This window comes from Triturus cristatus, chromosome 4_1 (assembly GCF_964204655.1).
Source record: "Triturus cristatus chromosome 4_1, aTriCri1.1, whole genome shotgun sequence".
NCBI classification, from domain to species: Eukaryota; Metazoa; Chordata; class Amphibia; order Caudata; family Salamandridae; genus Triturus; species Triturus cristatus.
Window position 1 is genome coordinate 1,052,607,052 of NC_140585.1, and position 144,179 is coordinate 1,052,751,230.

General features: G+C 44.3%; 1 protein-coding gene across 1 annotated transcript; it reads right to left on the minus strand.

The window, feature by feature from the left end:
- Positions 1 to 24,592: 24,592 nt before the first annotated feature.
- LOC146856042 (uncharacterized) lies at positions 24,593 to 92,983 on the minus strand. Its single transcript, XM_085651200.1, has 4 exons — positions 91,789 to 92,983; positions 82,198 to 87,891; positions 29,310 to 29,481; positions 24,593 to 25,092 (listed from the first exon to the last, which is right to left on the minus strand). The coding sequence occupies exons 2-4, from the start codon at positions 87,847 to 87,849 to the stop codon at positions 24,593 to 24,595; spliced, it is 6,324 nt and encodes a 2,107-aa protein (XP_085507326.1). The 5' UTR covers positions 87,850 to 87,891; positions 91,789 to 92,983.
- Between the last annotated feature and the right edge of the window lie 51,196 nt (positions 92,984 to 144,179).

The window sequence follows — 144,179 nt, forward strand, 5'->3', positions numbered from 1 at the left end:
ACGAATTCGCTTAATATAACCTAACATATAAGTAGCCTCCATTCTTAGGCCCACAGTAATTAGAGCCTTAAACTGCCATTAGCTATCCATTTTCACAGTTTCACTGTGGCTGCTCATAGCTAGGTCTGCCCCTTTTTAAGTGAGAGTATTTCCATTTTTCCAAGAAAGCAATACTGTAGAGCTGCTCTCATAGAGCGCTTAAGTGCTGCTGCCCATCGTATAGAGGCCAAGGTTGACTCTGTGTGCAGTGTGTTGTTTTTACATCAGTTAGTAATTGGCATAAGTGAAAGCTCGACTCTGCCTCAGAGGTCGAGTACATTCTGAAGCTGCTTCCGTCCATGGAATTTTTCCAACACACTCCTGGTCTGCTGAAGTTATACCTATATTTTTAGGTCTCTCCTGACCCAGTGCATGTGCTGGTCTGGCGAGACTTATTGAGAGGGCTCCAAAAAGTGCTACCAGGCCAGCCTAGAGCTACAGTGCATGTGCGCGGGCGCGCGCGCCGCACTTTAGCGCAATTACTTTCACTTTGCTTTGAAGTTTGATCGGGATCGCGATCACTTTCACTTTCGCGGCTGCACGGCCGCTTGGTATAGCCAATAGGTCTCGCTTTTGGGACCTTATAAGTATTTAGTTATGCAACTGTTGCATGGCTAAACACTTATAAGGTCCCAAAGGCGAGACCTATTGGCTATGCCAGTGCTTGTTTAATTTAAACGTTGTGATAAATACTAGAGTTAAAGATAGACGTCACAAGCACTCTTTGAAAGATAACCAAATGTCCATATAGGAAAGCAAAGGAATGGAGGATTCCCGAATGAACGATACACCAGCCGCGGTTGGTAGTGGGAGTAGCTGCCGGGCGGTGACGTGGGGAGAGGGAGGGGCAGGGTGGAGGGTAGTAAACTATGGATAACTGAGGTTTTCAGGTAAGTACACATATAAATAAATAAAACAAATTTCATTGCGCGCACTGCATCCCCAAATGCGATGCATGGCCACCCCCTGCATCATGACCGCTGCCAGGTTGAAATATGCCTGTGAATACTTAACTGGGATAGTAATCTTGGGGGAATTAGACCCTAAATGCGTTTCCTGAAGGAAAAGTACTTTAGAATTAAAAGAAGCTTATCATTTTAACAAGGCACCCCACTTTTGTGATTCATGTTACATGTGATGAATTTTACGCACTGTACCATTGGAAACCTGATATACTGGGCTTCACTGCAAGCAGACCTAGGCGTATCAAAAACACTTCTGCTGAAATTTCATTAAAACACCAAGGTGGGTTCACCACGGCCTGCAGGAATGTCCTAATCATGTTTCTCCCTAACCAAAGATTTATTTGAACATCCCCCTCCCTCACCCTGCTCTTTTTTGCAACTGCTCGATCCCCACCCCTAGCTAGTACCACCCTAATCTTGGATCCGCCCCCCACACTTAGGGCAGTAAATCCCGGAGAGCCTCACACACCTTGGTTCCTCCACTAGGGGCTGCCCCATTACCCCAACCCAAACAACCCTGTTGTAGTGGTTCTTGCTGTCGCACTCCTAATCCGGCTGTAGAGCAGGCTATAGCACGGAAACCGCCCTCCTAAAAGTGTCGGAGAGTGTTCGCGAGAGTATCGACCAGGGCAGCGCAGCCATGCTCGTGCTACTGGACCTGTCCGCGGCCTTCCACATTGTGGCCCATTCGATTCTCCTGGAGCTGTTAAAGTGCCTGGGCATTCAGGGCACGGCCTTGTCCTAGACCCGGTCCTTTCTTCGGCTCCACATGTTCTCCCAGAAACCTTTGCTATGTGGGGTCCCCCAGGGCTCAGCACTGAGTCCTCTCCTATTCAATGCCTAACTCCTGCCGCTTGCCGCACTGGTTGAATCCTGTGGAGTAAAGGTGATCTCCTGTGTGGATGACACCCAACTGCTGTTCTTATTCAAAGATCAAATAGAGGCTGCATTTGCCAACTTTAGGAGGTGGCTGAGTGACATCTCAGCTTGGATGACTCATAACTCTCTTATGCTGAACTCGGAAAAACCGAGGTGCTCTTCTTTAACCAGCAGGCCTCCCACTCCTGCTTCGCTCTGGTGTCCTCAAGAACTGAATCCCCCTCCCGAACCTGCGGACTTTGTGAGAAATTTGGGGTTCAGATTCGACAATGAGCTCTCTTGTAAATCTCAGATTAGGCAAGTCTCCTCCTCTTGTTTTGGGAAGCATTGAACTCTGAGGAAATTCCTCCACTTCCTCCCTTTTGACTGTAGAAGGACGGTAATCCATGCCCTCATTACTTCTCACATGGACTACGCCAACAGCCTCTATTTGGGACTCCCTGCTTATCTGACCCGCAGACTCCAAATTATCTAGAATGCGGCAGCCAGATTGATATTCAAGGTACCTTATCGCCATTCTATCTCCCCCCACTTGAGAGACCTCCATTGACTGCCCGTTATCAGGCGCATAGAATTTAAGGCACTCACCCTGGCGCACAGAGCCACCAGGGGCCAAGGCCCGGCTTACCTGAGAGCCAGACTTCAACATTACCATCATGACAGGGTCCTGATATCCAACCATCTGCGGTTCCTAACCATTCCTCTCTTTCGTAAGGCAAGGACAGGAGGCAGATCTTTTTCGTTCAGGACCGCAAAACTATGGAATGCCTCGCCACTCTCTCTGCCTGACTGAATCTGAACCTGCTTTCCGACGAGCTCTAAAAACCTGGCTCTTCAACTGCCTTTAAAACCATTTATTGTGCATCTGTATCAGTTGTCCGCCATAGCCCTGGGACACCCACGTTGGGGGTAGCCGTGCGCTCTACAAATGTCCAAATAAATAAAATAAAAAATAGGAGCCTATACCTCCAGAAGTAGTCACAGCCTACTTCTGGCAACCTAATGGTCTGAGAACAAGATAGTAATTCAAAAGGTGCTAATAAATACACAATCATATGGCAAGAAGCAAAAATACCTACTTGAATCATTCCTAGTGTGGAGCTGGTGCAGGATTTCATTAGCCTGTATGACTGACCCCAGAATATGAAACTGTCCTATAATCAGAACCTTCAATTTCGATTGTTGTAACAGCACTGCTTGGACCACTTGATTCTTGAATTGTTCCAGCATGGAGTTAAATTCTCAGTGGTGCTGAGCTGCAGCCACTGACATGTCTGAAAAGATATTGAACCAAAAATTGTCTGAAGTCTAGAACCCCCGTTGTTTGATATCTGCTGATAGGATTGATTCAAATAAAAGTTTCCAAAGTTGACCAAGAAAGTGCAGGGATATCAGGTGTGGGCTGGAATGAAGAGACTCGTGTTCCCACATGATGGAAAAGCCGTCCGACTTGGACGAGCTATCTGGCTGAACATAATGATGGATCAAGCCAGAAATTAATTTTATAGGGTCTTCACCAGACTCCTGTCCTTCCAGACTCCCAGTAACATGGAGAATCGTGCATCTGAACCTATTCTCCATCTCTTCTAATTTCATTTGAATTACCGACATCTCTTGATCATGCTTGGCGCTCTGTAGGTCTGGCTTCTTCTGGGCATCCTCCAGATCAGAAATCCACTGTTGTGCTTGAGACAGCCTTGAGTTCAATTGAGACAGGCTCTCATCAATCTTATCTAATTGTAATTGCATTTCTCTATAGGCTTTATCCTTAGCATTCTTGATCTCCCTGACTTCACCAAGGTTCACCTGAAGTGTTTCCTACAACTGAATGATACTTAAAGGCTTCCCTATGGAGCTCACTAGTACCAATGATGTCGCCTAACACAGCCTGAGTTAGCTGGACATCCTGTGGGGACTGCGTCCTGGACGCTCCTGGCAAGAAGTAGCACTTTTCGGGACAACTTTGGCTCCGGGCCTCCGAACAGTCACCGAAGTGTCTAGGGTAAAGTCCAATAATATCTGTGTCTTTTTTCAGCTCCCATGTTGGCAATTCCTTATTTTCTCACGGTACAAATTTCGGACCTTTTGGATGAAATAGGTGATTTGGCAGTTTCTCACAGCTATTTGCAGGAGCCAAGTTACAGGTCGATAGAGTAAATTGTGTAATAGAAGTGAGCTTGCTGCATCTAAAGGATGCATTCCCTGAACTGGGGCCTCATTAGAGATGGTAGGGGACTGGACGTTTAAGAGCAATGTAGTGGATGGTGTAGGCAGAATTTCCTGCTGGGAAATGGGCGAGTCTCAATCGATGACAGTGCGCAATGGTTTCAAGGGCCGCCCCACTAACGTGCTCGATCCAAGCAATACTTTGCCTCCCCCCTTTCCCTGCCTGGTGTATGCTGTAAATGGTCTGGATGCACAACTGTCGGATCTATACTCTTGAGACCAAACCGGCCCACGTAAATGATGGCGACTCCTTTCAATTTTAGCCACTTTGGACAGTTTAGTGGGAGTACGTACTTTTCTCACTGTCTCTTGTACTGAATGCTGCTTCATCTGGATAAATGAGAATAATAATCACCAATACCAGTTCATCCAAAGCTTACAATCGCAGCGAAGCAGTTACTAGAGACTTCCTGCTTGAAAAACTGCTGCGGTAGGGAATGGACAGCAGCAAGCCACAAAGCGCCTGATGCTGGGACAGGTATTTCTAATAGTGCAGAGTTGCAGACTTAAACTCTTTCAGACCTCATCTCAATGAAGTTCCGCTCTTTGTGCTTTCTTTCACTTCACAGGATTTGCTAGGTTTCTGGCATGAAGAGGCACTTGGCTGCAGCAGGGGCTGGGCAGCAGCAAGCCACACCTGCACCTGCACCTGGGGGGGCTGCCTCTGCCATATCCAAATCCCCGCTGCCCTTAGGGAACATCTAGTGTCATCATCCAAGGCCTGTGGTCTACCATCGTTTTACCCCAGGAAAACTAGGAGTGTGGCGCCGGCATCATCTCACCTCCCTGCCCAAAAGGTTTGCCGACAATCTCTCGTATGTCCCAGGAGATGCATCAGGCTGCGGGTCACGTTGTGACTTGCGTGCTAATCCCAGACCCCTGTTCCAGAATCCCCATCATGGACTAGCCCAAGCCAAATAGAGAAGACTTTAGCACTGCCTCCAAGTTGTTGATGTCATTCCTTTCAGCAACACAGGGTTATCTCCAGAAGCGGGTCTCTAGATGCGGGGCATGATGGGAGCTCTTGAATTACTATGGCCCGATAGTTGATGAAACACAGGCTTTGGAGCAAATTTACAATCTGGCAATTCTGGCTGAACTACCATTAGTAATAAGGGGGGATTTTATTTTATTACAAGATCTTACTTTAGGCACTTTGAATAAAACCAAGAGGCAGCTGAAACCAAAGATAACAACAATTTTAAATATAATTTAGCAAAACCTTGACCTGATGGCTCCTTGGTGCCTCAATTATTCTTATATTCCACAATATACTTGCTATTCTCCTAGATCTGGGTCATATTCATAAATCAATTTTTTTCTTCTGACAAAATTATTGAAAAGAGGAAGAGAAGAGACACTGGTCAATCTCTTTTCAGAACACTCAATAATCTCTCTTGAGATAATGTTCGACCCTCCCACTAGACAAAACTCAGATCTCTCTCTAGGAAGAACATTAATCACCGAAGTTATCATGACATTTTTATTGTTTCTGAAAATTGCTGGAGGCCAGGAAGGCGGCAGCGAGTTTTTTTTTAACCATAATCTACTTGCAAACACTACGCACCCACCCGAAATAGGTACCCAGTGCGGTCACACCGTTTGCACCTCCCTAACCTGTTCAAGGTTCATGTGACCTCAGTGAAAGAGTCAGAGTGACTGGATCACTGTTGCTCTAGGGTGTGCTGCTTCGTAGGCCTGCCCGCAAGGCTGGAGATTAACTTCAGTATGGATTGTGGTGGACAGGCCTTCAAGGTTAAATGTAAATGTAGTAGTGCTTATATAGCGCACGGATCACCCCCAAGGGGGTATCAAGGCACTGTACACATACTGCTGTGGAACCCTCCCTGGCCTTTCCCAGTGAAGTGCCCACTCCTGGGCACCCCCAAGGTGAGGCCAGGCATCCTAGCACTGTTGGGGCCGTTGTGGAGGTTAAGCAAGCTATTGCCCAGAGTTGCAGGTGGGACCCATGATTAGAATAGGCACCGAGGCGAGAATTAACGGGTCCGAGGAAATTATGCCCAAGACCCGCCGAGGCGGGAATTGAACCCTGGTCTCGGGCCAGAACTCTGCATCAGGGTCTGCCGCTCTAAACATTTAGCCACACTCACAATTGACACCACTAGGGTACACCTGCTTGTGCTAAGCCATCAAGCCTTCTAAGGTCTAGTGGGGCCTTGTAAGGTCTAGCATGGGAATATGCTCCCTCAGTAGAGTGGTCTAGTGGACTGATCATGAAGGCTGAACCCAGTTCCCCAGTTCCAAATTCGACAGCTCTGGCCATAGTGCCACATCCTCTCCTCCACTGAACACCATACTGCCCCACTGAGAGAAACTCGCACTGCCTTCAGCTATAACCTAATTGTGCCCGCTATAAACACTTGGATGTGGCTCAATTCAATTTATGCACTTGATAAGAGTAATATGCTGCCTAAAAAAAAACCAAAAGCAAACACTCATAGGGAATGCAAGATTAAGTAAAGCATGTGAAATGCAAGCAGAAACAACATGGTTACCTTAACGATCTCTCACTCACTATTCAGAAATCAGCAAGTGGTTTTACCTGAAAAGTTAAGGACATGACTACAGGGCCCTGAAGGGAACCGTTTCAATGTCCATTGCTTATATCCTTAATAAATGTAAGCAGTATGGTTTAAAAAGACCACATCCATAAACAGAGCCAATGTACACATTTTGTTTTCCAATCCATCCATCAACCAGGTATTGCAGTACCTCCAGGAATGGTGCACTTCCCCACCTGGGAACAACAATGCTGTTCAAAGAAAGAGGAGAAAACAAAAGTAGCGCTTCACTGCAAAGTCTGTAAAGTGAGGCTGATGTGTTTGGATGTGAATAAAACCAATCTGGCCACTTTGCAAACCCTCTGTCTTGCTTTATTTAGTTATGTATTTATTTTTCATATTTAAAACCTTCTATTTCTCTCCATCCCGGGGGTGCACTTTGGAATAGAAAAATGTCAGAAAAAGGGCATTTCCCGCAAGAGTGTTTTTCTTTTTTGGATCCATTTCACAGGGAAGCAACTAAATGAAAGAAGGAAAGACAGGTTGTGAACCGTTTCTTCAAGTTACAGTTTTCTGTAAGTGATGAGCAAGACAGAAAGAGAGGGAATAATAGGAGGAGAGGGGGGACAGCTGCCAGCACAGAAAAGAAGAGGACATTGCCCGAGTCCTATTCCTTCTCTGCCCGTCCCCGAACGTCCAGGAAAGCAAGCCGAGCCTTATCTGAATGCCTTTGACCGCCCCCAAAATAGTGCCGTCTGGGGCGGACCGCCCCCACCGACCCCCCCTAGCTACACCACTGCACACGAGTTATCTTCAGGGCCGGACTGGGAACCACAACCGGCCCTGGCAACGTGCTCGGCCGGCCGCCTCCCACCGGGGAGGGGGAAGGGGTGCCACCGAGCTCTTTGCCAGGGCCGATTTTGGTACAGGGCCGATTTTGCAGCTATGCTGCAAAAATGGCCCTGTAACAAAAAACGCCTCCCAGGGGCCCAATACCGGCCCCCATCCGTGCGGCGCACCGGGGGATTGCCCGGTGCCCGCTACGGCCAGTCCGGCCCTGGTTATCTTGACATTTTTGTGAGGCCTGGTAATTGCTGGAGGAAAGAAAGGCTGCAGCAGGTGCTTTAAAAACATAATAAACTTGCAAACACGGCGCCCCCAGGATGCCAGCACCTGGTGCGGTGGCACCGGTCGCACCGCCCTAAAGCCGGACCTGTTTCAAGTTAAGGTTTGAGGTATTGGCAGCTGGTATACATAGGTGCAGGTAGTCAGCATGTTCGCTTGTTCACTAACTACTTAGAGAAAGTAGAGAAGGAACCAGGGTTTAGAATTATGAATAAGGGGCGGGAAGAACTAAGCCATCATAGCTATAAGGTATGTAGGGCTGCAAATTTTAGGAGAACATAGTTATTACCTCCTAAATTAGTGAGCAGGTTTTATCTGTCTGCCATAAATCGATGTTTTAGATGTCATCTACAGGGGAAGGGGAGGTTGGTAGCATGCTATCGCCACCGGCCCAGCCCTGTACTATTTCTGGGATCAGTTAGCTGCATATCTAGGTTCACGAATGAATCATTTCTGCTTGAGACTTTCACTATTTTGTTCGGGATAATCAGAAATGATGGTCCCAGGGTTAGATGTTTTCAACAGCTGAGCGACAGTTTGTGTTTATGTCTGTAAACTGGTCTTTGATTCTACAGCACTGGAAAATAACTGAGATGACCCATTTTGTCCCTTAAAAAAGCAAAATAGATGGAGTTAAATTCTCTAAATTCACGTATGCAAAAATAATGAATCAGTTAGGCAGATATAACAGAATCTGCCGTAATCGGGTTCGGTAGGACTCTTGATGTGCAATGTGCTATTTTTTTTTTCTTACTAGTAATTTTCCTAAATGATGATCTGGCTTCGGTATCAAATATGATGTGGAATGTGTTCTCTTAGCTCACTGTAGCAGCACTGTATTTGGCTTCTGCAATTAACTAGCCTTCCATAGGCAGATATTGAATTTTTACCCTCTTATGAATTTTCTGAAAGGTTATGACGGTGGTCCTGTTGTACCTAGCATGAACAGTCAATTAGGTCAATTAGGTCTGGTATGAAACATGATACATACTGCTGCTTATTATCGAGATTATTATAGAAGTACGGTATTGGAATATGCAATTGTCATTACTTATGTACATGTATCAATTGAAGTCTTGCCTCTTTGTTGCAAATGGAAACAATGCCTTTTATAAAGGCTTTGCAAGAAGTATTGATTAGGTACGGTTGTAATAATATGCTTTTGCAAACTATCAATTAAAAAAAAGAACAGCAGGTTATTCTCTGGGCTGGAAACTCTTGGGCCTTGATGCAACAGCTGGTATGAGCAATCAAACAGGTGGCTGCATGATCCTGTCATAGGCGGCCCATCTATATGTGAAGGTGTTGTGTGAATGTCTCAGACATTTGGATTGCATGCTTGTCTGCAGGAGTGTGGCTTGACATTTGATGTGCATCCGTGTGTACTGTAGTAATGTTTCACCATGCAGAAAAAAAGAATACGAAAGTGCAATGGCACTAATACAAAAGGCATCTTCCAATACACAACTGCACACTATAACATAATATTAAGTGCATTTGTAAAGCGTACGTTCACTTCTTCGAGCAACTTGGCACTAAGTAATATATGTTTATTGTTACCCAACTCAATAGTACTCCTTTTATCATCCTTGAAAGTATGAAAGGCTAATTTACCCTGCCAGGATTTGAACCAGTGATAATGAGGTCAACCACAGATTCTTGGACTGGGTGCTTTAGGCACTAGCCTCAGCCCAAGCACATTGAACTACCTTTGCATGTGCGTATAAGGGAATTCACCAAACATTTCCATCCTAGAAACCTGCAACTACTCTTGGAAGCCTTTGTGAATTTTAATGATTCGTAAATGTTCCCTCATGCGAGGGAGGAAACCTACAGGTGCATATTTACGATTGTTTATGAGAATCAGGACACTAGAGGCTAGGCGTTACAGTAGAGCAGGAGCATGGAAAAGTGCTTAATGCCTTATTCATCCATTCAAATTATTTTCTGAACCAGGAACATGCTCACAGGGTGCGTGATAAACAGTGTTGCCACAATTTCTCTAAGAAGCTACAGAGTCTGAGCAAACCCAGGCAAAAATTGTTCCCTTCTCACTCTGTCGTGTTTATCTGCTGACTAGACTGCCCCTTCACCTAGATGCAACCTGCCCTCAAAACGAAACTCCTCGAGGGTACTTCATTCCTAAAGTGCAGCCCTCTAGATGAGAGCTATCTGCTCCAGGGGCTAGAGCAGTTTGGATTTTATAAATACAATCATCACACAAAGAGAGCACTAGGAGCTCCAACTTAAGACATAGTGGGCCATACATCACAGAGTGTGCACAGGCGGTGGCCGCAGTTCAAGGCTGACCATGTCTAAAGTAGCTGAAGAGCTGCAGCAGGGCTATTTTACAACCTTAGGCAATCATACCATACATGACATGTGTACACGCTCACCCAGAAGGGTATCTTGGAACTGAATAACAGATATTTATTGTTACCCAACTGAATGGTACTCATTTTATCGACCTCAGAAGGATGAAAGGCTGAGTGAACATGCCAGGAGCTGAACCTGTAACCATGAGGTCAAACACAGGACAATAGTTGGTCTTCACAGAAACTTTGAAAATGCAAAAAACATAAGTTAACAGTGAATCCTGTTCTGAAAACCTGAGCTAATCACTAACAGAAATAGACAGCTAGCAGTCGTTTAGTCTGTTTTAATGTTCAGCAGAATGATTTTATACAGACATCAGTAGCACATTTACGAAAAACGAGAACCTCTGCTAAAATAAATGATATGGCTAACAATCCTTAAGGCTTCGGGGAGAACCTCAGAGCACAGAGATTTCACTATTACTGAGGGACTTCGCAGGATTAATATGCCAGCCATTTTGTCCTAAAATACTATTTCACCAGGGCCAGTCGGCATTCTTCGAGTGCCTTTTATGTGTTTGTATTGACCAATGTGACTATTGCTAGAGGTTAGCGGATATTCCGCAGTGAACTGTGAGCTGTCTAAACGGCCCCATTAGAAGCCTACCCGTGGTGCACAGGCCTGCTCTCACAGCATAGAGTCGAGGCTCAGATGCACACGGCAATGAAAGCCCGAGCCTGCCTCCCTCAGGACTGGTTATCATTCCTCATAATTACACACACGGTGCCACCCGCCCACCCACTACTGCAGGTCCGTTTGGCATTGGAACACACAGGTCGGATCTTCTACTGGCAGTGGCTGGTTAACTTACAGTGTTCGTTTGTTCTTCTTCCCCCAGGCTGAATCAGTGTGACTCTACCAGTGACGATCAGCCCTCAACCACTCACCTCTCACCATGGTCTCTTGAGTGCATGACGCAGCACTCTCCTTTCTTCACCCAGTGGCATTGTGTCGGTAGGGCCGCCCGGGCTCTCTGGATGTTCACAAATAATTCACAGGCCTGGCGGCATCGCATGACAGTCTCCCTGAACTCCCCAGACTCGAGAGCGTATGGTGGTTGCGCACGTCACTGTTGCGCTTTCTGCTGCGCTTTCACGTCACTGCTGCGCTTTCAGCATAGGGGCTGGCCAAAAATTATTCCCAAAACCATCATTGGTAGCGCTTTTGCGCGCTACCAGATTGATGGCTCTGGGACTCACATACGCGGCGGCCACGCAGCACTGATGGCCCATGACGGCGGCCTTTATAATTTATTTGGGGACAAGGTGTCAGTGTCCGCAAATAAATTATAAAGGACCCGCCATGGGCCATCAGTGCTGCGCGCCCGCCGCCCCGAAATTAGTGCCGCCTGGGGCGGACCGCCCCCTCCGCCCCCCCTAGCTACGCCGGTGGTTTTAGGACCGCAAGTTTTGTTTTTTTACTGAAAAGTTGTCCATTACGTTGTGGAAGTTAATACACCAACCTCGTAAAATGCCCACTCTGTCTCCTGGGAGTATGACAAGAAAAAACTGCATGGTTGGCTGTGTAGCAGCTATGAGTTTGTGCATGAATAAGAGAAGGCCTGCCGTTAGATCAGAGAAACCCCAAGTTGTTGGCACATTTTGTACAAATGTGAAAATCAGCGAATCCATACAAATATGCAGATGTACTGTGATGGATGCAAACCCACAAATTTGTAATTTAACAATTTAAAACCATTTTTATTTCCTCTTGACAAAATATTTCATTTGCTGCCCCATTTTTTCTTTTTTTCTTTTTTATTCGGAATCTCCCACTTTTAGTTGTTTGGCTGTCCTCTACACCTCACAATGTATCCAAATGCTGATCTATTAAATTCACCTTTACTGTAAAAGTGCAATGGAGAGAAATTATATCATTCTGAGCATGTTTCCCCCAGTGGGCTCTTAGTTGTTTGGTTAGGTTGATTAACCAGTGCACAGATATGTCTACGACTGAAATTTGTAGCTTCAGCTTGTCCTATATCATGGGGGTAACCTTCAGCCAATCTTGATTTTCCAGTTAAAAAGTGCATTTGCTGACATTAGCTTTTTTTTTTTTTTTTAAATATTTTTATTGATTTTATCCCGTTTTTCCTCACAATAAACACATTGTTATACATTTAGACATTAGTACATTTTCCAATCAGTATTCCAGTCTTTGAATACTCTACCATGACTGGTTTGAAGTTTAAACAATACAAAGTAACAACGCACACATTTTAGACAGCATGTACCTACTTAGGTACAACTATGTTTCAAATTATATCAGATTAACCTATACTACCATACTTGCTTTCCACTTCGCTATCGGTTCCCAAATTTTTAAACCAAGCCTTCTTCCCCTTTTCCCCTTGCGTGCATATATTGTTTTCTCAAGGTTATAACAGAATAATAAATTTGCCAGCCATACTTGCATTCCCGGGGGTACCTTGTCTAACCATGCTCTTGCTATTGACAACCTCAAGACTGCCGCAGCCACGAACACAAATTCCTTGTATACAGATCCAACTTGATTGTCTATCCCCAACAAGATCATCATAGGTGACACTTTTCTTCGTATACCCAATGTATTACCTAAAAAATCCTCAACATTTTTAATCAGGGTATACAACTGAGGGCAAGTAGCAAACATATGGATTAAATCTGCGTCACCTGCATTGCAACGAGGGCAAGTAGTGCCAGTGGAGCCTCCCCATTTAAATATTCTCGCGGGAGTGTGATAGAGTGAGAACAAAGTCTTATAGTGTTGTGATTGCAGGGGGCCCGAGCACAAAATACTACAACCCAAGTCCAAAGATTCTTGAAAATTTCCGGGCTCCACCCCCAATTTTCCCACCCACTTATTACTAACTTTTTCGATATCATCTAACTTTCCTTTAACAAGACATGCGTAGAAGGATCTAATTGTGCAATCTTCCGCACTTTTTATTTTCTCCAATATTTCATTAGTACTAAATCCCATACTCCCACCTTGCTTGCGACAAAAGAAGCTCCTTACCTGTAGGTATTTAAAAAAGTCCTTACTCTCAATACCATACTTAAGGGTAAGGTCTGCAAACTGAACTAATCCCTCCTTATCCATTAAATCCCCAATCTGTACTATCCCTTTTTGAGTCCACCTCGCCATTGTCGAATCAGCAAACACTTCTGGAGGGAAGGACTTATTCTTATAAAGCCTGACATACCTATTATATCTTCCCAATCCCATTTTTTTAAGGAAAGTATTCCAAATCCTGGTTGCTGCCCCTACGGTCTTAAATCTAGTCCTTTTATGATATCCAAACACAATTCTATTTAGAAAATTATTTTCCGTCTCTGCCCCCAATACTATAGAATAGACCTCTGTGGGGAGGGTCATATTTCCTGTATCGAGTCCCCAACCACCTATCAAACCCTGCATGTATTGTAGTGCTGCCGCAATTTGATATAACCTAAAATCAGGGGTCCCCCATCCCCCTCTTTCTCTTGGGAGGGTCATATGTCTATAAGCCCGCCTGGTTTTCCCATGCGCCCAGATAAATCTATTCAAAACTCTCTCTAACAAATTAAACCATTTACCTTCAAAAACCAAAGGGATAGCCCGAAAAAAATATAAAAATTTGGGCAGGATCAGCATTTTAATCAAGTTGGTACACCCCATAAGTGAAAGATGCAGGTTGTTCATCCTCTCCAATTCCCTCTTTACCTTCTCAATCAGAGGGGTCAGGTTCAATTCTACAATCTTATCTAGATCCGTCGTTAATAACACCCCTAGATATACTGCTGAGGAAGCCACCCTATCATCATTACATAATGTATTGCTGTTTTTAATAATCTGCGTTTTTGATCTGTTTAAGCTATAGCCCGAAATCTGGCCAAATGCCTGGGCCTCAATCTCAACCTCCGTTATAGCTTGGGTGGGGTTCGGGGTCATAATAGCTATATCGTCTGCGTAAGCCAAGGTCTTGATGCTGCAACCGTTTACCCTCATTGGTGGAATCTCTTGATTAGCTTCGAGTCGTCGTAATAGCGGTTCAAGATACAATGCAAAAAGGAGGGGGGAAGAGGGACATCCCTGCCTAGTCCCCCTAGCAATTTTAACTATATCCGACAACCCACCGTTCACTCTAATTCTTGCTGTTGGGGTGTTATAAAGTACACCCATAGCTTTGATAAACGGCTCCCCCATCCCACACCACCTCAGAACCTGCCAAAGGTAATCCCAGGAGACCCTGTCGAAAGCCTTCTCGGCGTCTAAAAAAAGCGCTGCGACAGGACCCCCTAGGACACCTACAGCGTCAAACATAGTAATAACAGTCCTAACGTGCTGCGTTGTTCCCTTACCAGGGATGAACCCGTGCTGTATAGGTGTTACCAACTGCTCAATGATCCCTGCGAGCCTCTTTGCTAGAATTTTAGAATATACCTTAACATCAGAATTCATTAATGTAATTGGTCTATATGACCCTGGCATTTCTGGCGGCTTACCCTTTTTCAAAATTACGATTATGTGAGCCCCTCCCCATGATTCCGGGCTAGATTCCCCTAACTGTGCTTGTTGCATTATTAAGAACATGTCTGATAGGAGTACATTTTTGAATATTTGATAAAATTCAACCGGAATTTGATCTGGCCCTGCTGCTTTGCCTCCTGGTAGGTTACCGAGGGCCTCAGAGAGTTCTTCCATCTGTAACGGTCTATCTAATACCTCTTTATCTTCTTCGGACATTATCGGGGGGGGAATGTTACGCAAATAGTTACCGACCTCCGCCAAACATGCTGACTCCTCTGGGGTATACAAATCTGTATAAAACTTTCTGAATTCTTCCCTAATTAAATTAGTATCCGTAACCATGTTCCCGCATACATCCCTAATTTCCTTTATCGCAGCTGCCGCCGTTTTCTGCCTAGTTCTAATTGCCAACACACGCCCCACCTTCTCGCTCAGTTCATACGTTTCTTCCTTCTTTGTTAGAAAGTTATCTGCAGCTTGCCTAGCGAACCCTTCCACCACTTCAGCTTTTAGGGCTATCATTTCCAACAAGTGTACTTCTAAGGGTAAATTCTGTGCTATGGCCCTGCTGAGGTTTTCTTCCTTTCTCAATAATCTCTGCCCAACCTGCTCTCTCTTAACTCTCTCTCTCTTTTGTCTCCCCCCAACAAAACTAATTGTTTCTCCCCGTATTCCTGCCTTAAAGGTGTCCCAGACCACTCCCGCGGCCGCTGTCCCCCTATTAACATCCCAAAAACATTTAATCCAGGCATTCATGTGCTCCCTATATGCAGGATCCTTTAATAAAGCCCTCTCAAAGGTCCACACTGAGGGTGTCCTTGGTGTTTGTCCAATCTTAAGAGTAAGAATCACCGGGCTGTGGTCTGATATCACCCTAGGCAACTTCTCCACTTGTGCCTCCGAGAGTAAACAATTAGAAATCAAAAAGTAATCAAGCCTAACCATTAATTTATGCGGGGCGGAAAAGAAGGTACTTCCATCTAGATAGGGATGTAGCTTTACCCATGGGTCCACCAAAGCATTATGTATAACCATATCAGCTAGTGCCCTAAATACTTTCCTCTTTCTGCCCCGGTATATCGCATCTTGGCGTGTAAATGAGCTATCTAAATCATGAAGGTTAAAATCACCACAGCATACTATGGGCTCAGGCCACTGGGCCAGCTCCATATCTAAGAACTGAAATACATCTGGGTCATCCTCCGTGGAACCGTAAATTGTAACGAGAGTTATTTTCTGCCCCCTAAAGCATACTTCCAAAATAACCCATCTACCCCATTGATCTTCCTTCTTTTTCCCTACAACCACATCCCTTTGTCTACCCAAAACTGCCACCCCTCTCGTCCTAGTCCCCTGTTTAGTACTTGCCAACACCTTGAACCCTAGTTGCTCCAAAAGGTATGCCCTACCTAATTCTATATGGGTCTCCTGAAGACATATCAGATCCAATTGCAAAACTTTTAAATATGCTGCCACTCTCATCCTCTTGTTCCCCTCGTTAAGACCACATATATTGATTGATGCTATCCTGCACGCCATACTGCTAATATTTGTAGATGCCACAGCTGCCAAAGATAAGCATTATTTACCATCCTCAAACCAGTTTGTGTACAACTTAAATTTCCTACATGCATAACAATGTGCCAAATCTTAAAGTATACCAAACAATAATTATTACTGTCCCCCCCCACCTGAAACCACCCCCGCCCTCTCCCACCCTGCACAACCCTCCCCACCTCCCTCCCCTCCCTCCCCTTAACAGGCAAATAGGCCAGAGACCTATGTGTGCCCGCCTTGGTTGCGCGGGTCGCCGCCCCGAAATTAGTGCCGCCTGGGGCGGACCGCCCCCTCCGCCCCCCCTAGCTACGCCGGTGGTTTTAGGACCGCAAGTTTTGTTTTTTTACTGAAAAGTTGTCCATTACGTTGTGGAAGTTAATACACCAACCTCGTAAAATGCCCACTCTGTCTCCTGGGAGTATGACAAGAAAAAACTGCATGGTTGGCTGTGTAGCAGCTATGAGTTTGTGCATGAATAAGAGAAGGCCTGCCGTTAGATCAGAGAAACCCCAAGTTGTTGGCACATTTTGTACAAATGTGAAAATCAGCGAATCCATACAAATATGCAGATGTACTGTGATGGATGCAAACCCACAAATTTGTAATTTAACAATTTAAAACCATTTTTATTTCCTCTTGACAAAATATTTCATTTGCTGCCCCATTTTTTCTTTTTTTCTTTTTTATTCGGAATCTCCCACTTTTAGTTGTTTGGCTGTCCTCTACACCTCACAATGTATCCAAATGCTGATCTATTAAATTCACCTTTACTGTAAAAGTGCAATGGAGAGAAATTATATCATTCTGAGCATGTTTCCCCCAGTGGGCTCTTAGTTGTTTGGTTAGGTTGATTAACCAGTGCACAGATATGTCTACGACTGAAATTTGTAGCTTCAGCTTGTCCTATATCATGGGGGTAACCTTCAGCCAATCTTGATTTTCCAGTTAAAAAGTGCATTTGCTGACATTAGCTTTTAACGCAAAATCAGGATTGACTTCAGTTCTCTCTCCTGTCTGTTGCTGAATGCTCCAATAATTTTAAAGAATACACAAGATGGCATCAGATAATCCCTGATTCTGTGGTTGCTGGGAAAGCAGGCACAGAGCTCTCCCTCTAGGCAGATACTAATACTGCGAAGAATGGTGTATTCCCTTGGAAAAATTCCAGAGGAAATATGATGTTTGAACCATGCAATTTTGAATAACAACAGAAATCAGAATTTCCTCACCAATCCCGCATATAATTTCCACCATTTTTTACCTTGTTCTCCAAGCATATTTCTGCATAGCTGAGTTTGGAGGGAAACAAAATAGTCAGCATTTTTTTTATTTAAGCTTGGATTGCGATGCAGGCCGAAATGTCCGTTTCTGCTCACAGAGTAAAAGCTGCTACAGTGCTTTCAATGTTATGCAAACCGTTATTTTACTGAAATATCACTGCTGTCAATTAAAATACATTATATGGTGCAGCTTATAATTTCTTTTTGATAAATAAAAAATTCCGCTGATAATCATTTTGCGCGATACGGCCCGTACCAGCAACAAATCCCAATGCCATGGACACTCAACGTTTGCTCCATGCAAACCCTGGTCTGGTGCAGGAACCCAAGTCTCAGCTCTTTTTCAGGAGTGCGCGGTGGATTTTGGGATATCCGTGTGCTCGCGCCCAGTCGCAATTTGCTCTTTACCCTGCTAAATTAGCCTAACTGGAACGCGTCTAAAATCTGTCAAACATCTGTAACCACTGCACAGTAATACGGTGTAAGAGGAATACCTTTTCTCTGAAAAAAATTGGAGTCACAGAATCCCCCCACCCCCGTATCCCCCCCACACCATTGCTTAAACCCCCCTCACTTCTCCCGCCACCACCAGTGCACAGCTTCAGAAAGACGAGGTATTGGCAGGTTCTCCCCACCGCATCGACTTCTCTGATTAGCATTCATGAGGCAATGAGGAATTTAGCAGTTCACTAGCAGTATCGCCGGGGGAGCGGCGCAAGTGCATTTCCCAAAAAGATCAAAGGCTCCTGTGAGCAACATACAGAAGGCCTTTAGCAGAATTCAATTAACAACTGTATACGAAGCGACTTTCCAGTAATCTCAGGAAACCGTTTTCCAGATTCAGCTAAAACCCCCTCATGTTTGTGCAAAGGTTTACGGTGGCCTATTCCGCAGGGAGTTGCTTTAAACCCTTTGCCTTGCTTGTCAGCGAAAAACGGGCTCAGAACCTGCAGTAAAGCCTGAAAAAGCGCAGTAAATATGACTTACAGTGACTTTCAAAAGACCAAAGGTTGTTAAAATTCGGATGGCTCAACGGTCCATAAAAAACAATTCCCGCATATTCAGATCTTTTTTCACTTAACTTTACACATTGCATCGTGGGATGTTTTTCTTTCCTCTCTCAGTCCTATATCTTGTCAGAGCAATTTGAGGGACGGACTTCACTCTCTCTTTCCCCAGCTTGAAGGAATTAGAAATGAATGAGCAGAGAATAAACTACAGGCCTCAAAACATCCTGTTTGTACCATATAGGATAGGGCAAAAAGAACAAGAAAGACACTGATTCGTGCAGACACGAGGACTGCGGGCAAAAGGAGGCGCTGGGCAAAGCGCCAACGACTGATTGACTGACTGACTCCAACAGAAGAAACGGAATTAATACTTTGGGGGAAATAGGTAGACATTCTGTGGCTGAAAGACAGAATACCTGAGAGAAAAGTCAGTACTTTGAGGCATTTCGACTGGAACGGCCTTGAATGCCTGCAGATTCCAAGAGATGAAGATAATTGCTGACATGAATTATTTTTGTCGTCATCATCACCCTCGTCATCAGTATTAATATTGATAGAGCGTCATGTGATGCTGAGATTTGTAGGGGTGCATCCTATTCACCATCAGTCAGCACCCGCATATTAATCGATGTATGTTTAAAGTGCCGTAGAAATGTATTGCTGTAATCGCTTAACATAGAGGTGATTAGAAATGTAATAACGATTTTGTGAGGATCAACGTTGCAAGATATTGTGAATGTATTCAGTAAAATGCACAATGATTAGTTTTCGTGTAATGCAATGTATTAGGTTAAACGCGTGCCATGTTAAAGTTACACGTGTAGGTTGCTTACTTACTTATATAAGGATCAATTAATGCTTAGAGTGTGATTTAAGTGTGTGTTTAAGAGTAAAGGCCTGATCGCATATACGTAGAGAGAAAGGCCTGTTCATTTCTTATGTTAGCTCAATGTTGTAGGCCGAAAATGATTTCCTTGGTAAAGGCTTTGGGTTGCAGGGAAATGGAAAATTTAAAAATGCGAAATGGTTTTCTCGTTCCCATGTTTCTGTTGCAGGTGCAAGGACATTTAGCTCGTTAGTGAGACTAGGTCTTTGTTTTAGGAGTTAGGATGCTGCGAGAAGCCAACAGGGGAGTACACTGGAATGTGAGGATGATACTTTCAGCGGAGAAGGTGCCTGGGACCCAAGGTCAAGCTAACCGTCGTTAGACGCTGGTCAAACCTGATGGAAAACTACTGGGAGAAGACCTGGCTGAAGAGGTGTGCCGAAGGGCGTGTTCTATGATTTTGGGCTTTTGTATTAGGGACAGTGCCCCGTGGGTTGAGCAGTTGAAGTTTAGACGGAAAGCTAGGAAGAGCATTTTAGATCGAGCTTTGACTAAGTGACTGTACTTCTTTGGAAGTCTTCACTTCTGACACCTTTTGACTCTCTTGCCTGGGAAGGGAAATGCTAAGTAGGGATGTCACCTTAGAGCTAGTGTAGGGATAGGCTAATGCTTTTCTTTTAGACTGATGATTCCCTATTTAGACATTGGCCCAACAATCGCTTTCTTGATGATTTTGGAGTCAGTGATTCTTTTTGTTTTGAGTCGCATGAGAATCCTGCATAGACTCGCATTTGTATTAGTGCCCATTTATCTCCTACAGCTTATACTGAGGTGTCTGTATGTTAAGCTATTTTTGGTTGTAATAAAATCTTATAAATTTTAGATTCGGAGTCAGTAGTCCTTTCCAAATGAAGTCTAACTTTGGTAATTATGTTTTGATAATTGTATTTCCTCCCCTCTACACTATTTAGCAAATAAAAAGATCCTGGCGACCTAAAAGGATTCTTGGAGATAACCAGGTAGGCAAGATTCCGGCCCCATCAATATTATTATTACTATTACACTAATGGTAGACATAGTAATAGTGGTGATAATCCTAATGAAGATAGTGTACATATAAAGTGCACTATTAGCCAACCAGCTGCCTACGTCAGGAATTATTTACAACTTTATTATTAGTCTTATATTTTCTGCTTCATAATTATTGTTCATATGAAAATCATCACTATTGTTTCTCTTCACATCTGCCATTGCGAGTGTTATTCCTATTACTATTAATAGCTTGGAAGGATATCTCAGTGGGCAGGATGCTTCCTGCAGACAGATGCAGAGTTTTAAAGGCGATGGGGCCGATTTACAAAAGCATTTATCAGTTTGGGAAGTAGTATTACCCCCAGGTCCCTTATTTACTCGTCCCATTCATTAACAAAGTGGATAACCCATCTCCCGACAGAAAAAAAGACAGAGGAATGCTGGGACCCTAACCCTTCCCCTCCCACTGGGAGTACATAAGCATCACTTACCCAGCATTCCGCCTGTTCTTTTTCTCTGTCTGTCAACAGAATGGACGTGGTGCTGGTGCTGCTCCTGCCGGGCTGGGGTGGTGTTTCATCTTCCTCTCCCCGTCCGGTTGCCTGGCTGTGCAGGCGGAGAGTCTGTTGGCCTGCCTCCCGGCCTGCTGGGGTTGCTGGGAGGTGTGGTTGTTCCCGGCCGGCTCTGGTTTGCCGGCCGGACCTTTCCGGCTGGTGCGCCGGCCTCCCGGTTGCTTCCAGGTTGCTGGGCGGGTCTTCTTGTTGCTTGGCCTGGTGAAAGACGTGCCGCGTTTGTAGTTTCCTTCCCTGCTCTGGTATGTGACCTAGTGGATGCCTTGGGCTGGTGTGGGGGGTCCTTGTTCCTGTCTGGCCTGGTGGTATCCCACCCTCCCCTAGGTGAGTTCCGCGTAGCGTTGTCTCCTTTTTCTCATTTTTTTTGTTCTGTCCACTTCTGCCCCTCGCTACGCCTTGGTGGTCTGCGGGGGGAGGGGGTGCCTGTGTTTGTCTGTCACCCCTGCCCCAGGGTCTGTTGCGATTTTGGCAGCCTTCTTAGCCCAGTGGGCGGAGTGGCATTTTCTTGACCTGCAGTTCCTGTGTTCCATCATCTGGGTGGTCATTTACCTCTGTGGTGGCCTTTGGAGTCCTGGCAGGGGTCGCTCCTTTCCCCTCTTGGGGCACGTTTGCTTGGGAGCCGCCGGGCTGTGTGTTCGGTCCTGCTGGTGGTGGCCCTCTTTCCGAGGGGGAGGGTAAATGCTTGTTTCACTCCCTGTGTGCCCCACAGCCAAGGCTTCTGCTAAGACTGGTGGCGTGGCTCTGTCCTTTTCAGTCCAATGGGCGTTGGGCACCTGCCCCTGTCATCTGCTGGGCTCTGCAGGTTCGGGCCAGTTCATGCCTTCTTTTGCCTTCCGCCCTTCTATGGGTGGTGTGCTGTTGTGCTGGCTCATACTGACGCTGGTACTGTCTAGTCAGGTGCTGTGTCGGCGGCGGTGTGGGCCGTGGAGTCACCTTCTTGTTATGGGACCCTCTGCTACTTATGCTGGGGGGAGGGCTGTTTCTTTCATGTCCCAAAGAGGTTCTTCTTGCTGCTTGGCCTGCTCCACTTTCCTCCTCTGCGTGCTCTCGGCAGGCACTGTGGCCGTTCTCTGTTCCCTTGCAGGATGTCTTGGCTGGGCCTCGCTAGTTGCCGCTGGCATGGCGTGGTGTTCCCTGATCCCTCGATGGCTCTGGTGCCTCCGTGGTCTCTTGCTTCCATTGTGGGGTCCTGTGTTTGGCCTCTTGGTTGGAGGTTTGGTTACCTGCGGGTCCCATCTGCCTTTTGTTTTGCTAAGTTTCCTTCAGTCGGGGGTCTTTGTTCCTCTGTTTTCCGGTGCCTGGATGTCCGTCTGGGTACTTTGTGCTTTCTGGCCTGCGGCCTTACCACCCTGAGAGTACCTGCTCTTGTCTGTTCTAGACTGTCGGACACTGTCGGGCCCGGTTCATGCCTGGATGGGAGCCCCCTGGGTATACCTGGTGCTGGGGGCTTCTTGTTCGATTGGGCCCCTTGGCTTGCGCTGGCCTTTGTGGCATTCTCCCCCAGGACTTGGTTCCCTGGTGGGGGTCCGTCTGTCCCTGCCTTGTGTGGGTGGTTCTCTTTGGCCAGGGTAGGAAGCGACTTCCCCCATTGCCCTGGAGTTCCTTTTTGTTTGGCCCTTCTTGTGGCCTGTGGCCTTTTCGCTCTGGCGCTGTCCTGGGACCGTTGGCTCCTTGGCCCTTCCATTGCTGTATTTTGGCTCGCCTGTGCTGCTCCGCTAGGGGTCTTCTTGTTTCTCCTTGGATGTGTGGCGGTCCGGAGGTTGTGCTCCTGGTCGGCGGCCTTGCAGCTGCTTCTGCCTGGCCTCTGGGGGTGCCCCCTTGTGGTCACCGGGTGCCTTCAGCCCTTCCTCCCTGTAGGCGCCTGGCCTGTGGCCTTATCTCTCTGTGAGCTTCTGCTCTAGTCTGCTCTCAGGCGTTCAGCTGGGTCAGGCAAGGTTGGTTTCTGGTTGGGGGCCTGCGTGGGACTCCCAGGTAAGGTTACTTCCTCAGGGTCCGGCCTGGTTTATGCCTGTTTTGGTGTTTGCCGGGTTCTGCCTGCTACTGTTGGCTTTTTTGCCTGGCTGCAGCCTGGTGGGGTGTCCGCCTGGGTCTTCTGGTGCTTTCGGCTCGGGGTTGCTCGCTTGCGGCGCTCCTGGGCTCCCTGGTGGGTCTCTGTTGGGGCAGGCTGTGCGTTGGTTTTCTGCCGGCTCTGATGTGTGTTTACCCCCTGGCGTTCTCCCGTGCTTTTTTTCTGGCGTGTTTTCTACCTGTGAGGTGGCTGGTGTCTCTGCTGTCGGGTTCTGGTTCTTGCAGGTGTGGTGTGTTCCTGCCGTTGTGTCCTCTTGGCTCCGGCTGGGCCTGTCTTGGCCTGTCACCCGCTCTTGTCTTCCCTGCTCCCACTGTGGGTGTTGGTGGGGAGGCGTGCCCTCCCCCTCCCCCGGGGGGGTCCTGTGAAGTTCCTATTACCTGTGTGTTTGTCTGCGGGCCTGACTGCTGCTCCTCGGAGTCTGCGGCTGTGTTTTGAGGGGGTCTGGCGGCATGCTGCCTGCTGCCTTCCCTACCTGTCTGCACCTGCCCTCCTCTGTTCTCTGTGGTTCGGCTGGGTCGGTCCTGGTTCTCCCCTGCTCCTGTGTTACCTTGGTGCATGCTGGGCTGTGGAGTTTAGTTTGCCTGTGCGGTCTTCTTGGCTCTGCCCTGGCTTCGTTTACCTCTGTGGCTGGGTAGGTTTTGGGGGCTCTTTTCCCCTCGGAGGTTGGGGTTTCTGAGCTGTGGTACTTGGGCCTGTCCCGCTCCTTTCGGGTCCCTGTGGGCTCCGGGATGTTTGTCCCCAGTCTTTGCTGGCCCCTGTGTTGTTGGTTGTGCATTCTGTCTGGTCTTGGGGGTGTTTCTGGCTCGCCTGTTCTTTCGCCGGTCTCTAGTTTGGCTCGTTTGCTGCTGATGTCGGCACCCTTGGGGTTCCCTTGCTCTGGTCTTGGGTTCTCTGGGTCGTTTGGTCCGCTGCCTGTTCCGTTTGGGGCCTGTTGCGCCTCTTCTCTGGTGGCCGATGTATGCCTTCTCCGGGCTGTGGCTTCCTGCTCCGGTCTACCCGGGTTTGTGGTTGAGGTGTTCTGCTGGGGCTGTGTTCTCTGGGTCATGCGTACCCACTTGTTTTCCTTTCTTCATTGGTTTTCTCTGGTCTCATTTTCCTTGGGGGTTTCCCTTGTAGGTTCTTGCTGCTGGGGCTTCCTGGTGGGCCCTGGTTCTGTTTGGGGCCTCGTTTCGTTGCCTGTGTTTTGGTATGCTGGGGTCTGGTCTCTGCTGGCCTGCTCTCTTCTGGCTCCTGGGGCCTACCGGGGTTGTGTTCCTGTTTCCCCGGTTTTTGTGTGTGGGTGCCTTGGCTTTCCCTCTTGGTCTGTCCCTGGGCTCTGTCTCACCTTCTAGGCTGCGTGCTGGTCAGCTGTCGGCTCTGGTGGTTGGTGCTGGCCTTCTTTCCTGGGGCCTGGTGCTCTTCTATGGGGTTCCGGGGGCTCTCTGGGGCCGTAGGGGGTGGCTTGTGCCTGGCCTTTGCTTCCCTCCTCTTCTGGTTTTGTCTGGGTGGGCCTGTCCTTGGTGGGCTTCTCTGCCTCTTCGTCCTGTGGGTGCCCTTGGTCTTCTTCTGTTGGGGCTTTGTTTTTCTCTGGCCCACTTCGAGTCGGGGTGTTGGTTCCTTTGGGGCCCATTTCCCTTTGGCGGCTTTACCCTTGGGTTCTCTTTCTATTGCCTCCTTTTCGAGTGCCCTGGGTTCTCTGTTTTCTGATTGGCTGCCTCCTGGCTGTAGCTGTCGCCTCCTGTTTTCCTTGGTTCCGGGCCTTGGTTGTGTCCCTGTTGCCTGTTTCTGGCTTGCTGGCCTGGTGGGCCGTTGGGCTTTTTCTTTGGATGGCCTCCTCACAGTTTTTTTGTTGGCTGCTTCGGTTGGTTCTTGTTTTCCTTTCTCTCCCCTCCCCCTGTTCGCTGGGGGGTTCTCCTGCTGTGTGCTGGACGGCCTCTATTGGTTGTCCGCCTCTTCGTCGTACTGTCCTCCTGTTGTTTTGGTGGGTGCTTCCCTGCTTGGTGGGGTGCCCTCCTGTCTGAGTGGTCTGCCTGGGGTTTCTGGTGGTTCTTCCTTTTGCTTCCCTTGGGTTGCTGCCTTTGGTGTGCTTTCCTGGGTTTGCTTGTGGGTTCTGGAAGGCTGTTTTTTCTGCTTTGGTATTCTCCACTTTGTTAATAAATGGGACGAGGACATAAGGAACCTGGGGGTAATGCTCTATCACTTACCGGTAATCTTCATTGATCCTGGTCGCCTTGTCCTCGTCCCATTCATACGCCCAGCCCTCCCTCCCAATCGACCAGCCTTCCTGTTGGGGGCTTGGTGGTTCAGGTGGAATACTGGGTATGAACTGCCTATATACTCCCAGTAGGAGGGGCAGGGTTAGGGTCCCAGCATTCCTTTGTCTTTTTTCTGTCTGGGGATGGGTTATCCCCACTTTGTTAATGAATGGGATGAGGACAACGGGGCCCAGAGTAATAAAGATTACCGGTAAGTAATAGAGCATTACAGGTGCACCCTTCTACGTATTCTTACATGTATTTGTGAATTACCCCGAAACGTCCAACCTCCTGTTGGTAAAATTGCAAAGAGGGCAAAGCGCTTTCTATTTGTACTAAGTTTATGGGAATATTCCCAATTTTGTTCCCTTTTTGGTGCCATTTCATAAACCCCTTTAATAGTATATTAAAGAAGCAGTACGATGTTTGTGTACTCCCAGAAAGTTACAGCCTCAGCAAGGCAAGCTCATCATTTGGAGATTGAGAAGTTGGGTTAGTAACATGTTGTTAACAGGGCTTAGAAATGGTATTTAGTGCTATAAAAAACACAGTTATTGTATGAATATCATTTTTTCTTTTTACTATCATTCATGTAGCAGTCATCATAAAATATTAATGACAATAACAATTATAGAAAGTATGTTAGTAATAACAGCAATGATGAGACCAGTAAAAATAATCTTGATGATTAAAGTAACAATACCTAATGCTGATGATGTTAGCAAAAACATAAAAAAATAATAACAATAGCATTACTGCTACTACTACTACTAATAATAATTATGAGAAGAAGAAAAATAAGGTAACAATAGTAATAATAATGATAATAAGATTAGTATTATTATAAAACTTGAGTCCCACAACATAGAAATTGATTTGTGATTCACAAATCAAAAAGTGATCGAATACCGCAAGATGCAATTTTGGTACCTGATTCAACCATCATTTTGTGAATGGTTCACAAATCGATTAGGATTCATGACTTTTGTACGATGACAAAAAAAATCCAAGAACAAGGGCAGACACAACAAAGTTTTCCCCACAGGAAAAAGGTGGTAGCGATGTAGTGCCTAGGGAAATGTCAGGTTGGCATTGGCAGCGGAGGATGGTTATCCAATGTATAAGGCCTTACACATCAGGAATGGGTGGCAGCGGCAGGTTGGAATATGACCAGTGGGTGTTGGAAATTAAGACCATCATAAAATACAATTAAATATACTAAAAGAAATAACAATAAAAAGCAGGTTGCACATAATACTATGATCAAAACACCAATTTGCCAATGGTATACAAACAAAGAGCTATCAACAACGGTAAGAGGTGCAAGTGTAATATGGTTCAAAATTGCATTACAGGTTTCAGGTGATATTCAACATCTTAAGTTTGGGTGTCCGCACACAACCTGCCCAGTGCATCTGTCGGCCATTAACCAACAATAAGGTGGCATATAAAGGCCCCTCTGGTTCTCCGCACCAGAGGAATTCCACTATTCTTTTTTAAACCTGGGCTGCTCAGGAAGAGCTTTTCCAGCAGCCTTTGTCTTTCGGTTTGCTTTACTGAAATGATGATCGGCGCATAAGGCACACTTACATCATTACTGTTAAGTGAAAGTAAATCGAGGGGATGGGCTATTTTTACTTTAACTGCATCAGTGCTGGGGGGCATATCCCAGCCCCCTGAGCACTGATTGAGGTGGGAGAGGTAGCATTGGAAAGGGAAGATTCTCCTCTTTCCAATGAGATGTCTTCTCAGTGGATCCTTGCTTGGAGATTACCATAGGAGAGCAATTCCCAAGCAGGCATCCACCCACTAGACACCAGGGAATTTGGGGGAGTGACCCCTTGGGAAAGGGCTTTTGTTACCCCACCCCCTTACAAAATCAGTCTTTCTGCCACCCGGGGGGAGGGGGGTGGATGGGGTAATTACTGCCAATCTGCCCAATGGAGGGCAGAAAGCGCACTAGGCACCAGGGCTTATTTAAAAAAACAAAATATAGATGTGAGGCCTGCCCATCATGGGCATGGCCATGCCCCCACCCCACAAATATATGCTAGCAGTCTTTCATCACCCACTGGGGGGCAGATGGGGGTGATTACACCAATCTCACTAGATACTGAGAAACCTGGCAAAGAAAAAGAGGCACAACTTCCATGCTCTGCCTGCACAACACAATTGAGAGGGACAAATAATGGGACCTGAAGGAAATGGAACTTGCAGGTCCCATAAATCAGAGGAAAAGGTAGAGCCCACCACTGCACTCATGTGTCCCCAACTGCCTCATGAGGACCCAGGACAAAAAAACAACCAAAATGGCATTACAAAATAATTCAAAATATTTCATTTTTGTTTACATCTTCCTGTATTGCGAACCCTTTTACTGTAAAGATCATTATTAACTATTAGAAGGTTTGCACTTTCTGTGTTAAAAGCAATTGCTACATAAATCACTCTCCAATCATTTCCACCTACAGTTTCTCTCATGCGTGGTGGTGGTAACTGGTAATACCTGTGTGACACAACACAGGTTGTGTAAGTGACTCAAGTGCATAATCTTTAGTGACATCTGTCTCATGAAATGTCATCTTCCTTTATTGAGTGAGCCTCTACTCCTATTTGTTCAGTTGATTTTTCCCCACATTTTGGATAGGACTTGGGAGCTCCTCTGTTGTTTGGAATATTTTATTCTGAAAGCACAAGCTCCAATGGTTATTACTATCTGCTTTGCTTTCTGCGTTAATTAAGTGGCTTAATGGGTTTAGCAGGACTTACACTGATCCTGGAGGATGGAAGTCATTTATATTGAAAATGCACCCAGCTAAACAATAAAATGCTATTAATATGGTTTTGGTTCATTCACAGAATACCTGGTGGAGCATACAGATAGACAGAGGCATATAACATTTTCTGCTTGTGGCCTTTGTGTTCATCCTTAATGGTAACCAGGTATTTACCTGAGAAAAGGGCCATCCTCATGAAGTCTTTGCATTGCAGAAGAAAAATACAGTGATGGTTTACCAGTGCAAGTCAGTTTGTCAACACAATACATACAATAAATCGAAATACTCATTCATACATATTTCATCTTGCATATTCTAGTATTCAAATGTACGCAAAATAAAAGTGTTTTCCACTTACTTCTTTCTCTATCTACTCCACCACTTCACATATTAAGAGCCTTGCCCATTTGGACCTTTTCAGATATGCTTGCTGCACTGGCCGGACCCCACTCAGTGACATAGATTACTATATGATTCAACGCTCTTTATAATTGGTAATGCTTTTCCTTCCAAGGTCTGAAATCAAACCTCCTGAGACCCAAGACTAACCTCTTTGCTGAGACTTCCAAAACCAATGAGCGTCCCCCTTCATCGCCACGCCACCTCCACCTCTTGAGAACTATGCTATCCACCCTAAAAAAAGCCACCTCATGTCCCTGCATCAGCTGTCTCCCCCTCCCAACCACCACAATAATCACCACCTACAGCCAATATACTTTCTTGCCACAAACTACAAGCTAGCAAGTTGTGGTGAAAATCGTTTAATAAGAGGTTATCATGTTTATTGTTCTCCTTAATCATGTTATTTCATCAAAACAATACTGGATACTTGATAATTTTTATTGCGAGTTGAAAGTGAATACTTCTAGCAGAGATCGAAATTCCTGCTGCTTTTTTTAAAAAATGAAGGCTTCCTAATAAACCACGCTTGACTTGTGCAGTGTTAGTTAGGGAAATACTTAATTGACAAAAACATGCATTAATAAAAATAGAAAAGTTATCGAGAGAAATTAGATGTAATTGTGACTCTATACTAGCAAGAAAAAGCAAAGGAGGAGCTTCAAACCAAACTTTGTAATGCAACTTTTATGTTGCAGAAGACTCTTCTACACAGACATAGGAGGAAACATCCTAATCAATAATCCTGATTTGGGAGCTGATGTGCTCATTTGCATCCCAGCCGACATCAATCAATAGCTTTCATTTTGTTTAAAGGCCAGGGGCCAAATTAGAGTTTGAGAACTCTTTGCAAAAACCTTTGGGTAAGTGCGAAGTTGAGCCTAATGAAAGATTAATGAAAAGAGGCTCCATTTGCAGTCCATCTGTTTACCTATGACTTCCACCTTCGCTGCCACGGAGTGGTAATCAGAGTGAACCTGCCCGTTTCCACAGCTAGTGCTGACTCGGTTCAAAATGGCGGCGCAGCCCTCACAGGCCTCCTCGTTATTCTCCTCTGACACTGGAGGTCTGTAAAGCTGCCCGCGCCAGGGGGGGCATGCAAGCTACGAAAACAAAAAGCCTCAATTGAGCCCTTCCGCAGAAGCAGCACCAGAGAGTGGCATTTAAGTAATAAATCATTATTTTCAAACGAGGGAGCGAGGATGAGCCGCTGCAGTGTATGCTCACATCCGCTGCTACAAGACTAATGCATTGACAATAGACAAAGAGCTTTGTGCATCAGCTGGAAAGAGCAGTTTGCAATTCTATGCATGCAATGCCAATTAATGTTTCACCTCAATATCGGGTTGGAAGAAAAACAACACCCTGTTTTCTAGCCTCGTGTGAATTCTACCTACATAAGAAAAATACAAAAGATGTTCTTCTGTTTCTATATGAATTGTTACAAATGTTCTACAGGTGAACTCATATGACTTTCTCACTGGAGTAGGAAAACAGCATCTCCATACCTTTAGACCAGGCAGCTCAGGAGGCTGCTACCTTGAGCCACACATCATACCTCATACTGGCACGTGGTTGAAGTTTATCATCTGGTGAACACTAAAGTGAGTTGGTAGCCCTTACCCAGAACTGGTTTCCAGCTCGTGAGCCGAGGATCTGCAATACAGTAATGCATTGCACTTTTTGCAGCCTGTCCATGACAAGAGCCTGCCCCAGACACCTCTGTGCTGTTGTGAAAGATATTTCCCCCTGCCCTATACCCGAACCGTCTCAATCTGAACATCAGTTCCAGGGAGTGGCTCTGGACGGAGAGTTTGAAAAGATCATCTCTTGTAATCCCTGTATGATAGGCATTAAAGTAATCCATCTGTGTTATCAGTATAGCAATTCTATTCATTGTTCGTGAGGGAGATCAAGGGATGTAAGGAGACCATGGAGCTAGCAGAGTTGATGGAATGCAGAGACTGAATATTGCATTTACTTGCAGTCTAAAGTAAAGGTTGATGTCAAATTTCACCCATTTTGCTTTTCTCCTGATTTAGCATTGGGAAGGGTATAATTGATGCAGGTCAATGAAAAAGAATATAGGATGGGTTCATGAATCCCATTTGTGAGTATTACATATTGTCTGTGTGAAATAAAAAATTAAAGCACGTAAAACTGGAAAGTCCATCCTGGGGAAATAAGCATTTCGATTGACTTAGAATGTGCACATAACCATTTGGTAAAAGCTCTCTTGCCTAAAATCCTTAAACACCAAAGTTATTCTCCAGTTCCTCAATTAACAAGGCAGAGGGACTTATTCCTGTGCAAAACTACTCAGAGAGTATTTAGTGGTCTTTGGAAATACCATTGTTCAAAAGTGAAGTATTTATAGGGTAAACACCTTGTATGAGGAGTTTCTGCCCAGGGAAAGTGGCACAACATGGAAATTAGGCATTTAAGGCCCCCGAATCCCACACATTTGGCCTTTTCTTCTAAACATTTTGCCCAATATATTCTGTCAATGAAAAGAAAAAGTCAAGGGTGCAAAAGTAATTGCAGAGCTCAGAATTCCAATTCCTTATGGAGGGATCAGAATAAATGTACTCAAATGGGCTTTGAGTCAGCTCTTTTCATTCGTTGTGTCATTCACATTTTTCTTCCACCAATTACAACATACAACAAAGGGCAGTGGGTCAGCCAACTTCAGCCATTGGCTAATTTTAATGTGAGTGTGCTTTTCTGTTCTTTCATAAAGGATACATCCACCCACAGTATGTTTCTACATTACCAGTGTCTATCATGGCAAATTGTGCTCTTGAGGGCAAAAAATATATCTGCTTTTAGCCAATGTTTTTTTTTTCCTTTTTACCCTGGAAAGAGCCCAGCAGCTCCTCAAAAATACGGTTTACAAAAACTATGATAAAACAAAACAGGCACTGACAAAGCCAAACAATGGCAGCTGATGTCAGACCTATTGTCTTTGTCAATGCTTGTTATTTCTCACTATTTGATCAACGTTCTGCACTGCAGGTCATCCAGTGTTTCACCTTGCAGGTCATTTTTGTAATGTCATTTTTCAAAATATTGCATCCTATGAAAGTGAAGCAAGTACCACAGTAAACTAATGGTTCAGCAAATGTGCGTTCGGAAAAAGATGCATTACACTAATCATGCACGAGATGGACGGCTAGCGCCTCCTGGCAGCAATGGGTTAATTTTTGGCGTGTCACTGCCCAGGTGATGGATTGGGTCTGCTAGCTGTTGATTGCTTGACTAATTGTTTGTATTTTGCCTTTGTTAACAAGTAGCACTATATCCCTCTATAGCCGAGATCTCCTTGCTGACTTGACACACAAGCTACAATAACACATTAAAAACCCGCAGCCTCATCAGTTTCCAGAGATATTACGGTCTTCAGATCTATGCATTAAGGGCTAATTGAGCTCTGAGCAGCCCTGAAGCAGTGTGCACACGCCGCGGGAAGAAAGACGCGTGCCGGAAACACCCACTGTCCACTTAGCTATACTACAGTGGAGACCAAGGGGTCCCTGGATCACTGCGTCGGGTCAAATGTTATTTACGTGGCAGTGCTTACTCCATTTTCTAGCAATCTAGTCTGAATTATGTGAATTCATCGCATAGTGAGCAAATAATCAATGTTGTCAGCAGAACAATATATACGTTAAACATGTCTTTTGGCACCATGGGGCATATTATCAAGCCAGGCGATAAAATTATCGCCGCTTTAGCGGCAGGAAACTGCCGCTAAAACGGCGATAATGGGCTTGATAATATGCTCTATGGAATTCCAATTGAAGCCCATGTTAGATGTGAAGGACATCTAACATGGGTTTCAATTGGAATTCCATAGAGCATATTATCAAGCCCATTATCGCCGTTTTAACGGCAGTTTTCTCCCGCTAAAGCGGCGATAATTTTATCGCCTGGCTTGATAATATGCCCCTAAATCCGTAGTGACAACATGATGTTATGAACTAAAGGGGCTAAGGTTAGCTATCACTGTGGCGGCACCTTGGTCCGGCCCGAGGCGAATGAGGGGCCCACTGCAACCCAAATATCTGCCTTTTTACTACTCAATCGTGGGCAGAGGAGGCGGTTGTCCTTGCATGCCATAGGTTACCGCCACAGACTCCAAACTATGCCAGTGATTAACTAATCGACAAAAAAGCTATGGGGCATATCAACAAGGGCTTTAACTCTGCTTTTTTGGCTTTAAAAGCCAAAAAAGCAGAGATAAAACTAGCTCCCTATCAACAACAGGGTGCTAACACGCAAATTTGCATGTTAGCACCCTTTTACTCTACGCTTCTCCTTGCATCTCTAATGAGATGCAAAGGGGGCGTTCCAGAGTAAAGTAATAGGAGAAATGTCGCTAAGCGACATTTCTCCTATTATCAAGAATGTCGCTAACCCCGTTAGAGACAAAAAAAGCAGCGCTAACCGCGGTTAACGCTGCTTTTTTACGTCTGCTAATTTTCAGACTTAGCCATGATATCCTATGGAAGGAGGATATCATGGCTAAGTTTGCCTGTCCCTATCAACAAGGTAACGTGTGATTATCGCTGGGTTTCCAGCGATAATCTCACGTTAGCCTGTTAGCGTGTAGATTTTTATCGCTATTGAGATAAGCGTTGCTAATAGCACGCTATCTCAGCGATAAAAATTCACGCTAGCCGGCGATAATTATCCTCACGCTAAGAGCGCTGAGCGATAATTATCGCCGGTTGTTGTTGATATGCCCCTATAATCTTTAACATCTTCATTGAAAATAAAATCTAATGTATCCACTAATGCATTCTTCGTCTTACAGTCTTGTAAGTGCGCAGTTGAGATTTTCTAGTAACCGTGCTTTTATTTTAAGTTATTGTCTAAATGAACCCACATATTGAGCACAGTTCAATCTCAGGTGACAAAGTGTATTGAACACTTTTATGTCACGCTCAGTGCTTTAAGTGGGCCGGGTCTCACCGCTGCTGAGCACCGGCAGTTTTTTTAAGGAGGCCTCGAAACGGGCCTCTATCGGGCTCTGTTTTGTGCCCTGGCACAGGCGATCCGTTTTTTTACGGACTGCAGTGACAGCAGGCACATCGATGTGAATGCGCTCGCCCTGCTCACTTCTCACTAGTGGAGAAGTTACCTCATGCCAGGTGAGCGTGGTAGGTGAAGGAAAATCCGTTAAAGAGAGTCATTTTCTCTCTGGATTTCCCTTCTCTTTTTGAAACTCAGGAGCAGCAACATTGTGGTGGTGTCACCAGGGCTTTAAGTGGAAGGTTATTCAATAATGTATACAGCTACCCGTAGTTGCTTCATATTTATCTTATGCAACTAACAACCATTGACAACGCCAAAAGTCCTGACTTGTTGTAGGTATTATATTATGTTATGTTATGTTACGTGGTTTTATATAGCAGCCCCAGCAAAGGGGGGTCCCAGTGCCGACCAGCAAAAGAAAAGGTTGGGAGGCTGCAGAAGAAGGCAGATCCTAGGTCAGAGGGAAAAGGTGAGTTTTAATGGCCTTACGGAAGGCCAGGTAGTTGTCCATACTACGAATGTGCAGCGGGAGAGTGTTCAAAAGTTTAGCTGCCAAAATGCGGAAAGATCGTCCTCCTGCGCGCACCTTCTTCACCTGAATGACAGCTGCCAAATGCTGGCCAGAAGATCGAAGGTGGTGAGTAGGTGTGTAGGGAAGAGCAGTTTAGCCAGAATGCTAGGTGAGGACAGATTCATGATTTTAAAGGCAATGCAAAGGGATTTGAACTCGACATGCCTAGCCACAGGTCAGTGGAGTCGGTGGATGGCATTGGTCGTGGAGCAGGTACTAGGGAGGCCCAGGAGACTTCTGTCAGCTGCATTCTGGACCCTCTGCAGACGTCGAATTTCTGCCTTGTTGACCCCCAGGTACAGAGAGCTGGCATAGTCTAACCTAGACATGACAGTGGCCTGGATATTGACCTGACAAAAGGCAGGATCAAAGAAACACAGCAGTGGCTTGAGACCCTGCAGGAGACCAGGTGCCCGCAACTTTTTTAGTTTGGACCTGGAAACTGAGGGCTGAGTCAAGCCATACACCCAGATTTTTTACCACTGGTTTGGGGGCATGTGCAACTCCCAGGGACGCCGGCCACCAGTGCTCGCTCCACAGCTCAAAGTCTCTCCCTACCAGCAGAACCTCTGATTTGCTGGCGTTATGCTGTAGACAGTTAGCAGATATCCACACCGCAACAGCTGCAAGATTGCTCCGAAACCTAAGAGCATCCTGCATGGAGTCGTTGGCGAGAGCAACTACCAACTGAGTATCATCAGAACATGATACTGCCGTTAGTCCACGGCTCCTGGCCACAGCCACCAGCAGTTGAACATACAGATTGATTAGTGTAGGGCTCAATGCTAAGTCCTGAGGATCCCCTTGTCTCACAGTGTGTATCAGAGAGGAAAAAGGGGGGTCCGCCACTTGGAAGGTTCCCTCCGCAAGAAAAGAGGCAAACCAGCCCAGGGCCGAACCCTCAATACCAGCCTCCTCCAACCATTGTAGCAAGATCTGATGTGATACCGTGTCGAACGCGATGCTGAGATCTAATAAAATCAGCACCGAAGTGCGTCCGGCGTCTAAGACTGCCCTCTGATGTTTGGTCACAGCAAGGAAAGCAGACTATGCTGTGACCCAGGCGGAAACCATTCTGAGAATCATCAAGCACGCTGTTAATTTCCAGAAATCTTGTCAGAATGGAATTGATGTAGGCCTCGGCAATCTTGGCTACCCACGGCAGGAGAGAGATGGGGCGGACGTTCTCCAGTTTAGTGGTATCCAGAGTGTGGTTTTTTTTATAGCAGAGGGACCACCCTGGCTTTTTTCCAAGCCTTAGGGACGACTGCCCGCGACAGGGACAAATTGATCAGCTGACTCAGAGGTGTAAGGAGCAGAGGCAGTGATTTAAGAAATTGTTCAGGCTTAAGCGAATCTGTTGGGGAGCCAGATTTAATCCAACTACACAACATACGCAACTCTTCCTGGGTGATTGAAGGAAAGACAGCAAGAGTGCAGGTGGAGGGGGTCTCTGAACAAGTCCTGAATTCCTCGAAGTAAGGGGGAAGGTCCTATAGATGTTTTCTACCTTCTTAATAAAGAAGGTAGCAAGGTCTTCACACTGCTGGTCAGAAGAGATTAGAGATGCTGTTGATGCCCCAGCCGCTTTAAGGTCTTTAAGTATAGAAAAAATACTTTTAGCGGGGTGTTGGAAATGGCCCTTTTTGCAGGGTTATCCCTAAACTTTTTGCTTTTTCCTCCTATTTTTTCCTGACCTGTTTGTGTTGGTTTTAGGACTCTGGGCACTTTACCACTGCTAATCAGTGCTAAAGTACATATGCTCTCTGTGTAAACTGTGTTATGGATTGGTGTTTCCCTGATTGGCCTATTTGATTTATGTGTCAGTCCCTAGTAAAGTGCACTGCCAGTGCCAGGGCCTATAAATCAAATTCTGTTGGTGGGCTGCAGCACTGGATTGTGCCACCCACGGAAACAGCCCGTAAGTATTGCAGAGCCTGTGTGCAGCCTGGATCTGCCATGTCGACTTGGCAAGTGCACACACTTGCCAGTCCCCAAACCTTCCCTTTTCTACATATTAGTCACCCCTAAGGTAGGCCCAAGGTACCCCTGTGGGCAGGGTGCATTGTATGTGAAAGGTAGGACATGCCCTGGTGTGTGTGGCATGTCCTCATAGTGAATTACAGCCTACTTCGTTTTTCACTATTGCAATGCTACCTGTTCCCCATAGGCCAGAATGGGAAGATTGATTATAACATCCTATAATCCTAACTGACCCAGGGAACATGGTAGAAATTCGAGTTTAGTATCCCTGAACTCAGAATGATAAAATACATCTTTTAGTGAAGATGGCTTTAGCATTCCGTGCTTAAAAATAACACTTTTAGAAAGTAGGTATTTTCTTACCTGACCATCCAGCCTGCCTCTGCTAGCTTCTGTATTGTTTGTCTTGTTTGTGAGTGACAGGGGCTGGGGGGGACTCCAGGACACAGGGTGAGTCAGCACAGGGCTGAATAGACCTATCTGCACATAGATGGGTGGGAGGAGTCGCACCTGGGTCTGAATAGGGCTGTGCCTGCCTTCCACAATGCTGGCTCCACCTCCTGTGGTGCGTCTGACTCTGGCCTACACTGACAAAGGAAGAAGGTGCACACTGGCAGAATGCACCCAGAACTGGTTTGAACTAGGTACAGGACACTCTGCCTGCAGAGGACAAAGGATTTGGTGGTATAAATATTGGAGCCCAGACCCCAGAACTTTAGATTACTTCTGAACTAAGGAACCTGCCAGGAAGAAGGACCGGGAAAGCTGGAGGAGGAGTACTGCCCCTATTCTGCCTGTTGAGGGGTTGGCCTGCAGTGGTTGCTTCTGTCTTGGGTAGGGAAAGGACTGGTAAATATTTCGTTACCGGTACTATTTTTTATGCGGTAAAGTCTATCAAGAATAACTCAGTAAATATAAGAGGCAGAATCCGTGGTATTAGAGGTTTTAAAATGCTTTATTCCTATAAAAAGGAAGACAATTCGAATTGTGGGCCTTCTATTCCATCACCACGAAAGTTCAGGAAGGAAGGGAGCATATATTATTGACAGGTAATCATTTTTATAGAAAAGGCATTACAGTGAAACAGATGCAAGAGGCGTGACAGCTGATAGTACAGAAAAACTGTGCATACGTAACTAATAGAGGCGTAAACATGGGTGTAACTAAAATACGTCATTAAACATGATGTCATAAGTGGGTGGATCCATAAAAGAATCCTGCAATGTCAGCAGAAATACTTGGCAGAGATGCGCGCGCAGCCGCATGACGTGTGATTGACGTGCAACTAGAGGGTGAAGGAGACTTGACATTTAGCTCTACATGTGGAGACAGAAGTCTGGGGTTATGTCAACCTAATCCCAAATCATATCTAATATCCTATGTTTAAAGAACTGTGTTATCCAAAAGGAAAGGTCTCTTAGGATAGAATCTTATTCTATACTGACTATACTGACTGTTAGTGCGTGTACAAGCGTCTAAGTGTCTACACTAGATGCGAGGGGGTAGGAATATTCCATGGTAACGGGGCTATGAATTACTTGCATGAGGACAGCGAGGCCTGGCCCCTTTGCACGGTAGCTGGAGGAATGTTTACCTAAACTACTAGACAGGAATGCATCGGACGAGGAACGAAGGAGATAATCTCGAAGGTGAAATACAGTTTTTGGCAGGCGACAGGCTGGATCAGGCACCGTTAGCCGCGCAGGGAGTAAGACAAAGTTCATGGTCACAGATACAGGCTCAGACTGGAGCTTTCAGAGGCAGAAGGCAGGAAAAGGCTTGATGACAGAATTCGGGCCTACTCGCCTGAATCTGTGAAATATGGAAAGTGAACCACATAAAGTCGGTGGCCTTTCATACTTAGGAATGGAATATCTGACCCATTCATGGCGAATCTGGAAGAGAACATGTTGACGGTGGACGCACATATATTTGCGTCTTCAAAACTGGAGCAGGAGGGAACATACATGTACTTATAGCAGGCACATGGAGCCGTTGGGGTCTACGATAGGGGACATAACTGATCACAAAATTCATATTTCCTCATTCCCTCCTTGTCCCCTTCGGACCCTCAGGAGATATCGATCTTCATCAATCCATCGATCTGTTCATATAGCATCATTTGTTCTTCTTTCTTCTTCCGGGATCTCGAACGAAAACTTGGATGTGGGATACACGAGGTGGCACACAGACCACAAATCGCTGGCCCACATTGTAGACATAAGCAGCAACTGAATAGTATGAGGAGGCCAATACCTAGGAAGGATAATATTCTCCATCCCCAGGCTGACAACACGCCCCAGAACCAACCGGACCAAGTCCAGGTGCCTGGACTCTGGTGTATCTGGCTTACAATCTTATGAAGGCGAGTTATGGCCTTATATACTGACGGCGAATTTTCTGGTATGAAAATGCAACAACTTGATCCGATGACCCTACAAGCTCCGCCCCTATCGGCCAGGATGACGTCAAGGACAAGACGATTTTGAAGCACAACAATCCGCATAGCAGACTGCTCTTCTGTTAAATTGCCTAAGGCGGAAATAGTCTCATTCACTACTGCTTCAAGGGTTCTGGTTAATCTACGTATCAACTTACTATTAGTGACTGTACCTATATAGGGAAAGAATCCTTTATTGAAATCTGTGTATTTTTCCCATGCTGTTTCAGTGTAATCGACAATTGGGAGATCTCTCTGCTGTCTATTGTGTACTAAATGGGTATTTCTATGATAATCAGGAGGAGCTAGGAAAACAGGTGGCAGAAGGAATGCTATGTAACAGGTACCATCCCAATCTAAAGGTAGACATATATACGCGGTCTGGCCACATATGAAGTAGGAATGATGGGAAGCTCTAAATGTAGACTTGCCTTGATCACTGAATTTTATTACAGTGGTGCATTTACTATGACCCATGTGTATGGAACCATTCTTTCTTATACATAATTCCCCTTTTACTGGGAATACTGACATGGCGGGCAAGATTGTTGTAGCTTCAGATTCAACGTTCAGGATCATGAGGTTAAGTGTAAAATTACCTAATCCATATACTTCATTTTCTAGATCAGTTCCTGTTCTTTTGGGGAGTCCCTCCTTGTTAGGGTAGCAGACTTTAAGTAAAACTAGGTTTAGGTTTCCCCAAACCCAGTTGTCTTGATAAACTGCGGAATTTGAATCTAGGGAATTAATCAAACTAAACCATGCTCCACAGGAGCCATTGTGTGTGAACGGATATGGAAAGAGGGGCAAAACTCCCTTATAGTTTTGATAGGGAGGGAGTCGGCCACATATCCAACAATTTGTGGCATTGCTGGTTTGATGGGAATGATGTAACATACTAATAAATGTGTTGTTGCGCAGCGCAAATCTATATGACAACTCATGCGGAGGAAATTCGCTAAAAGAATGTTCTGCAGTTATATTGTAAGCATGTTTAAGAATAGGGTAATACATGTGCAATAGGATGCTGAAAATGATGATCAGAAGACTTAGAAAAAACAAAATTAATAATGTTACTGTGCAGTGACTACAAAATGATTTACAATACGCATGCTTTTTGAGCTGCATCTGATGATTTCTTTCTCTATTCCGGTCTAGAGGATACATGTCAGGGACAAATTCAACCGATTCACCTTGGAGAGGACTTAAACAATCAAATTGTCTGACTTACTAGACCTCAATTTTAGTTTATAAATTTCTGAGTTCGATTGCTCAACCAAGGGGAGCTTTGAGTCTGTCTGTGAGGGAATACAGGGTTGAGTATCTACATTGGATGGTAGTCCATAAAATTTCTTGATATGACTCGAGTGCAACCACCCTTTCCTTCCCTCGATTTTCACGGCTGTCCTTGTGGTGAGTAGAACCAACTTCGGTGACTTCCACCTAGGATCCAGTTGGGTCTTCCGGTCAAAGTTCCTGACCAGCACCAGGTCACCAGGAACCACGTCATGGGGCTTCACCTCAGTATTATCGGGAAAAACTGCGGATACCTGTGAACGACAAGATTGTAGTGCAGACATCAAGGAAGCCAGGTAATCTGTCAGCATATTACAGTCAACGTCAGTGACTTGGACCATAGAGTCGGGAAGAAACCATATAGATTTTTCCTTCGTCATCCATCCCTGATCTGTTTGGATCCCTCCTAATTCAGTCCATTTCTTTATTTCTTCTGGTGTAGCATGTGTCTGTATGTCAATTACATCAAGGGCGGGATCCTTAACTGTCTGCAATGTGTTAGTATTTATGCAGTGCCCCACAGTATAGAATGATTATTTAATAATTTTAATATACAGTTCCCAGTAAAGGCCTAGTAAGTAATTTCTACTGACTCCCAGTTAGTCTATGTAAGAACGTCGTATATTTTATAAAAACATGTTGATCTATAGAGGCATGATTACTTTTCACTTGCTGCACTTTAGCTTTTTCCATTTTTTAGGAAAGATTATTTTGTGATTTTAATATTTCAATTGTGTTTTTGCTTGTATGATTTGTATGTACAAATCGAATAAAAGCTTTTGAACGTGAACGTGTTAGTATTGTCTTTGTCATGTCAGTTGTGATAGTCTGATTCTGAGCAGTCTGTTTAGCTGTTCTGTCAGCTAGGTCATTACCCTGAGAAATGATATCGGTAACTTTTGTATGAGCTTTGCATTTCATAATCGATATGGTAGTGGGTAGATGAATCGCATCTAATAGGGCTTGAATGAGGGGTCCGTGTTGGATGTGGGCACCGTGAGAAGTTAAATAACCTCTCTCTCGCCACAGTACGCCGAAGTCATGGACGACTCCGAAGGCATAACGTGAATCTGTGTATATATTTACTTTCTTATTTTTGGCTTGAATACAGGCTTGTGTCAGAGCGATGAGCTCTGCTGCTTGAGCTGACAAAGTGTTAATACAATTTGTTTCAATGACTTCAGTGTCTGTTGTGACTGCGTAAGCAGCCACTAACTCTCCTGTACTTGTTCTCATACATGACCCATCTACATACAATGTCAAGTCTGGATCTGACAAAGGGATATCTGTCAAGTCTTGTCTGGGTTTCGTCGTGATAGTAATAACTTCAACACAATCATGTGCCAATGGATCTGTTCCGCCCACTGGTAACAGTGTGGCAGGATTTAACGTATTACAACGTCTGATTTCTATATGTGGCTGAAACAATGTCAGTTCGTAACCGGTGAGTCTCGCTATAGTCAAGTGTTGTGTTTGTGTGCGGTTCAAAAGAACCTCTACTGCATGTGGTACTTGTACTGTCAATTGATGTCCTAACACTATGGCATCGCTTTGTCTGATTGCTAAAGCTGTTGCTGCCACCGATTTCAGGCACGCAGGAAGAGCCTGAGCTACTGGATCTAATGTACTAGAGAAATAAGCACATGGTTTGTGTGATCCTGCTTGTTCCTGAGTGAGTACTGACAAAGCAGTACCTTCGCGTTCTGTAACGAAGAGTGTAAACTGTTTATTGTAACATGGTGTTGCTAGGACAGGTGCTTGGCATAAAGCTTTCTTTAAACTTTCAAAGGCGTGTGTATGTTCTTGAGTCCAAGGGAGGACAGTCGATGTGGCTGCCTCCTGTGTTGTCAACTGGATGAGTGGTTTTGCTAGAAATGCATATTGAGGGATCCACTGCCTACAGTATGAAGTGAGGCCTATAAAAGCCCGTACCTCCTTTTGTGTCTTGGGTGGTGGCATGTTAGCGATTAACTGGATGCGGTCGGATGTAAGCTGCCTTCCCTCCTTGGACAGCGAGTGCCCAAGGTAAACAACTCGCTGGACACAGAATTGCAGCTTAGAAGGGGACACCTTGTGCCCCTTGTCAGCCAAAAATTTTAAAACCGTCAGTGACGCTTTTTCACATTCAGGTTCGCTTCGGGCGGTGATCAGCAGATCATCGACATATTGAAGCAAGGCAGTGTTAACTGGCATGTGGATACTGTCAAGTTCTCGTTTCAGTGCTTGGCTATAGATGCTGGGGCTTTCTGTAAATCCTTGAGGTGCGCGTGTAAATTTAAAACTTCGTCCATTTAAACTAAATCCGAATAAATATTGACTTTCCGGATCGATTGGGACACTAAAGAAAGCATTCTTGAGATCAATTACAGTGAAGAACGTTGCTTCTGCGTCAATAGCTGTGAGTAATGAAGAGATATCTGGGACCACGGGGTATTGTGGCACAATACATTTATTTAATTCGCGCAGATCAATAACTAATCGATATACTGGTGGAGCTTTTGGATCCGTTCTTTTAAGAATCGGAATTATCGGAGAATTACATACATTGGAGTCAGTTTCGACAACCACTCCTTGTGCAATGAGCTCGTCAATGATTTGCAGTAAAGCCACAACAGCATCGGGTGGTAACTTGTATTGTCGCATTCGTGGTAGTACTATTCCTGTTTTCAGTGTAACTCGATATGGTGTAATGTTCATGCAACCAACATCAGTGGGGCCTTGTGCCCATAAATGTGTAGGTAAATTCTGCAGTCGGTGATCCATGTCTCTGGATATGTAGTGACCTTTAAAGTCACGTAGAAATAGTCGTACTCCTTCCGGAGAACAACATATTATAGCTCCTAGAGCTTTCAATGTTTTTATACCTAACAAGTTTTCTGGACATGATTTAGTAAGTAATAAATCTGTAGTACGTGTCAATGGACCAATCGTAAGTGGAAGAGGTTGTGTTACGTCATTAATTATGGGTTTTCCTGAGAATCCAAGGGAAATATTCTGTGAGCCTGAGAGGGGTGCCCCTGGAACTTCACTGCGCCTTATAGTTGTTCTGCTTGCCCCTGTATCAAGTAAAAACTTTCTGTCTTCCCCTAATAATTCGCTATGTACATAAGGTCCCTCTTGGTCTACAGGAACCTCAATAAGGGGTAAGCCAACTTCCCTCTCTAGGCTATCTCATGAGTATCGCTGATAATCGGGATAATCTGCTTGTGCATACTGATACATCTGTTGTGTCGTTGCTTGTGTTGCAGCAATAGGCTGCGCTTGTGGTGGTGCTATGGTCTGTTGTGGAGCTCCCTGTTGCGGAGCTAGTTGTTGCGGAGCTAACCTATGTTGTGCATGCTGAGGAATTTGTTGTTGATTCTGATCCTGTCTAGGTGGACGTGGTCTCTCCTGAGTTCTACCTGTAGCAATATTATGTTTCAGGACTGGACAATCATGTATATAATGACCTAGTTGTTTACAATAGTTGCATGTCCCTTTCGTAGGACCTGCGGAATCACCCTTTTGATGACTATCGGCTGGAACTGACTGTGCAACAAGCATTTTCATTTTTGTATCTTTCATACGTCTTTGTTCGTGTTCTTGTTCTTCTCTAATTCTATTGTGATGATATTGTAACATCTGTAGCATCTGTGATGGGGTATTACCTTGCCAGGTACTTTCGAATTTCAATACTCTATTCTTAACTTGTATCAGAGAATTTTCAACTAATTTTGTCACAAACAGATGTGGGTATGACTCACTACTGGCTTTTATGCCACTATTTATACCAAAACATTTTTCAAATCGGGAATAGAAATCACTAGTGTCTTCGTCTGGCTTTTGTTTACAGGCTGAGATTGCACCCCAGTCTTCCTTTTTCGTAGTTAATAAACGTGGCAGTACCTGTATTAGTAATCCTGCTAGTGCTGTAGTCTTTTCCCCAAGCCCTGCTCCTGCAGCTCGGGCCTTTCCTTCGTTTTCTAATGCTGTCCAATCTATCTTTTGGTCTCCCACCTCCCATTCCTTTTCTTTGAGTTTTTCATAAACACCGGCGGGTAATAAGACTTTTAATATTTTCATAATGTCGGGGTAGGTATACTCTCCCATGAGTAACATGTCTTTTATCTCACGGTGGAAACCTGCTGGGTCCTTGTCATGGCTGGGTACTACTTTCTTCATTTCTAATAATTCTAATTTAGTTATAGGTGTGTACACAAACACGCGTGTAAAATTATCACCGGCACCTCTAATTGGGTGCACTTCGCGTAACGGGTTCTGTCTATCTATGTGATACATTTTTCTTCCCATAATGGGAACTGAAACGTGTTCTGGGCTTACGAAATTTAAATATTGGTTTCGGGATTCTAGAATTTCCTTAATCAAATCAGTACCTGACCCTCTCCATATATTCGTGAGTAGTTCTGTCAATATGTCAGGTAAGGGTCCTGGATCGGAGTGTTGGCTTTTATATAATATAAGGAGGTGTTGAATCATGTATATACTAGCTAAACGCTGTTCATATGGGTCTAGATTCAGAAACGTGTGTGTAAGTACATCATCATTGTATTCGCCGGGACTGTCAGCCCATTGTACTGCTGACCTGGCTAATTCTTGTTCGTCCATGGAATCGAGCATGTGGTACCCCCTTCGATCTCGGAGTAATTTATCAGCGGCTTGGAATAAGTGTTCAGGGGATTTTGTTTTTAACATAGGGTTTGGAAAATGTCTATTATATTCTGGACGTATTGGACGTACCGGATCATTAAAACCTCTGGTATTATTATGGGGTCTTCCTCTACCTACATAAGCTATCGTTTCTACTTGCTCTGACTCTTGCTCCTCCTCTTCTCTGTTTAGGTCAGCGGCGTCTACCTCTAATCTTTCTTCGTGTATTCGTTCTACTTCTTTGCGGATCTTTCGGTACATAGCGACTATACATAACTGTTTATCATGTCTCCCTTCTGATATATTCTGGCCCCAAGTGACAAGTTTTTGCATTTCTTCCGGATTTACCCCAGGCCGGTCTTGATTTCTGATTACACAGTTTATGAGGAAACGTAACAGTTGTCCTTGTACCTCCGCTTTCTGGTACTCCATGGCTCTGTTAATACTTTCAGGACTTCGCCCCGACTGGACAAAGTGATATATATTTTCTAAATGTGTAGTCATTCCTGGTAACTTCGTTAAATATATTGCAGCTCGTCGAATACGTAATGATGACAGCAGCATTTCGTCCCGTTTACCGGGCACAGGATCATGTCTACAATCTACTAGAAGTTCCTTAAGCATGTCGGGAGTTGCTAGTTTGGGAGTACGTTGGTGTGCTAATTCTCTAAGGGAAAATTTATTTCCTCTGGGTGGCGTAGAAAAAATGTCTGTCGTACCTCCTGTAGCACCGTCTGGGGTGCTGGACGTGAAAGGATTTGTTGAAGGTGAGACAGAGATTGTAGATGCGGGAAAAACTGTAGAGACGGACGGGCCTGTTGGAACCTGTGTAGGAGTTTGTAGTTGCGGGGGTACAGACGTATGCTCTTGGTGTTGAACACCATCGGCAAGCGATGTGGGTGGTATGGCATTAGCATACTCGGGAGCTGCGTCATCTAAATTGGAGGAAAGAAAAACGTCCTTTGCTGTTTTGGGATGTGATTTGGGATGTGCTTTTATCGGAAACAATGGAGGTGGCAAGTCTTTTGGTATTTCCGGAGTAGCCTTAGGTAACCCTTCGGCCAGAAGTGGATACATACCATTCATAAGGGCGTTTCTTTGTCTATCTAATTGTTCTGATTTTACTCGGGTACCTTCCTCAATTAACAGATTCTCTCGGACTTTATTTGACTTCTCCTTACCCTTATCTTCCTGTCTGAGTGCTTTTTCTGTACGTCTATACGATTCTTTACGCCATAATTCAATGGCATCTTTCTGTGACTGTCTGGCTTTCTTTTTCCATAATTCTTCTTCTACTCTCATGATGCAATCTGCATCCCAGGTCCCCGCTGCGGGCCATCTCTGACTCTCTGGTAATTCTTTGGTGTAATCCACCCATAAATCAAGAAATAATACAGCATCTAGGCCATGCTTATGATACATGAAGTATCCTGGAGTATCCCTAGGTGGAATGGGAACAGCTTCTTCGAGTACTCCTTTTCTAGTTTTGATCTGTCTTAGTTTCGAAAAGAGCGGCATTTTTAGATCTTGTTTCTAGAACACACTTTATACAAGAAAACACAATAATGAACAGTCATTCACACCACAATATATAGAACGTATTAAAACATTTTAACATTTAACAGGTTTAACGAACAATGATAACTAATAGAAAACTAGTTACTGACATTATACTGACACTAGATAATACTTATTTATATGCAAAACATACTATATATACTGCTAAACAGTACAGATACACTGCTAAAACAGTGCAGACCGGATTTGTGTACCCAAACCCGTCTTGACCGGCACAGACTATGTGCACGTAAAATGCCTCCCCGGTAATGGTACTCACCGGGTAGCTCGGAACGGAAGGCCTCGGAACGGAACTGAAACTGGACCGGACTGGACTCGACTCGACTGGACTCGGAACTTCGGAACCTGGCGGGACTCTGTATACCTCGGATCTTGCTCTCTCAGCTAGGCTCTGGTCGGGATACTTCGCACTTCTCACCGCCTCGTCTGGGTGTTCATCGCAGCCTCAGTCGTCCCCGCTTGGCCGGAGGGAGATACAGGAAATCCTGCAGGTACGCGTTTTTTGTCCGTTCAGCTGTGGCAGGAGACCGGGCCTGCAACGCACCGCCGGCGCGTGAGATGAGAAAGTGTCCCTATTCGGGCGCCAATTTATGTGGTAAATATTTCGTTACCGGTACTATTTTTTATGCGGTAAAGTCTATCAAGAATAACTCAGTAAATATAAGAGGCAGAATCCGTGGTATTAGAGGTTTTAAAATGCTTTATTCCTATAAAAAGGAAGACAATTCGAATTGTGGGCCTTCTATTCCATCACCACGAAAGTTCAGGAAGGAAGGGAGCATATATTATTGACAGGTAATCATTTTTATAGAAAAGGCATTACAGTGAAACAGATGCAAGAGGCGTGACAGCTGATAGTACAGAAAAACTGTGCATACGTAACTAATAGAGGCGTAAACATGGGTGTAACTAAAATACGTCATTAAACATGATGTCATAAGTGGGTGGATCCATAAAAGAATCCTGCAATGTCAGCAGAAATACTTGGCAGAGATGCGCGCGCAGCCGCATGACGTGTGATTGACGTGCAACTAGAGGGTGAAGGAGACTTGACATTTAGCTCTACATGTGGAGACAGAAGTCTGGGGTTATGTCAACCTAATCCCAAATCATATCTAATATCCTATGTTTAAAGAACTGTGTTATCCAAAAGTAAAGGTCTCTTAGGATAGAATCTTATTCTATACTGACTATACTGACTGTTAGTGCGTGTACAAGCGTCTAAGTGTCTACACTAGATGCGAGGGGGTAGGAATATTCCATGGTAACGGGGCTATGAATTACTTGCATGAGGACAGCGAGGCCTGGCCCCTTTGCACGGTAGCTGGAGGAATGTTTACCTAAACTACTAGACAGGAATGCATCGGACGAGGAACGAAGGAGATAATCTCGAAGGTGAAATACAGTTTTTGGCAGGCGACAGGCTGGATCAGGCACCGTTAGCCGCGCAGGGAGTAAGACAAAGTTCATGGTCACAGATACAGGCTCAGACTGGAGCTTTCAGAGGCAGAAGGCAGGAAAAGGCTTGATGACAGAATTCGGGCCTACTCGCCTGAATCTGTGAAATATGGAAAGTGAACCACATAAAGTCGGTGGCCTTTCATACTTAGGAATGGAATATCTGACCCATTCATGGCGAATCTGGAAGAGAACATGTTGACGGTGGACGCACATATATTTGCGTCTTCAAAACTGGAGCAGGAGGGAACATACATGTACTTATAGCAGGCACATGGAGCCGTTGGGGTCTACGATAGGGGACATAACTGATCACAAAATTCATATTTCCTCACTTTCATCATCCTGTTGTTAGAGTTTTCTCCAAGGGCTTGAAGTAGAGCTTGCCTCGTGTTGGAAGTCTCAGGGATAGAAAAGACTTCAAAGAACTTGCTGGGATCAAGAAGACTGCCAAGAAGAAGAGCTGGAGAAGCTGTGAGGAGGAACTACTACCTTGCTGCGTACTTTGCTGTGTTGGCCTGCAGTGGCTGCTTCTGACTTGGGCAGTGAAGGAACTGACCTTTCTGCAATCTACTTTTGAGAGTGTCTCCAAGGGCTTGAGGTAGAGTTTGCCCCCTGTTCAAGAAGTCTCAGGAACAGCAAAGACTTCAAGTCCAACGCCGTCTACGACACCGCTGCCGACTCCGTGTCCTGAAGCCACCGCAGAGGGCACCACCGCACTGCAACCCTGGTCTCACCGACGATGCCTGTGGACGACGTCACTGAGCCGCTGCTTGCACCGCGACCTGTGGGCACCGCACTCCGCACTGCCTCGCTTCACGACGACGCCTTGGTATCTCTGACGACGCCGCTCCATGCCGGACTCGACGCCGCTGCTTGCACTGTGGTTCAAGGGCACCGCTCGTAAGGTTACACGACGCACTGCCCTCATTCCGTGCCGCAGCCTTGGCCTACCGAAGCGGTGCCATCGACTCCAGTCCGTCAGCCGACGACAGCGCTTCAGCAACGACGACGATGCTGCTGCACCGTGACCTGCTGGCAGGTCACGGTGCTGGCAGGTCACGGTGCAGATCAGGGCATATAAATTCTCCCTACTTCCACGGATAGAGTAATTTCACAGATACACGCACATACACTCACCATACGCTTGGGCCCATTTCACTAACATACACTCAGATTACTCTATCAGTACCAACCATGGGAGAGAAAACCTCCTAAACACCCTGCATCTACAATGAGGTCAATGAGACCAAATTGACACCGTCTTGAGTCATGATTTAAACAATAATAATCACAATAGAGTACTCAATAAAGGACAAAAAATAACCACCAACACTGTATTTAAAATTATGATACTTTATCTAAAATTAGTTCAAAAGAAAGTCAATCAAAGCAAAATCATTATTCTCATAATTACCTATTCTAGCTAAATGTCATAAACGAGTCAGGACAGGTCTCCCAATAGAAGTCTCCCGAGTCGCCGTCCTTACTGCATCGATCCTCACCAACGCAAGTTTGGGAAGAAGTGGCCTTAGACCCTCTCTAGTCTAACAATACTTATAGTAATTCTTACAAAATAAAGCAACATAAAATGTTCTGAATTTCCGTCGAGCCGCTGAGCAGAGCGAGCAGGAAAGGATGTAGCATCGCTACATTTGAAAAATCTCCGCTCAGAAAAATCACAAAAATAAAAAGACGGAAGAAGGAAACTCGAGTTTGCAAATGTAACTTTTACAAATGTTCTTCCTCGGAACCATCGCGGAAACCACTACTGTAATCACAAAGTTCATTGTGGCTCTCTTTCCCTCCAAGGTTACTTGGACGATTGCCTGGAGTCGCTGTCATCACGGAAACTTTCAAAACTCCAGCAGAAGCCATAGTCAGATGACTTTCAACAAGGCCTCTCGTCATCCATTTCACTCGAGCACAGGCTGTAAACGGCAGCCATTTTCTCTTAGGCCAAAACGAACCATCTTAATCGAAAGAAATACAAACAACGTTACTACATCATCGCAATGATTAAACAGTGTTAATTCCCACTAATACCCTTATGTGTATGTAATTAACTAGCCATTTGCAACATATTTAAACATTAGTACACGTTATTTCAAAAGCGTTTTGTGCTTTAAAACAAACAGCACTTAGCAACACTCATTTAATAAAACCTGCACATTATTATTAAGCAACATATATGCACTCCCACGTGTAATTTCTCTTGTTAATCATGTTGGTTAATCAAAATTTTCACACAAAACAAATAATTACTAATTAAGAATAAGTATTTTTAAATCAACACATATAGACAAAACCGGAGCTTAAAAACCGATAAATTTTCAACAGAAAACTCTGCTCCAGCAATCCCCCCTTTGGTGATATTATCACCAAATAAACAACCCAAAACAAATTTTAGTCAAATTTAGTCCCATTTTAGGAGAAATTGGAAATGTCTTTTTTCCTTTTCACAACACTACACACCAGACTCCCTTTCATCATCCCTCTTCGTTTCCAAGTAAACACTCTCCCTCAATTCTTCTAATTCTATTTCTTGTGGATCTCTTTTTGACCTCTTATTTCTCTTTTCAATATTTCTTTTGATTAATTTCTTTTTCCCTCCCCTGTTTTTACAACACAAACACCCTAATCTTAGTATCAATAAAGCAACAATTACACAGGTCAAAGGAAACAATATCTTACCTATAATAGTACTACCTATTTTTGCAAGAAAACTCTTAACAGTAACTATTTTATTAGCTATTTTGATCCAGATACTTTCTGCTTCCAGTGGTACTAATTCTTCGTGCAAATCAGTAATATTTTTGATATAGACCTTCAGGTCCTTGCTTTCATCAGGAATGTAAGTGCAACAATGTTGAACTTTCAGTATTCCACAAACCCCACCCTCCTTGGCCAATAAAATATCAAGGGCAAGTCGATTTTGCATAGACATGGCACGTACGGCAATCATCTCCGTATTCACCAAAAGAAACCCTCCAGCGGTACTTGTCGATAAGCGATCCACCACTGTTGACAGTTTCCGAATTCCATATGCATTTAAAGAAATTCCCACTGCTGGAATTAAAGCTCCAAAGATATCACCAACTATTTCTGACCAAGTTTCTCTCTTAAAACGTGTTAGTAAATTAATATGTTCTACATCTTCTATTCTATCTATATGAAAGATCTTTGGATAGACCAGGCCCACATAACACGTGCCATACCAATGGTCAGGCAACCTGTAATAAGCCTTGTTCCCACAAACATAATACACTCCTGGGAAAACTGGATCCTCTCCTCCTCTAAAACCCCATCCTGTATCAATGAAGTATGTATCATGACACTCACTAGTCCCAACAAAATATGTATCATATTGGGATTTCTTCCTTGTAATGCATAGTTTACCCTTCTGTGGTGCATCTAGAGCTAACGTTGGACTAGCCCCATTTCTCAATTCTTTCCCCATCTCAATGTCCCAAATTGTCTCACTCACTTTGTATTTCCCTGCCTTTTCATGCATGCTCATTCTCCTTTCCTCTACCATGTTTAGGAAAGCCTTCTCCTCTTCTTTCAAGCTGCAAGTTAAATTGTTCTTAAAAATGTAATCTAATGTTAATTCTTCTTTTTCAATAAAAATCTCACCAAAAATGTTAGCTTCTTTAGCTGGATTCAGCCTTTTGTTCATAGGCAATTGCCCAAAAATATTATCTTTGTTAGACATCACATAATCTATTTTCCCTAACAAATAGAAAACACTACTCAACACACTACATGAAATTCCATACGTAGCTGGTAAATGGTGATAAGTAACACCCTCTGAAACGGATGCAGGTAACTGCATACATACGTAACAATCCCTTACTTCCATTGTCTTCACATATTCATACAACAACTTTGAAAAAACATTACTAGAAAAATCATTAATTGACCTATCTTTATGCATGTAAATATTACTAATTCTAGTTGGAACTACTTTCTGTGAATTCTTCTCTACATTAGTCTCATTCTCAGTATGTATCTCAAATGTACCTATTGTAACTCTAAATGTAACTAATAAAGCTAATACACCCCATAGTAGCATTAATAATCCAGTACAGCAACAGCACATTCTACACCATCTTTTCAAGAAGGCACATCTACTTTGATTATTCTCTATGTTAGCCATTTTACTACTTTGACCGTGTCTTTTGACTTAGCCTCTACTACTCCACTACTGCAGTTTCTATTTTTATCTGGATTACTTCAGACAATTAAATTTCAGACTTTCTTCTTATCACTTTTCTCCAAGTGATTGCTTCTGTTCACTCAATTTGGATATTCATCACTCTTCACTTCAACTTCTTCAACATCAAATTGTATTAGATCTCCAACATCATCTTCAATATCCGATTTTTCTCCAATGTCAGTCAAGATTACTTTCACGATTTCACCTGTATCTTCCTCAACCACTTCACGTAAGGTCTCCACTGGATTTCCTTGACTTTCTGCCTCTTCTCCTTCAGACAGTGCCACGTACATCCATTCCGGCGACCTATACTTCTGGTTAGGTTTTCTTATCCTCTTGATCCCCTCTGGTTCTTTCGACTCTTTTCGCTTTTCACCTTTTGCTGGATTCTGACTCGACCCCTCATTCACCTGTTCAGCTTTCGAGGTATTTGCTCTTATCATTCTGTATCTCAGCCTCTTTACTCTGTTGTTAGGCCAAAGATCTCCTCTTACAACCTTTTTTGGTCTTGTTTCTTTATTATTTCTTTCTCCAATCCAAGTTCTCTTTCTCAGAACTCGACCTTCTGATTTTTCATTCTCACTCTCATCCGATTCTGTTTCAAATGCCTCTTGTTCTTCAGCAGTTTTCTTTCGCTCCACAGTCTTTTTCACCACTGTTTGAGACTTCCCTATTTCTTTCCCTCCTCGGGTCTCCAACACGCAATCTTCTTGCTGTCTACTTGTCCCTTCACCTAACTTATCAGGAATGTTCCCTACACCTCCTCGGGGGTCTTCCGCAATCTGTCCCTCTCTATCTTCTTCTGACCCTGCTTCTTCAGGTATAATCTCAAGTGGATTTTCAACCTCCTCATCTGATTCAGGAGTAGTCTCTGTGGAACTGCTTTTTTCTCTTCTTTCTTCTTCACTGCTTATCGGAACTTCAGGCTCTCTCACAGAATCTGATCTCCCTTTTGAAACTCTCAATGTTTCTCTTGAAGCTTCTCCTGGAAAGAAAGAATCACCTGACTCTCTTTCTCCTTCAGCTCCTTCAAAATTCCGATTTCTCCTCACTGGTTCTGTTTCTTCATCATCACTGGAATCTGACTCTTCAAAATACTCCTTACCAGTCCCATCTTTTGGGTTTGGAACTCTCAGAGTATGACTTGCATGTACCCAGTTTTTCACACCAGCACACTTCACTGCAGTTGTCGTAGTCAGAGTGACTTGTCTTGGCCTTCCCCACCTTGGAACCAAGCAATTTCTTCTTCTGTGCACTTTAATCCTCACCCAGTCCCCTGGACTCAGATCATGAGCTTGCTTCTTCTCAAGTGTAGTAGCGTCTTCTCCAACCTTGTGAAACACAGAATGAACTGCGTCAGCCAGGCCTTTACAGTAATCCAAAATCATGTCATCAGTTATTGTCATCAACTTATTGACAGGTACAAATGCATGACGCATTGCACGTCCCATCAAAATCTCATGTGGACTCTAACCAGTAGTTCTATCTGGAGTAGATCTAATAGTCATTAGCACTAGAGGCAAGACATCAGGCCATTTCATTCCAGTGGCTAAACACATCTTACCAATCCTGTTCTTGATTGTGCCTTTTATCTGCTCCACAACACCAGAAGCCTCTGGTCTGTAGGCACAATGTAGCTTCTGTTGTATGCTCAATGCTTCACAAATCAAACTCATGAGTTCATTATAGAAGTGTCCACCTCTATCAGACTCAATCGTTACTGGAAACCCGTACCTAGGAATCAACTCTCTTAACAGTAACTTTGCCACTGTTATTCCATCATTTCTCCTAGTCGGATAGGCCTCCACCCACCTCGAGAACAAACAGACTACCACTAGAACATACCTCAATCTGTTCACTTGTGGCATTTCAATGAAATCAATCTGCATTCTGGTAAAAGGACCACCTTCTCTGCCTATTGTTCCTAGACTCACCACTGTCTTTTTCCCAGTGTTAAATTGCTGGCAAATCAAACATCTTTAACAAATGCTTTCTGCAATCATCCTGAACTTTGCATTGTACCAAGTCTGTTTAAAAGACCTGATCATCGCATCCCTTCCCAAATGTCCCTGGCCATGATACATCCTTGCCATTGCTGACAACATAGAATTTGGCATGACTGGTCTACCATCTCTATAGATCCAGACATGATCTGTTTCTCTTGGGGCACAACCTGCCTTGATCCAGTCTTTCTTTTCTTCCTTTCCTGCCTCATCCTGCAACTGTTTCACCTCATCCCACGTTTCTAGGACATTAGTAAACATCACAGAACAAAAAGACATTTCCCCTTCTCGTTCCCTATTAATCGAGTGATTATTTTTAGCACAATATTGTGCTATATCGTTCGCGAAGCGATTTCCAATTGTCACAAAATCATCTCCCTGTCCATGAGCAGCATATTTTACAACTGCTAATTCTTTAGGCAGCTGTATCGCCTCAAGTAATTTTCCAATCACTTCAGCATTCTTTATTGGAGTCCCACTCGACATCAAAAAACCTCTCTGTAGCCAAAGCTGGCCAAAATCATGCACAACTCCAAATCCATACTGACTATCAGTCATCACAGTCACTCTCAGATCTTTCCCAATTTCACAAGCTTTCGTCAATGCCACCAATTCAGCAACTTGTGCAGATTTCACTCCTTTCAATGGTGATGCTTCCATAACTTCTGAAACCTTGCACACTGCATATGCTGCACTCAGCACACCATCATCATTTCTCAGACATGATCCATCCACAAACAGCACATGATCACTCTCAGGCAATGGAAGATCTCTTATGTCTGGTCTCGGTTTTGCACAGTAATCCAGCACATCCAAACAATTGTGATCATCTTCTGTCTTTATACCCACACCTTCATTATCTGGCAATAATGTTGCTGGATTCACATTCACACATCTCTCAAGAGTCACATTTGATGCTCCCAGAATGACTTTCTCATATTTAGTCAGCCGACTATGTGACATATACTGAGTTCTGCTTCTTGTCAAAAGAATTGCCACATTATGAGGTACAAATACCCTTACAGGATATCCCATTATGATTCCCTCACTCTGTTCCAGACTTCTGCATGTTGCAGCTACAGATTTCAGACAACCTGGTAAACCCACAGCTACAGGGTCAAGTGTCGATGAGAAGTACGCAATAGGCCTTCTCAGTAATCCATGCTTCTGAATTAACACTGAAAGTGCACATCCATTTCTCTCACTGCAGTACAACTCAAACTCTTTTTCATAATCTGGCATTCCTAAAGCAGGGGCTTCACACATTCTGTTCTTCAACTCCTCAAATGCTGCCATTTGTTCTCCATCTAGTTCCAATGGGTCTTTCATCTCACTCTTTATCAGCTTAATCAGTGGCTTTGCTATCAGGGAGAAATTAATTATCCACTGACGACAATAACCCACCATCCCCAGAAACATCCTCACTTCTCTCTGGGTCTTTGGGGCTTTCATTTCCCTGATAATTCTGATCCTGTCATCAGTCACCTTTCTCAGACCCTTTTCAATATTGTGTCCAAGATAATGCACCTCTTTCTTGCAAAATTGCAATTTGGCTGGAGATACCTTTAACCCTCCATCTGCCAGATGATTCAGTAAAGCTATGGTATCTACTTCACAAGCTTCACGTGTCTTTGATGCCACGAGTAGGTCATCAATATACTGCACTAGTACTGAGCTTTCAGGCATGATCAAACTCTCCAATGATTTTTTCAATAACTGATTGAATATCGAAGGACTCTCCGTGTACCCCTGTGGGATTCGACACCATGCTAAAATACGCTGGCCAAACCTAAATGCAAAAATCGGCTGGCTGTCATGATGCAATGGAATTGAAAAGAAAGAATGACACAAATCAATCACTGTGTACCACTCAGCATCATGTGGAATCTGATACAAAATCACTGACGGATTTGGCACAATGGGACAACATGCCACCACAATTTTGTTAACTTTTCTCAAATCCTGTACAATCCTGAACTTCCCATTAGGTTTCTTTAGCCCCATTATCGGTGAATTACACGGGCTACTCAGTAATTCTCTCAAAACTCCTTGCTGAATCATTTTCTCAATTATAGGAGTTATTCCTTCAATTATTTCTGGTGTCATTTTGTACTGAGGAATGTTAGGATAAGTAATTCCCTCTTTCACTGAAATTTTCACAGGATCTACATTATTCATCAATCCCACATCCTCTCCAGTAAAATCCCAAACTGTCTTTTTCACTGTGTCTCTCAGCTCTTGAGGCAAATCCTCTGGATTAAACACAGCATATGTACCAACCATCTCACTTTCTCTATTATCTAGAGTCATTCGGTACAAAACATCTTCATCTTGTGTTTCAAAAGCTATTCCATCCGGAGTACAAAAAATTGTACAATTCATTTTACATAGCAGATCCCTGCCCAACAAGTTCACTGGACTAGTGTCACAGACCACGAATCTGTGCATGTCCGAAAATGTCCCTATTTGTACCCTTACTGGTTCAGTAAGACGTGTCTTGATTTGTGTATTGTCTACCAACTACTTGGATTGCTTCATCCGAGAGAGGAAGATTTCTAATATCTGCTGACCTGACAGTTGATCTCGTCGCACCTGTGTCTACTAAAAAAGTAACACTTTCTTCATTTATTTTCCCATCTACAAATGGTCCTGCCTGGTCTATTTCTAGAGTTGCACCAAGTATGCACTCTCCCTCCTCTCCTCGGCACCGTCAATAATCACCTTCAGACTCACTCCCTTCATTCTTTAACAAATACTGTTGTACCTGGTTAGAACGCCTTGGTTTGTTTACCTGCTCCTCATTGTAGAATCCCAAATCCTGATTGTACTTTTGTGACCCTCTACTCTGCGGCAAGGGCGGTTTTGGCTCATGGCTCTGCTGTCTCACAACCTTCTGTTGTTGCTGCTGTTGATTATTCCCCTCGTTCTGCACCTGTTGATTTAAGGTTTTACTCTCGTTATTCGCTAATGGTGGATTGGTACATTCAGATCTCCAATGTCCCAGTTGGCCACAGTTGTGACAAGGAAACTTTTTCTTCGCTTCCTCAAGATTCCCCTTTCCTTTCCCTGCATATCTGGGCCTATTCCCTGGATTATTTGCCTGTTCCACCAACTGTGCTTCTTGTCTCTCCGCAACCTTCACTTGTGCCCACATTGCTTTCTCTTTCAGCTTTCTCTGTTTTGCTTCAATTTCATCACTGAAGTACTTTGCATGTCTCAGAATCTCATCTATTTTCTTACTCTGCCAGTCCACTGTATGCTCACGAATTCTCTCACTAATCTCAGGTCTCAGGCCATATACAAATCTGTATACAAAATGACTCAAATCCTTGTCACCCAGGTGCTCATCCCCACTGAATTGTTTAAAAGCCAGTATCAGCCTCTCATAAAAAGCATGAACTAATTCTTTTGCTTCCTGATGTGTTCGATCTATCTTAACCCAGTCTGTCTCTTTTGGAGGGACCTTACTTTTCAGGTATACAATCACCTGATCATACTTCCTCATTACCTCTGGATCTGGTGCTCCTGTTCTCTGATCTCTTGGATATTCCTCAGTAGGCCAACTTACAACTATTTTACACTCAGCCCACAAGTCTGCTGGAACAATTATATCAAACAGACTATTCAGGTCAATCCACAGCACTTTTGACAATTTCACAAACCTGTCTACCTGCCTATACCACTCGACGGGCTTTTCTCTCAGTCGAGGGAAATCATTCGTAAATGATAAAATATCCTGTCTGGTCCATGGAACATGTACATATCCTCCTCCAGGTATTTCTCTCATAGGATAAGCATCCACTGTTTTCTCTTTTTCTCTCACAGGAAATGCTGAATAAGTCCTGTCCACTGATTCTTCCCTTTTCTTATACCACCTATCCTTCCATTTTTCTACGTCACCCCATTTTCGCAATAACGCGATCATCTCTTTAATCTGTCCTGTTCTACCAGCACCATTCAGATTTTCAATATCTTTGTCCGTAAAATCCATCCTGTAAGACCTCTGCAATGCTTTCACCTTATCAATGTCAACTCCTTGCTCATTCGCTATTGCTCTTAACCTGTCATGCGTATTTTTAGCTCTCCAGGTAATGTTTTTACACATAAATAACAATTCTCCATCATGATGATTTTTTAGAATGTCTGTAGGAATTATCCCTACAACAAGCTCCTCTAATTCTATGCGTAACCTGGCCACATCAATTGCCTGGGAATCTTTATCCCTCTTTTGAAGGACTCTCATCCAATCATTCAAATCTTCAGCTGTTATTTCAGTAGTTCTTTTCACTGGAACCACTTTTTTCTGGCATCCTCTGTGGTTCTAAAATTGGCATCCCTGAACAACTAGCATCACTAGTATCCAATCTCGAATTAGACTGTACCTCTAATCCTCCACTGCATGTGTCACGTCTGGATTGTCTCAAATCATCATTACTTTCTGTCCTTTTTCCTGAATCTCCTGAGGGACCAGCCAAACTTGTTATCTTATTCCCAACATATGGAACCACCAAACCATTTTCACCCATCCTCTGTTTATCAAAAACAGGCATAACCGGACCTATGGTTACAGGCACCGTAACAGCTTCTAGATTCTTCGTCAGTTCTCTAATCTTTTCAGTCAGTTCTGATGTAGTTCTGGCTAATTCTCTCGTATTCTCATCACCACATCTTTTCTCTCTTTCTTTTTCTCTGAAAGGATTACCACTTCTTAATTCAGGTGTCACAACTTCTGTCTCAATGATACGCAATGTATCTCTTATCGGAGAAACAACTGGTGTGCTCTCTTCTGGTTCTGGTCTATATGGAGGTGGTCTCTTGTAAGTCATGTCATTCAAGACCTCATCCTCATAATCGCTAACTCCATATCTTCTCACTTCTGCCTCAGGAACCCTCTCCGTACCCTTCCTTTCCTCCGTCTCATCAACTGTTCTCATAGGATATAATCCCTCTGACATACTAGCATCTCGCCATCTCCTCATTCGGTCATGATGAGTTTCACGATCATGTTTCCTCCCAAACATGTACCTATAGTTGCCTCCTAACCTCTGTTTTTCTCGCTCATGTACTTCCTCTTCCCATTCCACCAAAGCCTCAAACTGTGTCGGCCTTGGTCTAGGCTCTAGACCCATCATTTTCTCTCGCAAATTTCTCAACACGGCCAGATTAAATGAACCATGTTCTGGGAATGCTAAAACACCATCTTCCTTAGTATACCTAGCCCAATTCTCCAACCATATACAGATATGATACCCATATCTCGCAACCATAAAGGATGCAGGCGTTTTCGTTGGAGGTAACAATTCACCTTCTCTTGTTTTAACATCTTTATCCTTGTCAAACCATCCTTTAATTTTTCCGAACAAGGATTTCTTCTTTTTCTCTTCTTGGTAATACATTTCTACGTTTACCAAAACTTTCTAATCCCTTCCGTAATACAACTGTACAGTACAATATTTTATCCAATAATAGCGCGACTCACACCAACGCACCAATCCTGGAGCGTCTACGTCACCTTGTACCCCTTCCAATCCTTGCGCGGCTCACACCAACGCACCAATCCCAGCGCGAGCACTGTTCTGATCTACTACCCAATCAGAGCGCGGTCTGTATTACGTCAGCAGTCGCTGCAGTCGTTCCTGCTCCTGTCTCCTGTCACTCGTCTACCCCTCCTTTACAAAATCTTCTCAGTAGACTTCGTGTCAAATTTTACAAAATCTATTAGTTACAACAGATAAACATCTCCATTGTCTGCTTCGCTAACCATAGAATAGTAAAGAAAATCTTTTTCACAAGAATCCCGTCTTTTCCCTGAAACAGCACTCACTTCTGTTCCACTACGGAATTAATACTCTCGTTGACACAGTAGCACATCCCTCTACTCTGCCCTTCTAACATGCATCCATTAACTGTTTCCTCTAGGACTGCTCCAAAGAGTCTTACAATCAACTAAATGCTCATACATTCACGCACTTTCATACAAGAAAATATAATACATACACACAGAATCCTGCCTTCCCGAGAACAGCGAACAGTCTGTCCTACTACAGAATTATAACACGCATTAACCAAGCAGTGTTTTCCTCTGCCCAGTCCTTCAGACAAGCTTCAGAGAATACCTATTACTTCTCCCGCGATAAGCTTTAACGGCGAACCTTACGGATCCCTGGGACTTAAGACCAGAGTTTCACAGATAACCTTCGCTATCATACACACTCCTTTTATACTAGAAATATATCTCTAATGGTAACACACAACGATGTCACTGATTCCGAACCCAGACAATGTGACGCGCAACTTCAATTGTCACACGTTTTTCCTGCATACGTACAGGACCAACAATACCGTCTTTCCCGAGAGCAGTATATACTTCCCTCTGCCCTACTACGGAACTGCTACCAGCTCCCAAATTCCAGAAGCACTACATAAAACTCAACATGACGACTCCAACATATAGTATTAGTACATATACCAACATCAATCAATAATCAATAAATCAAAAAGCCAATGTACAAGCAATCTAATCAGATCAAGACAATAATCAAAACCATCAAATTCTGCTACCAGGAAATTGGTGCAGATCAGGGCATATAAATTCTCCCTACTTCCACGGATAGAGTAATTTCACAGATACACGCACATACACTCACCATACGCTTGGGCCCATTTCACTAACATACACTCAGATTACTCTATCAGTACCAACCATGGGATTGAAAACCTCCTAAACACCCTGCATCTACAATGAGGTCAATGAGACCAAATTGACACCGTCTTGAGTCATGATTTAAACAATAATAATCACAATAGAGTACTCAATAAAGGACAAGAAATAACCACCAACACTGTATTTAAAATTATGATACTTTATCTAAAATTAGTTCAAAAGAAAGTCAATCAAAGCAAAATCATTATTCTCATAATTACCTATTCTAGCTAAATGTCATAAACGAGTCAGGACAGGTCTCCCAATAGAAGTCTCCCGAGTCGCCGTCCTTACAGCATCGATCCTCACCAACGCAATAAAGGACAAGAAATAACCACCAACACTGTATTTAAAATTATGATACTTTATCTAAAATTAGTTCAAAAGAAAGTCAATCAAAGCAAAATCATTATTCTCATAATTACCTATTCTAGCTAAATGTCATAAACGAGTCAGGACAGGTCTCCCAATAGAAGTCTCCCGAGTCGCCGTCCTTACAGCATCGATCCTCACCAACGCAAGTTTGGGAAGAAGTGGCCTTAGACCCTCTCTAGTCTAACAATACTTATAGTAATTCTTACAAAATAAAGCAACATAAAATGTTCTGAATTTCCGTCGAGCCGCTGAGCAGAGCGAGCAGGAAAGGATGTAGCATTGCTACATTTGAAAAATCTCCGCTCAGAAAAATCACAAAAGTAAAAAGACGGAAGAAGGAAACTCGAGTTTGCAAATGTAACTTTTACAAATGTTCTTCCTCGGAACCATCGCGGAAACCACTACTGTAATCACAAAGTTCATTGTGGCTCTCTTTCCCTCCAAGGTTACTTGGACGATTGCCTGGAGTCGCTGTCATCACGGAAACTTTCAAAACTCCAGCAGAAGCCATAGTCAGATGACTTTCAACAAGGCCTCTCGTCATCCATTTCACTCGAGCACAGGCTGTAAACGGCAGCCATTTTCTCTTAGGCCAAAACGAACCATCTTAATCGAAAGAAATACAAACAACGTTACTACATCATCGCAATGATTAAACAGTGTTAATTCCCACTAATACCCTTATGTGTATGTAATTAACTAGCCATTTGCAACATATTTAAACATTAGTACACGTTATTTCAAAAGCGTTTTGTGCTTTAAAACAAACAGCACTTAGCAACACTCATTTAATAAAACCTGCACATTATTATTAAGCAACATATATGCATTCCCACGTGTAATTTCTCTTGTTAATCATGTTGGTTAATCAAAATTTTCACACATAACAAATAATTACTAATTAAGAATTAGTATTTTTAAATCAACACATATAGACAAAACCGGAGCTTAAAAACCCGATAAATTTTCAACAGAAAACTCTGCTCCAGCACCAGCACCGTGACGAGCACCGCCTTCATCTCACACCACGACCCTGGTCTCACGACTACGTCATCTGACGCAGCCACTGAGCCGCTGCTCACACCGCGACCTGAGGGCACTGCACGCCGCACCGCTGCACTTCGCACCGCAGCACCCGACGCCTGCCAACGCCAACGCTCCTGATTCCATCAGAGAGGAGATCGACCTGCAACGCGTGTGACAACGAGAGGTCATCGACGACCTGCATTTCTGAAAGGTACTGTTTGCGGGTCTTCCCGACACCGTAGCTGACACGCTACACCGCGGTCAGCCAGAACTCTTTGGATTTGTTTGTTCACAACACCGCGATAGCCCCGGACGGAGCTATTGATATCCAGGAACTGTTTTTCAAGGATACTTTGATAACTGAAGATTTTTAAGTACTGTATTGTGGATTTTTATCATTTTGGTCTTGTCTTAAGTATATAAAAATATTGGATTTTTTTCTAAACTGAGGTGGTGTCCATTTGTAGCGCTTACACTGTATTACTGTTGGGTATCTGAAAATGCTTTACACACTGCCTCTAAGATAAGCCTGACTGCTCGTGCCAAGCTACCAAGGGGGTGAGCAGGGGTTATTTTAAGTGCGTAACTCCCTTACCCTGACGAGGAAGAAGGGTCCCTATTTGGACAAAGGTGCAAGCCCTTGCCAACTAGAGACCCCCATTTCTGACACGGGGTTACTGCTACTCCTGATTTCATCCGCATAAAAGGCTGCCCTGTCCTTCTGAACAGCCCTACGATAGGCCTTGATAGCTGCCAGATAATGCCCCTTCCAAACCGGGTCATAATCCCATCTCCACGCCCGTTCCAACCTTTTACAGGCACTACCCCCGAGAGAGTCATAGATATCAAATAATGATCAGATCAACTCATCGGGATCGGGGTATTAACTGTAAGGGCAGAGCGATTAGAGAAAACTGAATCTAGCAGATGGCCTGCAGAATGCGTGTTGCCTAAAACCAGTTGAACCAGCTGACAAGCAGCAATATCTGCTAGAAAACTGCCCGTATCTGTGTCATGTGGACTCTCCAGATGCAGGTTCAGGTTACCAATGATGCTAAAATTGTCAGCTGTCATAGCCAAGGAGCTAACTACATCAATGAGTGCTGCCCTGAACTCTTTACATGGCCCCGGCGGACGGGAACCAATAGCCCAGACAGAGTATAATTGGCATTAAAGGAGATCCTACAACGCGCGCACTCACACTAAACCAGGAACTCTTTGACAAAGGTGCAGGTGTAGCAAGATTTAAAATTAACTGTGACACCGCCACCTCTCGTCTCTCTGTTGAGAGTCACAATGGTGTAGCCTTGGAGAAATGCCAAACCTGGCTCAGCCACCGTGTCAGCTGAGAGTCAGGTCTCGGTTAAAATGTGGACGTCAGGAAAATCATCCTGCAACAGGTCATGCACCTCAGCATAATGCTTTACTAAAAACTGGCAACTAAAACTCAAAAGTTTGATAGTATGGCTGGAGGGGGAGTTGACGATATCAGGAGATGTAATAGGCCCAGAGTTAAAGCCGCATATAATACAACAAAACCGACCCTCCAGCAAAGAACTAGGAGGATGGTTACAGAGGCTAACCCTTTACCCGATAGGCTGAAGGTCTCCACAAGAGTAGCATTGTCTACCCCCCGCAGAACCGGCAGCATGCCTGGCGTCTGGTGCCGTCCAGGCGCAGACGAGCGCAGACAGGCTTGCCTTAGGTGCGTCTTCGGCACGCCCGCTGCGCGCGTCCTCTGCGCATCCTCGGTGACATCCTGCTAAATGCGGAAGAGCGGCAAATTTGACCCCCCCCTCCGCCCTGGAAGTGAGTCGGAGCAGGCAGGGCAAAGGGAGCCAAGTATACGTCCTCCACAACACACGGTACACAGCCACAGTGAAATGGGGCGAACACCAGGCATACAGCAGTCAAGGGTGCAATAGCGCAGGTAAGAATAAAAGTGCGGCGCAAGTTAATATAGAATTGACCAACAAGCAAAACAGTTTAAAATAAGGGCACACACAGCCTCACCACTAGCCGCTGCATGTCCGCGGTAGCATCCTGCTAAATGGGAAGAGCGTCAAATTTGACCCGCCCCCTCCAGCCCCAGAAGTGAGTTGGAGCAGGCTGGGCAAAGGGAGCCAAGTATACGCCCTCCACAACAAATGGCACACAGCCGCGGTGGAATGGGGCAAACACAGGGCACACAGCAGTCAAGGGAGCAATAGCGCAGGTAAGAATAAAAGTGCGGCGAAAGTCAATATAGCACTGACCAAAAAATAAAACTGTTTAAAATAAGAGCACACTTGTTCTATCATATATCTGGGTGCAATGACAGAAACAGCAAAATACAAGTCAGGCGCAACACTATGCTAAGCACAGATTTTTAGCGTATGTGTTTTTAAGCCACGCCCTTAATTATATTGGCCACGACCCTTTGAGAGACCCCCCAGTTTTTTCATCCCACTTAAAGCCCTGGTCATTCTACAGAATTAAGAATCGTGGCATTGTTGGTGGGATGTTGTGTACCTGGGTTGAGGATCAAAATCAAGACGGGTATGAGGAATAGACACATGAAATAATACTACACATAAAATACGGGTACACAAACGACACCAGAAGCCTCTAGCTCTTGCTAGCTAGGAATTTTACCCCAACAATATCGCAACACCTGCATGCTAACATTTATACTTTTCCCTAACGTGGATTTTGGTTCCAAAATTAAGTCTACGGAAGTGTTTGTGAGCAGTTACGGACTATGCAAGTACACAACCAAAGATCACAGATCCCTTCAATGGGGACTGTTCACAGAGCATGCTCCCAAACACAGCCCACAGTAAAAAGGCGCAATGAACATTCTGAGCATTTCTCTAACTCCATTCAGTGTAGTCACCAGCTGGCCACTAGTCAAGTAGCTCCCTTCAAACGGAAATGTATCTCTTTGTTATGTATGGCTCTTACTGAGAGCCATTAGCATGAATGTCACACTCTAAATTTGATAATTCATTGCTGTGACATAGCAATAATAGGGTAGAGATCTCACAACTCACTGTTGCTATGTCATAAACGAATTCCAGGTCGCTATGGCTGGGCTCTGTGAGAGCCAATCAGAGCAGCACTGGAATGTAGGGAGCATAGTTTCTGAAGGAGAAGGAAGGGAAGGCACAAAGGGTGGTGGGGGTGGATGACAAGTGGTGTTTTTTTGTGACAGGGACTAGATGCCATGTCATGCATAGCTCCCCCATTAATCCTATGCCCCTGTTTTGGAATTGAAACCATGTATAGATGATTTGGGGGAAGGGGTGGTGTACATAACATTATAGCTGGGTAAAAGGTGAATTACAGAGATGTTTTCACCTCAGCGTTCTGAGTGACATCATAGACAACTCAAGCTTCTGTCTCATTTTCTATTTCATGTCCCTCAGAATCCCTCAGTGAAAAAATCCCTGGAATTCATTGTTGCAATATATATTCATGTATGTTTACTCTATTGTATTTTATGCTACTCTTCAAAGTTTCAACGTTTTTACAAGGATTCGAAGCATCAGCCTTAACCCGTTCCGTGCTCATGACGGAACCACTCCGTCATGAGCCACGGGCGCCGTGTGCTCATGCAAAGTGGTTCCGTCATGCTGCGGCCGTTGGTGGCCGCTCCGCCCACGCGGCGCTAATTCCCCGCCTGTGCGAGCGATTAGCGCAAGTGGGTGGAGTCATGACGGAACCACTCCGTCATGAGCACAGCTCGCCCGTGACTCATGATGGCGTGGTTCCGTCATGAGCACAGCGGCGCCGCGCTGCCCCCAAACCCCCCCAGCGCTGCGGCGGAATTCGCGCCGCAGCGAAGGGGTTAAATCAGGTCAATCCCAAAGCAACGCACATGAGGCCAGCCAAAATGTCTAGAAGAGCCTGATAGGCTAAATGATCACAAAGGTCACACATGTGTCAGTGTGCATTGCCTGGTAGACGGTGTTTTGACACTATAGCTAATTCTAGTACCCTACACCATAATTCCCACTTTTGGACACATCTACTTCACAATAATATGACTTGAAAACAGATGATCAAAGTTGGATTTCTATGGTGCTTGATGCCCACTAGCACGAGGACTGGCCACAAGCACAACTGAAGACAGATCAGTGCATGGGTTATGACTGGAGGTTCAAAGTAGTATATTTTCAGAACTGCACTAAAGATTTAGATGTGGTCAACTATTCCAGAATCAGCATGCTCCCCTTCCGATACCTCTATAACATCATCCAGCTCAAGCATGCACACAGATGGCTTTGCAGCACAGATCAGTCAGAGAAGATGCAGGATCACCAACCAATGCTGCAGGTGATGCATGTTATGATACAGGTTGATGATATTCTCAACCAGCTTGACAAAGCGATGACATGCTCCAGAGTTGGTACGGTACAATGACAACTCCCACCATTATCCTCACTACAGCTGGACCCTGGTTCTTTTGCAAGCAAGTACCCCTACTGACAAGACAAAGCACTGTGTCTTCTCTGAACAAAATCTTGTTCTCTTTGCAGAGGGCAACACAGCAGCTCTTCTTCTTGAGTTCATGGTAAAAGATTATTCCAAGCTTGGTGAAGGGAGCAGGGAGATCCGTCAATGAGCTTGCATGATTGTAGGGCCCGCTGATGAAAAAAAACTACCAACACAGAGACTTCCCTGGAAAAATGGCTTAGGACTTTAATTTTCTACATAGTGTAACAGTGATGTAGACTAGTCAAGAGTGTAAGGCCATTTGGTTAGTATCACTGGTATTTTTCTTTGGAATGACTCATCTATTGGAAAGACATCATGTTAAGCAGTTTGGTCCGTTTCTAGAGATGGAATTGGTGCCAGTCCTGTTGGGTAAAGGCCTTCTTAGAGAGGTATGATTGGGGGTGGCTCTCATAAGTGGGGGATTAAAGGGGGTCCAGAGGCAGGTTAATTGCACCCTGTGTGCTCCGCCTCCATGACTGGTTCACAAGGCTTTAGAATGCACAATTAGTCTTGCACTTTCTAGTTCAAGGTTTGAGCATGCGTGTTACAGGTGCCGTCCATTGCACAAAGAATTCTGTACTCAAAGCTGTAATGTTTTCCAGGTGGAGCTTGAAGCTGGATACATCTTTTTGAATCACATTGAGACTCAAAGATTTCTTCTTCTGTTTTATGTGTAGATGATGATTCCATAATCTACATAGAACATCATCGGTGCTCTAATTAATTCTATATAATGAGGAAACTGGAATGGGGAAACTGGAAGAGCAGGAAGGCTTTGCCAAGCAGCATGGAAGGCCCTATGCATGACTGCATTTATCTCTGGGAGAGAAAGAAAACAGTAATTCAAAAATGCATAGATTAGATACCTGTATCTCATATTTGGGTAGGCCTCAGCGTTTATTGTTCTTCACATGAAGTATATGTGCATGATGAACATGTTACCTTAGTTCTCTGAGTTCTCCGAATCGTTCTGCAGATAAATGTGAATGTTTTTAGGTCATTACTGATATCCCACCACATTTATCCCAGTTATATAGAAGACTCTCATGCGCTATGCGGCAAGTTACTTATAATGCCCTTCAAGATCCTGTTCGAGAATCCTTTAATTGCAGAAGCACTACCAATAATCAGGATCTGTGTTTGATTTAGTTAATTCAAACACCCATGGCTGTTAGCAGTATGGCATGGTTTTTGCTCAAACGCTCCATCCATCATCCCGTTTGGTATCGCTGTGTTTGCCCTAAGTTGGCAGACGTGGGTCCCTTGCTCACTTTGCCACTGGATTCAAGATAGCCTGGCTGACGAGGGTTATGAACCGGAAACTGGTCCCAGGATGCTTGTTTCCAGTCCAGGGAAGACATGGCTTGGCAGTTCGGGTTGGACTGTTCCCATGAGGCACAGGGTCAGACTGATTTGCATATGGCCATGTCTGAACTGGGGTGGTAGAGTGAGCTAAAGAATGATGATGGATTAAACCCAGATCAAGTTGACTGGGGGTGAGTGTTTGATTTGCTCAAATGCTCCGTCCATCATCCCCTTTGGTATCGCTTTGTTCGCCCTAAGTTGGCAGGGTATGCCCAGACGTGGGTCCCTTGCTCACTTTGCCACTGGATTCAAGAAAGCCTGGCTGACGAGGGTTATGAACCCGAAACCGGTCCCAGGATGCTTGTTTCTGGTCTAGGGAAGACATGGCTTGGCAGTTCGGGCTGGAATGTTCCCATGAGGCACAGGGTCAGACTGATTTGCATATGGCCATGTCTGAACTGGGGTGGTGGAGTGAGCTAAAGAATGATGATGAATTAAACCCAGATCAGTTGACTGGGGGTGAGTGTTTGATTTGCTCAAACGCTCCGTCCATCAGCCCCTTTGGTATCGCCATGGTTTTTTGATGAGTCTCAAAAATAACCCAAGAAGGCCACTATAGTTTCTGAAAACATTCCAATATACCCAGACACCAACTACAGTGGTTCTTGCGAGGTCATGTAGTGGTGGCATACTTATGTAAATAGGAGAGCAGAAACCGTGTGCGGTACTACATTGAACTTCTGTTGGAGGAATGTTATAGTCTTTATTTTCTAGCATAAAGTTTCCTTCCCAGAATAATGAGATAATTAAGTTAATTAATTATTGAACTATTCCTGTGCATGAGGATTTCATGGTCTGAGGTGTTGTAGTTTGTTGTGGGCTAAATAAGATGGAATACGAGCACATGGTGTATTATGCCAAGTAGGTAGTCTCACATTGCAATATGGTGTGTAACTGCTCTGTTGGATGGATGGAACATATATTTTGAATTCTCAGAAAAAAATGCTCTTTGGCTCTTTTAGACATCCAGATTATAGCATTCCATCTCCACAAGAAAGGGGTTAGTTCTGGAAAATTATAGATGGGACAACAGCATCACAATGAATATTATCTCTTCTAAATCCTTCTGCAACTCTGTGCAACAAATCTCACCCAGACAATTCCACTTACATAAAGATGGGGGTAGAAATTTAATGTTGATAGATCTGCAGAGGAAGTGAACTGAAGTTGACCCACAGTCCATGGACTTCATTTGGGAGTCGTCAGGGGTCGTAGCTGTGACCTCTAGCTTGCTCCCTGCTACTCCTATCATTTCCTTTGCGACCATTGCCCCCCTGCCTGGTTAATTTTCTTCTTTAATAAATAAATGCTTTTTGGAAATGCTGGACTATGCAATATTAATTGATAAAGGTTTCACACTTGACTTGTTTGAGCATGTCATCTCTGGGGATTGTGCCACCTTCAAAATGCAATTCTACTTTTCCTAAGCTACATGATCTCATCGTATTTAGTTAGTTTCTGGCTGCCACATATTCACAAGGGGGAAAAATGAATAGTGTATGAAAACAATAAATCTTTAGATGAAGACGTGAATCTCATGACTTAATCTCGTAGGTTACAACTAGAATGTTTCTGCCTTAAGAATAGTTCATTGTTACGCAGTGGAATACTGAATAGCTAATAGTTTAGATTTCAGGGTACTTGTGGGAACTCAGAGTGAAGCTAACGCAGATGAATGTTAAGCAACTAAGTTGACACTTGTAGATAGCACTTTGCAGACTTCGTACATTTACTGTGGGAATAAAGGAAGAAGCAGCAGACCATCAGGCGGTCCTTTGTCATTGGCTTTAGATGACCTACCACCAGCATGGATTGTTACATGTGTTTTTGTGTTTATAATATATGTGTTCCTAGTTAGAATTAGACTGTGCTGCCCAAACTGGGCCATACTATTCTTCTGTGACCATCTCTATTTCCCTTAGCACTTTCTGCCCTATTCGCCGTGAAGGCTACTGCTGACTGTTGCCTACTACTTTGTGGGTGTCATTTCTTTTGACAGTCATGGCTGCTGCTATGACTAGTTTCTGAGCTTAATTTCTAACCGTTGTTACTGTGACTGTTTGCTGATGCTGATTTGAGAGAAGCGATTGAGGTGAGTTTTTGGAACTACTCTTCATGAGGAGTTTGGCTTTAATCTAAATTCCTTTAAATACTTCATTACATTTTGCTCTTTTCCAAAAGAACTCTTTATGGGTTCTGATAGGTTAGAATCCGCTTAGAGTAGCATAGAAATTAGTTTCCTTTATGGAACAGATTTATCTGATTTACTAATTTGAATAAAAAGACAAAACTAATACTAAACTCTTATCAATAAATAAAGGTCTTCAAACTGATCCAAAACTCCCACCATTGACTGAATAAATGACTAAATTGATGATGTTTAATGACATGCTTTCGATTGACACTCCACTCCTTAAATGGTGACAAAGATCCATTGCAGAGAAGAAGATTTTGGTGCTGAGCTGGAGACCTCTATTGTAAGTTACAGATTGAACTGATTAAATTAAAGAAAAATGTTTCTGCACGAGCAGAGGAAACAGTAACATTACTTATCTGCAGTAAACAGATATTTAGTGACTAATATGGTAATTTAGACTACAGTCCGCTCTTTATTGAAACAACATGTGTGCGTGACTCTGAACAAAGTACAACCATGGGTTAGATACTCCAAAACTAAAGACTAATGACAATTGTTCATGTTGTGAATAGTTTATGGAAAAACAATGCAAAAAAATGGAGCTCCAGCCAGAGTTCTAATCTGGCACCTAATATTGACTGCAATCTAGGATCTGAGATTAAAGACAGCCACATTGAATAGGAGAATGTGTCCCGGTGCAGGACACTTGCAGCAGTGCCCATGCCTTGTGTGCTTTGCGCTCAAAACAACAACCAGCACGGTATGAAGGAGGTGTCTTATTTTCAGTTCCAACTGGGCCCAGGACAAATGTCCCATTTAAAGGGCCATCAGCAGACCTTTTGTTTGCTACTTATTTGATTGGGAGCCCACTGCAGCATAACACCTCCAATTCCAGCTTGTCACTTCACAAGTGCGTAAGAAATGAACAATGATTTGGAAACATTTTTTTTTACTTTTCTAGGTTCTGTGCACAAGAATTATGTATGCTCTGTAAGAATGTCAGATTTATCCATCTTTATGAGTAATTACACGGGCAACCATTTAGATAGCACTTACTAATTGGGACCTTATTATGAGTAGACTATAAAAATACAAATACACTGTACCTTCAAGGAAGGACGGTTTATTCAAGTAGCTTCTTTCACCCCAGTCTCCTCTCCTCAGCTCCTCTCCTTCACAACCAACTTCTCTAATTAAAATCATTACATTCTATGCAGGAAACTTCTGGATATAACAAAGAGCAAACAGCAAAGGTTCTACACGCTATGTTAAGAATACAACATAGACCCTCTCTGATGGGATAACTACAGCATGCAACATAATCTGACACCAAGATTTTTTTGTTTTTGTCAGATGTGACAATTAACACATATTCCAAGGTTTTGAGGAATCACATGTTTGTGCTTACTGCACGAAGATATTCATTTAGTGGTAAATACCAGGCTTTTTATCTTACTAAATATCTGCAGATTTTACCTCCTCAAATTTAACCAACATTTACCGTGTGGAATAAACATCACACCACTTGTAATTTTGATCCCTCTGCTGGTTGCAAAGGGGTCGCAACTTAATGGGCTGCTTGTGTTCAGGCCCCTAGTGTTTATTATTACCCAAAGGAGCTGTTCTGAGAAACTTTATATTAATGAAAGATTTAGAAAAAAACATACAATTCTAAATGTATGCAGCTTTCAAGAAGCTCCTTGGTCCCAGTTCATAACTGACTGGGCTGTATTACAACAGGAGTAACCCAAGGATCGCTGGAATAAGAGTAGTAACCCGTTGAACTATCTACATAAAATACAAATCTGTTACCTGTTTGTTACAAGCCGTGCATTGCATCAAACACATTCGTCAATGTGATGAGGTGAACCTTTCACTAATCAGCACACAGGTCTCTACAGCATGCGCAGTAACCAACCAGACTTATCATACCACTTTTTTACTGTGGAACTTACTAGCTACACTAATGTCTCTGGAGCAGTTGGCTTATCCCTGTAAGATATTTTAAAATGCAGTCTGTTTGTCAACAATTAAGTAAAACAGAACGAATGTGTTATCACATTTGTCCTTCTTGCCATTTTTTGGGGGCTGAGTTAAAAAAAATATAAATGCATACGTTGACTCTCAGTCTCCACTACCCCTGATCCTGCCCCTTGTTACTCTGCCCCATTCTCAGGCTACCCCTTGATAGACAATCCATAGGATCCATTTCTTCCATTTCCTGTAGTGAGGGAGAGTAAAGTTTGCCTGCCGTAGTTCTATGCGAGCTCTGAAGAGTGAAGTTAGTTTTGATATTGATATTCAAAATTTACCATGGATATCAAAATGAGTCAATAGCATGCATCACATGTGGTAATGTGATCACAAGTGAACTAATGAGATTGAGGGCATTAAATAATGATGTACCAGTGTCCAGTGGCCGTTCAGCAATACTACCAAAGGGCTTTGATGTCTTGCCAAATGCAAAAGTCACAAAAATCCTGTGGGGTTCAAAGACTTCGGAATTATACAAGTCCTTTAAAGCAAGCTACTGGACAGAGGTCCAGCAAATGGTTGATTGTTTATAGATGTGTGCAAAACTAGTGGGATATAACTTATCAATACCATTACAATTCTGTGGAAGTGAGTCAGTAATGAGACTGCTATTTTTATACATTTATAGTACATTTTGAATGAAGTTTGGGTGATGTACTGTTCCTGGGAATGCATGTGCTAACGTTTCAAGTATTTTTTTTTGCATTGACCATTATACCATGGTACGCTAGTAATATAGTATTGGGGCCATATGTGGTTCAGACATGGTTACACCATGGTCATCCTTAGATTCCCACATATAAGTCATGGGAAACAAAGGTTAAGCCATGTGCATAAAGCAGGGTGGTCTATGAAGTGTGCTTCATGCAGGATCTTTGGATAGCTTGTTTGCTAGTACAGTTGCTGCAAGACAAGACGAGCATGCAACAACTTCAGAAATTATAAGCTACAGCTATGTTTAAAACTACAGGTATTTTTGTGAAGAAAGCTTGATACAATAATTGTGCATAAAAGATCCAACCTATTTGCTTAAAATATCAAGTGGTTCCATAATTTAATGTAGCAAGGTCTTCTTTACAATCAAATTCAAAACCTCCCTAGCCTATCTTTCTGAACAAATTCTTCGAATTCTTAAAAACTTACCACATGGGATGTTTTGAAACCTATACAGTGGCTTAATACTACAGGCTTTGTAAAATATCACAATTGCAAAGTGTGCCTGAATGCGAAAAATACAAACGAAATCAAATTGGCAAATAACAAAACCTGGAAAATTCAGGAACTGATTACATGTAAGAGTCAATATGTAGTATATGTCATTGAATGTCCTTGCTCTCTTAAATATGCTGGCAACACCATTTGTGACTTAAAACATTTTTTAGAACATGTACGCACTTCCATAAAAAAAAAAACGCAGTAACGCTGTGGCAAAACATATGGAGTCACATCATGGTTGGAATTGGAAATCACTGCAATTTTATGCAATTAAAACTGTAGCCCGCCACGACCGAGGGGGTGACAGGGAGAGGAAATTGAAACAAAGAGAATCTTGACACATTCTGGACCTACAGACTTTCACACCGTATGGGTTAAATCAGAGCAAAGAACTATATGTACATTTATAAAAATTCTTTCATGTTTGTTCCTTGTGCTTCACATATTCTAACTCACACATTTCACTTTAAACTCACATTATCAGCACATTGTATCACAATTCTTAAGAGCCCACTCATAAATCGCCTAGTTTACAAATTCAGTACGACTTGGCTGCTAAGAAACAATGATCTACTCCCACTGGAGGATTGGAAGTAAGGGATCAGTGCACATTATTTGTTATTTTTGAGATAACCCACAGGTGAGTAATACTTGTATTAACCCCTTCAGTGCCCATGACGAGCTGGACTCGTCATGGGCTGCGGTGGCGCTGTGCCCATGACGAGTCCAGCTCGTCATGAACTCCGCCCGCTAATGTTAAGCGCGGCACTGGGCGGGGAAAGGGGCGGGCATGCAAGGGGTTAAAAGACTCATGAATTAACGTGATAAACTGCTGTTGGAAGTGGGGGTCCTTATCGCTTACCGCTGCCACCAAATGCTGGAGGCGGGAGTCCCGGACCCCTCGCTTCAATGTTATTCTAAGTAAGGAAACAGTCTGAGATAGCCCTGCTCACCCCCTTAGAAGCAGTTCCAAACAGGGAGCCAGCTCACCTCGGGCCCTTGGGGGTTACAAGAAACAGCACAAAGCACAATCTACTTCAAGCAGGGGGACCCAGCGCCTCCAAGCACAGTCCCAACAGCCTCTCCCTTAGTTTGAACAGCAAAATGCAGACCCGCCCCAGATCACGAAGCAAGGATTGGTCTATCCACAGCAGTCTCTTCAGTTGCTCCTTCTTTAGCAGAGGTTCCTCTTGACCACAGAATGGGCCCAAGCCTTTACAGTCTCAATTCATATCTGTTTCAATCCCACTTTCAGGGATTTCAACTCTCCTAGTTATACCCCTTAATGTCTTTGAAGTTCGTATGTGCTCAGGGGTCCCTGACCCCTCTCTAAACCTGCTCTGGGTGTCTCCCTCCCAGTGTCACCTCTCTCCCTTTTATACTGGGGTCTGGATCCTTAATCACTGAGCAGGAGATGGGTCAATTGGTTTATAGCACCAGACCAGGCCTTTTCAATTCCCGGGCTTCTCCTCCCCCTACTCTCAAGATGCAGGGCAGCCTGGCACCATCTCTTCCCTCCCTGGGTCAAGACATCTCCCAGCTCCTCTCACCTTTCAATTCCAGACAGACAATCCACATTTCAGAGACACACAGAAATGCTCAGAGCACAAAACTCAGCCACTTTCTAAAAGAGTTGTTTATGAACACACAGTGAAAAAAACACCTTCACAGAAAGATGTGTTATAACACTGTGAGTTCATACATACTAAACCTTACCTCTGCATTACAAACTGACAGGAAACTAGGCTAACAAATACAACACCCAGCTTCCCCCATTCTGTCCTATGGGCAGGATGTTCTTTCAGCAGTGAAAAACGAAATGGAGAGCTTTTCACTGTCAGAACATAGCACACACTTCGGTATATGTTCTGCCTTTTACCTACACTGCACCCTGCCCAGAGGTTACCTGGGATCTACCACAGGGGTGCCCAATGTGTATGTAAAAGGGAAAGTCAGACCTGACAAGTGGTTGCACTTGTCAGGACAACATGCTAACTTAGCATTCTGAGCGCAGGCCCTACTCTGAAGGCCTGAGTTCCCTTCTCTGCATGCCCTTGCATTACTAGCCATTGCACACACAGTGCACATCACTAAGGACTTTTACTAGTAAGGCAAACATATCAATCATGGCCAACCAATCACCATTACATTTTAAACAGGGAACTCTTGTACTTTGACACTGATCAGCAGTGGCAAAGTACCCAAAGCATCTAAATTGGCTATTCTATGTCAGGAAAACGGTCTAGGGAGGAAGCAAAAAGCTTAGGGAACTTTAGCCAAAAAGGCCAAGTCCTACAACTGCAAATTGAGAAAATTAATTAACAACATATTGCCATATTATTTAATGGTCATGCGAAATATGTATAATGTGATAGGGGGCTTGTTGTTTTTGTACAATTTGTTTTTTCACAGGATATTGTTTTGATCACTTGTGACTTTGTTTAGAGTTTTTTGTCTTAAGGAAATTACATCTCCCAGAATACTTAGTGATGTAGAAACAGGAAATGATCGTTGAGTTTGTATTGAACAACAATTGGTCTGAATGCTCACGAGTATTATCATGAACAAGGTCTCGTTGAGATCGAAATGCGTTGGTATTGCTGTCAGTCCGAATGAATTTGGATTGCTGAAAGTAAAGAGAAATTCAAAAACCTATCCGTGAGCGCGACCCATTACCTCTCATTGGAAAAGTTGTGTTGGATATAAAACGGCTGGGCTCCGCCGTGGGGTTATGTACCACCAGAGAGAACTGGAAAAGCCAGCAAAAGTCGAGCCACATTTGGAGGAGATATATATATATATATTTATATATATATATATATATTATCTACTGGCGGTCGCCAGTAGATAGTTATAGTTAGGACCGTGTTTCCATAGGAAATCCGCAACATTCTATTTTGAATAACTCTGGCGCCGATTGACGAATCCTCGCGAAATTTTCAAAATAGGTGGGGCGCTCCGCTCCGCTCCTTCCCTGAAAGTCTCGGGGGGATTCGTCAAGCGGGGGCTGAGAAAAAGGGGGAGTCCCAAACGCGTTTTCCCCTTGCATTTTTCCATAGGACCTTTAGTCCAAGCTGCAGCCCGAACGGCTGAACAGAATTACTTGAAATTTGGCAGAGAGGTAGTCCTCAGGTCAGGGATGTGCCTGGTGTAAATCTGTTCAGTATTTCCTGAGAAAATAGCATTTAAATCAATATATATATCTATAGGTGCGCACCGTGCGCGTACGGTAATCCTTACCGTACGCGCACGCTGACGTGCGCGAGCGCGATTCTGATTGGTTGTTAGATCTTAGTAAACATTCGAATCGGTCGAAACCAGGAAGTGTCGGCCGCCATTTTGTCTCTCGCAGTCTGAGGGGGTGAAAAACAAAGGTGGATAACGTGAAAAGGGGGCAGGCTGGACAGTTCCTGACCCCCTAGCCTTGGTCAGGGGGTCCCAGAAGGACCCCCAAGGGCAAAAATGTATTTTAATGTTTTTATGAAAAATCGCGGAGTGCGCGTAGCGTACGCGCACGGTAGAAATGGAAAAATTCCGCGAACTACGTAACGTGGACGCGCGGTGCGTGAAGCGCACCGCGTGCCCACAGCGCACGGTGAAAAACCTTAAAAATAAATAAATAAATACATAACTTAGCATTTAAAAAACCGTACAAATTCACTGAAAAAACCATAGGTTTCACACACGTTATAGTTAGGAATTAGCATTTAAAAAACCTTGCAAATTCACTTAAAAAACCATAGGTTTCACACATGTTATAGTTAGCTGGGCATTTCACTCGTGAAAAACCATTGAAATTCCCACGTTATAGTTAGTGCAGGCAACTATAACTCACGCGACCGCAATCCTCTGCTGATGCTAATACTGTATTTAGACACTTATTTACCCATGTCTTCTTCCATTAATTTTTATCTATACATATATTACAAATATTTTTTTTTCATAAAGACACATATGTTATCAGTGATGTAATATCTGACGTCATCAGCAGAGGATTGCGGTCGCGTGAGTTATAGTTGCCTGCACTAACTATAACGTGGGAATTTCAATGGTTTTTCACGAGTGAAATGCCCAGCTAACTATAACATGTGTGAAACCTATGGTTTTTTCAGTGAATATATATATATTCAGTGAAAAAACCATAGGTTTCACACACGTTATAGTTAGGAATTAGCATTTAAAAAACCTTAGAAATTCTGTGAAAAAACCATAGGTTTCACACATGTTATAGTTAGCTGGACATTTTACTCGTAAAAAACCAATGAAATTGCCCCGTTATAGTTAGTTCAGCTAACTATAACTCGCGCGCCCGCAATGCACTGCTGATGACGTCACATATTACATCACTCATGACATGGTCAGTGACATCACTCATGACATCTAGGCCTGGGCGGCAAATCCCGTTCCGTTCGCGGAATTTGCGGAATTTGGGTAATTTCGCGTTATGCGGAGAACGCGAAATTGCCCCAAATTCCGCTTTCCGTAACTTCGCGAAATTTTTGCTTGTTCGCGTTCCCAAAATGCGTGTTCGCGAGATATTTCTCCCCGAGCACGCAAACAGCGATTGTGAACAGGAAAAAAGCATCGCGAACAAGCAATTCCGCGTGTTCGCGGAATTTCTGCGTGTTCGCGGAGATTTTTTACCGTTTCGCGGAGATTTGCGTAACGCGATTACGCAAATTCCGCCCACCCCTAATGACATCACTGATGACATCTCAAATGACATCACTGATGACATCACTGATGACATCATCCAGTGAATGTGTGTTTTTCTGAAAATTAAATATGTTTTATATATGTATATCTCAAGGTCAATGGAAGAATAAATGGGTATATAAGTGTCTAAATGGATGCTTTGTTTTTGAAAAATTTATTGTGTTACTGACTGATTAAGTGTATCATAGTGAATACATGGCTTACTGAGTAATGTTTAAATATGAAAATATCTGTATCAGTCTCTCACTTTGTGTATAAGTGGCTGCATGGGTTGGTGAGTAGCTTCATGGGTGTCTATATAGGTTATTAGTTGTTTTTTTGAGTATCAGTCTGAGTGTCTGTATGGTTCGGTGGGGGGAATTATGTAGTGCATAGGTGCATGAATGAGTGATTCACTCTTTGTATGTGTTGAAGACAGCATGTGTGCAGGACTGTATGGGTGGATGAGTGTGTGAATGGTTGTGTTAGTGAGTGAATGACTGTCTCACTAGTGTCTTTATGAGTAACTACATATGTTTTAAACTAGTATATGTGACTATTGGTTTATATATGTGAGTATATGTGAGAGGGAGAGATTGAAAGAGTTCCTGTATGAATAAGTATGTGTTTCTATAAGTGATTGTTTAAAAGACTAAGTATGTGTAAGTTTCCGTAGAAGTAAGTATGGTGGTGTGTGTATTACTGTATATGCAAGTAAATGTATGTTTGATTCCTTATTAGCATGAGTGACTATGTGTGTGAGTAACTCTATGGATGAGTGGCATTGTGTAACAGGATGTATAGATGTATGAGTACATATGATGACTGAGTACATGTATGAGTGACTGTATAGGACTGTTGGTGAATGAGTGGATGTGTATGTGGATCTTAGAATTACTGAAGAGGTTGTTGTAACTGGTATTGGTATGTCCATTGTTTTGAAATTTTTAGTCTCTATTTTTGAATGTGTGTATCAAAGCTTATATTAAGGTGAGAGGAGGTCTGCCACTCTATCACAAGGATGATGTCAACAGTGATGTCATCAGTGATGTCATTTGAGATGTCATCAGTGATGTCATGAGTGATGTCACTGACCATGTCATGAGTGATGTAATATGTGACGTCATCAGCAGTGCATTGCGGGCGCGCGAGTTATAGTTAGCTGAACTAACTATAACGGGGCAATTTCATTGGTTTTTTACGAGTAAAATGTCCAGCTAACTATAACATGTGTGAAACCTATGGTTTTTTCACTGAATTTCTAAGGTTTTTTAAATGCTAATTCCTAACTATAACGTGTGTGAAACCTATGGTTTTTTCACTGAATTTCTAAGGTTTTTTAAATGCTAATTCCTAACTATAACGTGTGTGAAACCTATGGTTTTTTCAGTGAATTTCTAAGGTTTTTTAAATGCTAATTCCTAACTATAACGTGTGTGAAACCCATGTTTTTTTCAGTGAATTTGCAAGGTTTTTTAAATGCTATTTTTTTTTTTTTTCTTCATTTTTTTCAAACATATTTTTAATTTAATTTTCTTACCTTTTATAAAGACTATGCTTAATTTTTTAAAATCATTAAATATTTATTTTATATAAATTTTTTAAAATAAACAAGTAAAATTTATTTCCAGATTTTTTTTTTTTTTTTTTTTTTTTTTTTTTATAGTACGCGTACCGTAAGCTCACGGTAAGCGTACGGTTTACGCAACGTCCGTAATCTATCTACGCTGCTTGCGTATAGTTACGTACTTTGCGTAGCCGCGCGTACTGCGCGTGGGACGCGTGCGCGCTTACGCAACACGCGCACGTTACGCGGAAGTGCCGGGAAATGACTGTTATGCGCATGCGCGCAAGCGCGTGTCTTTTTTACGCGCACGCGTACTTTTTGCCGTAAGCGTACCGTAAGCGTACCGTAAGCGTACGGTAGGTCATGTGATCTTGAAACACAACTTTTGATTGGTTGAAACTACTTTCAGTTCTAGAACTCTCCTACACCACACCCATTCCCCTCATTTCTGCTTGTGATCCCTTGGGAGAAGGAGCTGGTTTGTCTTTGGGATACGATGGCAGAACAGCAGAGCTCTTCTGAGAGTGAGGCTAGCACCAGCAGCACTGTCTTGAGGCAGAGAGCGAGGAAAGTAAAGCCTTCTTACGTTTGGGAGTATTTTACTTTTCCAGAAGGCCAGCAAAAGGTGAATGCACCCTTAGTTACTTGCAAGCTGTGTAAGCGTGTACTTTCTAGAGGTAATCCTAACAGGAAGTATTCCTTTGGGAATCACACCATGAAGAGACACCTCCAGGAAGTACACAGAAGGACACATGGTCATCTTTTTGGAGGTAACTCTTCAGAAAGACGAGCCAGTACATCCACAGCAGCTCAGCCTGGACCATCATCTGCAGGGCAGACTCCTTCTTCTGCAGGTCAGGTGAGCCCTTCATCTGTGGGGGGAGAATCTCCTTTTGCTGGCCCTCTGGAAATTAACCCTCGGTTTGCGAGGGTTGAAGTACGGTGCGCCACTTGTCACGATCTAATTACTTATAGGGAGACCAGTGTTTCCCTGGTGAACAGTAAAATAGATCAGCACACTTGTCGTACCGTCTAATATTCCCAATCTTTCTTTCCTCTGTCCCTGCATGAACACAACGGTTCTTTTAAGAGCCAACCTTATCTTTCATCTTTTTTTTTCTTTTTTTTTTAAAACTTTTTTTTTTTTTTTTTACCGTACGCGTACGGTAAGCGTACCTTTTTTTTATTTTTTAAAAAAAAACACTAAAAATCATTTATCTCATTACAAAGTCCTTGAGAGACTACAATTTTTATTTTTAACTTACCATACTCACTCAAAAAAATATTTATTCATTTGTTTTTTTTAAAAATAGTTTTTAAAATGGTTGTAGTTTCCGAAAATTTTCTATATCGATCTGAAAATAAAAAAAAAAGTATTAATATTTTTTATCCATTTTATAATACAATACACATATTTACATTTTTTAAAAAAAAATATTTTTGCCTTATTTTTGCTGTTTTCAGAATATATTGCATTTCACTATTAATTGTGAAAGCAATTGCATTCATCATTTTACAGCGGGCAAAAAAAATTAACAATCACAAAGATTGTATTAAAAAAGCCCAGAATGTCTTCTCACTTAAACTTATCATTACAGAAATGCATATTATTCTAAAAAAATATCATCTAAAAACAATACTTTTTTCTTTAAAATACCGTCTGATATGTTTGTTTCAGAAGTATAATCACAATATTATATCTCAAATAACTCCAAAATACATCTGATTTTATTTCCTTTAGGCCAAATAGTATTTTTTTTTTTTTCCTGGAATAAATTTCCAAGGGAAAACCATTAAAATTCTAAAGTTTAATCTGTCCAGATCTCACCAATTCTCTGTAACATTTTGGTTCACGAAAATTTTTTGAATAATTTATTTAGTCCACAATAGAATTGCTTACTTTTCCACATGGCCAAATAGTAATTTTTTAAATCATTTTTGAAAAAATTTCCAATGGCAGTCCAATAGCATTCCATAAATTAAAATGTGCAGAAGTTACCGATTATCTCTAAATTATTGGTTTTTGAAAATTGCATTAAAATTTAAAAAAGTCCACATTACAATTGGTTATCTTTCCTTTAGGCCAAATGATAATTTTAAAAATCTTTTTTCTACAAAATTGCAATGGTAATCCAGTAAAATGGTAAAATTATTTTGTCCAGATCTTGCCAAATCTCTCTAAAATTTAGGTTTCAGGAAGATTAGATAGGAATTTGCTAAATCAAAAGGCAAACGTTGTTTGAAAATCAATTTGGAATCATTACACAGTGTCCAGCCTTTTTCACATTTTAGATAAACTGTGTAATGTCCAGAAGTAACAGTAGGTCCATCATGGAAAATTATTGCAACAGTTACAAAAGTTTTTCCTGAAATTGATAATTGCTGTCCTGTAAACTTCTTTATTAAAGTATCCAATTTTGATCCATCAGCTCTACATCGTTGCATCATTAAAATTACATACTGTCCGTATTCCCTTAAAATTAATGTTGAAAACATGTCAGAATTACACTCACCACATTTCATGCTATGATTAGCATCTTTAACTAATTTTGCAAAAGTGACTGTTTTACTCTCTGGCAATGTCAAATAAATAAACCTTTCATTATCAACAATAGAGCCACATATATTATAACAATTATCACAACTATGTTCCCATTTATAAGAGAGACCAAAAAAAATGTCAATGGGAACTCCTTCTTCTTCCACTACCTGAAGAAAATACATCAAAAATTCGTGTGCATCTTGCTGTTCATTTTGAGAAAACTGTGTTCGTCCTGAACATACATCTAAAAGTTTTCTAATTTCAGTAGCACTTTCTATTTGAGTTTTATCTTTACTCAGCTTTTGAAAAAGGAGACTGAGCTCTGAACAGAATCTTTTTCCCTGATTTACTATTATCTGCTCTTGCAAACTTTCCAGATAAAATGCAACATTCAGCACTACATTAGCGTAGCAGTTGACACCAGAGCTATTTTCAAAATGACATCCTACAACCTGTTCTTCATTTTCCTTATTCTTTTTGCTTGCAATTACATCACTCCTCTTTTTTTTCCTCTTCTCTACATCTTCATTACAGATATTCTCATTTCTCCTTTTACGAGAAACTACACGTTTCTCCAACACAGGATACTGACCTAAATGAGGAGCATAGCTTCTTCTTAATCTATTATACTCCTTTACACAGTTTGTATCAGCACTAACTTTTGAGTCATCAAAGTCTATCATGAATAAACCTGATAATGTTTTGACTCGTGACAAAGCTACATATGCCATACCTTCTTTGAACACAGTTGAACCAATGTTCACAAATGCACAATCTACAGTCAATCCTTGAGACTTGTGGATAGTTACAGCATATGCTAGTGAAAACGGAAACTGCTTCCTACGTACATATAAGTCTTTCACAAGCATGAAACGAACTGAACAACGACAAATGTCTTTAACTTCCTCTATCTGATCAAATTTTATCTGTAAACATTCAATTCCTTCTTTTTTCTGATAATTAATAAAACCCACAACTCTTCCCATCGCTCCATTCACTAAGCCTTTCTCAACATCCAAATTTCTCCTTAAAAACACTCTACAGTTCATGCAAACATAAAGATTTTTTTCTAATCCTGCTGTTTTGGAGATGTTCTTCTCTAGTGAGTCCAATTTATTTTTCAGTTTGCCTGTTACTGTGACTGTAATTCTTCCATCCTCAATTTTGTCCACTGCTTCCAATTTCCTGATGTCTTCCTTTTCCAATTTCAAAAGCTCCTCATTAAATATTGAGCATTCACGTAGAGTTGGCATTAAGCAGATGACACTTTTGTTTTCTGCAATATTCTTGTATATTTTCTCTGCAACTATTTCTTCCTTTGGAAATAAATTATGTAGCAGCCGACTCTGTAATGCTTTTTTCCCAACATCTGTGAGTAGTCCAATCCTGATATCTTTCAGAATACTTCCATATTCTTCATCGTTTGCTTGCCTCATATTAGTTGTAAGTTCCTTGTACTCAAAGAAGGACCAAATATTTGTATTTCCAATGCTTCCCAATGACTTCTTCGTGTCTTCATGTGTCACAGTATTAAACACTGGTTGTCCTTTAACTGGAGTAAGTTGCAAAAGATCCCCAAAAACTATGACGTGTTTTCCACCAAATAACACGTCATAGTCTGTCTTCAAAATTTGCTGCATTCTTAAATGCACAAAGGCAAGCATTAAGTTTGATACCATGCTCACCTCATCAATAATGAGAACTTGCATCTTCTTCAATACTCGTGAAACTTCCAAGGATGCTTCTCCAGTTAGCTTGTTGAATTGTATTTTGTTCTCATGCTCCACTGGTAACATTAGCAAACGATGTAAGGTGATTCCTTTTATGTTATATGCTGCTAACCCAGTTGGAGCAGTAACCACACAAGACAAAGTAGAATCCGTTTTTTGCTTTAGGTAGCTTCTGATGACTTTAATTAGGAAACTTTTTCCAGTGCCAGCTTGTCCGCTTACATACATCCTGATTGGATGAAATGATGTGCATGAGCACTCTTTTTTGATATGTAGAAATCCGTGATCAATTTTGTTTCTGATCTCTTCATAAATTTGTTGCTGCTCTTGATTCAGTTGTCTTTCCAAATTTTCTAAGTCTATAAATTCTTCTTGAGCTAGATTCATAGCCGTTTCCACTTCATTCATGGCTATTGATGCTTCATTTTCAACGATTGGTTGTCCTAGGGGATCTTGACTGTGTGTTCCTGAACTTTGGCTGTCCTGAGAACTGTCTCTAGCTATTTCTGCTGCAATTGTAGTTTCCTGTTCAATTTCTTCATTTAACATTTGCAGATAAGTTGAGAATGTACTGCATTGTATGCTGTCTTTGCAAGCATTAAAAGAATCTTCATAGCTCTGGAATTCTCCCAGTAGTTCATCCTCTGTACGCCATGGTTTAAACAACTGTAAAAGAGCCAAGTAGTAAAATTCTTTCTTGTCGGTAGTGTCGCAACTCAGCTTCCGGTGATTTATCAAACTTCCTTTGGTTTGCTTCACCAAACATCCTTCTTCACCAACAACTTTATATTTTCCACTGTTGATGTCTTCTGCAGCTTTCCGTGAATAAATGTAGTTCTGCAGCACTTCATAGAGACACATGTTCTCCAGATGATGACTTCTCTTGGGATAATATGTGTCCAACATGTTTGTTTTCAATATGTCTGTACTTTCTGGGTCATTCTCGGCCAAATATTCAATTTCTCCAACAGATTTCAGTACCCGATTTCTCATTGCTGCAAGGCCTAAACTTGCCCAAATTATTCTTCTTGACTTCGAGTAGAGACTTGCAGAAGATAACCTATCTGAACATTCGTAGGATCCAATTTCTCGATGCGATAACATCTTCAAACTAAAACTGTACAGCTTCTTACTGACAGTCTTCTCGTGAGAAATCTCTTCCCACATTTCCTTCAATTCTGTTTTTTCTGATTTCGTAATGTAAGACGTTACATATCGAGCAACAGCAATGGAATTGTCAGCAACATACTGTATATCCATGTTAGCGTTCCACATGGATAAAATGACTGGGTTGTAGTCATTTATATTTTTTGATTCTTCTTTTCTTTTAAGGTTGTAGGTATTCTTAGGTGATTTTCTTGTGATAGTATGTCTCACAGCTGACATAAAACTGTTGACTCTTCCATTTGTAAGAACAGGTCTAGGAAATCCAAATCGACATTTAGTGTAGTATTTTTCTTTGCTCTTGTATTTCCGTCGACAGTATTTTCCACACCGATGACTTTGGAAACGTAGAACTTGCTCCTTTAACTTGTTCTCTTCTGTGTTTTTAGGTATAGCACATGTTGCATATTCTTCAATGTAAGATAACACTGCTTCATCAGTATCTGTTCCAAACTTTGGGGCATCCTTGATCCACAGCAGCATATGAATATGAGGAGCACCTCTTGCCTGGTACTCTTTTCTCCAAAAGAAATCCACTACTTCTCCAAGGGGTGGATTTTTTTTATTGCAGATGAAGGACATCATAGCCTCAAATCTATGATTGAAATATCTGCAAACATTAACCGGATCCAATGAGCACAGTTCTCCTGCTGTCTTGTATTCGATGTTTTCAATGTTTGAATTGGCCTCTCGTAGAAAATCCAGTAAATCATCCCAAGCGTACTCGGCGCAGCTTAGGGTAAGGAACCATGTTGGTGTTCCTAAGTTGCGTAACATGCATTTTAGTTCACCATGGCGTCGGTACCAATATTCATTTGTCCCACGCTGACAAGCCATCAGATTGATCAGTTGTGTTTCCAAATGATCATCTCGGTGCTGCACTTTCTCCATAAAATCCTTAGCAGACACATTTTGTAAATGTACTCCACTTTTTAAAATGTGATTTACTGCATAAGACAGTGCAGACAAGTCGCTTTCAAATAAAAGATGGAACAAATAAGGGATACTTTGTCGAAATCTGGGATCTTCAGCATATAGTCTTGTAGTCCGATACTCAGAAGCTGGAATCTGTTCCGGACGTTCATCGTATCGTCCTCCTTTTCCTTTAGGAAACAGCTGGGGAAAACATCGAGCTTCCAAGCTCTCCTCCCATACACTCACAGGATTTCCTTTTGCTTTCTTCATCTGAAAGAGATCAATATTGTCTCCCATAACTTCTTTCGAATGGAGAGGATGTATGCTAAAATGTTCATAAATTTCTTCTTCCTTTGACTTGTCCACTTTTTCAATTTGTCCAGTTGGTGTTTCTGTGTCTCCTTGTAAATCTTCTTCTTCTTCTTCTTCTTCTATATAAATTGATTCATACCATTTGTTATTTTTTTTCAAATACAAATTTGCTCTTTGTACTTTCCGCACATCTACCAGCTCCTGCCAAATCTTCTTATTCTTTGTAGGGACACCATTAACCAGAATAATTAATGGTTCAGTTTCCAAAGTATCTGCATCAATAGTTTCCATATTTTTTTTCAAATCCAAGGGCAAATACACCACTCTACCTTTTAAACCTCTCAGTAAATCTGAAGGAGGTAATTTACCAGTTTTGGGCTCCATACGTACTATGGTCTGGAACGGATGAACACATTGAATGAGTATAGACTCATATGTATTTAATTCAGAAAGTTCAGCAGGAATAGCATCCAATTCTAAATTATTATGTACAGCTCTGGTCGGCATTCTATTTTCCTCTAACTTGTTGTAGCAGTATTTGCAAATACGCTGATCTTCACCCAATTCAAAACAATTTTCAAGAAATATATATGTGGCAAAATCCATCCACTTATAATTATCTTCATTTTCACTCTTTCTGTAGAGATCAACATTCCTAGTTTGTTTTCTATAATGAGTTCTGCGGCAACAAATACAAGTAACATTTGGTCTTTCATTAGAGACTATTGCAAATTTTGTTATGTGATCATTAAATGTGTTACTTACAGAGGGTTCTACATTCTCTTCCACTTCTGCCTCATTTATTGTGTCCTTCTCTGCACTGTTTTGTTCAGGACCAAAGTAACAAAACTGAATTTCATCAACAACCTTCTCTACATCTGATACCGTTCCTCGGAACAGAGCCCTATTCAATTCATTTAACTTTATTGCTGGACTTTTGGCAAAATACAACCGTCTCACAAACTTTCTTATTTCAGTATGATGAACAGCCAGCATCCTAAAATGATGGAAAACACTATTGCACACTTTTCTAGATAGACAAGCAAGAGAATGACCCTGCAAACCAGTATTCTCTCTCACTCTGCATGGATCCAGACTTTGAAGCACCTTAATCTTTTGTTTTACACTTTTTTTACTATATTCTCTTAGAAACTCTCGAAATCTGTCAATAGATTCCTGACGCACAGTGCAAATACTACTACAATTCCAAGTGTACACTGGGGCTTTAGGACGTCTCCCCATTGCCTCATCTGCCATCACTTGTACCTCATCTCTTGGAACCATTATCTCCTTCTCCATTATGCAACCGTTTTTTACTTCGTATGAACGACCTCTGGTGTCAACTGCATGCAGCAAACTATTGCTTTGAAAATAGCTTTCTTCATTAAAAAAAGGTTCACTACTTGAACTATGCATCCACTTTCCTAAAAACACTTTACAAAAGTTTGTTCTGTTCACTACTCTTTTGCTTTTGCTTTGTGATTTCAGTACATTAACCATTTTATCTAATGTACGCATCCTATTCAAAATTAATATGAATAGTTTCCTTTTTAATTCTAATGCTTTTGCTGCAATGGCTTCAATTTCTTTTTTTCTCTTATAATATTTAGCCTTCTGCTTATATTTCTTTATATCCTTTATCAAATTGGACATAACTCTTCTCTGAAACATTTTTCTACGTATCTCTTTAAATGCTGTTTTTCTGTTTATGTTAAACTTTTCAATTGCAGAAGGTATATTTGCATTAACTAAATCCTCAATTTTTTGCTGTTCTGTAGGTTTTGTTACATTTTTCCGAGAACAGACATTTTGTACATTTTTGTTTGTTTTCAATATTTTGTTTAGGAATTGTCTTTTTTGCTTACCAGAAGATTTTTTCTTTTTCCCAACATCAGCATCTTCTACTAACTTTGGTCCTCCAGTTGTCCTCAAATATAGTTTTTTTTTTAGAGTTTTTTGAACTCGAGATTTTGTAGGCATCTTAAATTTTGTTCACTGTTCTTCAGCAATACCTGAAAAAAACTAAAAAAAAAATCCTTTATTGTATTTAAATATATTACTACATTTCTTTTCACAATAGTCACAAAACGAAATTTCTTTGCCATTTTCAATGCACACAAACTGCTCTTTTTTTAAAATTTATTTAAATGCACATGTCCAAGCTTTTTTTTTTTTTCAGATCACCACCGTGTGTATTCTCTGTGACTGCCTACACTCCAGCAGGGGCCACCAGCCTTAGTGATGCTGAATGTATTTGCATTACAGACTTAAACCTGAAAACCCCACTCGCTTCTAATTACTGTGCATGACTATACATGGCAAGCACATGGGTGTGTGCTAAGCCTCTGCTTCTTCCCCCAAAAATTCGCTCCTCTTTTCCATCTACTGCAACTGTGAAATCACCAGAGCAAGACGCAATAAATTTCTGCCTATAATTCTTCTATGCACACAGAGTCATGTTTTCACATTAGTGCCAAAACGAAATTTCTTTGCCAATTTGAAAGCACACTTACTGCTCTTTTTTTTTCGGGCCAAGTGAAAATCTCTTTTTACACTTTGAAATCACTTTTACAGACTGACACATTCTGAAACCTTTTTTTTAAAATTTATTTAAATGCACATGTCCAAGCTGTTTTTTTTTCAGACCACCACCGTGTGTATTCTCTGTGACTGCCTACACTCCAGCAGGAGCAACCAGCCTTAGTGATGCTGAATGTATTTGCATTACAGACTTAAACCTGAAAACCCCACTCGCTTCTAATTACTGTGCATGACTATACATGGCAAGCACATGGGTGTGTGCTAAGCCTCTGCTTCTTCCCCCAAAAATTCGCTCCTCTTTTCCATCTACTGCAACTGTGAAATCACCAGAGCAAGACGCAATACATTTCTGCCTATAATTCTTCTATGCACACAGAGTCATGTTTTCACATAAGTGCCAAAACGAAATTTCTATGCCAATTTGAAAGCACACTTACTGCTCTTTTTTTTTTGGGCCAAGTGAAAATCTCTTTTTACACTTTGAAATCACTTTTACAGACTGACACATTCTGAAACCTTTTTTTTAAAATTTATTTAAATGCACATGTCCAAGCTGTTTTTTTTTCAGACCACCACCGTGTGTATTCTCTGTGACTGCCTACACTCCAGCAGGGGCAACCAGCCTTAGTGATGCTGAATGTATTTGCATTACAGACTTAAACCTGAAAACCCCACTCGCTTCTAATTACTGTGCATGACTATACATGGCAAGCACATGGGTGTGTGCTAAGCCTCTGCTTCTTCCCCCAAAAATTCCCTCCTCTTTTCCATCTACTGCAACTGTGAAATCACCAGAGCAAGACGCAATACATTTCTGCCTATAATTCTTCTATGCACACAGAGTCATGTTTTCACATAAGTGCCAAAACGAAATTTCTTTGCCAATTTGAAAGCACACTTACTGCTCCTTTTTTTTTCGGGCCAAGTGAAAATCTCTTTTTACACTTTGAAATCACTTTTACAGACTGACACATTCTGAAACCTTTTTTTTTAAATTTATTTAAATGCACATGTCGAAGCTGTTTTTTTTTCAGACCACCACCGTGTGTATTCTCTGTGACTGCCTACACTCCAGCAGGGGCAACCAGCCTTAGTGATGCTGAATGTATTTGCATTACAGACTTAAACCTGAAAACCCCACTCGCTTCTAATTACTGTGCATGACTATACATGGCAAGCACATGGGTGTGTGCTAAGCCTCTGCTTCTTCCCCCAAAAATTCGCTCCTCTTTTCCATCTACTGCAACTGTGAAATCACCAGAGCAAGACGCAATACATTTCTGCCTATAATTCTTCTATGCACACAGAGTCATGTTTTCACATTAGTGCCAAAACGAAATTTCTTTGCCAAATTGAAAGCACACTTACTGCTCTTTTTTTTTTGGGCCAAGTAAAAATCTCTTTTTACACTTTGAAATCACTTTTACAGACTGACACATTCTGAAACCTTTTTTTTTAAATTTATTTAAATGCACATGTCCAAGCTGTTTTTTTTTCAGACCACCACCGTGTGTATTCTCTGTGACTGCCTACACTCCAGCAGGAGCAACCAGCCTTAGTGATGCTGAATGTATTTGCATTACAGACTTAAACCTGAAAACCCCACTCGCTTCTAATTACTGTGCATGACTATACATGGCAAGCACATGGGTGTGTGCTAAGCCTCTGCTTCTTCCCCCAAAAATTCGCTCCTCTTTTCCATCTACTGCAACTGTGAAATCACCAGAGCAAGACGCAATACATTTCTGCCTATAATTCTTCTATGGACACAGAGTCATGTTTTCACATTAGTGCCAAAACGAAATTTCTTTGCCAAATTGAAAGCACACTTACTGCTCCTTTTTTTTTCGGGCCAAGTGAAAATCTCTTTTTACACTTTGAAATCACTTTTACAGACTGACACATTCTGAAACCTTTTTTTTAAATTTATTTAAATGCACATGTCCAAGCTGTTTTTTTTTCAGACCACCACCGTGTGTATTCTCTGTGACTGCCTACACTCCAGCAGGGGCAACCAGCCTTAGTGATGCTGAATGTATTTGCATTACAGACTTAAACCTGAAAACCCCACTCGCTTCTAATTACTGTGCATGACTATACATGGCAAGCACATGGGTGTGTGCTAAGCCTCTGCTTCTTCCCCCAAAAATTCGCTCCTCTTTTCCATCTACTGCAACTGTGAAATCACCAGAGCAAGACGCAATAAATTTCTGCCTATAATTCTTCTATGCACACAGAGTCATGTTTTCACATAAGTGCCAAAACGAAATTTCTTTGCCAATTTGAAAGCACACTTACTGCTCCTTTTTTTTTCGGGCCAAGTGAAAATCTCTTTTTACACTTTGAAATCACTTTTACAGACTGACACATTCTGAAACCTTTTTTTTAAATTTATTTAAATGCACATGTCCAAGCTGTTTTTTTTTCAGACCACCACCGTGTGTATTCTCTGTGACTGCCTACACTCCAGCAGGGGCAACCAGCCTTAGTGATGCTGAATGTATTTGCATTACAGACTTAAACCTGAAAACCCCACCCGCTTCTAATTACTGTGCATGACTATACATGGCAAGCACATGGGTGTGTGCTAAGCCTCTGCTTCTTCCCCCAAAAATTCGCTCCTCTTTTCCATCTACTGCAACTGTGAAATCACCAGAGCAAGACGCAATAAATTTCTGCCTATAATTCTTCTATGCACACAGAGTCATGTTTTCACATAAGTGCCAAAACGAAATTTCTTTGCCAATTTGAAAGCACACTTACTGCTCCTTTTTTTTTCGGGCCAAGTGAAAATCTCTTTTTACACTTTGAAATCACTTTTACAGACTGACACATTCTGAAACCTTTTTTTTAAATTTATTTAAATGCACATGTCCAAGCTGTTTTTTTTTCAGACCACCACCGTGTGTATTCTCTGTGACTGCCTACACTCCAGCAGGGGCAACCAGCCTTAGTGATGCTGAATGTATTTGCATTACAGACTTAAACCTGAAAACCCCACCCGCTTCTAATTACTGTGCATGACTATACATGGCAAGCACATGGGTGTGTGCTAAGCCTCTGCTTCTTCCCCCAAAAATTCGCTCCTCTTTTCCATCTACTGCAACTGTGAAATCACCAGAGCAAGACGCAATACATTTCTGCCTATAATTCTTCTATGCACACAGAGTCATGTTTTCACATAAGTGCCAAAACGAAATTTCTTTGCCAATTTGAAAGCACACTTACTGCTCTTTTTTTTTCGGGCCAAGTGAAAATCTCTTTTACAGACTGACACATTATGAATCCACCATGTGTAACTACAACAAAAACAATTCCCATTTCTATTATTCATTTCTTAAGTTACCACATACATCCCCTCTCAAACTGTAAACTCACCTTTAAATTTAGTTAGTTGTGAAAGAAATGTGTCACTCAAACAGCAGATTATCAGAGCCAGGATCTCTGTTCTGTACACCTCTCTCCTCTCAGCAGAACCAGATAATGGCAAACTTTCCCTCTATTTTTCCACACATATACATGTAAGTTTCAAATCTCAGTGCTTCCCCCTTTTTTTCAAATGTAATGACACATTTCTATTGGTTGAAAACCAACCCTTTTCCAAAAGTACCCTGCCCCCAACTTGACTTCTGCCTAGTACCCTTCCCCCAACTTGACTTCTGCCTGCTACCATAGCAACAGCTCATGGAACACTGCTGTGTGCAGTTAGGTCAGAAGTTCGACACACAATGTTTCAATTCCACAGAGCAAGAGTGCTTGACTTTTCAAACCTAACTGCAAATCCATAGTACTGTTCTTTGGTTACACATTTTTTTGTACCAATACAAAACATGCTTCTATTAATTTTCACATACAGCCTATTTTTTATTCTAGAATGGTATGAAACAGCCAATCAGTTCTTTTTGTTTTGTAAAAAATATGTATGCCTCCATTTCCAAACTGTCTTTATTTTCATATTGCCATTCTACTGAAAGACACCTCCTGAGTGCATCCAGTTCTCCTTTGAAGATGTTCACAGTGTGGATTGTAGGGCACAGCTATGTCTTCTGGAGTGAAAAGTTTGCAGAGAAAACAGATATGGTGAGAGACCTTGCTTTGCCAAATGTAGACATTAAATGGATTGGTCAGAGAGGGTTAAAGTGGCACCAATTGATGCCATTGGTGAAATCCTTCATGCAAATCCAACACCCTGACCTCATAATAGTGCACTGTGGTGGCAATGACCTAGGCACTTTGACTGGGGTAGGTCTGGAAATGCTTATGAAGGACACCTTTGCACAACTGTTTACACTTTTCCCTAAAACTGCCTTTGTGTTTTCCAACATATGCCAAAGGCAAAAATGGAACTGGTCCAATCATTTCTGTCCACAGATTGACAAAGCAAGAAAGCACGTCAACAAATCTGTTTCTGCTTTCCTCCGTGACTATGGTATGGGTGCCATTTACCACAACAACTTGCGTTACGACATGCAAGACATTTATAGAGGAGATGGTGTGCACTTCAATGATGAAGGGAACAGAGTCTTCCTCTTGAACCTTAGACTCTGCATCGGTACTTACTTGTAAGTACCACTAAAAAAATGACTCCATAAACACAACAGCTCTTTTTAGAGCTCCCTAATTTCTAAACTCTTAAATCTGATTTTCATTTATTTATTTTTATTTTTTTTACCGTACGCTTACCGTGAGCTTACCGTACGCGTACCCCGTGATTTTTTTTAAAATCAATAAATGGTTTTTTTGTACTTTTCTGTCCTTCTTTGACCCCCTTACAATTGTTAGGGGGTCTGTAACTCTCCTCATTGCCCCCTTACTTTGTTTTCACTCTTTTTTTTCAGAGTGAAATACACAAAATGGCGGCCGCCGCTTCCTGGTTTCGGCCGATTCGAATGTTTACTAAGATCTAAGAGCCAATCAGAATCGCGCTCGCGCACGCCACCGTACGCTTACCGTAAGCGTACGGTAAGCGTACCGTAAGCGGGCTCAGATATATATATTGATTTAAAGGCTATTTTCTCAGAATCTACTGAACAGATTTACACCAAACCTACAAAAGGCACTTCCTTGACCTGAGGACTACCTCTCTGCCAAATTTTGAGTAATTCTGTTCAGCCGTTCGGGCTGTAGGTCGTTCTAAAGGTCCTATGGAAAAATGCATGGGAAAAACGCGTTTTGGGACCCCCCTTTTATCTCAGCCCCCGCTTGACGGATCCCCCCGATACTTTCAGGGTAGGAGCGGAGCGTAGCGCCCCACCTATTTTGAGAAATTCGCGAGGATTCGTCGACCGGCGCCAAAGTTATTCAAAATAGAATGTTGAGGTTTTCCTATGGAAACGTGGTCCTAACTATAACTACCTACTGGCGACCGCCAGTAGGTAATATATATATATATATATATTCACTGAAAAAACCATAGGTTTCACACACGTTATAGTTACGAATTAGCATTTAAAAAACATTGCAAATTCACTTAAAAAACCATAGGTTTCACACATGTTATAGTTAGCTGGACATTTCACTCGTAAAAAACCAATGAAATTCCCCCGTTATAGTTAGTGCAGGCAACTATAACTCACGCGACCGCAATCCTCTGCTGATGACGTCAGATATTACATCACTGTATTTAGACACTTATTTACCCATGTCTTCTTCCATTAATCTTTAGCTATACATATATTACAAATATTTATTTTTCATAAAGACACATATGTCATCAGTGATGTAATATCTGACGTCATCAGCAGAGGATTGCGGTCGCGTGAGTTATAGTTGCCTGCACTAACTATAACGGGGGAATTTCATTGGTTTTTTACGAGTGAAATGTCCAGCTAACTATAACATGTGTGAAACCTATGGTTTTTTAAGTGAATTTGCAATGTTTTTTAAATGCTAATTCGTAACTATAACGTGTGTGAAACCTATGGTTTTTTCAGTGAATTTGTACGTTTTTTTAAATGCTAAGTTATTTATTTATTAATTTTTTTTTTTTTCAGGTTTTTCACCGTGCGCGCTCTGTGGGCACTCGGTGCGCTTCACGCACCGAGCACACACGGTTCGGCGTGCGCGCTCCGTGCGCGCACCTCGCGATTTAAAAAAATGAATTTTTTTTTGTTTTTTTCACCCTTGGGGGTCCTTCTGTGACCCCCTGACCAAGGCTAGGGGGTCAGGAACTGTCCACTCTGCCCCCTTTTCACGTTCTCCACCTTTTTTTTTCACCCCCTCAGACTGCGAGAGACAAAACGGCGGCCGACACTTCCTGGTTTCGACCGATTCGAATGTTTACCGACATCTAACAACCAATCAGAATTGCGCTCGCGCACGGCAGGGTGCGCGCACAGTGCGCGCATGGTGCGCGCGTAGAGATATTGATATGCTTTTAAATGCTATTTTCTCAGGAAATACTGAACAGATTTACACCAGACCTGCAAAAGGCACTTCCTTGACCTTATGGCTACCTCTCTGCCAAATTTCAAGTAATTGTGTTCAGCCGTTCGGGCTGTAGCTGTGGCTAAAGGTCCTATGGAAAAATGCATGGGGAAAATGCGTTTTGGGACCCCTCCTTTTTCTCAGCCCCCGCTTGACGAATCATCCCGAGACATTCAGGGTAGGAGCTGAACGGAGCGCCCCATTATTTTTGAAAATTTCGCGAGGATTCGTCAACCGGCGCCAAAGTTATTCAAAATAGAATTTTGAGATTTCCTATGGAAACTAGGTTGTAACTATAACTATCTACTGGTGACCGCCAGTAGATAATATATATATATATCGCTGCTCCGTTTGTTTTGCCTCGTTACTGCACTCGTGAGCCGGTGCCCGGTCCAGCGGTGGCAAACCGCTATATCTCCAGCTCCTTACTCCCCAGTAAATTCAGACCAGCACTCACGTTAGGTTAAATCCGTTAAAGGTTTATTCGCGAATTAATCTCCACAACAAACGCATTTCGGCGTTAACCTTCGTCAGTGTCGACGGGCGCCGACGCCATGGCAACTTAAAATACAAATCAGTTTCAATGCAACAAACAAAGGACTCGTGCTCTACTTTGAGCGCCATCTTTGAGTATGTTATCATTCACATATGGTACCTTGCATAGGTAATTAATCAGCTTACTATGCAGTAAATTTCTCTGGTTTATACATCCAGCATATAAATCTCTGCCACAGTTCATTGATAATCTATTATACAATTCTAATCTAACAACCAATCAGAATTGCACTCGCGCACGGCAGGGTGCGCGCACGGTGCGCGCGTATAGATATTGATATGCTTTTAAATGCTATTTTCTCAGGAAATACTGAACAGATTGACACTAGACCTGCAAAAGGCACTTCCTTGACCTTATGGCTACCTCTCTGCCAAATTTCACGTAATTCTGTTCATGCGTTCGGGCTGTAGCTGTGTCTAAAGAAAAATGCTTTTTGGGACCCCCCCTTTTTCTCGGCCCCCGCTTAACAAATCACCCCGAGACTTTCAGGGTAGGAGCTGAGCAGAGCGCCCCATTAGTTTTGAAAATTTCGCGAGGATTCGTCAACCGGCGCCAAAGTTATTCAAAATAGAATTTTGAGATTTCCTATGGAAACTAGGTTGTAACTATAACTATCTACTGGCGACCGCCAGTAGATAATATATATATATATATATTCACTGAAAAAACCATAGGTTTCACACATGTTATAGTTAGCTGGACATTTCACTCGTAAAAAACCATTGAAATTCCCCCGTTATAGTTAGTGCAGGCAACTTTAACTCACGCGACCGCAATCCTCTGCTGATGCTAATACTGTATTTAGACACTTATTTGCCCATGTCTTCTTCCATTAAATTTTAGCTATACATATATTACAAATATTTTTTTTTCATAAAGACACATATGTCATCACTCAGCAGAGGATTGCGGTCGCGTGAGTTATAGTTGCCTGCACTAACTATAATGGGGGAATTTCAATGGTTTTTTACGAGTGAAATGTCCAGCTAACTATAACATGTGTGAAACCTATGGTTTTTTCAGTGAATTTGCAAGGTTTTTTAAATGCTAATTCCTAACTATAACGTGTGTGAAACCTATGGTTTTTTCAGTGAATTTGTACGTTTTTTTAAATGCTAAGTTACTTTACGCCGTTCGTGGCGTGCACGCCCACTTCACGCAGTTCGTTCTGTGCGCGCACGGTGCGCTTCGCGCACCGCGCACCCACTTTTCGCAGTTAGTGCCGTGCACGCACGGTGGGCACGCGGTGCGCTACGCGCACCGCGTGCCCACGTTACGCTGGATGGGCCATGTACGCACGATGCACTTCGCGCACCGTCCGCACACGGAGGACATATTATGCGCTTCGTTGTGAAAGGTTATCTATTAATTGTACTGTGTATTCATATGCCGTGCACAAAAGGTGCCCTAAGGGCACCTTTTGCACACGAGGTGGAGAAACTGTGGATATTCTTTTGTTTTTTATATATTTTTTACCGTACGCGTATGGTAAGCGCAATCGCCGTTTTTTAAAAAAAAATAAAAATAAAATGTGGGCCTTGGGGGTTCTTTTGGAACATCCTGACCTTGCCTATGTGGTTAGGAGCTGTTTAGCCAGCCCCTTTTCATGTTATCCAACTTTGTTTTTCCTCCCCCCCTCAGAGTGCGAGAGAGAAAATGGCGGCCGACACTTCCTGGTTTCGACCGATTCGAATGTTTACTAAGATCTAACAGCCAATCAGAATTGCGCTCGCACACGGCACCGTACGCGTACGGTAAGCTTACCGTAAGCGCACGGTAAGCGCACGGTAAGCTGCCACAGATATATATATTGATTTAAATGCTTTTTTCTCAGGAACTACTGAACAGATTTACACCAGACCAACAAAAGGCACTTCCTTGACCTGTAGACTACCTCTCTGCCAAATTTCAAGTAACTCTGTTCAGCCGTTCGGGCTGTAGCTGTGTCTAAAGATCCTGTGGAAAAATGCATGGGGAAAACGCGTTTTGGGACCCCCCTTTTTTCTCAGCCCCCGCTTGACGAATCCCCCCGAGACTTTCAGGGTAGGAGCGGAGCGTAGCGCCCCATTAGTTTTGAAAATTTCGCGAGGATTCGTCGACCGGCGCCAAAGTTATTGAAAATAGAATGTTGCGGTTTTCCTATGGAAACAGGGTCCTAACTATAACTACCTACTGGCGACCGCCAGTAGGTAATATATATATATATTACCTACTGGCGGTCGCCAGTAGGTAGTTATAGTTAGGACCCTGTTTCCATAGGAAATCCGCAACATTCTATTTGAAATAACTTTGGCGTCGGTCGACGAATCCTCGCGAAATTTTCAAAATAGGTGGGGCGCTACGCTCCGCTCCTACCCTGAAAGTCTCGGGGGGATTCGTCAAGCAGGGGCCGAGAAAAAAGGGGGGTCCCAAAACACGTTTTCCCCATGCATTTTTCCATAGGACCTTTAGACACAGCTACAGCCCGAACGGCTGAACAGAATTACTTGAAATTTGGCAGAGAGGTAGCCATAAGGTCAAGGAAGTGCCTTTTGCCGGTCTGGTGTAAATCTGTTCAGTATTTCCTGAGAAAATAGCATTTAAAAGCATATATATATGTGGGCGGAGCCTAACCACACATCTCATCCTGAGATCTGATTGGCTGTCAGCACTTCATCCAAGAAGTTTTGGCAGCCATCTTGGGACCAATATACATGATAGCACCTCATTAAAAAGCATTGCAGTTAATAGAAGGTTTTAAGACTTTAGTTACATTATAAATCATTTGTTGATGGTACCATACTCATTTTAGGAATTGTGGTATGTTCTAAGGTGATTTCACCATGTGAAAAAGCCTTCTGCTGGGATATCATGATTGAGAGAAAAATATTTTCTCATGCTTTTACCACAGAGGTTTGGAAGGTGATCTATAGGCTAAACTGAGAGCTTATTTTCTGTAAATTCACATTATCTTTCTCAGTCATGTGAGAATGAAGTCTGACATTCTCAGTAAAACATGTACATCCAACAAGGGCAGAGACTGTCAGTTGATTCCTTTGTGTTCTACTGCAGCTTCCCAGAGTGTTCCAAAGAACTACTAGAGCGCTAACAGTCCTACTTATGATAAACGTATGGCACACCTGAAGCCATCTTGCTTGGATTAAAGTGGTAACTCTTAAAACATTTAATTTAAAAAGGAACAAAATGAGGGGGTTCATTTTTCCATAAAAAGTATGATTAGTGCTGCAGAAAGAAAAATTAGGGCACATTTTGAGTGACTTCTCAAATCCTCTTCTATTTCATTAAAAAATTCTGACATGCAGACTGAAACATGCACTTTCAATACCAGCAGCAGTTTTCCCTGGTGAGCAGTAGCTTTACTACAGTGATCTAATGAGCAAAAAGAGTGCTAACATTCTGAATTTATGGCAAATGTGTGACACATCTGAATGCCTTCTTGATGGAATCAAAGTAAAAAACTGAAAGTATTTCCTACTGAGGAGACTGAAGTAAATGAGGAAATTAGGAAACTTCATAACAAATAAGTCTCCCAAGATGGCCACCAGAGACAAAAGAGCCCAAATGTAGCCCAAATATCACCCAGATGTAGCCCAAGTATAGCCCAATGACAGAATGTCCCAGAATGTTCTTAAAAACAACTAGAGCGCTTACTGTCTTCATTATGACAAAAGTATGGCACACCTGAAGCCATCTTGATTGGAATAAACTGGTAACACTTAAAACATTTATTTTAAAAAGGAACACAATGAGGAGGTTCATTTTGCCATAGAAATTATGATTAATGCTGAAGAAAGAAAATGAGGGCACATTTTGAGTGACTTCTCAAATCCTCTTCTATTTCATTAAAAAATTCTGACATGCAGACTGAAACATGCACTTTTAATACCAGGAGCAGGCTTCCATGGTGAACAGTAGTTTTACTACAGTGATCTAATGAGCAACTAGAGTGCTAACATTCAGAATTTATGGCAAATGTGTGACATATCTGAATACCTTCATGATGGAATCAAAGTAAAAAACTGAAAGCATTTCCTACTGAGGAGACTGCAGTACATGAGGAAATTAGGAAACTTCATAACAAATAAATCTCCCAAGATGGCCACCGGAGACAAAAGAGCCCAAATGTAGCCCAAAATCACCCAGATGTAGCCCAAATATAGCCCAATGACAGAAGTGTGCAAAACACTTATTATTTTGTGTTTTTGCAGTGTTATATAGTGCAGACTTGTCAGGTATTGGAGTGCTTTACATGAGCATTGGTTACATCACACAAGAACAAATTCATTTTGGTTGTAGACATGGGGAGACTAAGTGATTTGACCAGAATCACAGAATGTCGAGCTGAAGCAGAAACTTCAACCTGGTTCCCCAGTTGCAAAGTCTGCAGTTCTGGAAGTAACACCACATCCTCTCCCCTAAGTGCAACATTTAATCAAGTGGTCAACTGGATAAAAAAACATAAAGATAACAAATAATTTAAAAGTGCTTTGTCGCTATTTGAAAACTCAGAAAATATGTCCTTATTTTAGTCTTTTAGAGCACTAACCATAATTTTGATGCCAATAAGACCCTCTCATATATGTAATTTCTAAAGGTAATGCTCTAGGTATTACAGTTTTGATTACATCAAGATGATGTCAGGCGTTCCACACTTTTGTAATAAATATAGAATGTTAGCAATCTAGTTGTTCATTAGGATACTGTTGAGAGGCAGAGGCCAGGGGCACGGACTCTGAAAATTGAAGGCAGGTAGGAGGATGCAAAGGCAACAATTTAACCACACTGAGCAGGCAGGAAGGGCCGTGGAAGCACAACAGACTATGGAGGGCAGTGGAAAGGGGGGCAGGGGCAACAAACCAACAATACAGGACTTGCAAGAGAGGCTGTTGGAGGGAAGATCTATTACGGGTCAAGGAAGCTAGGGGCGGTCCCCAGATCCCCGGGAGCCACCACAGAACTGAGCAGGAGAGTGAGTCAGGGACAAAAGGGGCACCTTAATTTGAGCCGGGGTGCCTAGGAACGCTTGCTCCAAAAATGAAGAAAACAGACATATGAGACATGGAATTGGAGGCAGAATACAATGGCAGTTTAATGAGAAGATGCAACTTCAAAGAAACCGCAGAATAGAGACATAAAGTACAAAATACAGAATCCAGATAATCATACAGCTGTCATAATATTCTCTGTATCTCAATTAATGTACTGACAGAGAGAGAGAGAAAACACATCTATAAATGCATCATGAGAAACAAGTTACACCAAGGAAAATGTTACCTAGGAACACTCACGTTTACTCTTAGAGCAAGCATTCCTGCAATTACAATACAAAATCTTTTAAATGCAAAAGTAAAGAGAACAATGGTTAAACATAACATGACATTTCATATAGGTAAAATAGAATAAGATACTTCAAGCAAAGCAGAGCAAGACATTTTAAGCAAAGGAAGACAAGAGCTCCCAGCTCTTGGGGAAAACCTGCACTGCCTGTTAACCTACATACAGACGGCGAGGTAGTCCGTCGATATCTGTGGGTGCTCCCTTTTTATATCATTTTGTGGGCTCCTTTGCACGCTACATCTACCTACGTATGCTACCCAAAAGCTTCGTCTGCAGATTTTACCAGACATTTCGTCATTTACCCACTTAATGCTGACAATGGACTGGGTGAAAAGGTCAGTCTCTCAGGCCAATCGCTTATCGTAAGTTCCATAGAGCAAGCAGAAAATAATGGGTATTGTACGGGAATTCAATATATTCATGTATAAAATCTCCTCAGTTCTCCTAACTTGACGCTCTGCGGTTGCCACTTCCTTAAAAGCGGGAAACCTGCCCAGGAAGCAAGTACCAGTCCAGGATGCAGCCTACTGTATGTCGACAGCTTCAGGGGGATGTTGAACTTTGATACCGAGCACGGAGCACTCGGGTGGGGTGGGGGCTACTAGTTTGGATCAGAAGGCCTCGCAGACCTGCCTTCAGACTGCTATACACTAAAATTGCAGAGCTATGGTCAATTTAACAAAGAGGCCTACATATTGAACAGAAGGGCCTACACAGGGGTTTTATGCTGGCTGAGTGGTAAGGATGTCTCAGGATAATTATATAGCAACACAGGACCCGCTGGTCAATTTAATACGGCCTACAAATGCAGCTGGCAGGGCAAGGACAAGGGTCTCATACTTCAGGTGTGGACAGAACGGGCCAGGGGCCCCCTGTGATACAAAATCTACCCTCCTTCAAGGCTGTGGCAATGTAATAGACCATTGTGGGCAGAAGGAAGAGGCAATGGTAGTACAACCATACATGCCAACAGACCCGATTCAGCCAGGAAACGTCCAATGTTTTTAAGCTCAAATGGGCTTTATTTGATCTGTCTCCTGTCTACAATATCCTCTTTTTCAATGTAACTCAAAGGGGAAAATCAATACCCCAGTTTTTTTTCAAAATCTCCCTCTTACCAAGTTCAAAATGTTCGCAAGTATGGTACATTGGATCATGGAAGGAAATGGGATAGGGACATGGACTTGGATAACAGAGGACAGGAGGGACATGGAGAGGTGCACCAAACTGAACCTGCAGGGCAGGCATCAGGGTTTGCAGCAGCACAATACACCACACAGGGCATGCAGGACGGGAGTGCAGCACAACAATCCATAGAAAGCAAGAGGGAGGGGACAGGACCATGCACATGGACAACAGAGAACAGAGGGGCAAGAGGCAATGGTAGCTAGCTGACCATAATGGACAGACAGGAGAGAAAGCTGCAGCATAACAGACCATAAAGGGCAGGAGGGATGGATCAGGGGCATTACAATGGAACAGACAAGCCAGGAGGGAGGGAGTAGGGCTGGGGGCAAGGGGGCAGGGCAGGAGCAGCAAGATAGCCATGGAGGTCAGGCAGGATGGGCACTAGAAGCAAGACACACCATGAAGAGCAACAGTGAGACTGTGATGGCATACACACAGACCATGGAAGGAAGGTGGGAGGGGGTCAGGGGCAGCTAACTGACCACACAGGGAAGGTGGGAGGGGCCATGGCAGCACAGAAGACCATGCATGGCAAGTGGGAGGGTTAGTGGCAGCACAATGGCTATGATGGGCAAGAAGGAGGGTGGAGGGGCATGCACAAAGGACGATGGAGGATAGAATGGAGGGTCAGGACCTGTGCACAGACAAGAAAGTTCAGGGGAAGGGACCTCACAACAGACCACACGGGGCAGGCAGGAGGAGCAGTTGCAGCACAACAGACCAGGGAGGGCAGAAGGGTGTGGCAGTACAATGGACCATGTAGGACAGGAGGAAGAGGATAGGGGCATGGCATGTGGACAGGCAGGGTGGAGGTGGCAGGGACAGGTTACAGTCATCTGACAATGCTAGGCAGGTGGGAGGGGAGTGGCAGCTCAACAGAACACTCAGAGTAGATAGGAGTGGCAGGTCCATGGGACATGGTGGGCAAAAAGGATGGAGCAGGGGCATGCACAAAGACATCGGAGGGCAGGGGGAAGGAGAATAGGGGCAGCAAGCTAAGCACAGAGTTTAAGCAGGAGGTCAATGATGGGGCATAGAATTGGGCAATGGAGGGCAGGAGGAGTGGACTGGTACATCATACTAAATTGAGGGCAGTGGCAGCACATCAGACCATGCATGGCAGGAGGGAGGAGGCTAGTCCATGGATTCACACAACAGAGGATAGGGAGGAAGGGGATGGGGCAGCAAGCTAACTGTTCAGAGAAGGCGGGTATTAGGAACTTTATTGTTTTTAAAACATTGTGTCTGTGCGAACTACTTAAAATATGAACAAGTATGCAGCATAATCTCACTTTTATTCAGGAAGAAGAGGACGTTTGTGACTGACTCCGGGCTCACTTGGCAGAAACACCCCCTGACCCTCCACCCCCTATCGCAAAATGTAATGCCCGTGAAAAGGGTAGGTGAACACAGTGTTATATAGAACATAGTCCTGAGAGCACGATTGAAAATGAAAACTAGATATAGTGTATGGTATAAACTATGCACCAAAAAGTGTGATATAAGATGAACCGGGCGTGAAATATAATATGCAATACATTGTGCGCAATGACAGATTCATTGGAGAGCGTGAGATAGCACAGGCACTAGCGCGTGCTATGCGATATGCGCCTTGGAGTGTAATATGCACAGGGCAGTGTTGTGTAACCTAACTAGTCTCTAAAGTTGTAATATAAAATATGTGCTGGGGAGTGTAACGTTGCATATGCACTGTGACAAAGATATGGATCCCAGATTGTAATATGTATGGCATAGCACTGTGCGTTATAACATAGGCATCGAGAAAGGCACGTTAGATGGGGCAATATAACCCGTGCGAAGACAAGTGTGGCATGACATATTCACGGGGTGGTGTTACAGTGCACATGGGCTAGAGAGTGTCATAGCATATGCACTAGCTAGTGGAATACAACACAGAGGTGTGTGGCACTCGGCAGGCAATGGTGGGTGTAACACAGCATTGGGCTCTGTCAGGAGCACGCTGTGACTCTCAAGTGATGTTCGTCCCCTTTCCAGAGAGTAAAATAAAAAGTATTACACATCCGGCAGTGGATGTGTGTTTTATTAACCGTGAGGGGGGTTTCTTGCATAGTTTTGGTCGAATTTTTGTCGAATCCCCTTTGAATGGCTTGGTGTGAATGTGTATTAACTGTGCCCGTCAATAGCTACCCATGTTTGTATAAATAAACGACAAGGGTGTCTACCAGGATTAGGCACGGTAGGGCATCAGACATGTCAGAGCTTCACTAGTGGTGTAAATACATTCCACGTGGATTCATTGCATGCATAGTCGCCTTTTAATGAATATCACGCAAATCGTCATGGTGATAGGTACGTACGGTTTGTCCAGCATGTCCTAGGTGTGTCTATAAATATATATTTTTTAAAAATAATAAAAAACAGTGGCCGGCCCTGGGGATTGGGGTCAAAAAAATATAATTAGGAGACTGGCCCTGGGGGATGGGGTCATCAGGGCCAATAAATTAGAATAAGAAGGGGAACCAAACAGCCCCCCTTCTTAAAAAACTAAAATAAATAAAAGACTGGCATCGTGCCGGAGGCCATGCCCCCTCCGTGCAGCACTCTGCAAACGCGCCCCCAACAGGCATCTCCAGTATGCGCCAGGGAGCTGCGCTGCAGCCAGGTGTTCTGAGGCCAAGCCCCTTTTTACACCTCTCTGCAACGCAGCTCTGTGGCGCTTACTGGAGGTACCTAGTGGTCTAGTTTGACCCTAGGGACCCTTAGGATTCAAGGGGACTTAATCTCTCAACTTAGAACAGCCACAGGGCGCGTTTACACAGTGGTGAAGGGAGGGGACGGGGCCTGAGGTGACGTGTGCAAACACGCACTATGGCACGTTTTAAATTGGGGATATAATTTCCCTTCAATACTGAGGGCCCCTGGGGGCTAACTAGCCCACCAAGTGCTTGCATTGCAGAGAGGTGGTCCAGGCCGTGCCACTTTTTACACCTCTCTGCAACGCAGCTCTGTGGCACTTACTGGAGTGGGCTAGTTGGACCCTAGGGACCCTCAGGATTCAAATGAACTTAATCTCCCAACTAAAAATGGACACAGGGCGTGTTTACACAGTGGTGAATGGAGGGGACGGGGCCTGAGTTAACGTGTGCAAAAACGCCCTGTGGCCTGTTTTAAGAGGTAGTTTTAATCCCCATGCCCTATTATATACTAGGGGCTTACAGAGTAGGTCATGCTAATCACAGGGGGACCCCAACGCATAATGTTCCCTAGTGTATGTAGGTGTTTTCACTGTATTCTAAGTGTCTTTTAACATAGCACTGGCTCTAGGACTGGTTAGTCAGACTCAGTTACCACCAGTATCCGTCTGAAAAAGTTGAGGGTACAGGATGATTTTGCAACAAGGCTTCTTTCTGCTCTTCTTTTTGTTCTTTCTGCACGTTATCCTTCTTCCTGCACTTATCTTCGTATTTGAGGACTTCTGTTGCTTCTTTCTGCACTTCTTTTTTTTCTTTCTGTGCATTTTTTCTTCTTTCTTCACATGTCCTATCTCTGTAGGCATAGTTAGAAATTGGCATTTAAAAAACCTTTGAAATTCACAGAAAAAACCATAGGTTTCAGGCACGTTATAGTTAGGAATTAGCATTTAAAAAACCTCAGAAATTCACTGAAAAAACCATAGGTTTCAGGGGTGTTATAGTTAGCTGGACTTTTCACTTGTACAAAACCATTGAAATTCCCCCGTTATAGTTAGTTCAGCTAACTATAACTCGCGCGCCCGCAATGCACTGCTGATGACGTCACATATTACATCACTCATGACATGGTCAGTGACATCACTCATGACATCACTGATGACATCTCAAATGACATCACTGATGACATCACTGATGACATCATCCTTGTGATAGAGTGGCAGACCTCCTCTCACCCTAATATAACCTTTGATACACACATTCAAAAATAGAGACTAACATTTTCAAAACAATGGACATACCAATACCAGTTACAACAACCTCTTCAGTAATTCTAAGATCCACATACACATCCACTCATTCACCAACAGTCCTATACAGTCACTCATACATGTACTCACTCATCATATGTACTCATACACCTATACATCCTGTTACACAATGCCACTCATCCATAGAGTTACTCACACACATAGTCACTCATGCTAATAAAGAATCAAACATATATTTACTTGCATATACAGTTATACACACACCACCATACTTACTTCTACGGAAACTTACACATACTTAGTCTTTTAAACAATCACTTATAGAAACACATACTTATTCATACAGGAACTCTTTCAATCTCTCACTCTCACATATACTCACATATATACACCAATAGTCACATATACTAGTTTAAAACATATGTAGTTACTCATAAAGACACTATTGAGACAGTCATTCACTCACTAACACACCCATACACACACTCATCCACCCATACAGTCCTGCACACATGCTGTGTTCAACCCATACAAACAGTGAGTCACTCATTCATGCACCTATGCACTACGTAATACCCCCCACCGAACCATGCAGACACTCAGACTGATACTCAAAAAACCAACTAATAACCTATATAGACACCCATGTAGCTACTCACCAACCCATGCAGCCACTTATACACAAAGTGAGAGACTGATACAGATATTTACATATTTAAACATTACTCACTAAGCCATGTATTCACTATGATACACTTAATCAGTCAGTTACACAATCAATTTTTCAAAAACAAATCAATCATTTAGACACTTATATACCCATTTATTCATCCATCGACCTTGAGATATACATATATAAAACATATTTAATTTTCAGAAAAACACACATTCACTGGATGATGTCATCAGTGATGTCATTTGAGATGTCATCAGTGATGTCATGAGTGATGTCACTGACCATGTCATGAGTGATGTAATATGTGACGTCATCAGCAGTGCATTGCGGGCGCGCGAGTTATAGTTAGCTGAACTAACTATAACGGGGGAATTTCAATGGTTTTGTACAAGTGAAAAGTCCAGCTAACTATAACACCCCTGAAACCTATGGTTTTTTCAGTGAATATATATATATATATATATATATATATATATATAGATAGATAGATAGATAGATAGATAGATAGATAGATAGATAGATAGATAGATAGATAGATAGATAGATAGATAGATAGATAGATAGATAGATAGATAGATAGATAGATATAGAGATAGATAGATAGATAGATAGATAGATAGATAGATAGATAGATAGATAGATAGATAGATAGATAGATATAGAGATAGATACAGAGATAGATAGATAGATATGGATTTACAAGATTACAAGATAAGTTTACATAATTAGATATGGATCAAACTAAGTGTCAACCATATCAGACACCACACAATGCACCCATTACCACGCATGTGCCTAATTTACTTAAGTGACAGAAAGAAGCAGCAACCTCTGCCGTGCCGTGTGGTACTGTTCTTGGCGATGTTACAGCACGGTACAATCGGAGCGATCAGCATGATGTACCGCAACTCTGCCACTCAGGGAACTCCAAGGAATCTTGCTGAGTATTTGGGTAACTCCACAGAATTGCACATATAGAAACTCCATGAGTTACTCCCAGGCCTAGTTATTATCTTGCATGTATATTTATGGTGATAGATAAAGCACTCTAACTTCCTTTTGGTGGTGAGGTACTATAGAAATACACTGTAATTAAAAATACTTAAACAATTATTTACAGCTCCACATGCTGTGTATAGGACAACAATAAAAACATGAATTTAGGAAGCAAAAATGTCTTGGCATTACAAAAAGTCTCTGTATTTTCAAGGGCCTCTAGTGAGTATGTAACACAGCCACTGATGTGAATTCTGCTCTTTTATGCAAAATCCCATCGCTACAGCAGTCAAATGCAATTATGCTATTCTTTCAAAATGGGGACTTGTATTGAGGTGAGTAAATGGGTATCCCCTGAGAGTGTCTTTTGGTGGTGTGATCCCAGCAATGATATCTGGACAAACGTGTTATGGATCCATTGATTAGAGAACAGTCTGACACAGGTGGAACAGTTGTTTATCAGTGTTCATCATAACTCCTCCCACAAAACATAGCCAATTGGGTATTCCTTTCCCCCAGTTTGTCCTATAGAGGCAGGTGGCCAATGCTACACAGCGTAATTACAGCCTAGGGGGACTGCCTCACTCCATGTTATTCTGAACAAGATTACCAGTTCTAGTTTTTCCAGCATCATTTAATTGCTAATGGGAGTTTTAGGCTAATTAGGTTACACCAAACAAAGCTACATTAACCAGAAGGCATTAGGTTTTCAAAAGTCCGGACTGGAAACAGTGGCCATAATGACATGGAGTGAGGTGGTCCACCAGTTACAGCCTCACACTTGACCTTTCCCTCGTAGGTTTAACCCAAGGCTCAAAAATCCCATTTTCCTGTCGGTAGCCTTTCTTCGTCTTCTTGCATAGTGTCAACAACGTCACCGGAGAATGATCTGAATACTGATCTGTCTGGAATATAGTGAACTTTTCAGGAGGCATTTCATCTGGCTTCATAGACCCAGCCGATGTGCAGAAATCTCACCATTAAATGTGATTGATGCCATCATTGTGAACCTCCAAATGACATGCTCCTCCACGTGGTCTCTGCCATGATAGCTTTATGTTGCACGGCGTTTAAAACTGGCCATATGTAACTTGAAATTTACCTTAGAGTCTCTTGTTGCTCTACTGCTACATCGAAAACCTATTTATAATGCATAGAGATTTGTGTGGCAAAGAGAAGGGCCTCATTAGGAAGAGGCTATATTTATGAACCTACCAGTAAAGGTATACTGTCTGGGATGCATATTATCTAAATGTTTCAGTGGCCTGATACACAATACAAAAAAGGATTTAGATTCTATTTCCCCAATAAGGCAATATATTGAGTCTTCATAACTCTGCTAAGGCACCACTATTGTAGTGGTGGCCGGCCCCTATCGGGGGTGGTAGGCAGGGGCAGGGGTGATGGGGAAATGTAAAAAAACAAATAAAAATAACGTACCTTATCGCCGCCGCGTCTCTCCTCCACAGTACTCCGCTGAATAGGAACCAGGAAGCACCCAGGCTCCCCTGACTAATCACAACGCTGCAATGCAACATTGTGATTGGTAGGCACCCAGGCTCCCCTGACCAATCACAATGCTGCAATGCAGTGTTGTGATTGGTCTGAGCACTGTGGTTCGGCGTTCAGACGGGGACTGGGGGCCTGGGCATGTTCTCCATGCAGGCTTTTATGCAGCCTGTATGGAGAACATGTCAAGTGCGCATGATTGTTTGGCCACCCCAGAGGGCTGGCGAAACAGTCATTGAGCACTTGGAGTGGACAAACCACTTCTCCCCTGCCCTGCTATGAAAGCAGAGCAGCCCCGCAAGCCCACAAAGCAGCACGTAAACATAACATTTTAATAACTTTGTTATTATCATTTTATGTTTCCTTTATTTACACTGCTTAAAAGTAGTGGGGCAACTCTCCTCCTCCTTAGCAGAGGAGCCGCCACTGCACTATTGAGCAAAGGTATGACACTACTATTTTTTTAAGTACATCCATGCATTCCCCTACGTAATCAAACTTGGATCAATCCAAAGGTGAAATTCATACAACAAGCAAGAGTGATGTCCTAACTGGCTCAAGAAATGTGTAATATTACCCCAGTTATATATTGTTGAGGAGGATAGGCGGGATGGACAGCCTGTTACCAAATAAGTTCGATGTACAAGTTTGCCTTCATCTGTACTGCGGCAGAGTGAAAAGAGAAATGGATCTGCGCTTGAAATAACCTGGACTTGCATCACAATTTTAGAACTGAAAGGGCGAAAGTGTCTGATTCCTGACAGACCTTTCCTTCTTACCCACATTCATACACCTATCCACGTTAATGGAGGGAAAGAGTATGGACATCATTGTTGAATTTGGCACTGTGTGTTCACATAAAAAAAAACCATCAAATTTCTTCATAGTCACTACTTGACGATTCTTGAAGTAGTCACATTCAGGAGCGCTCAACAGGATGCCATGATGGGTATTTCATTCTGCACAGAGCTGCCTCCAGGCTGCCCCATACATGAATGGGTGCATTTGCTGAGGAGATGAACAGCCTTGTCAGGTTATATCCACTGCCTGCCTTTCAAATTTCGAAGTGTGATTTTCCAAGCAGAAGACCATCTCCGGTGGAGTGCGAGTAATCATTTCTTCAGAAATAAACCAGGACCTTTGTTTGCTCATCGGAAACGGGCTGGAGTGAAGGTGCTTCCTGCGTGGTGTCCCTCAGAATTTACATTTCAAAATGAAACCTACATAATTAATTTGCTTGAATGGGGTCAGTGCTTGTTCAGTTTTGCAGTGGTTATCAGTACTTGAGGCAAAGATCTGAATAGGATTTGATCTTGGACTGAAATAAGTTTCTGCCCAGGTAGTCCATATCCATTTGCCCCATCTGTTGTACGCTTTATTTAGTCTGTTTTGAGCTATGCGTTTTGATTTGCAACTCAGGCAATTTGTGTGTCCATCCACTAAAACTAACAAAATATAGGGCCATTTTTATGAAATGTGTGGCGAAGGGCAGCGCAGCAAGTCACCTTGCTGCGCTGCCCTGCATCACATGGAAAGGGCAGGAAAGAACAGTATTTATCCAATATGTCATATTCCTGTCTTTTCCTCCTGCCCTGGTATCGTTTGGCAGCCTAGCGCTAACGCAGGCACCCTTACACCATGGTGCAAGGGTGCCTGTGTTGTAGGCAGGATTGGTTTTGTGCCGGAAGGGGTACCTTCCTGCACAAAAACAATCCTGAGAGGCCTTTTCTTCTTTCTATGTGTGTTGCAGAATGCAAACCATGAGTTTTGTGTGGGAACACTCACCACAACACCCATGGAGCGCCTCCCTTGTGCAGAGTAAGGCAACACAGCGATTTGTGGTGTGTTGCTGTGTTGCCTTACTTCAAATTTATGAAGCCATTCAAAGCCACTCAAAGTGCATTGCATGGTTTATAAATCTGACACAGAGGTTTGAGCCATGCATGTAACATGTTCCATGGTGCAAGCATAATGCAAAGCTCTCATAAATATGCCCCATATGTTTACCCTATTCATATGCAATGATCTATATAATGTGCATGGTACATGCCCTGGTTCTTTATCTGTGGTTTGTGGGACTGTTTTTAGCTTCCTTTCCTGCCCATGTTTGCTGTTACCGGTTTTTTGGTCACTCTCTTTATTATCACATTTGCTATTCATGGAAAGACTGCCGCTTTAACAATCCTTGTGCATTTAAGTCATGCTCCTTTAATTTCCTTCGGCCGTAGCTGGAAAAGACCGTCTATTGTGCTCCGAGCAGAGCTGCTGATAAGGTGGTGCTCACAATCGCCGCCCTGGTCCTGACTTCCTTTACATTCATTATCTTTTTTGACCCTTTAGAGAAAGCTTTGCTAACTTTGCCTAAGTACTGACTTCATCATAGTGGAACAAAAATATTTTATTGGCGGACTACTGCGTTATATTTTGTAATTCAACTTATTCCAACATGGCTGTCTCATCGTCATCTGCTCACTTAGACCACACCCATGACATGCTTCAACAACAGCCTTCGGTGTCACACCTTCCTCCTGCCTTGGAGATTGTACTTTTATCAGGGGCATAAATAAAGCTCGAGCAGAGCCTCTCCGTAGAGCGAGGCTTTTCTTCACGCTGGAAGAAAATGAAGAAACTAAGGGGCATATTATCAAGACAGGCGATAAAATTCCAATTGAAGCTCAGGTTAGATGTCCTTCACATCTAACATGGGCTTCAATTGGAATTCCATAGAGCATATTATCAAGCCCATTATCGCCGTTTTAGTGGCAGTTTTCTGCCGCTTAAGCGGCGATAATGTTATCGCCTGTCTTGATAATATGCCCCTAATTAAGTAAGCTTGTGTCCTGCAGCCAATCACTGCATGCTTGTGGGCTCCTGCTTCACGGGCTGCCACACGCATAATTTTATGCCCACTTTCATGTTTACAACACCCAGACCTAATTGCCTTGCAAATGCATATAATTTGCAGATATATTCGCGCTTTGGCATCGAAAATCAAACTTGAATGCAGGACTGTAAGCCAATCACAGCGACTGGGACTGGTTACTGTAATAATCAGTAGGAGGCGTGGTTCTAACCAGTGCCACAAAAATCTTGTAGGCTAATTCAAAGGATAAACATAGTTTTCATGTGAAAAAAAAGTTGCCCTGGTTGTAACGTTGTGTATCTTTCTTAAAACTTTGTGTAGCAGTGCCTCCTATCCCTCGCCTGCTCTCCAGAAGTAGGCGGATACTCTAGGGTTAGGAGGTCTGAAGGGGGCGAGTTCCCTGGCCCATGGCTCCATAGCTGCTGCTCTGAGCATGGATTACTGCTGGCCGGTGCTCCTGGAGCCACTGGGGGGCATGGACGGGCTACGCCTCGCCTTCCTGCAGGAGGCGATGGCATTGCAGCATTGACCAGTCTCAGACCAAAAGAGTCCGCTGTGGAGCCAGAACGGAGCCACAGATAATCAAAGAGGGCCTTGTTTTTGAGCCTCATGCACAATGTTGCATTCCACACCACCACCACCTCCACACACTATTCTTTCATTTATAAACCCGGCTAGTAGCAATGCACATCTCTACCCTTGCACATAAATTCACAGTTCTACTGTTTCATTCTTGTTTTAGAAGGATATTACAAGTGCATGTTTCCGCTGCATTCTCATGGAATGAGTGTTCTCTCTGCAGTACATGTAGAAGACCACTCAAGCCGGGAGCTCTTGACTGCCCCCCTGTGTGGACTACACAGTCCCATTCTTAAGTCTTAGTATTCAACATAGCGCTTGGAGGAAAAGTTTCCCCCTGTTAGGTTAACAAATGCACGCACTGTATATCTCATTGTATCGCCTAACTGACCGTAAGGGTACCGCAGAGCTTCTTAGAAAGAAAGGCTACTCTCCATCATAATAATACACTGTGGGCTCAGCAGAGTCAAATACACAGGACCAAGGAGCCCATTGAAGAGAAAAGTAAAGTTTAGCATTCGACTAGCCATCTTAAGAGGTTTTAGGGTAATTGTATATGCTGAGGAGCACTTGCCAACAACAGTTTACTTACGCTGTTGGTGTTTATATGTTCCTTTTGTGACTACTTCTTTTATTTCCGGTTAGTAATATTTTATGGTTCAGTGACTAAATATCGAGGGACATAATACAGAATGCCCAAAATATCGACGCCAAAATATAGAAGGACAGAATATCGACTCCCTATCTACAAACAGGTAAGTACTAAAATATTGATTCCAAAATATAGAATGTTAAAATATAGTTAGCTAAAATATCGAATTTTTTAAATGTATTAAAAATAATATAAAAGTAATTAAATATTAAAAACAATTAAATAAAATATACATAATATAATATAAAAAAGCTTAAAATGTAAACATAATAAAAGTAATGTAAAAAAAGTAGAGCTTTTGATGGATAGTGAGAGCGTAAAAATTACTATTCCCACTCCAGTGAGTGCAACAGTAGGGAAAACGTTGGATAGCATAGGGGTGAAAATTACTATTCCCACTCCAGAGAGTGCAACAGTAGGGAAAGCGTTGGATAGCGGGAGGGTAAAAATTACTATTCCCACTCCAGAGAGGGCAACAGTAGGGAAAGCGTTGGATAGCGGGAATTGAAAAATTACTATTCCCACTCCAGTGAGTGCAACAGTAGGGAAAGCGTTGGATAGCGTAGGGGTAACAATTACTATTCCCACTCCAGTGAGTGCAACAGTAGGGAAAACGTTGGATAGAGTAGGGGTAAAAATTGCTATTCCCACTCCAAAGAGTGCAACAGTAGGGAAAGCATTGGATAGCGGGAGAGTTAAAATTACTATTCCCACTACAGAGAGTGCAACAGTAGGGAAATCGTTGGATAGCGGGAAGGGAAAAATCACTATTCCCACTCCAGTAACTCCAACAGTAGGGAAAGCATTGGATAGCGTAGGGGTAATAATTACTATTCCCACTCCAGAGAGTGCAACAGTACAGAAAGCATTGGATAGCAGGAAGAGAAAAATTACTATTCCCACTCCAATGAGTGCAACAGTAGGGAAAGCGTTGGATAGCGTAGGGGTAAAAATTACTATTCTCACTCCAGTGAGTGCAACAGTAGGGAAAACGTTGGATAGCGTAGGGGTAAAAATTACTATTCCTACTCCAAAGAGTGCAACAGTAGGGAAAGCGTTGGATAGCGGGAGAGTTAAAATTACTATTCCCACTACAGAGAGTGCAACAGTAGGGAAATCGTTGGATAGCGGGAAGGGAAAAATCACTATTCCCACTCCAGTAACTCCAACAGTAGGGAAAGCATTGGATAGCGTAGGGGTAATAATTACTATTCCCACTCCAGAGAGTGCAACAGTACAGAAAGCATTGGATAGCAGGAAGAGAAAAATTACTATTCCCACTCCAATGAGTGCAACAGTAGGGAAAGCGTTGGATAGCGTAGGGGTAAAAATTACTATTCTCACTCCAGTGAGTGCAACAGTAGGGAAAACGTTGGATAGCGTAGGGGTAAAAATTACTATTCCTACTCCAAAGAGTGCAACAGTAGGGAAAGCGTTGGATAGCGGGAGGATAAAATTTACTATTCCCACTCCAGAGAGTGCAACAGTAGGGAAAGCGTTGGATAGCGGGAATGGAAAAATTACTATTCCCACTCCAGTGCATGCAACAGTAGGGAAAACGTTGGATAGAGTAGGGGTAAAAATTGCTATTCCCACTCCAAAGAGTGCAACAGTAGGGAAAGCATTGGATAGCGGGAGAGTTAAAATTACTATTCCCACTCCAGAGAGTGCAACAGTAGGGAAATCGTTGGATAGCGGGAAGGGAAAAATTACTATTCCCACTCCAGTGACTCCAACAGTAGGGAAAGCATTGGATAGCATAGGGGTAATAATTACTATTCCCACTCCAGAGAGTGCAACACTACAGAAAGCATTGGATAGCAGGAAGAGAAAAATTACTATTCCCACTCCAATGAGTGCAACAGTAGGGAAAGCGTTGGATAGTGGGAAGGGAAAAATTACTATTCCCACTCCAGTGAGTGCAACAGTTGGGAAAGCGTTGGATAGCGGGAGGATAAAATTTACTATTCCCACTCCAGAGAGTGCAACAGTAGGGAAAGCGTTGGATAGCGGGAAGGGAAAAATTACTATTCCCACTCCAGTGAGTGCAACAGTAGGGAAAGCGTTGGATAGCGTAGGGGTACAAATTACTATTCCCACTCCAGTGAATGCAACAGTAGGGAAAACGTTGGATAGCGTAGGGGTAAAAATTACTATTCCTACTCCAAAGAGTGCAACAGTAGGGAAAGCGTTGGATAGCGGGAGGATAAAATTTACTATTCCCACTCCAGAGAGTGCAACAGTAGGGAAAGTGTTGGATAGCGGGAATGGAAAAATTACTATTCCCACTCCAGTGAGTGCAACAGTAGGGAAAACGTTGGATAGAGTAGGGGTAAAAATTGCTATTCCCACTCCAAAGAGTGCAACAGTAGGGAAAGCATTGGATAGCGGGAGAGTTAAAATTACTATTCCCACTCCAGAGAGTGCAACAGTAGGGAAATCGTTGGATAGCGGGAAGGGAAAAATTACTATTCCCACTCCAGTGACTCCAACAGTAGGGAAAGCATTGGATAGCATAGGGGTAATAATTACTATTCCCACTCCAGAGAGTGCAACACTACAGAAAGCATTGGATAGCAGGAAGAGAAAAATTACTATTCCCACTCCAATGAGTGCAACAGTAGGGAAAGCGTTGGATAGTGGGAAGGGAAAAATTACTATTCCCACTCCAGTGAGTGCAACAGTTGGGAAAACGTTGGATAGCGGGAGGATAAAATTTACTATTCCCACTCCAGAGAGTGCAACAGTAGGGAAAGCGTTGGATAGCAGGAAGGGAAAAATTACTATTCCCACTCCAGTGAGTGCAACAGTAGGGAAAGCGTTGGATAGCGTAGGGGTACAAATTACTATTCCCACTCCAGTGAATGCAACAGTAGGGAAAACACTGGATAGTGTAGGGTTAATAATTACTATTCCCACTCCAAAGAGTGTAACAGTAGGGAAAGCGATGTGTAGCAGGAGGGTAAAAATTACTATTCCCACTCCAGTGAGTGCAACAGTAGGGAAAGAGTTGGATAGCGGGAGGGTAAAAAATACTATTCCCACTCCTGAGAGTGCAAAAGTAGGGAAAGTAATGATTTAATTTTAAAATAAGATTACATTAATTATCAATACCAATAAAAAGTTAATTAAAAATAATTACCAATTAATAAGAATTAATTACCATTGTAAAATATTAATTACCAATTAATAAATATGAATTACCAATTAATACAAATTACCAATTAATAATTATTTATCAATTATCAATACACATTAATAAAACATGTTTTTTAACTTTATTACAATTAATTTACTTCCCACCTAATTCCCCTATAAACCCACAACCCACTCCCAATATAAAATATACAATTAACATTATTATCAATTAATCAATTATTAAAACTAATTTTGCAATTAATAAAAATTAATTAGCAATTCATACAAATTATTTTCCCATTAATACAAATTAATTACCAATTAATAATTAATTATCAATTAATTATCAATACACATAAATGAAAAAATAATTATTTACTTTATTACAATTAAATTACTTCCCACCCAGTTCCCCTACAAACCCACAACCCGCTCCTAATAATAAAAAATACAATTAACATAATTATCAATTAATCAATTAATATAAATTAATTACCAATTAATACAAAATAATTATCAATTAATAATTAATTATCAATCAATTAATTATCAAAACATATAAAAATAATTAATATTTAATTAACCATAATTAAATTATTTCCCACCCTCTTCCCCTATAAACCCACAACCCGCTACGGAATTAAATTACGCAAAAATTAAATTACGTAACATTCATTAGTTTAAATAAATTAAACATACCTTACAAAAATAATACATAATTTGAACACATATACTACCATACATAACACTAAGAAAAATTCGATATTATATATATCTATATTTTTTAAATCGATATTATGGTAATCTATATTTTAAAATTCGATATTATGGAATTCTATATTTTTAAATTCTATATTATGGAAATCGATATTTCGTACCCCAATTTCGATATTCTGACCTATCTATATTTTGATAATTCAATATTCTGTCCCCTCTATATTTTAACTTCGATATTCTGGGCAGTCGATTTTTCGGAATCGATATTTAGTGTGTTCACCATATTTTATCACCACGGCGCCCGCTTCATGGGGCGCCGTGTGCATTACTTTTATGTACACGTGCCACGTGCTTTATGTTTCAGCACCGTGCCCGCTTTTATGTTTACAATGCCAATAGCTCTAATTCTCCCAAATGCAGGACCTATTGCATTGCAAATGTTTGTTCTGTCTGGCATTCATCACACTTCGTCGCCCATCCTCGATAAGACGTATGCTTTTCCTTGTAGTGACCCACTTTTTCTTTATTTATCCAAACAGCTTCTTGTGGGTCCTTAAGCTCATTAAGAGCACACTAGGGTGCCGATCACGATCCGGCAAAAAATTCCCCCGTGCGACTCGTATCGGGTCTTTTTACCGTACGAATCGTACAAATGCCGTACGAACTGGCAATCACGATTCGCATGGTAAAAAGTCCATACGACCCGCACCGGGAATCATTCCCCACACGTCCTCGGGTCGGAAAACGTGTCCGACACGTCCTCGGACGATTTACCTTACAAACGTAAAAATCCAAGTCCGACCGAGGAATCACGATCCATCCCGTGCGTCCGAGCCTACAACCGTATGGAAAAAACACCGTCCGCACCGAACACCAATAGCAACCATGGAGACATGTGCCCGCATACGCGCCCAACACTCCCCCCAGCCCCCGTACGTCCGACACGTACCCCCCGTATATGTATACCCCCACCCGTCTATGTACACCCCAGTACGTTCCAGTCGTACCCCCACCCCAGTACGTGTCGTACCACCGTCAATGTAAACCCCCCCACCCCTGTACGTGTCGTACCACCGTCAATGTACACCCCCCCACCCCTGTACGTGTCGTACCCCCCGTGTACCTACACCCCAGTACGTTCGAGCCACACCCCCACCCCAGTACGTGTCACAGCCCCGTCTACCTACACCCCAGTACGTTCCAGTCGTACCCCCACCCCAGTACGTGTCGTACCACCGTCAATGTACACCCCCCCACCCCTGTACGTGTCGTACCACCGTCCATGTACACCCCAGTACGTTCCAGTCGTACCCCCACCCCAGTACGTTCCTGGCGCACCCCCAACACAACCTCCTAAGTACGGAGCGCACCCCATGCCCCAACATCACAACCGCATGTACGAGTCGTGCAAAGCCACACACAAGGACCAAATCGTACAACCAAATGGCCCATGTACACACCGTACACACGCTCAAAACGCACGTACACAACAAGGACAAAACAAAAAAACTCAACAATACACCATTCGAAAGGCACACAGCCACTAAACATGGCCAACAACCACTAAAATAACACAATCACTGACCTGCAACTGTCAAAAACAAACAGAGGCCCAATACACCACCACTCCTTATAACACACCCACCCAAAATTCAAACACTGCCACACCCACCCATGGACCAATAAAAAGGGCCCACACACACAAACCATGAGCCTTTGCAACAGACCCACTGCTGCCAGACACCACAGAACCAGACTACAAGCGACACCACATCTTACACTTGCACACCTTCACACGACCACCCTCACAAACACCCTCTCATCACATTCACACACACACACAACCATCCACACCCCCCCCCAACATCCACACACCCCCACACCCACACCATCCCCACCCACACCCCTCACCATGCCCACTACCAAGAATCCAAAGTTCAGTCACCGAGAGTTGGAGGTCCTTGTTGATCAAATCCTCAGAGTCGAGCCACAGATCTTTGGAACATTGGTCAGAAGCACCAGCCAGGCAGCCAAAACAGCCATGTGGCAGACCATCGTCGATGCTGTGAATGCTGTTGCGGACACCAGGAGGACCAAGCAGGATTGCCAGAACAGGTGGTACGATCTGCGGAGGAGGGTCAGAGCCAAGAGACAGGAGGAACACGACCAGGCCAACGCCACCGGAGGAGGGCCCTCCCGCAGACCCGTACAGTACCATCCCTGGGAGGAGAGGGTGATGGCCATACTGCCGGTGGAGGCAGTTGAAGGAGTAGAAGGACTCCGAGACCCGGGTGAGTACACAAACAACGCACCTCACATGGGGGGAACTGCAACCACAAACAAAATTACTAACAGGCACGCAACCACCACAAGCCATCGCATTACTCAACCACACTCCATGAGCAGGCACATGCCACTGCTGCCACCATGCCCCATGCACCCAGCTGGACAATGTCAAGTCACAGGCCACAGAAGACAACAACACATGACACGGTAACCCGGATGGCGGGAGTGTGGGCACCAAGAATCACATAGTGCGACTCCAAAGCAGACAACAATGCCCTCTGCCCATATGGCCTAGGTCACAGCCAGACAAACACTGTGTCCCAACACAGGAATGACTTGCCAGCAAATGGCGGATGCCTTGCATCAACACATGGGGGTGAAGGCACTGTTTTGCACATGCCAGCAGCTAATGAACAGCCAACAGTGTGAAAGAGTGGCAGCACACACCACCACAGCAGCAGCGCACAGACACACAGCAGACAAAATGGGTGCCTGGAGATCAGAAACAAACTCACATCAACAGGCCAAGGGCCACTCAAAGATCTGCTAACAGTGTGTGCCCAGGAAGCTGGGCCAAGGTGACAGAGGGTGACACACGGAGGGAGGGAGAGGGGGACACAGAGGGAGGGAGAGGGGGACAGAGAGGGAGGGAGACACAGGAAGATGGACAGAGGGAGGAGGCTGACACACAGAGGGAGGGAGAGGGGGACACAGAGGGAGGGAGAGGGGGACAGAGAGGGAGGGGGACACAGGAAGATGGACAGAGGGAGGAGGCTGACACACAGAGGGAGGGAGAGGGGGACACAGAGGGAGGGAGAGGGGGACAGAGAGGGAGGGAGAGGGGGACAGAGAGGGAGGGAGACACAGGAAGATGGACAGAGGGAGGAGGCTGACACACAGAGGGAGGGAGAGGGGGACACAGAGGGAGGGAGAGGGGGACACAGAGGGAGGGAGAGGGGGACACAGAGGGAGGGAGAGGGGGACAGAGAAGGAGGGAGACACAGGGAGAGCAAATCAGTCCTTTGGTGTGTGGGAATGTCTGCTCGTCAGCAGGTGGACTGCGTGCATGTAGACAAGGGTGCCCAGTGCCAGAACCCCCCCTCTTCATCATGGCAAAACGCAGGGCCATGTTACAACCTGTACACGAGCACAAGGACAGCCACCTGCATCATATGAGTGTGTGGATCCACTCCATGTGCACATGTACAGTGCTACAAGGAAGGCGCAAACGCATAGCTCGGCACACATGCACACTCCACTGCTGACTGCAGTCACACTTGACGCAGCAAGTAAGACTGTGCCACACATAGTTAAAGGGGCCAAATTGGTGCCCAAGGGACACACACATGCACAAGTGCACTGTGAGTGGAATGCAAGACAGATCCTAATTCCAAGAGGAAATGTGCCAACTTTGTAACGGATGCAACATGGATGTTGCATGGATCAAAAGTAACATTGTCTCTCTCACACACAGGTCAACGTCGTGCTGCACCCCCCAACACTGGGGGGGAACACTCACAGGACCCGGATCTGCAGGAGACCGATCCCACCGGCAGCGACCACTCTCACCACTCTGCGGACGACCCCGACCGACCTGGCCCCTCTGGTGTCCAACCACCTGCAGCACCTGCGTCAGGTACAACCGTGCCAACCACCACCCCCACTCCTGCCACATCCCAGGAGACACCCAGGATCCCTGCCCCAACACCACAATGCAGCCAGGCTCGCCAGGAGGGACACGGTGTCCCGGGCACCCAGGAGGAGGCAGGCGACAACGCCAATGCCACCCCTCAGGGGTCCCGGAGACCCCATGTGCCCACAAGTGCAGGCCAGACGCAAGTGGGCAGGGGTGGTGGGAGTGGAGAGCGGCGGAGGCGCGAGCCTGACCAGTTGGCTGGGGATCCGGTATTTTCCCATGTCCGTAACATCCTGGACTCATACCGGCAGGACACCACGGGCATGGCCCAGGTTGTGTCCGTCCTCGAGGGGATCAAGGTCCAGCAGGCCCAGCAACATGCGGAGCTAATAGCCTGTCTACAGCTACACCAACGGAGGATGGAGGACAGACAGGCTGAGCAAGTGACGGCGTCCCAGGGGATTCACGCTGAACTCCGTCGGATGGCCGACACCATGGCCGACCCTCCCTGTGCCAGAAGGCGGAGAACATCACCACCCACAGGGAGGGATCATGAGGAGGAGGAGGAAACATCCGACGGAGCATCCCAGACGTCGTCACGGCCTGCTGCTGAGGTTCCCCGCAGGAAGCCGGGTCGTCCACGGAAAGGACCGTGAGGGTGGCTGCTACATCACCATCTCCCAGGACACCTGGCCTGGCACCTGGCCCACTGGAGCAACAGCATCACAGCATCAAGAGACATTCTCTGCCACATGGCCCTGCTGGTCACTGGCTGACCAATGTTGACAAAGACTGTGGCATGGACTCTGAGGATTTCCAATGGCAAGGACACCAACTCCCCTACTGAACTTTGGATTCCCTAATCCCGAAAAAAGGCCCTCACTTGCCCCCCCCCCCCCAATAATATATCACACTATTAAGAGTAGATGCCTGCTGGTAGCATTATTACCTAACATGTGTCTTGTACAGTCTAAACATGCCTGAGTCATCTGTTCACTTCAACCATCCACACCCTGGGGCCTGAGTCTGGCACAGGACACATGGGTCACAGTTTTCTAGGCAAGACAGACATGGAGCACCATACACACCCGTGATGGTCAGAACCAGCTGAGGGGGTGGCCGAACAACCGTGCTGACAGACACATTGAGTACAGCAACAGTCATGCGCAGAGGTCAGGGATCCTGGCCCGTGTCCTGGGGGGCACCCAGGTACGTGTAGACAGGTGGCAGAACCATGTCCTGCAAGCTTGAGTCCGGTGGATGCAGAGAATGTGGTCATGGACAACGTTGGATGCATGGGGATGGCACATGTCACAATACCCACACAGTCATGGACATCATGCCCATTACACAGTCTCAGCACACACACACAGCTTGCATCTTGCCACTCGACACATTGACACATAGCCACAATCAGGGAATACCATGCCAGACATGCAGGATGCACCGTGCCAACACACCAGCATTGACTGAGAAGAGGCACCTTGGAGGCATAGGGACACCTTTAATAGTCATGTGTTTGGGATTGCAGAGGCAACTTGAAGTACACATGAACACATCATGTGGAGTAACATGTGGCTCCAACACTGGCACCCCCCTTCTGCAGCACAAATGCATGATAGCCATGGAACTGGCACACAAGTGTCGGATAATAGCTAAATACCCACAGCTGCTCACGGAGAGCCTGCCATACACCATACATCCGCTGATGTGGAAGTCCCACGCCATGTCAAGACAATGTTAACCGGATGTGTCCGAGGGCAGTGTCACACACATTGATGCCTTCATCACAATCCACCATCCCATCACTGATGACTGACAACCAGGCAGCCCATCTATTCAGGTGTACCCAGCTGCATGTCGTGTCCCATGGGGATGCCACATGTCTGCAGAGGACCCAAACCCCGACCGGGGCAGTGTGCACACATCGTGAACAACTGCCACACCCAATACACCCCAGATGCATCCCTTACCCCATGGAGACTTCCAAACGTGTCCGTGCCTGTAACGCTGAGTCAGCCCACGATGCCATGTCCATGAGGAATAGCAGTGCCACAACAATGCAACCAGCAAACGGCATGCGCAGGTACCTGGGGAAGAGAGACACACAAGAACTCAGCCACAAGAAGCACAGCCACTTGCATGTGCATGTACTCGACACATGTATGTATGACAACATGCTATGTCACAATTATGTCTGGGGAAATACTACCATCACTGCCACCATCACTCCAGTGACACACCCACACACACCTCTGACCCACGTGCCATACATGCAGGTGGAGACACACATCACAACGCATGCCACACGGGGACCAATGCGTGCACACTCAGACCCTGGTACTCACCACTAAGCAAAGAAGTCGCGTATGAGCCGAGTCCGGATGTCCTCTTGCGGCTCCACATCCTCCACATCACTAGCCCCATTGCCAAGCCCTTCGTCCTCCACGGGTGGATGGTCCTCGTCATCTTGATCCAGGATGAGGGGCACAGCTCTTTCAACTGCCATGTTGTGCAGCATGCAGCAGACCATGAAGATCTTGCAGACCTTCGCCGGGGCATATGGGAGTGCGCCGCCGGTCTTGTGGAGGCACCGGAATCGGCTCTTCAGCATGCCAAACGTCCTCTCTATCACTCGCCTTGTCCGGCCATGGGCGGTGTTGTAGCGGAGCTGGGCCGGCGTGATGGGGTTGCGGAGAGGTGTCAGCAGCCAAGGCATGTTGGGATAGCCAGCGTCCCCTAAATGGAAAGCACATGGATATCGTTAGAACAGGCGAAGCGGTAGTGCTGCTCGGCCAAACAGAATACAGGACAGACAGACTGTACCCACCAACAACACATGCACGTTCGTTGCGCAGCTGCATCATCATATCAGGCATCCCGCTACGCCTCATGATGTAGGCATCGTGTGCTGATCCTGGAAAACGAGCACAGACATGTGAAATCACCATGTTGGACAGACACACCACAAGGGCATTGATGGAGTGGTAGTGCTTCCGATTGCGGTACGCCACCTCCCGTGCGTGTGGTGGTACCAAACCTACATGTGTCCCATCTATGGACCCAATGACATGGGGCATCCCTCCCAGGGCATAGAATCCACGCTTGACCTCAGTCATCTGTTCAGGGGTTGGGAACTTGATGAAGTCATCCAGGTGAATCAACATGGCCTCCAAGAAATCATGCAGCACACCGCTGAACATGCTCTGGGACATGCCACCAACATGAGCTATGGTATATTGGAAGGTACCCGTGGCAAGGAAATGTAGGGCAGCCATTACCTTCAGCTGGGGTGTCAGTGCCGTAGGATACCTGTGCTGCGGTTGCAGGTGTGGTGCCAGTCTCGCCGTCAGCTCCAGAATCAACGGTTGGGTGAAGCGGTAGAGCCGGATCCTGTCATTCTCCTGCATGGTGGCCAAGTCTGGAATTCTTCGGGCAACAGGAGGCGCTCTGCAGTAATTTGGAAGTGACAAGGAAGAGTGAGTGCACTACGAGAACAACTCATGTCTACTGAGCACATGTAAATCTGCCAATACACACATGCCACATAGGGAGTCAGGCATGTGCTACATGCCCAGGACACGTATGGATGCAAGGTGACACTCCTTCCAAGACCCAGCCACACACGGTGATTGAGAACCTCCCCATGCCACGCCATGGGAATAGCTGTGTCCCAGTGCAAGTGAACAGCCCGACGCAAGACAGAAGTGACATACACCCACACATCAGCAGAAGTAGGATGCCGATTGCAGAGACTGGTAGCGGAACACTGGAGCCACAGGTCACATGACATTACACTAGTCCAGCCCACACACCTTGCCATGAAGGTGCACATGTCATGACTCACCACACATTCCTTGTGAGTTTGCTGACATGGCCTTGTCACGCTACTCCGTGTCCCATGCATACATGTGCACCTCACATCAGATACCACATGTGGCATGGTGTGCGGAACAGTGTGCAATGATAATCTACACACAGACACATGTTGGTTGCTGCAACGGCTGCAGCTTTTGAGGGTGCTACAACATCAACCTGATGTAAATCCCGGACACATAAATGACATAGTCACATTGTGCACTGTGGGTAGTGACAAGTCAGGTTTCATGACCCCTGTACCGGCCATCATGGGACACTTCCGTGTGTTGGTGTCCGTGCCATGCCAGTGCCGCTCACCCCAAGTGCGCAGTACGACATGCACACATGTCAAAGGAGTCAAGGGCATGCCTGGCACACATTGCACCCTCACACAGTACACCTGTACACATCTCATCATACATCTGGTGCCTTCTCCACTCAGGAGGCATGTTCCACATCACAGCCTGTCACACCTGTGCCCCACACATGTAGTAATGCACAGACGATGCCTAGATGTCCATTCCTGGACAAGTATGTCCATCCATGGACAAGTATGTCCGCCCTATTCCTACCTGTGTGTCGACTATCACCACAGTGATGTGTACAAACCGGCGTACTGCTGCTAAGAGGGCCTGTGTATGTTCCCCAATCACTGTGGGAGTGCTGCCGTATGTGTACCCATCGTGATGGCGAGTGTACAGGCATTTGTACGGTCCGTACCACAACGAGTACGCATACGCGTGCAGACCCATAGTGATAGTGAGCGTACATGCGAGTGTACGGCCCTCTCACTATGGGTCTGCACGCGTATGCGTACTCGTTGTGGTACGGACCGTACAAATGCCTGTACGCTCACTATCACTATGGTTCTGCACGCGTATGCGTACTCGTTGTGGTACGGACCGTACAAATGCCTGTACGCTCACTATCACTATGGTTCTGCACGCGTATGCGTACTCGTTGTGGTACGGACCGTACAAATGCCTGTACGCTCACTATCACTATGGTTCTGCACGCGTATGCGTACTCGTTGTGGTACGGACCGTACAAATGCCTGTACGCTCACTATCACTATGGTTCTGCACGCGTATGCGTACTCGTTGTGGTACGGACCGTACAAATGCCTGTACGCTCACTATCACTATGGTTCTGCACGCGTATGCGTACACGTAGTGGTACGGACCGTACAAATGCCTGTACGCTCACTATCACTATGGTTCTGCACGCGTATGCGTACACGTAGTGGTACGGACCGTACACTCGCATGTACGCTCACTATCACTACGGGTACACAGACCCATAGTGATAGTGAGCGTACAGGCATTTGTACGGTCCGTACCACTACGTGTACGCATACGCGTGCAGACCCATAGTGATAGTGAGCGTACATGCGTGTGTACGGTCCGTACCACTACGTGTACGCATACGCGTGCAGACCCATAGTGATAGTGAGCGTACATGCGTGTGTACGGTCCGTACCACTACGTGTACGCATACGCGTGCAGACCCATAGTGATTTTGAACGTAGGCATGCATGTACGGGCCGTTGCCATGCTTTTGGGGTGCCCTAGGGCCCGGAAACGCACCGTACCTGTGTGTGATTCTCCTAATTACATAGGGGACAAGTATTAAGGCCTACATGCATGCTGGTTGTCATGGCGACCAGGTTCAAATTTCGATTTTGTTCTGGAAGGTGCACAGCAGAAGTCAGTTGGAATTCTTCTACTTTGTTGCAATGTGTTTGTGGGGCTGACATCATGCAGGAGAATGAAACCGATAGAGAACCCACAGACTGCTAGGTTTGAAGGGATTGGTGGAAACATAGGATGCAAATGTGAGTGACCAATCACTCTGTACTCCTGTGCATGAGACTGGGCAGAGGCCACATATAAGGCAGCCAGGTCCCATGAGGGATTACTTGCCTGCACATCTTTGCATTTGTCGACCAAGCTGCTGCTACTGATTCCCTGGAAACATGTCAAGGGCTGTGGAGAGGACACAGCCATTCACCCTGGAGGAGAACATGGCTCTGCTGGATGTGATCCTCCCACAGTACCCCATGCTGTATGGGCGACCAGGGTATCAGGTGAGTGCATAGGCCACTGCCACAGACTGTCCCTATGTTGTGACTGTGTCTTCAGGCATTGTGACCCGGTGTGACACACATGCCATGTACTGTCGGGGGGGTACCAGGGGGGGGGTGCCTGATGTCTCCCAGCAGTGCCCTGAGACAGGAGGGGTGTGTGCAGAGTCCTCCCAGCAGTGCCCTGAGACAGGAGGTGTGTGTGCAGAGTCCACCCAGCAGTGCCCTGAGACAGGAGGGGTGGGGACCTATCACTAACAGCAGTGCCCTGAGACAGGAGGGGTGGGTGTGGAGTCCTCCCAGCAGTGCCCTGAGACAGGAGGGGTGGGTGTGATGCACAGTGTGAGCCTTGATCATTGATTGTGACATTGCCATCATTCCACCTGAGTACCCACTATGGCACGTACTGCCTTTTCCCTCACCAGAGGATGATGTCCCTATGACAGAGGTGCAATGCGTTGGCTGCATTACATGCCATGTAGTAACCAGCTATTATGTTCACATATGTCTCTCTGTGACATGTGGCTGGTGTATTGATGTGGTGTCACTTGTACTTCCTCACAGGTAGGCGCCTCTGCCAAGGAGCAGATCTGGCTGACCGCCGTCAGTGCCGTGAGGCGTGTGGATGGTCGGAGGCGGAGCCTGTCCCAGGTGAGGAAACGCTGGCAGGATATCCGGTGCTGGACGCGGAGGATTGCACGGCTCCTGCTGGGGGACTCACCTGAGAGCCACAAGAACCGCGGCCGCCGCCGTCTGACCCACCTCCACAGGCGTGTGCTGCCGGTGGTCTTTCCAGACCTGGAGAGGCGCTTACAGGCGATGCAGCAGGCGGAAGGGGGTAGGTACATGTGCGTTTGTTGTGTGTCACCGGCATTTGTAAGGGCACAGTGGCATTAATTCACTGGCAGGGTTTAAAGGTGCTGTGCCCATCCAGTTTGCCCAAGTGTGGCGCTGCGCCCCTGCCACCCTTCCCCTCCTTGCAATGTGTTCCCTGGTCTGTGTGTAGTCACTCCTTCACAAGGTAATGTAGGCTGGCGCTTTGTCCACGAGAACAATGACTGTAGCATCATGGGTGGTAGTGGTGGGTAACAGGTTGTGGGACCTTGCCTGTGAACTGTCAAGTTCACTGCATGTGGGTTCCATGTCAGTTGGCACTGATGCTGGCTCCAGACATGGGAGTTGGTCTCTCATGTGTCATGCCTTACAGCGCGCATGTCCTATGTAGTGGCCTGTGACATGATGTGCATGAGTGTGCGCTACGCATAGTGCAGGGATGGTGACGTGTGTAGCAGTCATTCCCATTCAGCCATTCAGTAGCATGTAGTTGCGTGCCCAATACTGTCCCCTGGGGCACCTTATCCTCAGTGTTGTTTGTGTCATCATCAACGTGGACACTCTCACTGTCTACAGCGTAGGTTGTGCTCTGTGCCATTGTCCCCTGTCACCATGTATATAGACGTGCTATTATGTACAGGTGTCCACTGTGCAGCCTGACCTGATTGTCCCTCTTCATACTCACAGTTGCCAGTGCCTGTGTGTCTTGTTATACTCATCTGAGGATGGGCACTGGTACCTCATTATTTGTACAGGCGCACCTTTGCTAATTTGCGTCCAATCTTGCCTTTTGCCTGCCACTGTGTTTATCACCCAGACTATGAGATGTTGGTGCCACCTGTGTCTCAGCAATTAGCATCGTGTGGGGGTTACTTGGGGCGGGCAATGCCTATGTGTCAAATCCTGATTCCTAATTGCTGGGTCTGGACAGTGTGTGATGTTACTGGACACACACGCAAGGTGCAGTGACCGAGTTATGTTGGGCATGTTAGCAGCATTACCTATGCAGCATGTGTCTCAAGTTCATGGATATTGTCCCTGGTCATAGGTATTTTCACAAACGCTGTGTGGTGCAGAGGCAGTGCAGGATTGTCCCCAGGGCCTGGGTGCTATGTCAGACTCCGTTTCCTGTCATCAGCTATTGTCTCATGCTCTCCATGGTATTTCAGTGGCATGGTGGCTCAAACAAGTGTGTATCATGCCCTACATCGGTACCTTGTTTTGCAGATGTTAGGGATCTGCCTCTTCAGGCTATGCAATGTTGACTATGTAGATTGGACTCATGTGACAGATGTGTACAGGTGTCTGATTAATTTCTGTCTCTCCACCCTGCCCACAGCATCGTCGGGGGACACAGAGGGAGACATGGACACGGACCAGGCGGAGGGACCGAGCACCAGTGGCAGCCGTGACATCGGGGCTGGCACATCGAGTGGGACAGAGGCGGAGGATAGTGTGGCCGAGGACCTGTCGACTGGCACATCAGACTACGAAGCTGACAGGTCCGAGGAGGATGTCTCAGGGTTGGCGGAGGCTGCACCAGCAGCTGACAGTGGAACAACACCTGCCACCGCCCCCTCAGTTCCCACCAACCGCCTCCCACTTGCTCGTGTCCCTTCCCAGCGTGCCCGGTCACCGCATGTCTCCTTCCTGCCAGGCACCGCACCCCCTGCCCCTGTCTCCACTGCTGCCGCCAATGCTGAGTCTATGGACATCCAGCGGCAAATGCAGGTTGGTCAGGCTGCGATCCTGAATGTCCTCCATTCCCACGGGAAAACCCTCAGCAACATCGAGGCATTCTTGGAGGGCATTCATTCTTTGCAGGCTGACCAACGCAACTTGCTGAGGTCCCTAGACTCCACACTGACTGCAGCAGTGGGTCTCCTGCAGCGCGACCTCCCCCCACCTACCCCTGCCCCATCCACACTTCCCACTTCCATGCCTGTCCCACGTACACCCAGACGTCGGCATGCACCCACCACAACAGACACAGGCACCACACCAGCAGGGAAGGTCCACCGCACTCCTCCTGACACGCACACACAGGGTGAGATAGGCACACCCACTGGGTCGGGGGGCAAACGTGTGACACGCAGCCAGAGTGGGAGTCCGCATTCCACACAATCCACTCCCTCCAAATCCCCTCCCCTCAGCTCTCCTGGCCACATCTCCCCCAAGGACTCCTTCATGGCCGCTCTGTCCCTGAGCCCCACAGTTACGCCACCACGCAAGCGGTCAAGGAAGTCCTCGGTCAGGGTGGTTGAGTCTCCCCCCCTGTCTCCACCCTCCCCCGGTGGCGCTGCAACCCATCCCTCTGAACCCCCCCCCTCCTTGGGGCCTGAGGTCACTTCGGGTGCAGGGGACTCCCTGGAGGACCTTGCTAAGGTGTGTAGTGCCATCCTGGCCTCCGCCTTTGGCCATGACACACCCCCTGTGGTTGAGTCCTCCATCCCTGCACCCACAACGCCGCCCCTTTGCCCTGATGTCCCTGCGGTGCCTGTTGCTTCCCCCCCCCCCTGATGCCCTCACCAGTATGGAAGACAATGGCATTTGACTGTGCAGGCAAGGTAGGGGACACACATCCCACTGTGTCCCCCATGCAGCTGGGAATAATTGACTGCCCTATGGCCTTTGTTGACTTTGAACTGCCGTTGATCCACGGACATTGTGCTCATGCTGATTAAAGCTTTATTTTTTTTTTCATTATCACACTCCTGCTATGGTGGTATTGGTGTTGGTGGGGCTGCTACATTGTTTTGGGTGGTGTTTAAGGCTTTGGGTGTGTGGGATTTGTAGTAGTGTTCTGCTCTTTGGGGCCACCCTAGGATCTGTGTGCCATCACAAGGTGTTGGCTAACTTCCTTAGGTCATGTCAGCAGTTACTGCATGGTTCAATTGTCCCAGGGTGTATTCCTTCCTCTGTGTACCCAGTTTCTTCCCTGCAGGGTGTTCCCAATGTTTAGCGCAGAGCTGTGTCTACATGAGCTGTGTGTGTGACGGAGCCCTTCTACTTTGGCCATGCATGCATGGCCATGTCTCCACCTGCAACAATCGTGGCATCCTTGGTGATCACTGTACTTGTGTGTGGAGTCAGTTGACATGAGTTCATGGGGACATGTTCCCTTGTAGGCAGTATGGATGTGGGTAATTGTGGCATCACACACATGTGTTACACCCCTCCTGGGTGTGGACACTGCTGGGAGGACTCTGCACACACCCCTCCTGTGTCTGGCCACTGCTGGGAGGACTCTGCACACACCCCTCCTGTCTCAGGGCACTGCTGGGAGGACTCTGCACACACCCCTCCTGTCTCAGGGCACTGCTGGGAGGACTCTGCACCCACCCCTCCTGTCTCAGGGCACTGCTGGGAGTGTTAGGCACACACCCCTCCTGTCTCAGGGCACTGCTGGGAGTGTTAGGCACCCACCCCTCCTGTGTCAGGGCACTGCTGGGAGGACTCTGCACCCACCCCTCCTGTCTCTGGGCACTGCTGGGAGGACTCACCACCCACCCCTCCTGTCTCAGGGCACTGCTGGGAGGTCTCTGCACCCACCCCTCCTGTGTCAGGGCACTGCTGGGAGGACTCTGCACCCACCCCTCCTGTCTCAGGGCACTGCTGGGAGGACTCCACACCCACCCCTCCTGTCTCAGGGCACTGCTGGGAGGACTCTGCACACACCCCTCCTGTCTCTGGGCACTGCTGGGAGTGATGGGCACCCACCCCTCCTGTCTCTGGGCACTGCTGGGAGTGATGGGCACCCACCCCTCCTGTCTCAGGGCACTGCTGGGTGGAGTCTGCACACACACCTCCGATTTCTGGATATGTGCGCTTGGCACATACACGGTGGGGTTACGCACACTGCATTAGAGGTGAGGGTACGAGTCTACTGACACTGGTGTGGTGGGGGTACGCTCCGTACGTCCGCGGGTGGGGGTACGGGTCGTACTTACACTGTTGGGCTGGGGGTACGCTCCGTGCGTCCGCGGGTGGGGGTACGGGTCGTACTTACACTGTTGGGCTGGGGGTACGCTCCGTGCGTCCGCGGGTGGGGGTACGGGTCGTACTTACACTGTTGGGCTGGGGGTACGCTCCGTACGTCCGCGGGTGGGGGTACGGGTCGTACTTACACTGTTGGGCTGGGGGTACGCTCCGTACGTCCGCGGGTGGGGGTACGGGTCGTACTTACACTGTTGGGCTGGGGGTACGCTCCGTACGTCCGCGGGTGGGGGTACGGGTCGTACTTACACTGTTGGGCTGGGGGTACGCTCCGTGCGTCCGCGGGTGGGGGTACGGGTCGTACTTACACTGTTGGGCTGGGGGTACGCTCCGTGCGTCCGCGGGTGGGGGTACGGGTCGTACTTACACTGTTGGGCTGGGGGTACGCTCCGTGCGTCCGCGGGTGGGGGTACGGGTCGTACTTACACTGTTGGGCTGGGGGTACGCTCCGTGCGTCCGCGGGTGGGGGTACGGGTCGTACTTACACTGTTGGGCTGGGGGTACGCTCCGTACGTCCGCGGGTGGGGGTACGGGTCGTACTTACACTGTTGGGCTGGGGGTACGCTCCGTACGTCCGCGGGTGGGGGTACGGGTCGTACTTACACTGTTGGGCTGGGGGTACGCTCCGTACGTCCGCGGGTGGGGGTACGGGTCGTACTTACACTGTTGGGCTGGGGGTACGCTCCGTGCGTCCGCGGGTGGGGGTACGGGTCGTACTTACACTGTTGGGCTGGGGGTACGCTCCGTGCGTCCGCGGGTGGGGGTACGGGTCGTACTTACACTGTTGGGCTGGGGGTACGCTCCGTACGTCCGCGGGTGGGGGTACGGGTCGTACTTACACTGTTGGGCTGGGGGTACGCTCCGTACGTCCGCGGGTGGGGGTACGGGTCGTACTTACACTGTTGGGCTGGGGGTACGCTCCGTGCGTCCGCGGGTGGGGGTACGGGTCGTACTTACACTGTTGGGCTGGGGGTACGCTCCGTACGTCCGCGGGTGGGGGTACGGGTCGTACTTACACTGTTGGGCTGGGGGTACGCTCCGTGCGTCCGCGGGTGGGGGTACGGGTCGTACTTACACTGTTGGGCTGGGGGTACGCTCCGTACGTCCGCGGGTGGGGGTACGGGTCGTACTTGCACTGTTGGGCTGGGGGGTACGCTCCTTGCATACGGGGTGGGGGTAGGGTCCGTACATATCCGTCCCCATGCTATGTGATGTTTGTGCGGCCCGTACCCAGGCCTTTGCCACGTGGGTGCGATCCGTCCCGCCATTGTTGGGGTGACGTGTGTGGGCGTGGTCCGACTCGTACCCACGCTCTTCAGGCGTGGGTACGGGACGTACCTGTCTGGTTGTGTTGCCGGTTCGCGTGGTGACGGACTTCCGTTGTGGCGGTCGCTGGCTTATCAGGACACGCCCCCACCCCCTCGTGGTGACCAGGGCATGGGAGTCAGGTATGTCCAGGCCATGTGTAGTGTGTCACTCATGTGGTTGTTTTGTGGCCTGCCCTGGTCGTGCCACCCCCACCCCACCCCACTTTCCCCCCTCCCTTAGTTATTCTGACCTTCTGCGGCGTCTGCGTCGTAACCTGTAGAGGAGGTGTACTGCTATGAGGGCAGGGATGACTCGTAGGTTCGGGTCCATGTCTGTCCGTCGCGTACTGGTACTCCTTGCTCGCGTCGTCCTGTCGCGTACGGGTCCTCCTTGATCGCGTCGTCCTGTCGCGTACGGGTCCTCCTTGGTGGCGTCGTCCTGTGTGTCCGTCACGTACTGGTCCTCCTTGTTCGCGTCGCCGTCTGTCCGTCGCGTACTGGTGGTCCTTGTTCGCGTCGTCCTGATTTCCCGGCAGTTTTTGGCTGCCGCAAAATATTCATCGTGCAGGGGTAACGTCGGTGCGAATCATGATTCCTGGGTCGTGAATGGCTGGCTGCGTGCGTCCCGACGTCAGGTCGGCACTTTCCCGGATCGCATTGGTAGGTGTTTTTTGTTCGGTCGGTCTTTTTTACGATTCGTACGGTAATGGTGTACCCGTGCGAATCGTAATTCCATGTTTGTATATTTTGACGACCGGGTACGCGTCGGACGGAGAATATGCTCCGTCCGACGGTTCGTACCCGGTTTTTGCCGGATCGTGATCGGCACCTTAGGGTCTAATTTACAAGCCCCTAGCGCTGCCTGTGCATCCCTTTTATGAAGCACTGGTGATGCAGTGTGCTGGCCCATATTTACAAGGCCACGCAAAGCCACCCTGCATGGCTTTTCATGACTTTGTAAATATGGCCCTTATTCACGCATTACTTTGAGTAAAAGGGGCCCACCATGAGTGTTTCGTAAACCTGGGAATGCGTCGGAATCCTACACCTCCTCAGGGGAGGCTTAAGAGTGGTACAACGAGAAGAAATACTTTTATTTCTCCTTGTTTTACCTCTTTCTATGTGTACATTCTGCAGCACACATAGAAAGAGGAAAATGCCATCAATTATTGTTTTTGTGCAGGAAGGTGTCCCATCTTGCACAACAACAATCATCCTTGCAATGCAGGTACCCTTGCACCATGGTTCACGGGTGCCTGTTTTGGCACATAGCTGCTGTTTTAGTGCTGGCACAGGTGTGAACACAGGGATGCGCAATGTTGCTGTAAATATGGCGCATTCCTGTGCTTTTAAAATGGCGCAGCAAAATGGCTTGTGGTGCAGCGCTTCATCATTTCCTCATAAACGAGGACCTAAATTTCTTCAAATTACATAGATATCCTAGGAAGTTTCTTAGCTACGGATCCCAGATACTTGCATAAGGCAGACTCTTTTCTACAAAGATTTATTCTATTTGATTCCCACATTATATCCAATGATGGCCAAATAACTATATCTATGTTATTGACATTTCAAATACATCATAGGTATGGCGTCCACTGGGGAAGGATATAAGTTTGCATAATTGGAACAATTGTGGCCGACCCATATCTCAGATTGGTCCCCTTTGGTCTTCCTCCTGTGTTCCTGGGTGTAACCAGAAACTGGAGAAACTTAACTTTACCAATACTTATGCACACATGAAGCCTACAGACATGTGCTCTTACTATGCCACTTTCGTGCTCTATCAACGTTGCCACTTTTGAATCATATTTAGTTAGTTTCACCAAAATCGACATAATTGAACAAAAATGTATATATCCAGTAGCTCTGGTGCTCTATCTGGAATTATGAGACATGGAAAGCATTGTTAATTTTTGCAGCAGTTACTTTATCCTTAAATGGAGTATATTTACACACATATATTTAAGAAGATTGTATTAAAGGCACTCTGCAGTTAATTGATTGTTGTAATGGTATACTACATTTACCATTATCAATCAATCAGCATTTGCAGAGCGCATCATTGTCACCCCTTGGGTATTTTGGGCAATGGGGTGCAAGGTCTCAGTCGAAAAGCTAGGTCTTGTGGAAACATCAGGAAGAAGGAAGAAAAGAGCAGTAAAAGGCAAAACAGAGGGCAGAAAAATGAGCAAGCAGAAAAGGCAATACAGAGGGCAGAAAACAAGCAGAAAAGACAAAAATGGGGGCAGAAAAATTAGCAGAACAGACAAAACAAAGCAGAAGAGGGCAAAACAGAGGCAGAAAACAGAAGAAAAGGCCAGAGGACAGATAAACGAGCCAAAAAAGACAAAACAGAGGGCAGAAAAGGGCAAAAAGGAGGACAGAAATATGAGCAGAAAAAAGGCAAAATAGAGGGCAGAAAAATGAGCAGAAAAGCAAAACAGAATGCAGAAAAATGAGCAGTAAAGGCAAAACAGAGGGCCGAAAAAGAAGCAGAAAAGGCAAAACAGAACACAGAAAAACGAGCAGTTAAGGCAAAACAGAGGGCAGAAAAACGAGCAGCAAAGGCACAACAGAGCAGGAAATTAGTAAAAGAGGCACAAACAGAGAGCAGCCAGTAGACAGGCAGCAAAGGGTAGCATACTGCGGGCAAACTGGATAGGAGAACTGTTGCAAAGTGAGTTGGCATGAGGACCTGCTCTAGTTATACCTAGCAGATGTAACATGAAAATGCAGCAATTTAAATGACAGGGTTTTGATCATCACAAAGTCTAAATATGTCTGCATTCCTTGGTGGTGCATGTTGGTCATGCAACTAATTTAGGACTATGATTTCTGAAGGATGTGATTTCAAAAGTTCATTCCTCTGAGGCTTGTGAATCATGTCCAAGGGCTAGTCTTCTGGGAACATCTTCTCAAAAATCCACTCCTTTAGACCTATGACCTAAAGGGCAGTTGTCAGAAACCTGTAACCCAGATCAGGTTCTTGTAGTCCATAAAGGCTTGCATTCATACGCACATTAATGCAATACAAAGACCATCCTACATTAATTATGAAAACCTCAGAAACATCAACTCAGGCAATCTTTTGCTATTCTTACTGACTCTGACAGTCATGGAGAATGTTTGCAAGGAAGGGCTTGGGTGTGTGGATGGTTGAGACTACCAGTGATATTCAACCAAGAACCTTGTGGTGTAAAACGCCTCTAACAGCCAGAATGCCCATTCCACACAGTCCTTTCTGGTGCTTAGTATTTTAGGGTTCGGAAGTTTCAGAAAAGATATCTGTCAGAAACGTGCTTCTTTGTATGGTCCTTTTTTAAAGGCATAAAAGAAGTCCAGAGGTCCAGTCCACTTAGTGCACAGGTTTTGCATGCAAACCACAGATCACAGTTTCAGTTTGCACTGAGATAACCTCTCAGCCTAATACAGCTGCTGATGAGATCTCCATGTAAATTGAAGGAAAAAGGATCCAACTGTGCTGTAGCTATCTGGTTACCGAAAGGTTAGACACAGCTACCTCTTCCAATCACAGCTTCCTGCTCTGCAAGATCAGGAGCAGGTACAAGACTAATGGAGGCCTATTCACGAGGGTTGATTGAAGCATGCTACAAGGCCTGTCTTTACTACAGGACTCATCGGCAGTCATTTCTCTGTCAAGAAGTACATAGGATTGAATATTTATTTTCCAGTCGTTTGAAGCATTGAACACACCTCAAACAGGAGAAGAACACACAGAAGAAGAGAGAGGAGGAGAGGCTGATTATTGAGGTCAGTTGGAGATTATGAATAAAACTCTAAGAAGCAAACATAGTTGCTAAAGATGTATACCAATTAGGTGATTCATTTAAAAATAAGACCAATGAAATGGCTACAAAATTAAACTCAGGATGTCAATTGGAGCAAATCTAAGATCCAGTTGATTTTGATCATCCTTTGCACCCCAATCTGAGGTACTAACAAAGCCAGCATCAAACATCCCTTCCATTTCCTGGGTAAAAGTGCATTAGATTTATCACAATGAAACAGTATTTATTAATTATGGGTGAGTAGCGTTCAAAAATTGTCTGGTTTGCACTAAGGAGTTCCAACGTGACATAAAATAGAGAATGAGAGGAAAGCCTCAGTTGTCTGCGATGTCATTTGAAACCCCGAGTGGAAAATTATGTTAGTGAAAGCTACAATTTTATGCGATATAGACTACCAAATCATATTCCTCTGCTCTGTTGAACTGCAAATGTGTAAGGAGACACCTTGCAGCCATACACAAAATGGTCTCACAGTTAGTGGTTCATAAAATATTATTTATAACTAGCATCCCTCCACCCTCCCTTTCTACCCTCAGCAGCACTTTTATCCCTGTGGGCATTGCTTATTCCTGGCACATTTATGAGGCAAATTAATTGCTTTACAGTTATTTATTGGAGACTTATTTTTTCTAGATATTTGGGATTGAATACATTGCCCCCTCTGTTCTTGACAAACTGGACTACCACTTTTTCACCTGAATGTATCTGACTGAAATAATTAAACATGACCTTTCTGTGGTCATTATACTCTCTGGTGCTACACCAAGTCACCTGAGTCCTGATGAGCTCGCCAGTATTTCCCACCTCCTGGGACTGAACGCCCCTGAACTTTACAGTTTGGATTACTTAAAATTGATTTATATCTGAACCTTGGATTAAATTATTCTATTTCAGTTTAATATTGTTTAATTGCTGTGCAGCCAAATCTTGATACTGATCTTTCATTGTGTTTCCATTCCTTTGAGTACTGCCTTCACTGACTCACTCGCAGCTAAGAGGGGAGACTCGCCACGAGGGGCACGAGTTACCTTCCCTGTCCATCTCCTTCGTTACCAGCCATGAGGGGAACGGCTTCCTGAACCATCGCTGGTGCCCGCACTACACTTCCCAGCAGGCTTTGGTGGAGGCGCCTGCTGGGGACGACACGCCGAGCGCCAGGCTCGGCGTTAAGAGGCTCGTAGGCACTCCGCAGCTCGGGACGCGCGGGCGGGTCCTTGCCTGTCATTGCCAGGGAGAGGCAGGGCAGGGCCACCTCCCCTTTCACCTGTTATCAAGGTCCTCCATACAGGTACTGTTGTCCCTTTCTTTGTTGAGTCATCAATCACTTTACTTGGCTGGTAGTAAAGGTGTCGTCTTGACACTTGTAAATCCCTAATGTACATTGCCTTGATGGACAAGGCGTGATTATTCCGTTACCCACTAAAACCTTGCAAGATAGTCTGGACTAGAGACTCTGTCCCTTGTGCCTGGATTTTGCACCGCACTTTGCACTTTAGCACCGATTATTGATTAACTCTTTTTATTGCTGCTGCTAATTTTCACATAAGTACCTAGCATTTTGTGAGGAGTATAATTAAGGCCCTGAGGAGTGTTGTTTTTTGTCACTTTAGCAATCTGTGCTCTAGCTTCGAATTGTATTTTGCACATCGTACTGTGCACACTGTATTTTGTATATTGCACCAAGTAATATGGGCAATATTATCACATTTGCAATTTTTAGGGTCTGGTATCTTCACAGTGTGCCCATAGGCTGATAATAATGAGTAAGCGGAAAATAAATACAGGGAAAAGTGTGATTGGCACACTAGACGCCTTCATCTTGAGGGCTGAATCCGCCCTCATTCCTGAAATCCAAATGACAGAACGAAGGTTATCCCTTGATCCACACTCCCTGATGGTAGACTTTCCCTAACCCCTGTACTTTCCGACTCTTTGTCGACATTAAACCATGATGCCTCCTCAGCTAGGCTGAGCCCGCCCCCATCCGCACCCTCAGCCCTAATGTTAAACCCCGGTTCTTGCTCTTCCCAGGAGCATGAACCTACCCCTATGAAATCTAAGGCAACTACTAGAGGGCAGAAGGCTAAGCTTACACTAGATTGTTAAAATGCATCATTCTCTACAAAAAGAAATGGACGAGGGTATACAAAATCAAAAAATAAACCCGTACAGGGAACCCCTGGAGGGATAGTACCATCTGTCCCCCCTATAAGTGTTGCTAAAGAAGGTAATCCCACCTCTATGAATCAGACCACGCCAGAGCAACTAATTGATAGCACTGAGGAGGGGAAATTTTGTAGAAGGCTAGAAACGATGTTATCCACTTTACTAGACCCTATGTTTAAAAAAATAAGTGTGATAGAAGCTAGGTTAGCCAAGCTGGAGGGGACTTTAGGCTGTATTCCTCCAGTTATGTCATCAGTTAGCCCACCCATACACATAAACGACACAGTCATGAGGGGCAAAAGAGCTGTGTAGGAAGGAGTAGGGGGTGGGTCTACTGTAAGGTTTGCAGCAAATGGTGAGGCACAAAATAAGAAAAGCCTTAATAGCACCAGGCCCAGAATTCCAGATACCTCGGCCATCACATGCCAGCCCCCGAGTAGAGTAGGATCCCACGTGACCCATAGGGAGAGGGGGCCAGTGGGTAGGGATTACCATTTATTGAGTCTTCCGTTCATAGATCTTCCACCTGAATCTGCCCCATATGTAGTGATATTGGGGGATGTACCCCCTCTCCCCAATGGGGTAACGGAACCCGGCTGTTATTAGACAATCTAGAATAACCCGGCTGTTATTAGACAATCTAGAAAAGACTATAGTAAGGCTAAAATAACGGCCAAACGAGAATGGGATAATAACCATTGGAATGATCTCCTGGCTGCTAGCAAAAAAAGGAATTTAACCCTGTTTTGGCATATTGTTAAGTGGGGTAACTCACCCAGTACCCTGGTCCCAACCAACCATGTTCCCCCAGATTCCTGGGTTTCGCATTTCGAATCCCAGTTCTCGGACGGAAACCGTGTTGAGGGGTTTGTTCCCATAGAAAGCAGGGACCTGTCCATTTCCCCTATTCTCAATTTTGACTGTGATGAGGTCGCGGCGGCGCTGAGAAAGGTGCCCAGCGGCAAAGCACCCGGAATGGATTGTGTCCCTGCTGATCTTTTTAAATCTGATTTTGATATATGGGTACCTTATATTGCACATCTTGCCAATGCTTTAATTAGAGGGGCAGCTATCCCTGACTCCTGGAGGGGCGCAGAGATTCTCCCGATTTTTAAGAAGGGTGATCGTTCCTGTCCGGCGAACCATCGCCCTATTAGTCTTATTGATTCTGTTCAGAAGATCATTGCTAGAATGACACTGGCAAGAATCCAGATTTGGATTGATCAGGAGGATATCATCTCTCCCCTACAGGCCGGTTTTAGACCCTGCACCAGTACCATCGACCAGGCATTCAAATTCCAACTAATTGTCTGGAAAACAGTTTATCTGTGTGGTGGTTCCATATATGCTGCCTTCGTAGATCTTCGATCAGCATTTGACTTGGTCAATAGGTCCAAGCTATGGGACGCCTTGGTGGAGCTTGGCATTCCGGGAGATCTCTTGAACATTATCATTAAGTTATACGACAACAACTTTGTCCAAGTTCGTTGGGGGAAACAGGGTCAGGTTACAAAAATATTTAGGGTAACCAGGGGCGTCAGACAGGGGTGCGTACTTGCGCCCACACTATTTTTATTGTTTATTAACAGAGTGGTTCAGTACTTCTCTTCCACCCCTACGGATGCCCCTACGTTGGGTGGTACCAAAATACCACTCCTTATGTTTGCTGACGATATCCTTCTTCTTTCCCAGACCCTCTCAGGGTTACAGTCAGCTTTGAATGTCTTTTCTAATTTTTGCAATGATTTTGATTTGTCAGTGAATGTATCTAAGACCAAGTACATGGTGTTTAACAAAGGGAAAGGTGTGAAGGGTCATATATACATGAATAATGATTTGCTTGAAAGAACTAATGTTATGACCTATTTGGGGGTAGTATTTGAAAATAAGCTGGATTGGAGGCCGCAAATTGATGTGCTTAACCTTAAATTTTCTCAGCTTTCGGGATGCCTTGTTAAAGATCAGAAATTATCCCAATCGAAAATAATTGGCCCCCCCATTAAAATATTTAATGTAAGGATAAACTCAGCGATCCTTTATGGAGCTGAACTCTGGGGCTTTGCCAATCTTTCCGCTCTGGTCAAGGCACAATATAAATTTTTCCGAATCCTTACGGGCCTGCCCAGTTCTACCCCATTGAAACCGTTGTTACTGGATCTTGGTTGCCACTCTTTCGATGACATTGCTAGGTACAAACCTTTGGCCTATTGGAGGCGACTATGGACAGTACCTGAACTAGGCCCCTATGCTAAAGCCTTTCTTGACGTCCGTTCCATCATGGGAGCAGGTAATATTCCCTGGTTCCGACAGGTTAGGCAATTACTAGACTCCATGGGTTTGGGAATTTTGTGGTCAGACCCAGGTAACAACTCCTTCCCCTCTAAAAAAGATTTTAAAAGCCTGTACTGGTCAATGGTCCTACAAAAACAACTATCCTCAGTTGCAGCCGACTCTTTGACAGGCAGATTTCTTGTTCAAAAGAAAACCCCACTCCTTGAACCTTATTGGGATACCATCACCAGACCCAAAGACAGGAAACTTTATCACCAGTTTAGAGTTGGTACATTACCAACTAATCTTTTTACAAAAAAATGGAAGGGTGCATCTCGCGATTCCTGTAACTGGTGTATGGACTGTGTTGATTCAGTGGGTCATGTTTTCTTTGTCTGCCCCGCTTACGCTGCCCCACGGGCTAAATGGCTTAAACCCCTATGTCGAACGCTGGGAACGAGACAAAGCCTAGAAGCACTGGATATTTTGCGTTTTGATACTAGTGAACTTATCGTAATTGCAGTCGCTAAATTCTTAGCTTGGGCCTGGCTCATCAGAATTAGGAGGCACCAAAATTAATGTACTATGGTTTCCTGTGATTTTATTGTGAATTGTAGTAACAGTTTTAATACTTGTTTGGTTGCATTTTTATTTTGTAAAATGTCTTTTTTGATGAAATTATCGATAATAAAGACTTATGAATTGAATTGACTATGTGCAGTTGAGAAATAAATTAAATCACTGGTTCACTCACAATACCACCATGGGCCACTGTGTATCCAAAAATATCCTTATGGCACGTAGGGTTAGTTGGATAGGGAGATCACGTAAATTGGACCCTGGAGATTGCGTTATTGTAAACTTTGACAACCCCTTTACTGCTGGGCGCATTTTATCCAAGGACATTAGTCTCACTCCGCTAACCAGATCTGTTATCAAGGCTTTACCTTTGGGTTATTTCTACAAGTCTGCCTTCCACAGGGAAATGGCAGATAACGGCCACAGGGTACGGCAATGAGGAGGTTGGTCAAACAACCCAGCTCCTAGGCAACAGCCTTTCGCCCTAGCCCACTTAGCTCCCGCCTCAGATGGGCAGTCTTGTAGTACCCACACATTGGCGTCAGATAACAGATTTGCAGTTTTATCCGGTTTGTAGAACTGCGATTGACTTAGGGCCCCTGTACCTCCCGGATCAGTACCAGCTACACCTCTTCAGGCTTTAGGGGCAGTAGCCGCGATCCATACAGCTGTGAGGCCTAACAATTTTTATCTTGGAACATCGCTGGGTTGGCTAACAAGGTCCTAGATCCTCTGTGGGTATGTTACGTGAAGCAATACACTGTAATCCGTCTCCAAGAAACGTGGTCGGTGGACTGCAAATTTTTCTTGGAAGGCTACAAGGCATTCTTTGTCCCAGCCACTCCATCGGCAAGTGGAAGACCAAGGGGTGGTCTAGTTACTTACATCTCGGTGGCCGTTGACTGTAAGTTGTAGGTGACCCCATCCACACACTTGGGAATCCTGGCATTGTCAGCAAGTAGGGGGGACACTAGATGGGGAATCTTTAACTTTTATAACTGGGCGGCTTGTCCGCATGAGGCGTGTAATATTACCAATCTGGGAGCAATGATAAAACAAACCAAGGGCCCTAGAATTTGTAATCTTTTGATTTCTGTTGATTTTAATATACACCCTTGTGGTAACCCCTCATTATCTTGCATCTCGGAGTTGGGCTGTCCCCGAATGAGGGGCTTTCATTCCGAACATCATCCTCAAGGGGAACTGTTGAACAACATGTTAAATGAACTAGATCTAGTGGTCATGATGTCCTTAACTGACCCTCATACCAAGTTCCCTGTACCAACGTTTAAATGAATTGGAAGAGGATCATTTAATGATTTTATTTTAATTTCTTCATCGCTACAATTCTTTTTAAATGGTTTTAACATTGCAGAAAGTGAATTCAGTGACCATAACCCTTTAACAGTCTATGTGTCGGGCCCATTATTGACAAAAACTGGGGAGGTAACAAATAGGGGTACCCTGAAATCAACCGATGGAAAGCGCAGACTAAAATGGTCCCAGGTCTCTCCCGACACTATTTTTAACAAGGTGAAAACATCTTGTGCCCAGGAACTGAAACTATGTACTTCTGAGAGGTCCACTCCCAATGAGATCCTTGGTGCCTACGAGACAATAGCGCAAACAGTGGGTGAACTGTTAAGTGCTCCGGCTAGAGGAACTATGTCATATGGCCCCAGATGGTTTGACTCCCATTGCTCCAAATCAGCTAAGCGGCTGAGGGAAGCTCTGGCAACCAGACCGAGAATCCAATCTGAGGTCTGTGGCTGTCATAGGGAATACAAGTTAGCCCTGGCCAAATGCAAGGGAGCTCTGCAGGAAGATGCCTGGAAGGAGTTGATTGACTCTAGCACTCTGAGGAACCATTTGAGGTTTTGGAGAGTTGTGAATGGGCCCCTGTTTGATAAGGAAGGGGGTGGGCCTTGTGGCTCATATCACAGAGGAGGAGTGGGAATGCCACTTTAAAACTATGTTTGAATGCCCGCTTGAGCCTACTTGCAGAGAACCCCAGAATAGGAAGGATGCTGTGGTAAGTTTTGATAGGAGTGAGATCCTGGAAGGGATTCAAGGGCTAACTATAAATAAAGCCCCAGGCCCAGACGGTATCCCCCCGGATTTATTTAAGTCAGACCCCTTGTTCTGGGCTCCTATTCTTGAGTCCCTATTTAATGCCGCGGCAAAGAACGGGTGTCCTCAGTCTTGGGCTTCTTCAACCATAGTCCCAGTTTTTAAAAAGGGCAATATAAATAGTACTCACTGTTACAGGCCAGTCTCACTTATCGATTCAGTGGTCAAAGTGGTGGGTTGTGTCCTTTTACAGAGACTAACAAGCTGTGCAGATGAGAACAAGATAATGTC

Excerpts from the sequence above, each read along its gene's own strand:
- LOC146856042 (XM_085651200.1), bottom strand. The coding sequence starts at position 87,849 with ATGCCTACAAAATCTCGAGTTCAAAAAACTCTAAAAAAAAAACTATAT. Across the intron at positions 29,482-82,197 it reads AGGAAAATGAAGAACAGGTT|CTTGCATGCCCCCCCTGGCG; the intron begins GTAGGATGTCAT and ends TTGTTTTCGTAG. Across the intron at positions 25,093-29,309 it reads AGCGAAGGTGGAAGTCATAG|TGGAGAATACCAAAGCAGAA; the intron begins GTAAACAGATGG and ends TTATTAACAAAG.